The sequence below is a fragment of the Hermetia illucens genome, chromosome 3 (genome assembly GCF_905115235.1).
Source record: "Hermetia illucens chromosome 3, iHerIll2.2.curated.20191125, whole genome shotgun sequence".
In the NCBI taxonomy this organism is placed as follows: Eukaryota; Metazoa; Arthropoda; class Insecta; order Diptera; family Stratiomyidae; genus Hermetia; species Hermetia illucens.
This window is the reverse complement of record NC_051851.1, coordinates 44547663-44691841: the sequence shown is the minus strand read 5'-3', so window position 1 is coordinate 44691841 and position 144179 is coordinate 44547663. Positions and strand designations below refer to the sequence as shown.

Genomic DNA, 144179 nt, shown 5'->3' with positions numbered 1-144179 from the left:
AGTTAATTTTCTCTGCGATTCTCAGCATTCTTACAAATCTGGGCAAGACTTTACCTCGTTTGAGTCATACAATGCATTTGAACAGACATGTATATGTGTGTATTAAACAACTTTAATCAAACAAACGTAGATATGTATCTTAACAGACAGTAAAATCCACAAATATGATGACTATCAAAAAAATGTGAAAAGCTTTTGTTTCATGGATGGTCATAGACATACTCTCCTAACAAATTGTTATGAATGTAGTTTATGTAAATCCGTTTCTTGATACCGACAACATGGGAATAAGGAATCGAGGTTTTGAGGCGCTACTTCCGACGGGAAAAAGTAACGAAAAATCAGATTTCGTTCCCTATGGTATCTGCTCTTTACTGCCTGCATTAACAAACTCACGCATATTTCCATAAATATTGTTTACTGTGGTTGATTTGCATATTTCTGAGTTCAACCATCAACACAAAAAGTTAGATAAAGTGTACAAAATTCAACAGCCCAATTAGAAGCTTACGTAGAATGCGTTCACCATTTATAAGTATTATCTCTACGCATAATTTCCAGTATCTACTGTTTATTTCGAAAACCGGATACCTGAGTTCTTACTGCTACAGTAACCAACAAGTCATTGTTAACTCTGGAAAACATCTCCGGGAAAGCTGTAAACTGTAAATGATTGTCTTACGGAAGGCCTCATTTTTGATTGATTACCTATTAATGAGAACAATTATGGCATCACTGAAGTAGAACAGGTAGGATTGTAAAAATGGTAGCTTCCAATGCGGTTCTGTTTACTCCATATTTGTGATGTTTTTCTCGCACTACCAGCTTATCCGCGCCAAGTTGTTGAACTCAGGTTATTATGTCTGAAAAATTGAATTGTTCCTAAAGTCTGGAGTGTGGTGAGACATACATACATAAATATGAAAGTAATTTTACTTTAACCTATTTTCGTAAATTCAAATTTTTCAACAATAAAAAATATGAAGTGTTTCAAGGTAAGCCTATACTACGTACTGTGGGGCTAAATTTACAATTCAAACTTTTGGTGAATAACGTCAATAGAGAAAATCTGGGAACTAGTTTGAAAATAAAAACTTAACGCTGTAAAAATGGGAGAAAGAAAAGCAACAAACTTGTACAATATTATATGCAAAGTGATAGTGAAGATACCTTCACGGTATTTTGTTAATATTTTTAAAAACAAATTGAACAAAAAAGTTACATGGTAGGCGAAGAAAGCGTTTGTATCTTTTTCGTTCAGTTTTAAAAAAGAATTAACAGTACTGAAAAAATTAATGTCTCCATCAGGGAATGTGAAATTCTCTTTTGAAATTGGTAAAGTGTGTTAAGCAGATGACAAAAGTCAAAAATAATTGGCAATTTGAGATTGATGAGATATCAATAAATAGACATGGATTTACAGCTATTATTATAGCTGCCGCGGGGCTTATGATTTTTACATCTCGCGAATTTAAAACCTGATTTATTGGTTTAGATTTTACTATTTAGATAAGTGACTAGAGATAAGCTGCTGAACTTCATGTATCCAGAAATAGAACAAGTTGGAACTAGCAACTATGTTGGACATGTATTGAAATATGTAACTATCTTTTAGAAATCAACTGTTTTTAAATATTGCAGAACGGCTGTAAACAATTGAAGGATTTTACTATGAACATGAATTTACCATGAGTGTTACATTTTAGAGTATTGCTTATAATTTGTCTTCATACGATTCCAATATCTTTAATTGTTTATTTTTTATAATTTTGCTCAATCGAGCAAACCGTTCTAAATATATATTTGTGAAATTATTAAAGAAACGGCGAAAATAATTTGCAGATTTTCAAATTTTTTTCTGGAACCCACTTGATGAAATCTCGTGGTTTGTATAAGGATGATATTATAAATCAAAAAATCAAAAATTACTGACGGTTTCGTCCAGGGCAGAGGCAACTCATCAGACGCTGCCTCACCCTCTCACCCCCTGGGAGCAGCGTGATGATGATATTATACCTTGACATAAACAAGTCTGAATATCGGAAACTGGTGTTTCGGGTATAAACCTTTTGTGTTCATGTTTATGAGAAAGTTTCTAGACACATTTTTGCTTTCCTATATGGCTGAAAACCCAAAATATTCCTTCATATTTTTTTTAAACTGAATTACCGAATCCTATACTTATACATCTGCTGCATCAACACACGGCGACTTTGGCATCGATTCAACTTGCAGTTTCAAAATCGCCGACAATTCTGCCCCCGCAAGCGGCTGCTTTATCGAGCACCAGCGTAGTCTCAGCTCCTGAGATGCCGCTGACTGGCTCTGTTTATACCTCGCCGGCGACTGCAGCCAACAAAACTGGCGCCATACCCAAGTCGCCCCGGTCGACTAATTCTAATTCTCTGCCTCTATCTGCCTCGCTTAATTCCAGTGTGTCCATAAAAGATGGTATCAACCCGATGACGTCCGCTAGCCTACTGAAAAATCCTCCATCCGGGGGACAAGTTCCCTACGCAACATCGGATGCGCAACGAAGTTCTGGCGTTTATCCTACAGTCGCTACATTAGCACCACCGCACGCTTCCTCCTGTGTATCATCGACGCCCGCCACCGCTGAACCGCAGGCCCTTCCGACCTCATGTCGTCCGAGCGGCCCCCAATTGAACGTCGCCTCGCCACCGAAACAGCTGTTCGTGTCAAGGCTAGCGTACTCCACTACGCCCGACGAAATTCTGGCCTATATCAGAAGCAAAAGCAACTCAACTTTGTCACCTCTTTCCTGTGTGAAGCTGACGAAGGATGGCTCTCCTGACCGAGTGATAGCTTCCTTCAAAGTCACATATCCCCATGACTTCGATGCTATCGTCCAATCCTCCTTTTGGCCACAGGGGGTCTTCGTTAAGCCTTATCAGAGGTCTAAGATTCGTGAAAATTTCCGGCCCGCCCGCCTGCCTCGCCGAACTTGAATGATACCAATAACTATACTCTGTTTTATCAAAATGTAAGGGGTCTAAGGACCAAGCTGTCGGATTTCAAACTGTCTGCCTTAGCATTTCAACATCATGTCATCTGCATTTCTGAAACCTGGCTGGATGACAGGATTTTAGATTCTGAGCTCCTCGAAGGTTACTCTGTGTTTCGTTGTGACAGAGACTGCGTTGCGCTTGGCAAGACAACTGGCGGAGGTGCCCTAGTAGCTGTTAAGTCCCCTCTCCGTGCCGAAATCATCTTTTCCTCCTCCTCCTCCTCCTACGATTCTGTTACCATACCTGTCCTTCCGTCAAACGTATGTCCCTTTATTATATCGTGTGTATATTTTCCCTGCCTAAGCCTGCCTTCTCTGTACGAGGATTTCTTCGACAGATTATCAGAGGCCCTAACCGTTTTGTTTCCCTCACTTCCTTTCATCCTCTGTGGTGACTTTAATCTTCCTATGCTTTCCTGGCCCGTTACACCTGGCCTTCCCTCCCTCCTTAATAACTTGACCCACCCTTCCCTTCCTCTATCCACTTTCATGTACACCTGTGGGGCCCTCCAATTTAACCTTTCTAGAAACCAATTTGATCGCACTCTTGACCTTGTCCTCTCTAACCTTCCTGTACGTTATCTTTCCCAATCCCTTCATGCTCCGTCTTACGTTGCCCCTGACGCCCATCATCCTGCTCTCGAGTTCGATGTTCAGATATCCCGACTCCACTCTCCTGTCGCTCGCAAGCCTACCAAGTTCAACTTTCGTAAGGCGAACTTCGAAGGTCTGAACTCAGCCCTGGCGTCAATCAACTGGGTCCCCATGCTCTCTCCATTTACATGTGATCAAGCACTCAACACTTTCTATACCATACTATCTGATCTTCTTCCTTGTTACGTTCCTTCCTCTCCTAAGTGCTTACGCTCTTACCCCGTCTGGTTCACTACTGAAATTCACAAAAAACTACGTCAAAAACAGACTGCGAGAAAGAAGTTCCTGTCTTCTAGAAACGTTGCTGACTTAGTTTTTTTCAAATCCCTTCGTTCCTCGGTCAAATCTTTAATACGTAAGTCCAGACACGAATATTTGTCCAGCGTGGAAGACTCACTAAAGCGTGGAAATCAGAAACCTTTCTGGTCCCACATTCGCAACTCCCGCTGCCCTGCCCAGTTATCCCCTCCGTCCATTAAATTCTCTGGCTTCTCTGCTAACTCCCCCCAACGATCTTGTGATTTACTCTGCCGCTACTTTTCGTCACTCTATGTTCCTCCTCCTTCCTCCGAATCCCTGCCGATAGTAGATGTAGCCTGCCCCGCATCGCCTACCATTCCCCTTCTTACTCCTATCCTTGTGGAATACCTCATTGGCGAACTTGATGCCAAGGTCGGACCTGGCTACGACGGTCTTCCAAACCTCTTTTTGATCAAAACTGGTAAGTCCATCTCCCTTCCCCTATCTCTTATTTTCAACAAAAGCTTTGAAGAGAATCATTTTCCCAGCTTGTGGAAAGAGGCTCTCATTATCCCCATTCACAAAAGTGGCGATCGTTCGCTTGCCGAGAATTACCGTCCCATTTCCCTCCTCTCCTCCTGTTCGAAAATTCTGGAAAGATATGTCAGCGACTGGTTGTCCGCCCACTTTGGCCAACACATAGTGAAAGAACAATACGGCTTCGTTAAACGTAGGTCCACTGCCTCAAACCTGCTTGACTTTACAAACTTTGTCGCCAAATGTCTAAATTCACGGCAAGAAGTGCATACCATTTACACTGACTTCGCGAAAGCCTTCGACACTGTAAATCACAAGATACTTCTATCCAAACTCTCGTCCCTAAACGTTCCCATACCACTTGTTTTATGGCTTGCCTCTTACCTTTCCAACCGATCCTGCCGTGTCTCTTTTGACGGCTGTACTTCCCGCTCCTTCTCCCCCTCTTCTGGCGTCCCACAGGTGTCTATTCTGGGTCCTTTGGTATTTTTATTTTTTATTAACGACCTTCCTCCCCTCCTTACTTGTCCCTGTTTACTCTATGCAGACGACCTTAAGCTGTTTTCCGCTATGGACTGTGTTTCCCTTCAGAATAACCTGGACACTCTGGTTCGTTGGTGCTCGACTAATGGTTTAGCGCTAAACGTCAGTAAGTGTCACTCTATGTGCTACTTCCTAAAATCCTCACCCACTTCTTTCTCCTACTCGCTTAACGGACATTCCTTATCCTGCTTAAATTCCACTCAAGACCTCGGAGTCACTTTCGACAATAAGCTCCGCTTTGACACCCATTGCCTCGATGTCATCAATCGAGCAGCAAAACTGTCAGGCTTTATTCTTCGCTCCTCCTCTGATTTTGACTCCATCCAACCCTCCTTAGCTCTCTTCAATTCCCTTGTGAGGAATACCCTCGAGTATTGCTCCGTGATCTGGTCACCCACTCGTAACTGTGATTGTCTTGCCCTTGAAAATGTACAACGTAAATTCACCCGTTCTCTCTTCTTTAAGAAAAGCTTCCCTCGGGTGGATTACCCCTCCCGCCTCCGCTTTCAAAACCTTCCCTTCCTACAACAGCGTAGATCCTATCTGGATCTATGCACATTCTTTAAACTTTCCTCGGGCCTGATGGACTGCTCCGCCGCTGACGAGATCACCTGCCGTCCTGCGTCTTATAACACACGTAACGCAGATATTTTCAACGTGCCTTTCGCGGAGCTCGAAGTCTATTTTCATTCCCCGATTCCCAGGCTTTGCCGAAATTATAATGCAAAACAGCTTGGTCCTTTTAACTTCCCTACTTTAAATAGTTTTAAACGTAGGATAAGTTTTTTGCTTTCTCCTCCTCCTGAGGACAATAATTAATTGGAATTCTTTCTGTTTGTTGTCCGTTAATTAAATAAATAAATTAAATAAATAAATACATGCACGTATATAAATTAATCGTACACATATTTACATCGTGCACAAAAGCGAAAAAAATAATAGAGTGCTTAGGTGTTCTGCGGTTTAAATTTATATTTCGTCCATAAAATATATTTTTAATGAGAAGGTAAGGATGTTTTATTGATTTTGATTAGTTTTGAATAAAAAAATATTGCTATTATTACTGCACTGCATCCCGGGAAAGGGGGAAATCAAAAAAAATATGATTAAGGAAGGAAAAAAGTATCAGAAAATCTAGCGTCCTTTGCGGTGCTCAGCGAAAATGATTGCAAATGCACTCAAATTCGAAAGTAAGCCTGAAACTCGAGGTACGAAGCGAGCAATGCCATTTTTGTTAGTGGAGCGGTTAGCCCGTTGCAACTCAGCTAAAAGACGAACGTGATGTGGTATCTATGGTTCAAATTATTCGCCGGAGATTAAGAGAGAATTATTCGCCGGAGATTAAGAGAGAATAATTTGAAAGCTCGAAGGACGACAAAAGATCCTCTGCTCAGTAAAAGGCATGTAACGGCACGTCCATAGTTCGCCAAAACCTACTTAAGTTGGAAAACCGAGAAATGGAGTTATGGGGGAGTTATGCAAGATGCCCACCTCACTCCGTCTTTGACTCCAAATACACTGAAAAGAAAACCAGTTAAGCAAGGCGGTTCAAGCATTATGTTCTGGGCTTGCTTTTCATTCTATGGTGTATGCCCAATATATTGGATAAAATCAACGATGGACTAAAATATTTATGTCTATATACTGGAAAACATGATGCTGCCTTACGCCACTGACGAAATGTTGATAAAATGAGTCTTTGAGGAAGACAACGACTCAAAACACACGAGCGGAAAAGCAACGAAGTGGCTCTAGGACAATAGGGCGGAGGTGTTGAAGTGGCCAGTGCAATCGCCAGAACTTAACCCTACTGGGAATTTATGTGCTGTTGTCAAGAATGCCATTACTATTACAAAACCCTTCAACACCAACGTGATGTATTATCCCCGTGGACCGTCAACAACTTTCTGACTCAGTGGCCGATCGGTGTAAGGCCGTTATTAAAAATAAAGGTTATGCAACTAAGTATTAAGCATAATTTGTTTGTTTACTTAGATGTATTAATGTTTAATTTAAAAACAAAAAAAAATTCGACTCCCATTTTTTTAAGTCTTCGTTTTTCGGACTGCAGACACTTTTTTTCAAAATACCAAAAAAAAATGTGAAAGTTTCACCTTCTATAACTTTGTTAATAATATTTAGATTTCCTTCAAACTTCCCACAGTTATGCCTTATGTTGTCCTTATACCACATTTTTTGTACTTCTAGCATGAGCTTACCGGCTGAATTTCTAAAATATGCTAATATATTATTCATCATCATCATCATCATCAACGGCGCAACAACCGGTATCCGGTCTAGGCCTGCCTTAATAAGGAACTCCAGACATCCCGGTTTTGCGCCGAGGTCCCCCAATTCGATATCCCTGAAAGCGGTCTGGCGTCCTGGCCTACGCCATCGCTCCATCTTAGGCAGGGTGTGCCTCGTCTTCATTTTCTACCATAGATATTGCCCTTACAGACTTTCCGGCCTGGATCATCCGCATCCATACGGATTAAGTGACCCGCCCACCGTAACCTATTGAGCCGGATTTTATCCACAACCAGACGGTCATGGTATCGCTCATTTGTCATTGTGTAGGCTACGGAATCGTCCATCCCCATGTAGGGAACAAAAAATTCTTCGGCGGACTCTTCTCTCGATATCGATCCGATATCAAATATGGGACCAGTTTCGAAAAGTACTAATTGAACCCATTCCCCCCATTATGCTTCGGATGAACAAAGGAATTTGAAAACTTTGAAATTTTCACAAAATAGCTGATGTTGAAAATAAAAATTGTGTTTTCTTTCGTACATTTTCGGCTATAAAAAAACAGGTAAAAAAGATGCCTCCGTCCATTCGGAGGACAATTCTATAAAGAATAAGTGATAAAAATTTCAAATTGATCGGTAAGGCCGTTCTTAAGTTACAGTGACTACCGACTTTGAAAACGTGGCTTTGAGTAAAAAAATTTATTTTCGAATTTATTATACATTAAATCGTGGCTTTAGTAGCTGCACCAGCAGTGATTTTTAGCCTTTGTTGAGCCTAGCCTCTCGAGTATTTTGTAGTGTCAGTCTGATAGCATCTTTCATTCGAATAGAATCCTTATCCTTGGGAAATATGGGAGCCTATGGTCCCAACTTAATTATTATTATTTTGTTAAGGGAAGTTTCACAGCGTCCTTAAGGAACTATTGTGCGCCTTTTACTGTTTATGTTATACCTATTAACTACAGTATGTCAAGCAAGTCTATAACCGTCAGGAATTTTAATATATTCCCTATTTCTAAGTATTTCAACTTGGAATCTGGTATAAAGTAATCTTCCAGGTGCCTCAACTTTGCACAAATAACGGACATTGTTCTAGAAAGCGTATGGAGGTTCCGACGCCGCACAGAGCCTGCAGCAAGTGTCCGCAGAAATCCCTGGCTTCCTCAGGTGATAGTTTAGTCAATAGTGTCCAGTGAGTACTCCCACTAAAATCTCAAGGTTCGTTCTTCTTGATGAGGTTTAAACAGTCCTTTGTGCGCTTCGGTACGTGTCCCCCTATGAGTACCCTGGACTGCTCCATTCCTGGTAGGCTCGGCCTGGATAGTTCCTTCAGCCATTTCTCTTCACTTTTTAATGTCACCGCCACGAACCAGTTTCCGATTCCACAGAAGAGTCCAGGCCAATATACCCCTGCTTCCTTCCTGTTTAGTTCGTCCACAGCTTCCCACTGCCTTTCAACCCAACATGGTCTAAAACCCGAAGTATCCAGATCTTATTGTGCGAGCCGAGCGTATTCTTAAGGCACTCCTATACCAGTTTTTGAGTTCATCTGGTTAGACTTATGGGCCTTGATTGCCAATTGACTGTCGGTCAGAGCAGCGATGTTTTACCTTCTGTAGGTTCGAGGTTGAAGGAGGCATATCGGTCTATGGCGTATATTTCCGCCTGGAATATTTTATCGTGCTTACCCATTAGTTCAAAGTATATTTTCTCTGGACTAATGGACCTCGGCGCCTGCTCCCTCTGCTGTCAGGGATCCATCAGAGTACCAAGTTATCAATTGCTGGTTTAAGTCGGATGTCGCAGCCACGCTCTCCCAATTCGCCCTGTTACTCCAACGTGTTTCCAACTTCTTATCAAAGTGAAACCTCGTTGTCATTTTATCTCCTAGTTTCAATAATACGGGGTATCACCTGGAAAGAATATCAATTTTCCTTCGATTTAGGCAGCTGCCCGCCTCACTGATATCCCCGGCTATTCTGAAGATTTTTGCCTGCATCTTTATGCGCAGATGGGAAAGAAGTTAATCTCAGAAGAACCTCCAGGGATGCCATTGAGAATGTCCTCATTGCCCCACTGATCCACACGCAAACCAGTCTTTGGAGTTTGTGTAACTCCCAAGTGATCAAGCTTACACTTTCTAGTGACTGGTACTATGGCGATTTTGGTTGGATTGATTCGCCGTGTTTTAATTGAATTTTGATTTATTGGGATCGGTTCGCAAACTTGAACGAGTCTGTCGCGAACGAGCTTCCAGCTTCATAAATAGGGACTAACGGTTTCATCCAGGGCAGCGGCAACTCATCAGACGCTGCCCCACCTCTGCCCTGGGAGCAGCGTGACCGAAGGTGGCAACAGGTGGAAAACGCTCCTTTATATATTCCCATTTATTATATCCAAGCTAAACCGCCAATAGTTTGAGCCTAAGCTAAGTTAAAGCTAGATTATTGTTTGGGATAATGAGTGCAGCTTCATGTCGTGTATGTTGCTCTTAGGGAATTGCAGTAGCTCCGAAAATAGACGCTCTTGTTCAAAAATTTGTAATTCGTATAACATGTTGTTGAGATGTTTCGGTTGCCGTTGAAGTGGAAGCAAATACTCGCTTTTTGTCAAATCGTGAAATTTCGCTTTTCGGACGATCTGATCCAGTCATAATTTCGACGTGGGTCTTATTCTTCTTATGTTTCAGCAGAAATAGAGGCTAGTCATCACGAAGGGTATTTTCAGTCCTAGATACCATATGTATGGACCACCAGTTTCAGAGAATGGGTTGTTGAAGTAATTTACACTTTTCAAACCCCCGCACCTCTTTCCTTTCCCCATTTCTTTCCCTGCTTCGAAAAGTTCGTTCGCACGTAGCTTTATTCGGTGAAAAAAAATTTGGACCGATTTTTATGTGTATAGGGACTTATTCTACCCTACCCCACCCCCACGTTCAACATACAGCAATGTACCTCACCGCATTGGGGGTTCACAGTTCCAACTTTTCTACCAAATTTCATGGCAATAGGTTTTCTGAGAAAAATGTGTGTGACAGACAGGCAGAGAGACACTGATGCACAGATTTTAATAAGGTTTCGTTTTAAATAAAATCTTAAAAAAGAGGATTTTGGAACTAGGGACAAATAACCCATGCATGTTGAGAGCTTTTTGCACTTAAAAGGGTATTTCACGATTTTTTCTCTCCAAACTACTTAGTGAAGGAATTCACTAGAGGGGGAAATTAGAAGAGGGTATATGGTACAATGAAAAAAGTAAATGTTCCTGTAATTAAAGTATGATGTACAGCGTATTTTATTTTGCTGGAAGACCAACGAGTTTCGTGGTCCTGGTGATAGGTGATGTGTAAATGGTGTGTTATAGGTGTACTCTAATCGTTTACTTCTTCAACCTAACTCGTCAGGCCGATTTACCATATATTTGAATTAACAAATTCGCAAGGCAGTTTTTTAGCTGTTTTCAGAAGAGGCACTGGTATTGGAAGCTTTAATATTTCCCTAAAAAAGAGGTTCCTTTACACCATTAATTAACCCTAAACATTTAAAGATACTTTTATCTTTAGCTGATTTCATTCACTAACGCTTGAATAGATTTCTGATTTTATTCTTAGACTTCTTACGTCCAATTCAAGTCGTCAATATACGAGTTTTCAATTACACGCACCTTACCTATGGATGCTAGTTACATCAAGCACATGTGCTTGAAGATCTTTGAAAGAATGTTACAAAACCAGGAATGCAACAACAAATTTTAAGTATTCAATTGCAAGCTGATGCATGAGAAACCAGTTTCAGCTAACCAACCTCTAGACCTATTGAACGATTTCTTCCCAGATTTTACCATTTCTCTTCTATCTTGCCCATCAGCATTAGAAACATCTTTTTCTGCTTACTTGCTTTCTTGGTAAGGCGATAAGATTAAATTTCATCAGTTTGTTGCAGCAGTTCAAGACGAGTGCCCTATCGGAAGACGCGATGTTCAACAGGTGGTTAATTCTGTATTTCTCTTTGAGTTTAGTAAGTGTACGTGCTGAAGATATTGGTTCAATTGGTGATGCTTTGGAGATCGGAAATCCTTGCGGCAATTATATTATAACCGTCGAAAGACTCATCGGAGGACCACCTGACAGGGAGAATTATTGGGATGGAACAGTGCATTTGCAGAATCATAAAAATTTAACGGAAGCTGTCGTGACGTTGCAGCTTGCTGCACCAGCAACTGTTATAGTGGTAAGTGCTTATTTCGGATCATTCTGATTTGGAAAATTGTATTGGGATTCAGGTCATATGAGGTGAATAGATTATTGACTTTATGCTAATTTCTCTTATAAGCCATTGAGATTTATAGCTAGCGGCACCTGCTGCATTTATAATGAATAGAGGAAATAATGTGTTGCTCAATATAAGGTGTTCTCCATCAAAATTTCGAGAAGCATGTTTTCTTCTAAATTGCTTATATAGATCTATCATCAAACAAAAAATATTGACTGTAAAGTAATATATCAGCATTCATTGATATAAGAATTTAAAGTAGGTAAGACATATATAAATCAGTTAGTTAGATATTTTTGTTCTTTATTATGAAATTTAATAAAAGACTGATTTTCCCGGCCTTGTGTGCATTTTATGCAGTTTTAGATTTTGATTATGTAACTGAGTTACTAAATTGTTTACATGCGTTCTATGAATTCCTCATAAAATTCATTCATTCTTTGCCTCGAGGGGGGAATAGGAGAGATTCTCTCCACACCCGGAATTTTCTCCGGACACCGATTGAGCAAACTTTAACAAAATCCGATTAATTATGCAATTTTCGAGAGCCCGTATGATGTTCATCTTGGACCCAGGTTTGTTCTCTATGACTCTTCACATTTTACATTACATTACATCTTACTGCATTGTCGTCAAAATGTATTATAAGCACGGCGCGCTGGAACTCCTACTAGCGTGAACAAGTACGAGAAGTGCGGCGTGGCGTCCCTCGTGGCAAAAGGAATTCTAGCATAGCATTACACTGGACAGAAAAGCAGAAACTGTCACAAATAGCCATTATTTTACCACCGTATACCGCACCACGAAAGAGTTTGTAGATGGTTATAAACCATTCGAAGGACCTCTGAAGGACATTAATAGTAAGCTTCTCCCACGATGATCAGCAACAGAAAAAGCACTTCACCGCGACTCTGAATCATGCAGTCTGCGCAGCGTTGTTACTTTGACTCACTCGTAGATTTTGGGACTCTGAGGTTTTCTCAGTGAGTAGGAGAAATGGATAATTGGAAAGATCCCGAAGAAGGGCACACTTCTTGAGAGCAAAAACTAGAGGGGTATTTGCTCTACGCGGAAGTGACATTCAGGAGGAACTAATAGCTCTTATCGGAACGACATAAGACTACACAAAATGTCACTTGCTGCGTCGTAAGAAAATCTCTGTGGAATTTGAAATCAGAGGAATTTGAAAGGGGTTCGCCTATCTTCCAGTACGGTTATATGAGACTTTTATACACTAAAACCATCTCCTTCTCCACTTGCCTCGCGGAACCACCATTAGGGTATAACGTCGCATTTCTGCTCAGCATATTGCCTTCATGAATCGCATTCCAAGTTATTCATGAAGCTAGCATGTGCATTAGGCCCTAGCTAACTTCTGTATGTCGTCGTTTAATCCACTTTCAAGAATCGTTCTCTTTTACCACTTGAGAACTGATTCATTATTAACATGCCGACGATATTTTGGCGACTGCATATATTGTGTCATAGAATGGTCAAACCTGGCATAGATGTCGATAGGGACCATGCGAGCTCCAATATTTTTCTTATAATGCCAAGGCCCAAATAGGAGCCGCACAGAGCAAACCTGGACTACACTCGAGATAAGGAGCCGATGGCTTTGCCTTGGGCCATTTATAGTTGTTAACATGCTCGTCAGCAGTGTACTCACTTCAGATGCTTTTGTTGCTAGAATCTCAAGGTGAGGCTTGAAGTTTAATTTCTGGTCAATGATGACCCCTAGATATTTGAGCGCCCTAGTGCCCTCTGAGTTCTGGCTTAAGAAAATACTCAAAGTCCTCCCTCCTTGTCGTAAGAGGTGACTAAAAGGGATAGAAATTCGTAGACTAACAATCTGCAAGTTTTGAAACTTTATTGCTACAACGCCTCATATAAAGGCTGACCCCACTCTATCGAAAATGGACTATAAATGGTTTCTAGAATGTGCGCACGCTACTCGACAACTGGAGCGATGTGTAACGATATAAGCTGAAAATTCTAGGTCTAGGCGAAATGAAGTCATAAGACTGTGGAGGGTGCTACTCTCCCGAGCCGAGTGGTAGCAAATGTCGCAAGGCGTGCTCTCTTGACCTGGGGGCCGGTGTCTGACAGATTTCGGACTACAAAATCCCGGTCTTGATTAAGAACCGTCATAATTGCACAGCGTCACGGTGACTTCTGATATAGTGAATGCTTTCTATGAGCAATTACACACAGTTCGACAGAAGCTTCTCAAAAGTTGACATTGTGCCATAAGGTCATTTGGGTTTCAACTGACCGACACCGTACGGCAATCAGATTGGCCACTTTGTGTTCAACAGTAGATTTAGAAGTTTTCTCCTAGATGTGCTTAACAAGAGACACTGGCCTTGGAAAGGATCACCATCTGATGGTCGTTTACCTTCGCTTGAATGTTGCTTCTGCCACTTTTCGCAGAGTTAGAGAGTTGCGACCCCAAGGTTAAAACATGGATCGCTTATATGATACAGCTGTCACTCGACAGTGAAAGAGATACTTTACTAACCATACTGCTCACTGTTGAATCGTCGAATCACAATGATAAACGGAAGGAATTAAAGGCTCTATTGATCCCTGTTAGTGATGGCGTGCGTGATGCGCTCGAACTCCTTCCTCCTCTTTTGGATGAAAGAAAAGAATGGAACCCGTTTTTTGAATTACAATTGGGAATTATTTGCGTCCCCCTGCAGTCGCAAAGATAATAGCTAAATATTCCTGGAATGCATCAAAGAATTGCTCCGAATCCTCCTGCAAACACCACATCAATGCTCTTCAGATCATTTTGGAATATTGCGCGGAGTTTAGATCTTTGCTTTGCATGCTCTTACTTTATTTCGAGAGAAACATTCCGGAGAAACTAATAGCTATTCTCTGGGTGACATATTATGGCGCAAAATATCACGTGCTGCATCGAGGTAAAATCTCGTAGGAATTGAAGGTCCGAGGTGGCTCGATATCGATATTATTTTTTCTTGTTATCGGTGAAGTTTTTCATACCGTCTTGTCCGGAGGGTGGCATCCATGGCATCTTCATCCTCAACTACGCTGATGACATCTGTTTGACCTCCCACTGATTCCTGGACCTTGGCAGAATGACTCTGGATTTGGAAAGAGAGGCAAATAGGGTTAAACTGAAGATAAATACCAATAAAATTAAGATTCTCTCGCTATATGCATTACTGGGAGAGCATCGTTGATCAATTTGTGTATCTAGGAAGCGTCGTTTCTGCTGGCGTTGGCACCGAACTAGATGTCGCCCGACGCATTATCAGCGCTTAATCGCTGGCTTGCTGTTGCATTCCAGGCTACACCATACAGTGGAACCCACTCTTTCAAGAAGGCCGATTGATCCACTCGCCAATGGCAAGTAGGAGGACTGCGGGCATTTCAGGATGTCCTGGGCTGAACTGAAACGCATTACAGGTAACGGCGGAGGTGTCGTTGACGCGCTATACCCCACTAAGAGGTAAATGGGAACGATGTATACATATGTGAATATGCGGATTCCTCACTTATGCCGATCTTTATGGAGGTCTCCGTTCTCCGTTTGTGCCACGATAGTCACACCGATGTTATGTGCAAAGTCGATAACGGTCATTCCATTGAGAAGCTGTAACACCAAAATACCGTTACACCTTTTATGCGCAGAAGCGGATCCAGGGCGGATTTTTGTGGGACCCCATAAGTTGTCCGATATGTTTTAAGTTCACCATAGCAGACGAACATTTCACTCATAGCAGGGGAATCGTAGGCATAAGGTCATCAAATGTAGAAACGCTGATGTCCTACTGGGGCGTCCACCTCTCCTCCTAATAATACATAGTGTCGGGAGTCATACAGACAGTGTGAGTCTGAAAGTAGTCTGAGTTCCGAAACCTAATCTGCTCAGAACTTTACAAAGTTTTCTGTTATCTTCATCCGCCTTTTCTTCCTTTGGGATGCATGTTCGAGTTTCGTTCATAATTGCGCGTTCCTTAATCTTGGAAACAATTCCTGGCTGTGTCTGGTTCTGTTGGTACCTAAGAGTAGTCGAACATTTTTGAAATGAAAAGTGATAAAAAAAAACAATTTTTTTATTTTCCACCAGAGCGAGCTTATGATAAAACTAACTTACCTAACCGTTTCTTAAGGGGACTTTTCATAGTCAGCATTATTTTTGTTTATTAGTTCGATGAAATGTGGTAATAAGAATCATCAGTTTCCGAGGAATACATGAGGACTGGCAAAATCATAGTTTTGTACAGTAAGAGCTTTGACCCTATGGTGAGACGTTTCGAGCGGAACAGTCTTTGTCAGCTGAAATAGGCTCTGTTGGCTGACAACAACCGTACGCGGATTTCATCATCGTAGCTGTTATCGTTTGTGATTTTGGACCTTAGATAGGAGAAATTATCAACGGTCTCAAAGTTGTAGTCTCCTATCTTTATTCTTCCCATTTGACCAGAGCCGTTTGATGTGGTTGGTTAGTTAGTTTTCCGTGCTGACGTTGCCACCATATATTTGTCTTGCCTCCATTGATGTGCAGCCAGAGCCCGGGGGCATCCCCGCTCGCCCGAGTTCGTGATAAGTCTCTGCACGTGCTCGCGTTTTTATGCAGCATTACTCGGTATGCAACATTCTTTCGTTCCAATGCTAGCTTACATTCATCGTCAAACTAGCTGTTCCGACTCTTTTTGGGGCTGGTTGCAAGTGTGTTTGTGGCCGTATTTATGATAACGTTCTTCAGGTAATTGTGAAGATCATTTGTTGATGCTTCATCTCTAGGATCTCTGTTGACTGCGATTATTGCGGCATCCATTTCTGGGTGGTGTTGTTATTCGAGCTCGGAGCGCCATGCCAACGAGATAGTGATTCGAGTCTATATTGGTCCCCGTATATATTCTGACATTCATCAAGGCTGAGAGGTGGCGGCGTTCGATCAGCACGTGGTCAATTTGGTTGAAAGTGGTCCCTTCTGGAGAGGCTCACGTAAGTTTGTGGACCGCTTTCCGCCCAAACCAGGTACTTCCAACAGCCATTTCGTGTGACACTGCTATTTGAATGATCCGCAGTCCGTTATCATTTGTGTTTTAGTGTAAACTATGGGAGCCAACGTATCGCCTGAATACGGGTTCTTTCGGTTCGGCTGTTAATATCTCCAAGTATGATTTTGATATCGTATCTGGGACAGGCTTCGAGGGTTCGTTCTACTGGCTCGTAGAAGGTATCCTTTTCCGACTCTGCAGTCTCCTATGTAGAGGCGTGAACGTTAATGAGGCTTATATTTCTAAATTTGCCTTGCAAGCGCAGAGTGCATAGCCGTTTGCTTATGTTTTCAAAGCCGATAACAGTAGGTTTCATTTTTTGCTGACTAAGAAACCTACTCCGAGCACATCGTTCTTTGTTAAGTTTAAGTTTAAGGAGATTCGCTATAATCAAATTTTATCAAAAAAGTTTTTTTTATATGTTGGCTTACGCACTTTTCAGTCCAATTGTTATATAGAGTATTAAAACCTTAAAATAACCTTCATGCAGATATCTGCTTTAATAAAGGTAATAATAGTATATTTCTAAATTTCTGGTAAATGGAGTGAAAAACCCCCTTAAGTTTATGCTAGAATCATAAAATACAGTAATATGAGTTATGATATAAAACATGATACTGTCCATAAACATGGCAAGTTAAGTATAAATGAGACAGAATTTCACTCAAATATATAAAAAATATACAAAATCCTTCGTGCCTGAGGCGTCTAGCTTCCGGTTTTCCGAATTCTTTTATTTTATTCTCTAGACCTGTTAAAGACAAAAAACTGCGTTTAAACTAAACGAGGTTTCACGTTCCAAATAGTCGGAAACATTTTTTGCGATTTTGAACGCGTTTATCCCGAAACAACGTTTTTTAAAACTTTTCCTCATTTTTCTTACGAACTACTGGATCGATTTTAATCATTTTTAATCATGATCGTAGTACTCGTCCTTCTGGTCCGAACTATGATTTCCGAGATTCGTTGACATTAAGTCCCTTTTTTCGATGTTTTTAAATTTAATTTCTTCAAAAGCTTCCAAAACTCAATTTTTTAATCTTCTAGTTCCATCCATAGCTGCGCATGTTCTAAACAAAATTGTGTTTACACTTTTTTCTTCGAGTTCACAGTTGGTAAAAAATGCAAGATAAGGTGAATTATGGGTAAAAAAAGGCAGTTTCATCATCAAATACAACCCTGTGTACAACAACATGGATATCAACCGCATAAAATCACAATTTTAGAAATATTGCTGATTGCACTCTGAGTCTGAAAGGTCCCCTTAAACTATTTTCAGAAGTAATCCATCAGTTTCTGCTACGGAATCGCTTTCATCGCTAGATGTTCACTTCTTGCGTGTAAATTGTTTGCATCTTCTCATAATGCTATCTTCATCTGACCACAAAGTAGTAAAAATTCTTTCATGCACCTTGTTCGTGAGATACTTAACCGAAACATTGCAATTACCTTTGAATTATAGATATTCCATCAATCTTATTTATTCGAAAACTGGAAAAGATACTACGGGCCGCTAGCTATCTGCCGCTCATCTGAAATATGCACCTTTCACGTAAATTTAGACAAAATCTCTTCATTCTACATCACACCACAGACAACCGTTTTAATTATTATGGTACAAAGAATAATGATAATGGCTTACCGCAAATTGAACTATTTTAGAAGAAATGCATGGTATCTCAGGCATCCATCAATAACGAGGAAAGTATGTTATGAGAAGAATATCTCAAAAGTTGTTACTTTATTGTAAACAATATGTATTATCCGCACATGTATGTACACACGTGCACATATACTTACCTGTATACAATTTACTTAATAGTAAAAGCATACGTTCACTCCAAATTTGGCTTATGAAGTACAGAAAGGTAATCTGTGGAAGGTTCCGTCAAAATAAACTGGATGAGAATGAAATTTTGAATAGTGTTACCTGAGAACGTGAAAATCTATAAAACCTTTGTGTGATTACACATGTAGTTCTGGTTCGCAGTCCAAACATGAATCGTGTAGAATATGTTTACGATAGCCTGCCAGATTTAGAATACGTTTGAGATGTTCCATTCTCGTACAAATTATAGTTAATTGAGCGAAATTGTGGTAAATGAAATGAAGATAATTACGGGAATCTAATACCATACTAGCATTGGCTTGTACTGGCTCGCATATATTTAGGGCAACCTTAATTTATGTTGAACGTAGGAGATAGCTTCCCGCCAAGAAAAGTTCTTAGAAAATATGGGGCAAAAATTTAGATGATTTCATTTCAATTTAAGTGGCAAATGACCAGGTTTTGCTTCTATATACTACCACATAGCGTATTATGAGTAGTATCTTTATCTCTCAGTAGTGGTTTGTTCTTCTGTGGATCCTCTGTCACTTCATAATGGAGAAGTCCGTGTAAATGCCTTATAAGTGACTCTGGATTTCATGACGCCTATTATCTTCCTTAGTGCGTGGGGTAAATAGGCAAACTGGTCTTTCTGCCCAAAGTTCCATGAGTATTCGCCTATTATAATCTGGTCCCTGATAGCAGTAGTTTTTATGCGTAGGTTACTCATTTTGTTTTTGACACGTCGCCCATACGTCATGTGAGCGAAAAGGCAGACGGCAACAGGTGCCATGGGGGAAAACGGTTTGGAGTACGCAATGAGTGTGCCGAGCGTATAGTCGATTTTGCGGACACTCATGACCTTGTGAATACATGGTTGATCAAACGACTGTCTCATCCTCCTACATTTTATACCGGGAACAGTAAAACACAAATCGACTATACCCTATAAGCTCCTCCTCGGACACGACCTTGTCATGATGGGGGAGTTTGTGATAATTTACTACTACACTAAGGGTGTTCAAAAACACATGAAGATGGAAACAAAGGATTGTAACTTTCCAATTAGCAAGAGTCACAGACTTCGAATCCACCCGCGACTTTGAGAAATCAGGTCGTGGCCGAGGCATGAATTTTGGAGGCCTCACCTAATTTGAATCTCTGGAAGACAGACTCTCCATTTCAGTGGAAAACCTACACCCGGTGTCTACGGCGCGGTCAGTCAGGAAAGATAGTTCAGGAAGAGGAACCTTAAACCTGACTACGCAAATTAGAAGGGACTACAGGTTGCTTGTTAGAACCTTCTCCTCCGCCCGCGTACCCGAAAAAACGGAAGAAAGGGAAGCTGGTAATGTGGACGCAACTGATCTAATGTCGGTATGTGAAAACAGATCCATGTAGCCCGGTCACCGTGAACCTGAGAGGGCTCCTAGTCGACGAAAACGGAAGGCACTGTGAAAGAAGGTAAAATTTCTAGGTAATGAGGATATAGACGTTGCTACATGGGCGGCGGTTTTCATATTATACTGCACTTATGGCTTTAAACATCAGAGTTAGTCAAATCAACCTGCAGCATGCTAAAGCTTTTTCCTATCCACTGGCGGTAAGGCTGGCAAAGTTGCATTGTCATATATTTCTGGTTCAAGAGCCATGGGTTCGTTTTAACAGTGGTATTGGATCAGTCAACATCGAGGGCCCGCGTTCTGATATCAAAATTGTTAGAGGCAACTATACTGAGACAATTCTGTTCCCAGGACCTTGTTGCGGTCAACTTACAATACCAATACCAGTAGCAAATACAATCCAAGAATCTGTTTGATTTTATCACTTCAGCTGGTCTGATGACCGCGAACACTCCCAGCACCACATCCACAGCTCTGAATGCATTACTCAATTTCCAGTCCTTGTTTAGTCAGGGCACTGCAATGATAGGAGCTCATAGACTAATTCGATTCGATCTATGGGAAAATAATGGACATGGGGAGTACAGAGCATTGGGAGAACTAACTCTAGTTTTCGCAATGCCTTCCGATTCTCAGGTCTGTCAGGTCAGATCTGTTTTGTAGAAAATATAATATTATCTATATTTTATATCTGAAATGAAGAGAGACTGGGAAGAACCAGAAGAATGCGTGTCAGGATATACTGTCGTCTTCCACACCGATGGCTTAAAAATAGAAAATGGTTCTGGAGCAGAAGTCTACCTCTCGAATAAAGGCGAGTAGTGGGCTGTTCCTTTCGAACAATACACCATGGTCTTTCAGGCTGAAATGTATGCAATCCTAACGGCGGCAACCGGGATGACTGACGAGTGTTTGAAGGGCAGCCGCATCGCAATCTGTAGCGATAGTTAAGCTGCATTGAGGACGTTGAGTAGTAAGTAGTCAAAAATCGCTCAGGAATGTAGAAACCGATTGAACTCTGTTTCTAGATTCAATACGGTGGAATTACTCTGGGAAGCTCGTCATTGTGGTGTAGGGGGAAATAGAATCTTGGAGGCCTTAGCAAAAGAAGCTTCAACTTTTCTCATGTCCGGAGCGGATCCAGCGGTTGGGGTGATTAGCTGATACTGCTATCAAAAACTGGGAACAAGTTTCCCATAATGACAGGTGGCGAAGCTTTAATGCTGTTAGATATACCAAACTTTTCTGTCAGAACCAAATAAACATAGTGCAAAGTTTATCCTGTCGAAAGCTATAATTCACAATTATCCAAGATGATACGTGTTCATCCTGTAATGAGGAGGCTGAATCCACGGAGCTCACTCACATATGTGATACCAACTACTGACACAATGCACGCTGTACAGTTACTCATGGAGAAACTCCGGGAGAAGCATAACCCTCTTTACATTGCATTCTGAATTTCTGCGGTTTGCTCTGCGACAGGTTTACCACGATTCAAAAAGTAAAGTGCGAAGTGTGGCGAGTATATCAAAACCGCCTTCTTACCACTCCTCTTTCTTTTTGTTATGGACTCTGTCACGCAAGACATCCAACGGTCAGCGCCCAAATAATGTTTTCTTGTGTCTTTTGTACTTGAACAACTTATTCAAAAATGGACCAATCGCCTTATTCAATACCGTTTCAGATTGAATCTGAATAAAACAGAATTTTTGATGACGGATCCGCATGAAACAGGCACTAACACTGTCATCGTTAGTGACCTGTCCAGAACTGGGTGATTTAAATATCTTGGATCAATGCCATCAGTCAATGGTGAACTGCGTTGTGAAATTGCTTTATGCATTAGGGCAATCTGGATGAAGTGGCGCTCCACAACAAGTGGTTTTTGTGATCGACGTATCAACGAACCAATCAAATCCAAAATTTACCAGTGTCGTCCACTATGTCGCTCTTTATAATTCTGAGTGTTGGCCTACTATAAAAGACAATGAACGGCATCTCACGGTTATGGAGACGAAGACATTACGTTGAACGAGTGGCGTAACACGCCATGATCAATGATGATGTTCGCGATCGATATGGGGTTGCACCGATCGGGGAAAAATTGTGAGAGAGATGGCTTTTGATGGTATGTTGAAGAAATTGGCGCGAACGAGAAGCTACTTGCCAAGATTTATCTAAACATAAAGTCGGTGAGAAAAAATCAGCCGAAACAACGGTGGCTTAATATACTGAATGGTGCGCCGAAAGTCTCACGAATGCATGAAGATCACGCTTTTGACAGAATAAAGTGGAGCAACCAACGGGAGTCCGACTTCATTTTTAGCTATTTTCAATTTTTGGTATGATTCTTTCGCAAATTTCGCACCTTCGTCGTTTTTCAATATGCCAGAACAGTGCTTTACTCTCCCCTCAGGCGTAACCTTTCCTTTTGGTATGGAGAGGTATCCATTCAGAAGGTGAGTTCGGAAATTGGTGAAGAGTCTAATTAACTGTTTTTAAGGGAAGCGTTTTACCTTTTCCACGGGAGAGTTTTTATTTTTAAATAGTATGGACAACATCCTCCAAACTTAAGTAATTAATTGTTTTGCCTACCGAATCTTCGGTAGAAATTTACTTTACCGCGTTTACTGTGTATCTGTATATTCACATCGCATATATTTATATATTCATCACATTCAGTCTTCACATATTTTAGATATCAAATATTAACTTTATTTCAACCAAGTCGGGACACCTGAAATTTGGCGATTCTGGTATGAAAGGTTTTGTGGTTTTTATCTAAGAAGAGAAAGGTACAAGAAGCCTTGATCCGCAAGGGAGTGGGAAACACCCTGGCATTCTGGATAAGCAAAATATTAAGAAATAGACAAATAGAAGTACCGACAGGTATAAAATCTACTGTCATGAATATTACTGAAGGTTGTGTATAGAGCGGGGTACTATCACTGCTTATGTGGGGTATGATAGTGGACGAACTCCTGGACTAGCTAACAAATAGTGGAATACAGGTTCAGGGTTAAGCGGACGACATTGTTTGACTGTTAGGATATCCTATGTCATATAATCTAAATTGGATTGAAGGTTATTAGTGCCTGGTGTAGGAAGGCGCGGCTGTGTATCAACCCAGCTAAAACGACCATAGTCCCATTCACTAGGAAACGTAAGCCTGATCACCAGAGAGCCATAAGATTACAAGACATGGAGGTGAAACGAGAAACAGTGGTCAAATATTTGGGAATTACGCTAGAGCAAAAATTATTCTGGAAGACGCATGTCGGAAACACTTAGCGGAAAGCTATAAGGGCTCCGATGATTTGCAGGTCTATGGCAGGAAAAAAATAGGGTTACACCCGAGGATACTATGAATACACACTGCAATAGTCATGCCAATGATTCCTATGGCGCGGTAATCTGGGCAGAGAGGATTGAACACACAACCTGCAAAGACTGGCTTGCGTGTTTATCAGTGGTCAACGAGGAGGCACTTCTGGGGGTAACCCCCTCTCCATCTGGACTTATATTTAGGGTCTGCACATTTCAACACATAGCCCGACTATGTGTCCAGTGGTTCAGTACTTGAAGTACGAGTCAGAATGGCTTATCTTCGAACCCTGCCCGATCGCTCCTATCTTTGTTTCCGTACAACCCCAACAAGACTTCTAAACTTGCCAGGTGCGACTTCTACTTAGAAACCACGTCTGGGTGATACAGTTTCGATGCTTCCTCTACCTCGTTTTTATCAAACCTGGGTTCGAGGCAAATTGCTCTGGGCTGGGTCGTAGAAAGTATTCTGTGGCTTCTCGTTTCAGGTTCGATGGATAAAAGAGTGGTTTTGTTGCGGATTTCATAAGGAGCTGAATTGTACATGATATGCTGATGATAAGAGCTTTTGGCATTGGTTTGTATCTCCTAATTTCCTCTGGTGCGATTGTTGCTCATGACTTGGTGATCATGGTCGTTATCCTCTGGTTTCCGCTGTTCTTTCCGTATTTTCACGTTTTTCCGGTGCTGGTTAGTCACATTTAGTTACGGTCTCACTGAATTCTCCTTCTTTGGTTATTGGCAGTAGACCTTCATTGGCTTCTCCTCGTTTTTTTCTTTATCAGCTGCTTGTTCTTTCTCTCTCTCTCCCCCCACTTTAAATAGGTGGGTTATACAGTTACTTGCTTTTTTCCTCACAACTTTTAAAGAAGCTTATTTGGGGTGTGATATTGTCTAGGAGTTTACTTTTAACATCCAGGGTTACATTCTACTGCACAATTGTAGTAGCCTTCAGTATTTTTAACACCGCTCGGCACTTATTGAGCTGCCTCTCTCCCTCTGCATTCATTTCTCAAATGATTCATATTTTTTCTTCCCACAGTTCTTTTTTAACTTTAGGCGTTACTTTCCACCAGTTCCTGTCCCCTTCTCCAGTGGGACCATGAAGCTCGCTTTGAAAACGGGCGGCGTTGGAGGTTGCTGTAGCTTTTTTCAAAGGCGTTAATGGCAAAATTTACAATATCAATTTCGAGGCACGATTTTCGTGGTATATTGCCCTTTGTTTTAATTGGTTAGAATTAACGGTAGGATTTATCAGTTTTGTTATAAGGTACGCTAAAAGCGCCGTGCGGTCATAGTTATTTTGTGTCGTAGTTGCTGTTGCCGCAATGTGTTGTTGTTGTTAACATTGCTTTATGAGTCCTAGCTGGAAGCCGCTTCCACCACAGCCACTTTTGTTGACCTCTTATCACCTATACACCAAAGAGGGTTATGCATGAGTAGACCCAAACCCATGTAAGAGTTTGTATTCGGAGCCAAGATTTGGTGATTGGAATCCGTCTCAACTGACCATACTCTACCAATTTAATGGTGTCATAGCTTTGAATGCACTTGCAGCTCTTCCAAGGTTATCTTCAGGAAGCCCGTGCAATGCTGGGTGGACATCATCAGTATTCATATTAATTCACCACTAGGCTAGTTAGTTGCTATTTAGGACCATCATCTGGGAGGTGTGAATCGGCCTGGCTTGAAAATAAACAAGCATCATTGGTGCTGTGTGTCTGAGCCCATTTATAAGACTCCACTCCCGGCTTAAACAGCGACTAAAGGGTTCGATAACGACTTATCATAATTAATGCATAAAACTGAAAATTCGTGAATTTGCAGTTGTGGGACTATATAATCAAAAATCTAAATCAACACAGGCTATATGATGCGCAATATCTACTATTTATTTTCATTCAAAATTATTGCTACTATTTTAAAGCGGTCAAACTATGTTGAGTGTAGTAAAGACTATAAGGGTATAATGACGCATAAGGATAATTTGGATAATTGAAAGGCAATATTCCACTATAAGCAAGTGGTATTGGTCGGAAACGGTTGTCGATTAGTGGTGGGGCTACTTCATATGGACGCTCGACGACAATACTACCACCCCCAATATGATCATTCCTGACAAGGGTTGAACTAACAACAGGCCCTGAACGCAAACTTATGGATGACCCACTCGTTGCTACGAGGAGGCATCCCAAGATGGCAAAGCAGATCATAAAAATCTATAAATTGAATGTCGTTAATAATATGATTTGCATAAGTTGCATATAAATTACTTACCTTCATGATGAGACTAGGAGCTTTCTTTTGATATATCTTGACAAAAGAACTGAGAATATCTGCATAGGTTGTACTTGGTTGTCGATTCTTATATACAAAATTTTAAAAGCATGAAAGATCACATTTTACATCCAAACTAAAAAAATATTACTAATTACGAGTGCCCAGAGGGTATATTTTCTTTGTACCAACACACTAATTACCAAACAACATGTAAAAGAAATTAGACTTTACACTAATAATTGTATTATAATTGCATCAAGTTTATACAGAAGAAAAAAAAACATAAAACGAACTAGTTTCTTTGTTTATACTAATAGATAAAATGTTACATCAGTTGATAATTTAGGGCAATAAGCAGGTAGCCGGAAGGGAAATATTTTCCTGAGATGGTATATGAATCAGTAGCCCTCATAAAAAATAAGTTACTTAGAAGTTAGCTTTATCAATAATTTCTATATTTTTTCAGGATGAGAAAGATGGCATCCTACATACTCAAAGTAATCCGTACAACATTACATTTTTCAAAACGAAGGATGACACCTTCAACGCAAAGTTCCATGTACGAGCTTTGAATGGAGAAGTCTTCCCACATTTGAAAGGGTTATTGCTGAATGGCGTTGATATTTGTCCCAACTTACAGGAGGTAATTGGCGAAAAAAAATATTCAAAGTTAACTTCTTTAGTTGTTTCTTTATTTGCTTTCGATTTCAGGGATCCCCAGCAGCAGAGCAAGATGAAGCCGAAAACCCTATTGCTGAGAATTCGCCCGATGGAACCAATTGTGGACGTATCGCTAAAGGAATTTCCTTTGATGATATTTGGTTTATTTCGGTTTACTATATTAATGACAATACTACAACATTCAAATGTGGAGGCGTATATATAGCTCCGAAGCATGTCCTGACAACAGGGAATTGCGTTACCAACAATGGACTCCCGATTGACCCGGATAATTTAAGAGTTCAAGTCTCATTTTTGAAGGACCATGTTCATGCTCGCAACTACAGTGTTGACTTCATCCGAATACATGAGAAGTTCAATCACTTAAATGGTACAAACGATATTGCTATCATGCAAATAAGTTTAATTGAAGACATCGATAAAATCGTTCCCCCGGTTTGTCTTTGGAATGGAGTCGGTGGAAGCGAAAAAGCTGCAGTCACGGCTAATTTGCAATTGGTCACAAGAAATCAACATTCAGAGGAAGTTACAAAAACCGATGTATCTATTGTCAGCTCATATGACTGCCAGCAAGAATCTGAATCCATTACTCCTTCCACCCTCTGCGGGGAATTTCAAGACAATTTAGAGATTTGCTCAGAGAATAATGGAGGTGGATTATTTGTAAGAAAAAATGATGTTACTTTCCTACGTGGATTACTATCAGTAAACGGATATCAAGAAGAATCAAAAAATTGTGAAAGTAGAAATAGAAATATATTTGTAGACGTAGGGAAATATGTAGACTGGATTCGTGATAATACTCAATAAATTAAAACTTTACTCATATAAATTTCAACCGACTGCTATCAAATACCTTTTCCAGCTATCCCACTGTTTTAGATTAAGGTTAAAAATAAATTATTTATTAGGAAAAAGGAAATGAAATTTGAGCTACCTAAATAAATATCGCTAAAAACGCATAACGTTTTGGTTGCATGTCGAGAATTCCTAATGCGCTTTAATGAAATGCGTGTCTAATTTCAGAAATTCGCATATATTAAAACTGCTGCCCAAAAATAGATTTGAATAAATTTGTAGAAAGAAAACCAAACAAAACGTTTCATTGACGTAATAATAAAGATTGGCTTAATTTTTTGTTATTATATGATTCAATAATTTAATAGAAATTTATGTTTAGGTAATTTTTTACATATTTACATGCTGAAATGACACATTTATTGATGTTTTCCTTTTATTAGCTTTAAGTTTTGGTAACGGAAACTTCCTACATTGAATTGAAACAGATTCTAACTATAACCTTAAAATTATTAGCATTATTAGAAAAAATACATATTTATTTATTATTTATGTTCATATACGCATAAGCAATAAATAGATAAAATATTTATATACTTTAAGGATTATATTTATTGTGACTGAACAAACAAAATAAAGAAGTTGAGAAAACAATACAGTAGACTCCCTTTTAACTGGCTACCTTGGGACCAGAGACTGGCCAGTTGACGAAATGGCCGGTTAATACGATGTGCAGGCATTTTCGTGAGAAAAGTTAAGTATTTCCAATTGTATATATACATACACATTTATATATATGGATATGCATGCATATATGTACAGATAGATATATATTAATTAAGCACATGGAATATACAGTTGAAAAACTACATATTTATTTTTATATTTAAATATTTTACAAACTTTTTTCAAAAAATCTGTGACTTTCTTCTGTTTCTTGACCTTAAGTGAATTTTTAAATGCTATATCTTTCTATATTTTTATAACCAAGACGTCTATTGAAGATGAACCAAATTGCTGTTCAATATATTTCAATGCCACCTCCGTTGCAGCCATCGGTTCGGTATGGCCGATCTTTTCCTCTCCTTCAACATTATCATCATCAGTCTCCTGGTCCTTATTTTCATAGGGCTCTTCTTGTGCTTCCAGCGTAATTATTTCATCGTCTGTCAAAAATTTAACTTCGTCGTCACAGTTTTTGATCCATCTTCGGATAACGTTTGGAAATCTTGAAAAATTGTGGTAGAATTATCTTCTTCGTGTGATTGTTGATTACACTCAACAAGCTCCTCAATGTTGCCCAAAAGTTTTCGCCAAAATTTACCGAATGTAGAAGCAGAAATTTCTTGGAAAGCGCAAGCTAACATGTAAATTACGTCCTTTAAGTTAATTTTTTTTGATGATATCAATAAGATTGGGATCTTCACTTTCTGTACGTTGAAAAATTTTGGACAGTAATTTACGTGTGACGTCTTTTCAAACTTTCAATCACCCCTTGATCCATCGATTGCGCCAAACTTGTCACATTAGGAGGAAGAAAGGTAATTTTTATGTCATCTGTCTCACATGTTAGGTTTCCAGGATGAGTTGGAGCATTATCCAGCAGTAGGACTGCTTTACTGGGAAGATTTGTGCTCTTAAGATGGCACTTTACCCTCGGAGTGAAATCAAGCGCAAACCATTCTTTGAATAAATCAGTGTTCATCAATGCTGATTTTCGTTATTTGTAGAATACGGAGAGGAACAATGGATGAAAATTTTTAAACGCACGGGGTTTAGCGGGCTTTCCAATAACGAAAAGAGTAATTTTGTGTGTTCCTGCTGCATTTGAACAAACAGAAACTGTGATGCGCTCTTCATTCTTTTTGAATCCAGAAGCCGATTTTTCATGCCTTCCCACACTGTTTTTTGGAAGCATTTTAAAATTGAGTCCCGTCTCATCCAATATAACACTTATTCTGGTTTTAATTCCTTTGTTGTTATTATTTCTGCAGCAAACTTGGAGGTAAAATCAGTTGCCCCTGAAGTACCGTGGTCATTTTTCTCTGCTTACGTGTACAAAATGAATGAAGTCTTTTCTCTAGGAATCGGACCACTGATTGGTGTGCCTCTTCGCCCTTCTTGAAGAAAACAGAAAGCTTCAACAACTCTCTCGAATTTCGTTTTTTAGGTCATCGGGCTTTCAGATTTTTATCTGATTTCATTTGGGCGCAGAAATTTTCGACTGAACGTCGATTCTGTCGCTAATTATTCACTGTACTTTTCCCAACATTCAACTTTGAAAAAATGTTCATTGCCGATTCACCATTGTCGATCCGTTTCAGCGAACTCGGACGTTTCTCCATCGTCGCAAACACACGTTTACGCTTCCCACTCATTTTCGCACAAGACAAATGTGTCCCAACAATCCATCTCGAACGCAAAAACAGAACTGACAACTTGGGAACAATTGGGAAAGGTTCATATTTTTTACCTTCGCTTTGAGCCTCGAGAATGTTGTCCCGCATAAACAGTCTCGGGCAAAATATTTTTATTCAAAATGAACGGAATGGGGGCTGTGGGAAGGCTGTGAAGTGTGAAGATACGCAAATCAAGGTAAGAGAGTTGTTCCCTCCTTCCGGGAAAGTTGTGCCCAGTGAGTTGATGCTTGAGAATACACTCAAAGCCTGCCCTGTTTGTCATAAGAGGGGACTAAAAGGAATAAAAATGTGTTGGCTAGTAGCTTGCAAATATTGAAACTCTACTGCTTCTGAAACATCAATGATACCTTGGATAGCGACTGACCTCACGGCAATGGCTTCTGGTTATCAAAAACGGACTACGATTGAGTTATGGAAAGTGCGCATGCTCCTCGATAACGGTAGCGAGGGCTTATAGAATGCTCGCTTTCTCCAACTTGAGCGGCAATTCCAGCTATATAGACTGGCCATTTTGGGCCTAAGCGAAGTAAGATGGTGGGACTCTGGAGAGTACTCCTCTTCCGCTTGCGACACGAATGACAATGTTCTTTTGTACTCTGGAAAGCCAAGTGGTAGCAGACGCGATTCCGGTGTCGGGTTGCTTTTGACGGCTACCACAAGGCGCATTCTCTTGACCTGGGAGTCGGTTTCTGGCAGACTTCTTACTGCTAGATGTCGGTCGAGGTTAAGGAGCATTACAATTGTACAATGTTAGGCACCAACGAAGACTTGAGCAATTAAACGCGGCTCAGGGGAGCTTTTTAAAGATGACATTGTGATCGTGATGGATCTGACAACAACTTGCTTCGACATATCATGGCGACCGTAACGGTAATGGTGGGAGGTTCGTGGATTTCTACAACTTCTTCCGCCTCATTGGTGACACATTGTTCGAGCACAGAGCCTACCCATAAGGACCGATGCCATACGAGGAGTCAGATCGATCACTTCGCAATCAGTAGTTGATTTAGGAGTTGTCTTCTCGATGTGCATAAGAAGAGAGACACTGACGTCGGCCTCGAAAGAGATCACCATCTGATGGTTGCTTGCGTTTGCTTGGGTGTTACGTCCACCATTTCTCGCAGTGTTGGAGTTCTACGACCCCTTGACTCCAACATCGACCGCTTGTACGACCCGGCTGTGACTCGAAATTAGGAGTGCTATCTTGACGCTCGAGCGGCAGATCTATAGAGTAACCCGGCGGGCGTAACGCGCTCGATCTCCGATATCGAGCGAAATCCCAAGAAGTTTAGGGTAGTGTAACACTTCACCAGTGTTCTTAAACATATTACATCCAGTGAAGTTTCTCTTCTTGTGGATGAAATGGCTAGTCACCGTAACATGCGGATACGTACTGTTCCTCCAATTCGGCCATCAATGCACTCAAACAGATTAAAGCCGCTGGGGGTGTCATGACAGTCTCCCAGCAGAGTTAGTAATCGCTGCACTTATAGTTACTGCAGACCTGCCACTTCCACTCTTCCAGAAACCTTGGGCATCCGATACCTTTCCCAGAGAGTGGAAAAAGGGGATGATCGTTAAGATCCCAAAAAAGAGCACCCATTTTTGTGACAATTGGAAGGGTATCTGCATGCCCCCTGCGTCGCAAGGCTAATAGTTAAAATGATCCTGGAATGCACCAAAGAACATCTCGAAAACTAGATTTATAGAGAACAAGCTGGATTGTGCTTAGGATCCTCCTGCGTCGACCACACCAAAACCCTGCCGACCATTTTGGAATAGACCGCTGCACCTGCTCTTCATCGAATTCGAGAAAGCATTTGAAAGCGGGAACAGGGAGTGTATCTGGGATAGTCTACGTAGAAGGGGCATTACTAAGAAACTAATAGCTACTATCAGAGCGGCATATGATGGCGCAAAATGTGACGTGCTGCACCGAGGTAAAATCTCGGAGGATTTTGGGGTGAAAAGGGGGTGAAAAGTGGAGTCTGCCAATGTTGCATCCAGTCATCGATATTATTCCTTCTTGTTATCGGTGACGTTCATTATGTTGGTTTGTCCGGAGGACATAGAGGAATTCAATGAACTATGACGGCTTTCTTCGGACACGCCGACTACGCTGATGAAATCTATTTGCTTTCTCCCCGGGTCATGGACCTTGGCTGAAGGGCTCTGGATTTGGAAAGAGAGGCAACTAGGGTTGTACTGAAACACCAACAAAGCATGGTTCTCCGTCTGATGGGTCATCGCACTCTACCTATCTGCATTAACGGGTAGAAAATCGAAGGCGTCGTTCAATTTGTATATCTAGGAAGCGTGGTTTCTGTTGACGGCAGCACCGAACTATGTTGCCCGACGCATTAAAAACACTAGATCCGCTTTCGCTTCCTTGTCTAGAATCTAGAAATGCAGTTATCTCAACACTAAGATCAAATTGAGATGGTTCTGTGCGGGTGTTCTTTCTGTGTTGCTATATGGGAGTAGCATATGGAAAGTAAACTCCACTGTTACTCAAAAGTTCCAAGATTCCGTCAACACCTGTCTGCATCGTATCATCGGAGTACGCTGGTCTGACACTAACTCAAATGAACGTTTTGTTCGGCGCACTGAACTGGTGCTCGTATGCTATGCGATAGGAAGACGGAACTAGCAGTGGGTTGGTCACATATTAAGGAGGAGCGGCAATTGCATTGCCGGTAATTCCATGCCCTCCTAGGCCACTCGGCGTAGAACAGTAGAGTGGGAGCGCGAACGTCTCGGGAAGTCGTGGGGAGAGCTGAAGCGCATTTCAGGTAACCACGAGCGATGGCGCGTAGGTGTGGTTGACGCGCTATACTCCAGCAAGTGTTTAAAGGCAAAGGAAAATATATATAAGACGTTCATGACGTGATCATTACTTAAAGTGAATTCATATGAATGCTGGAGACCACTAGAAACATTTGCAGGACACTAAAGCTCCAAGCTTTCGTTAATTCCTGTCTACGTCATATCATCTGAGTACGGTGGCCTGACACTATCTCAAACGAACAACTTGTCGACGCACAGGCTTGGCACTTGTATAAGATGTTATAGGAGAACGGAAGTGACAGTGGATAGGTCACACATTAAGAAGAAGTGACAATTACATTTCAGGCTATGCCATGCAGTGGAATCCACTCTTCCAAGACGGCCGATGGGTAGGTCGTCCCAGGAACACTTGGCGCGGAACAGTAGAGGAGGAGTGCGAGCGTCTCAGGAAGTCGTAGGTGGAGCTATGGTTGACCCGCTATACCCAACCAAGGGATGAAAGGCAACAATATGTACTTTACTTACAATATAATAAACCAAAGTACTGTGGCAAATACGCAACCAACATTATCTTCGAAGTGTAGTGCCCACGATACGCAAATTGGTCATTCAGATTATATGGGAAATTTGAATCGAGCTGCTGGAGGGATTCATTTGATTGAATGCGACGTTCTCCGTTTCCCACTATGCATACATATAACATTTACAACTCTTTGTGTAAAACAAAACCTTATTAAAATCAATTCACTGTCTTTCTGGCTTTCATCCACACTTTTCTCCAAAATGGCGAAATCGATCCGAACGAAATTTGGTGGATATATAGGAGAAAATAATATCCGCTGAATTTATTATCTCCTATATGTCCACCAAATTTGAGTGACTTAAACTAAAGTGGAGTTTAAAGGAGAGGGTTCCTCATATATGCAAAGGGGGAATGTAAATAGGACCGCCTCCTCCTCTCGCAGTGAAAAGTGGGCATTCCTCAGTACTCATTCCTTCATCGACAGCGTCAATTCGGATGGGATGGACAGGAAAATCTTGCTGCTTCTATAGAACACGGTGATCAATGGGCACCATCTTTTTTTTGAAAACTAGCTTATACCTGAAACCCCATGGGTCTCTGTTTACGTCGTTCATTAGGTCTTGCCAGCAGCATACCTTTTGCCTGTAGATTTCGTGGCGGAGTTGCTTTTTTCCACTCTTATACTTCGCGGTTCGACGCGTCACCTCGTCTTGGCCTCTTGCGCGCTGAGCAATACGCCGAAATCTGAGGCGGTTCCTTCGTTGGCTTGCAATTTCAGCCGGCCACCAGCACACCAGTAATTTCCGGGACGCAGTTTTCTTTTGGGAGCCGATACATTACAAGCTGCGGTAATAAGATTCATTATTGAATGAACTAGCGATTCAGTTGCAGTTCTTCTGTTTCGCCTGAGTCTTGTTGCTGATTTACCGTTTTGAGAGAGCTTGCACAAATTTTGCAATGTCGATTTTCCCGATATTTAACCCGGTAGGTGTTTGCCGGACGGCAGAGCATCGGGAAGATTCGTTTGTCACTTCGAAGGAAATGTACTGATCATCCTGGTCCTGAAATCTTCCAGTACCTTCCATCGTTGGATCGCTGACACGAAAGCCGCCGTAGCAAAAGTTACGTCAAGGAATAAATCTACTACCACTGTTTGAAGAGCATTTAATCTAGTTTAATACTAGCTGCCATCAAACTGGAACTCAACTACGGTAAGTGTGAATTTTGTACCTCTCTTCGCATAGACGCATTATGTTATTATTAAAATTTTAAGATTACTTTCAGCTCCTTTTTTAAGGTTTTGTGTGAAACAAAACCTTATTAGAATCGATTCGATGTCTGTCTGTCTGTCTGTCTGTCTGTCCGTCTGTCTGTCTGTCTGTCTGTCTGTCACAGCCGATTTATTTGGAAACGGCTGGACCGATTGTCACGAAGATTGGTAGGAGTATGTGATCTACCGTTCCCTTTACATGCAGCAACTCACGCCATTTTGTGTTAAGTTTAAGGGGGGCTCCCCATACATCTGAAAGGAGGATGCAAAATTTTTTTTCACAGAATGTAGCCATGTGGGGTATCAAATGAAAGGTCTCAATTAGTACTTTTCGAAACTGGTTCAATATTTGATATTGGGTGAAACATAGGGGAGTGACGGCTCAAAATATGACCACCAAAAAGTGTAACAGGTCTCGTTCTCAGAACCTATCCAACCGAAAAATCTGAAAAAAATCACAGTGGTGCATCTCTACGAAATCTAGGCCTCAAAATATATCCGGTTCCGATATCTGCACAAATAAAGTTAATAATAGTATATTTCCACATTTTAGAAATTTACCCGGCACCCCCCTTATGTTTATCCCAGAAGTACAAAATTTAGCATGCGTATAATGAAGAACATAATGCACAGTTTGGTCAAGTTTGAAGAAAATCAAACTATTATTAACAAAGTTATAGGGGGTAAAATTTTACAATTTTTTGTGAATTTCGTGCACTCTACAACCTGCATGACGTCATCATCACATATCAATTTGTCAATACCACAACGAAGTAGGTTTGTATGAATTGGGTGGAAAAGAATTATTTTGTTCTAGTTCTTTATTCATTTGTATATGAATATCAATTATTCCAACGAGACATGTGTGTATGTAGTATATGCGTGCTAATGAACTTTGCGGGTAGTGCCTAATTCTGATAGATATAAGATGTAAATCGGAAATATGGGTACGATCAATTTATATACGTGCCTATATGTGTACAGTATTCAAAAATAGGCCGTTTGTTTGTTTAGGCTGTACTATGTACGTATGTCTCGTAGTTTTGTAGCTGCATACGGATAGAAAAATGTGCGTTGGAATTTCTTAGGTAAGATAAACACAAAACCTTTATACCCGAAGCGCGAGCTTCCGGTATTTCGACTTGTCTTTTTTATGTTGAAATACTTTTTGCAAATGTTATTTTTTCCTAACCACAAAAGTACGCTGCCAAACGTCCACTTGGGCGTTTTTTCATTTCTAGTGAATAAACCATGGCTTTCAAGGAAAGAATTGATTGAGTTATGACAGACTGATAATAATAACGAAACCCTAAAAAATTTGCATTAATCTTTGAGGAGAAAAGACTGTAAAGAAAACAAAAGTTTTAGCATAGATTCACTGAATGGTAAAGCATCCAAAGCAAGCAGCAACTTGAGTGCACGTAACTTCGCCAGAGCTGAAAATAAGCGCAATACCACTTATCATGCCCATCATCATATCGCTCAAAAATTGGAATTTGAATCACAAGTAAGCAAAATCTAGCGATTTCTTTTTAAATGGTTTCGCGGAAAAAGCTTTGCCGATTCTTATCTTCGGGGTCATGTCACCATTAATGTACTTAAGAAAAAGTTTACTGTTTGCGAATCATTCGCCAGTTGGTGCAAATCAACCAAATGAAATGCATCTAAATTTACTTCTCATATTTGTTCTACATTTGTTTAGTCAAAATGTTGTAGGTCAGGGTTTGAGCGGCGAATCTTATGAAGAGGGAAATCCATTTGGCAATGGGGTTTTAATTATGGAGAGAGTCTCTAGTTTATCGCCGAGCAAGAAAAATTACTGGAATGGAACCATGTGTTTGAATTTTTGAATAAATTCAGGAATCTCCCAGAAGGACGAGTTATACTGCCATTAATGCTTTCGCTACTATCATTTTATATCATAATTTTCTCGGGAGTTTGTCATTGGTAATAAGACGTAAAACTAAACCTCATTAACATCGATTCACTGTCTGTCTTTTTCTCGGCTGGTGGAAATCCATCATGGATACGCACATCTGGAATCTAGGACACGCATGCCGGACTCTTACCGACTAAAGCTTCTCATATTTTACTCCACACTCTCCCCGCGGGACCACCGTTCTGGTATTGCTTCGCATGGCTGTTGAGTTCTTAGCTGTTCACTCTAAATGAGCTGCTATCGTTTTGCGTGGCGTTAATTGCAGTAGCTTCCCTTTTATGTCTCCGCCGCCCTTCTGCTGCTTTTAGCCGCTGGTGCATCCGTTTCACCATTACAACTACCGCGTCCCATGCTCTATTTGATTGCACCTTGTATCTTATCAGATTTTCCACCGTTAAATGGGTATTTAGCTCTGTTTCAAGCTTTCTCCTTGAGCTTTTAAGTCTTGGGCAGGCGAAGAAGACGTGTTCTGCATTTTTGGCTGTACCTTCACACGTAGGACCATCGGGCGATTCATCTAGACCGAACCGCCCGATTGGTTAGAATATCCACCGGGATCGTCCCCGCAATCACGCATGCCGCCTCATAAGATGTAGCTCGGTAGACCCAACAAGTTTAGGGAGCGCTTCACCTATATGCAACTTGAAGCTGTCTGCGATTTTCTCCGATTTTTATCGCCGACGCCCACACTGGCGCCGCGTATAAAACTACAGACCTGACGACTCGCGATAAGAGTCGCCTATATTTGTCAAATTTGTCAGTGTTGAGCTAATAGTCGCCGGTTTGTGCCCAGTATGCTTTAAGTTGTGGATTAAAGCTCAGTTTGAAGTCGAATGTTACTCCCAGCTTGCAATATGCGCCCCCATACAAATTTCAACAATTTTCTGGTTCCGCCGCTTTGTAAAGAGTACCAACTCCGTCTTGTCTTCGGCAAGCTACAGCCTGTGGTCTTTAAGCCAAGACTTGATCGTCCGGATAATCTCATTCGCATATATCTCTACTTCGTCGGGATGATTGGATGTTATGACCACTCCAACGTCATCTGCGAATCCGACGACAACGGCCATACAACGCCATTATAAATCAATTTCCATAGCAGAGGGCCCAGAACAAACCCTTGCGGAACTTCTGCCGTTATTAAATACGTCTTCGACCCTTCGTCCGTATCATAAAGTAGTCCACTGTCGGAAGTTATCGAAGATTATATTTAATTTATATTTTGGTGTTTGTGCCGCGATGAGCGCTTCGATAATATGGTTCCATCTGACAGAATTGAACTCGTTCTTGATGTTAAGAGTCATCAGTGCGCTGTATTTCCGTTCGTCGTATGCTTTTCTGGCTAGCTCAGAAACCAGTTTGGTAGCATCAACCGCTGACCGAGCCTCCTGGAAGCCAAACTGCCTATTCCGTAAATAAATAGATTACCCGCTCGAAACTATCTTCCACAATAATCTAGGGCCCATAATAGGAGGGGACCTTTTGCCTTTTATTGCCGACATAACGGATTTGTGCGCTCCTCCCCATGGATCTGAGTCTGCCTTATCGCAGAGCCGCTTGAAGCAATAATTTTTACTTTTAGTGATTTCCCACTGCAACTTTTTTCATGCCTGTTTATGATCGAGGTACTGTTATTCTAATTCTGTAATGTTTTTTCGGCATTGACTCCGCCTTCTGGCTTTCAAGCATTCCGTACGACACTTCGCTATGTCAGCGTTCCAGTAGTAGTTAGGGTCGCGCTTCGGAGAGTCTGCACGTCTTGACATGCAAGCGTCACATGCTCGGTATATCTGTTGAGAGAGCTGCGGTGCTTTTCCTATCGCCGTTTCAGTAAACTCGGTGTTCCACGGGAATACCTCTAAAAATGTATCCTCATCAAATTCTCTTGATGACCAACCTGTTTCTGGTTCCTTCAGGTGAGAATTTATTATTCCGGGCCAGTTATCAATAGCCATATATATCGCCTGGTGGTCGCTATGCGTGTATTCTTCGCTAACATACCAGTATAGATGCTGCTTGATCTATAACGGAGCCTAGCCCGCCACGCCTAAAGATGTTTAGGCTTCCGATGTTAGCCAGGGTGACGTTTAGGCAGGAGAAAACCTCGAGTAAGATTCTTCCCCTTTCATTTGTTTTCTGGCTTCCCCACTCCATTACCCAAGCGTTGAAGTCGCCAGCAATATTTTTCACTATATGCCTGTTTGTCTGTTTGTCTGTCAGACACACTTTTCTCTAAAACGGCTGAACCAATCCGAACGAAATTTGTTGGACATATGGGAACTATGAAATCCCCCGCATACACTGAGTGACATGAAGAGAGAAGATGTAAACATTTTTTCATCGAATATAGTCATATGCAGTATCAAATGAAAGGTTTTCACGGGAATTGTAAAATGCGCGGGCACGGTCATAGAGGACAGTTTCGAGTATACTCATCACATGGAGATCCGGCTGTTAATGTCAAAGTTATAGCAATTCAAACATATCAATTTTATGCGAACGTTTCCTAAGAATGAGGGATCTTTCCCCTCCACCTCTTACCAGCCTACGACTGGGATTTGCCCATCCAGCACATTTCTTTGCATACAATAAGCAAAATTGGAATTCGGACACCGTCGTAAGGAATACTCGTATATAAATGTTCATAAAGGGAGTGAAAGGAATTGTATGTGTTTAGCTTTTTTAAAAGAACGGAACGTGCAGTCTATTGCATATGGAATGCAATCGAAGTCAACCGAAAAGGATAAAATAAAACCCTTGACGTTTCATCAAATATTTTTTGCTTGAAATGGGAGCACAGAGAAGCCTGTCGTCAACATAATCCCGGAGGTTCTCACTAATATTGCAGTCCAATATTTGTAGACAGATTTTGAGTAGCTTCAGACAATTGAATACGTTTTATGTTTCGGCCACTATCTCGGCATATCTTGAATGTTTGACAAATGCCCATTTTCTCTGCGGTGGCATGCAGATTTTTGAAATATATCTCTATTCCTCTCCATGCTTACTACATTACCCATGCCGCCCGCTCCGTAACAGGTCTATACCATACCGCTTCCCGCTTCACTGTACTTTTCATATTTTTCGGCTCCAGTTTTGTGTTAGGCTTTCTCTACGCTCTTATGCATCACACGAGTCCAGTAAACGGTAAAGTAGAGTGCTAGAGTCAAGTGTAAGCAATACACCCGTTTTCAAGAGTAGCAAATGGATCGACTAGCACAGCGTAAGAGTGACTTTACTCTACCATCCAGAAATTTGACTCCACCCCGCCAGAAATTTGACTATCATGTTCACTGGACTGCCTACTCTACCAATGTAAACAGTTTGAGTAGAGTAGAGTAGAGTGAAATTACTCCCCTACGTTTCATCTGATATCAATCAGTTTCGAAGAATACTAACTGAGCCATATGGCCACGTTCTGAAAAAAATTGCACCCTTCTTTCGCATGTATGGGGAGACCAGCCCCCCTCCTCATCATTTGCGTTTCACACAAAACCTTAAAAAATCATGAAAATTGGCCTTTTTTGGCATTTTACATGTGTCTTCTCTTTAGCAAATTCTAAAGCTTTCAAGCCGACTTTACTACGAATTTTTTGAATCTACTGTGGTCGAATATTACTCGGATTGTGACAGTACAGATACAGTGACCTCTTGATGGAGTGGGTCACAAATAAAAATAATCATGCTTTGGAGGTTAGTTATCGTGGGTGTCTTGTGCATCGTGGCAACTCAAGCGGGAAATCGACCCGCATTAGGTGAAATCTGCAACCGTATCATTTTCGTTTATGATTTATCGTACAGAGAAAACTATTGGCGTGGAATATTCCGAACGTACAAAATAAGTGAGCCTTCGAAAGCGCGTATTATTTTACGCTTCTCAGCTCCGGCAAAAGTGTCGTTGGTATGTGAATGGATAGTGATGATAGTAACAATTAATAACCTACAATTGTTTAAATTAATAAGTGCCTTCAATTGAAAAAGAATGCTAATGATCATTTAAATAATTATATATATATGTAGTTATATAAATATAGCATACATCACAGCCAGGGTCAATGGACAAAATTACAGTAGATAAAAAGTCGTTCGACAAATAGATGAAAATGAGCATCAAATCCAAAGTTGATTAAATAGTTTAAATTTACCAAGTTGCCTGTATATAAGTAATCTATCAAAACCACAGCATTTGATCCTGACTGGAATAAAAAGGGGTAGTTTCGTCAAGTCTTCGCGTTTACCAGGTTGATATTGATAATACAATAGAGAGATGCTTAGTAAATATAAATGTTGAAAAGCATAAGCTTCCGTCAATACAGCTTTCGCTGCTTCCTCTAAAATATGGAAATACAATTATCTCAACACCAAAATCAAGTTGGGATTGTTCTGTGCTAGTGTCCTTTCCGGGGTGCTATATGGAAGTACCCTGTTAAAGCTTCAAGCTCAAATCAACACCTGTCTGCGTCGTATCATCGTAGTATGCTGTCCTATTTCAAACAGAGAAATTGGTCGGCTCAGATATGAAGGACGGTCGACAATTGTATTGCTGGCCACGCCAGGCAGTGGAATCCCCTCTCCCAAAAGGCACTTGACCCAGAACAGTAGAGAAAGAGTGTAGGCGCCTCAGGAAATCCGCGGGAGAGGGGGGGGGGGGGGGTCGAAACTAACGCGCATTTCAGATAATAATCGTGAACGATGTGCGTAGGTGACACACTACACCCCGCCAAAGGGTAAATCGCAACTATAGATTTATATATATGTATGAGGCGAAGTATACTAGGACACCAGCACGGTCGGGATGTGATCGATCACCACTTTCACTGTCTACTCCATCCATCCAAAACTGAGAGAAGCGCAGAAGATGGTGCGTTTATTAGTGCTTCGAATGAAGCAAAAGAGAACTAGATTGAGTGATCTCGTCCTTAAAGACTTTCCGAGCTTATGGTGGATACATGGGAGAAGGGGTGGCAGGAAGTTATTTCATTGAGAAAAGATCAAACGTGGTCATGTCCAGTCCATAATCTGTCTAAAATGTGCATCTGCTTTGAAAAGGGATACACAGGGAAACTAATAAATAGAAATATTGAAATCCTTGTAGCGCTCAAACAATGGTCGTTTTTCCAACATTTGACCCTAATTGTCGTTTGAGAAATTCCTCTACTCAAAATTGAACTAATTCTCCACTATCCAAGATTGTACAAGAATCTATAATCAAAACTTGTATAGTGATCGCATTTTCTTGGCCACTACCAGACTAAGTTTGTAGTGTGAGATTTGTCCGGAGATTCTTTTAAATGTAACTATATTTGTATAAGGATTGTATATAAATTAGATTATTATTATTCTGTTAAGGGAAAGTCGCATCACGTCCTTAAAGAAGTATTGTGCCCCTTTTATTGGTTATAGTGTACCTATTTATCATAGTATCTCAAGCAGGCCTATAACCGTCAGGAACTTTAGTATGTTTCCTACTTCCAGATCTTTCAGCTTTGCATTTGGTATTAAGTGTTCTTCCAGATGCCTGGACCTACTTTGCACAAGTGCCGGACACTGTCCCAGGACGTGTGTAGAGGTTTCATCATACTCCTCACAAAATTGCAGGCAGTGTCCGTAGATATCCCTAGCTTCCCTAGGTGATAGTTCAGCCGACAATGACCAGTGAGAATTCCCACTATGATTCGGAGGTTCTTTTGGGTGAAGTTTAAGCAATCCTTTGTGCGTATGGGTTCGTATCCCCCAATAAGCACCCCGGACTGCTCCATCCCTGGTAGGCCCGCCCAGTATAGTTCCCTCAACCGTTTCTCTTCGTTTCTTAGCTTCATAGCCATGACACCATTTCGGATTCCACAGAAGGGTTCTGGCCCGTGTAAAGGCGTCCCTGCTCCCTTTTTGGCTTGTACGTCCGCTGCCTCGTTACCTTCCAACCCAGCATGGCCTGGAACCCAAAGTATCCAGACCTTGTTGGACGAGCTGAGTGTATTCAGTCTCTCAAGGCACTCCCATTACCAATTTGGCTATCGGTGAAAATAGTCATGTTCTGCCCCCTGTAGTTCCCTTGCAGATTAAAGAAGGTGCATTTGTCTATGGCGTATATTTCCGCCTGGAATATGTTAGTGTACCTACCCATTGGCTCAAAGTACATTTTCCTTGGACCAATGACTCTGGCACCCGCTCCCTCAGCTGTGAAGTATCCGTCAGTGAACCAAGTAATCAGTTGCTGGTTTAAGCCGTATATCCCAGCCACGCTCTCCCTGTTTGCCTTGTTACTCCAACGTGTTTCAAACTTCTTTTCGAACTGAAACCTCGTTGTCATGTTATCCCTTGGTATCAGTAATTCGGGATACCGCCTAGAAAGAATATCAATCTTCCTTCGATTTAGGTAGCTTGCCCTCCTGGCCTGCATCTGTATGTGCATATCGAGAGGGGTTAATCCCAGAAGGGCCACCAGGGTTGCTGTTAGGCATGTCCTCATTGCCCCACTGATACTGGCTTGTGTGCTGAGTTCTGTTCTTTCTGCCTAGATTACCGGTCCATAGTTAATCATTGGCCTTACTATTGCAGTGTATACCCAAAGTAGTATCTTCGGGCTGCAACCCCATTTTTTTCCTGCTATGGATCTGCAAGTCATTGGAGCCCTCGTGGCTTTCCGACAAGTGTTTCCGACATGTGTCTTCCAGAGTAATTTTTGGTCTAGCGTAATTCCCAAATATTTGACCTCTCTTTCTCGTTTCACTTCCATATCATATAATGTTATGGCTCTCAGGTGATCAAGCTTACGCTTCTTTGTGAATGGTACTATGGTGGTTTTGGCTGGGTTCATCCGCAGTCCCACCTTCCTGCACCAGGCGCTAGTATTCCTTAGTCCAGTTTGGATTCTATCAAATAAGGTTCATATTTGCCCCTACAGATTTAAACAATGTCGTTCGCGTAACCTTGGACTTGTATTCCAGTATTTGCTAACACGTCCAGGAGTTCATCCACATCCACATCAGCGGGGATAGTACCTTACCCTATGGATAGCTTTGAATCGTGTTCATGACAATAGAATTTGTACCAGTCAGTACTTTTATTTGCCTGCTTTCTATCATTTTGCCCATCCAGAATGCCAGGGTGTTTCCCACTCCTCTGTGGCTCCGGGCCGTATCTCTGTGTGCGATGTGTTGTCGAATGCTCCTTCGATATCCAAAAACGCGAACAGTGCAATTTCTTTTGGTTCTATGGCATCCCGTAGTACCCCTGTCAGCTGATACAGAGCAGTTTCAATTGACCGTCCTGCCCGGGAAGCGTGTTCACAGTGATGTAGGGGATTACGCTTTAGAACGTTAGTTCTAATATAGTTGTCTATGACCTTCTCCACCGTTTTGAGTACGGACGATGTTAGGCAAAATGGTTTGAAAGATTTAGGGTGAGAAGGATCCTTTTTACCCGCTTTCGGAATAAAGACCACTTTTGCCCGTCTCCATGCCCTTGGTATGTATCCCAGTGCTATGCTCCCCCTTACCATCCACAGAAGAGACTCTAAGATAACTCATAGGCCTCTCTGGATTAGTGTTGGGAAAATGCCATCTATTCCGGGAGATTTCAGTGGTTTGAAAGTTCCCACTGCCCATTTTAGCCTAGTTTCTGAGCATATCTCTTTTGCTAGTTTCCAGCTCTCCTTCCTTCCCCTTTTATTCGTTGTTGGGGTGTCAGGCAGAACGTTGTCGCTTGCCACCTTGGGGTAGGACCCCTGGAAATGAGTTGTAAGAAACAGGTGTACCCTGCCCTCCTCGTTCTCGGTAAATGTCCCATCTTCCTTTTTCAAACAGACAGAGGATATTCCCCCGTCTTTGACAGAATTCTCTGAAGCTGTCCCGTTTCGCTTCCCTAATCGCGTTGCTATACGCAGTGAGTGCATTTTTGTACCTCTGCCAGTCCCCGGTTTGTTTTGCCCGGTTGAAGAGTTTTCGTGCCTCTGTTCTCATTCTGGCCAAGTTCTTGTTCCACCATGGTACCTTCCTTGATGACGTAATTGTCTTAGCCGGACAGCTCATATGTGTCAATGACGACTGTGTTGAGGTTTTCCACCACTGTTTCTATTATACTTCCAGTTCGCTCCTGATGTCACCGCCCCCTTGAAGGTGCGCAATGTTGTTGTTCAAGTGCGTTGCGTAGGATTCCCAATCCGTTCTCCTGGGATTCCTTATTATTCTTTCTATTTCAGAGTTACCGAATCTGATTATCCTGTGATCAGACATAGAGGGTTCATCCGACACCCTCCAATTCCGGACTATTCCGTTCATTAGGGTATTTCCTCGAGTTATATCTAGTACCTCCTGTCTGGTGCTGGCAACAAATGTTGGAGTGTTCCCTACGTTATATGTTTCTACGAGTAACTTATTGCTAAGAATAAATTCAAGAAGGTACTCACTTCTACGATTGGTGTCGCTGCTTCCTCAGACTTCTTGGTGGGCGTTGGCATCGCAGCCGAGAAGAAGTGGTAGCGCCCTCTTCTAGCAATACTTCGTCAGTTTTGCGACTTGTTCCCATGGAGCCAGGATTTTGTCTCCTGGGAAGTATCCCGATGCCACAACTGCCTCTCCAGTGTTCCAGCCGGATTCCAATGAGACTTGGATAGCCACAAGGCCCCCGGTTTAGAAATCTGAAAGACATATGTATTTTAAATTACGTTTAAGGATTATGCAAGCTCTTTTTTTCACAAGAGGAGTCCCAAATTACCTGCATGCTTCCTCTTCGCAGACCGCGAATCTGCCCCCGGTGCACCCAGGGCTCCTGAGCCAGCACTATTCCAATGTTCTCCTTGGAACTTGTCCTTGCAATTATCGCAGATGCAGCTTTCGCATGGTGGAGGTTTATCTGGGCTATCTTCGTGCTGGCTTCGTTATTGTTTGAGCTCTTCTCCGCTGTTGGAGTGTCGCCCTCCTCCTCCGACATGGCGCTTTCCTTCGCATCGCTGTGCACCCTGGGCCCCAGGAGTCCTGGCTCTAGGTAGTCCAGTTTCCGCTCTTCACTGAGCAGTAGGTCTACTTCCCCGGTTGATCCAGTCCTTTCTGCCTCTATGGTTTTCGAGACTTCTTTGGGGACCTCGGTATGTTTTTCACTCAGTGTCTCCTCCGAGGTATCTTTCCTCGGCTTGTCCGTTTCCAGAAAAGTTTCCGATCGTGAGGAGTTTACCCTTGCCCTCCACCTTGCTTCTGAAGACTCTCCATAGTCGGGTATGGAGATCTTCACTCTGAGCGATTAGGAGGTCCGTAAGGCCTTCCGTTTCTATTGTCGCGGCTTTTGGTAGAAAAACTGTCCCCATGTGGGCGCCTGGTATATTATCCCCAGCACATGTTAACAGTTCCACCCCTTCCCAGCCTGGCAATCTAGGAATTATGGTTCTAGTCCATTCTGCGGTGTCTTCCGTCGCGCAGTCCATAAGTATAAGGCCTGGTCGAAAGCGTATCCCGGTGAACACAACTTTCCAAGTCCAACCCTTCATCACCTGCCTGACGACAAGATCCTTAATGGTTTCCTGCTCCTCAAGAGTGAGTATTTGCTCGGAAAATATTTTTGGCATTATGGCCAGTCGAATGCCCTTGACCGCACTAGCATAGCTAATGATGGGCTTTTTGGCTCCTGCCTTCACTCCTGACCTGCCCGGGTTTTCTTCCCCAAGGGGGGGGGGGGGTTGGATTTTTTAGGAGCATTCCCTTCATGCGGGCTGATCTCTGCTGCTCCCCGCTTTCTCGGCTCCGGTGGTGATGGCTTAGGTCAGTCCTGAGCCTTCTTAAATGCCTCTTTTGGTTTCAGGCCTTCCTTCAGATAGCGCAGGTACCATTTAACACCGACGCCACTGAGACCTATCTCTTTCCTGACGTCTGTTATATTTATCTCAGACGTGCTTTTGCTGGTCCCTGCTCTTTGGGCAGTGGTGTACGTTGGCTATTCTCCACGCAACATACCAATGTTAACCTTGCTTCTCCCTTATTGGGTGTAATCACTTGGCTCTCAGTAATTCGGAGATGTGCCTCCACCTGATTAACCAGTTTTTGCGCGGTACAGGGCCCCGCTTGTGTGGTTTTCGTTTCCTTTTCTTTTTTTGTACTCATTTGATTCCCACGAGTATGGGGGTTAGGAGGTCCGCCATGCCATAGCCCCCTGTAGCACGGTAAGGTCTAACTTACTCACTGAGGCGACCAGGTATCATTGAGGCTCCGTTCGAATACTGTCAGTTACCCCCGACTGCAAACTATCCAATGGGCACGGTTCACATAACACCCTGGATTGGGGGAGGTGTTTTTCGACTCCCCAGTCTAGATCCGTAGCGTTTTGTTAATAGTAGAGCCACCTCGTACAGGGTGTGGCTATCACCACTCATTAACAGTCTTGGTAGACGAGAGGCTTGGCCCCTCAAATGCCACGAACCGCCCCAGAGGGGAGACAGCTCATCCTCAGAGAGAGATAGGTTGGCCTCAGGGAGCAATGTTCTGTGTCAGTCTATCCTGCAGTGCACTGCTTGACCCCATATAAATTAGATTCACATTAGATTATTCCAAAATTTATTTACATAATCATCATGGTCGGTAATAGTACTCAGTAAATCAGTAAATATTTGTCGTCCATTGAACAAAATTTTATTGGTTTGTTTTTTTTTTAGGAAAATGATAAAGATGGAAGTGTACTTGCTGGTGAGGACGCTTTTCATGTTTTCTTTACAAAGAAAAATGATGGATCATATCGTAGTAGATTCCTAGTTGAAGGTCGTAGAGGTGGTCCATTTCCTATTTTAGAAGCATTGTACATTAACGGGGTTGAAATTTGCCAAAATAACAACACAGTAAGTTCGTATGATACGCATTTAATTCTACTTAATATGAACTATTCGTATCTGCAGGTGAAGATCAGACCAAGAGTCCTGCCCACCCGGAGCAAAATCCCTAAGGACAATCGTGGATCCACTACTCTCTCCTGTGGTAAAAGAATCCTCCTGGGAAATCCACTCATCACCAATGCAGAACCCTCAAGGCACGGTGACTGGCCGTGGCATGCCGCAATTTATCATGTGGACAGTGGCAGTTGGCAGTATAAATGTGGAGGCACCTTAATATCATCAAGAATCATTCTGACTGCAGCACATTGTGTTACCGAGGATCGAAACCAAATCGTCGCAGAACGCATTGTGGTTAGGCTTGGCCAATACCTATTAATAGGGGGTTCAACTGTCAAAGAGTTTCGAGTGTATAAAGTCATTCGACATGAGGATTATAGTCCTTCAAACTTTAAAAATGATATTGCAATAATAAAGCTTGGAACAGAAGTAGCTTTCAATGAATACATCCAACCGGCATGTCTCTGGGACAAATTTGCGACTGATCTGAGTGCAATCGTTAATAAGGAAGGTTATGTTGTTGGGTGGGGGTTCAATGAGGAGGACCTTCTTTCTGATGTTTTGTCACAAGCCATATTACCAATAGTTTCTTTGATGACATGTTTGGAAAGTAACAGGGCATACTTTGGTGGTGTTTTAACAGATAAGACTTTTTGTGCTGGATCTAGGAACGGGACAAGCGTATGTAATGGGGATAGTGGAGGAGGACTGTTTATTAGGATAAACGGAATTTTTCGGTTGAGGGGAATCGTTTCACAAACTGTTGCTAGGATAGATAAAAGTGTCTGTGATCCAAACCATTATGTAGTCTTTACGGACTCCGCTCAATATTTAGATTGGATTGAGTCCAATTCGAACTGACACCATATGTACCTTTCCATATGCTCGATGCAAATATACATAGATACTTACTTGAAATTGATGAGTTGTTCTATTTTTTTCTCCATCCTGTTTTTGAAACTAACATTTCCTGTTAGTTGAAATAGTCTCATGCATAGTCCCATGCATGAAATATCGTATTGGTATTGGAATGTACCTATGTAGATGCATTTACATCTTTTACTTCCCTTTATTGTAATATTTCCTTCCCTAAAGCTCCATCAAAGTGGAACTCCTTTTGTACTGTTATGCAGGGCGTTCCTCTCTTACTCGTCAGGAACATGCTTTTTACGGTCAGTTTATCAAGGATGTCGCTTGAAATTCATTGAACCGAGGTAGTGTTTCCTTTTTGTCTGACACCAATTTTAAAGATAACCACATTGTTATAACACAACACATGAATGAATCGGATTCCTCCCGTTTGTTGGCAAAGTATTCGCACCTTAAACTGCCAGTATAGCTATGCAAAAACTCGTGGACAAACCCATATGTATAGGTTAGATTTATATATATAGTTACCCTGAGCGGTGAAAGTGGTCACTAAAAACAAACAAGCAGCTTTGACAACGTACTTGTACGTGCTAAAACAGCTGTTAGAGCGTTCGAAAAGATTGCTTGCTTGATTAGTTGTTATTCGACCTAACCATCCACATCAATATCAATAACATGATTCGGCTAGACATAATGTTTGTTAATGTTACAGAATATTAAATTGTATCATGTATTTCACCTTCTTGAAACAGAGTTGCGCCAATTTTGTAGAATATTGTATTCTAGTAGTATCTTGACGGTTACCATTTTTCATTCACCTCGTTTTCTGACTAAGGGAATCTCAGACGAATACATCCATGTTGCCAATAAAGACAACATAATGTCCGGTCACTCGCTTGTTATGATTGTGGCCGGGGAAAAAGTAACGAGAAAAGCCTACAGCCCCAATCTGACTGATAGACAAACACAGTGGACAGTTTTCAAGAAATATATCGAAGTAAACGTTTGCGTCAATGACTAAATTAACCCTCGATATGCTAACGACGAAAATACGAGAGGCGACTTGGAAAAGCAGTCCTGCTCATCATCAACAAATTTGATATCCCTAAAAGTTATCTTGCATCCTGACCTCTGCCATCCCTTCATCTCAAGCAGGGTCTGCCTCGTATTCTTCTTCTACCATACTTTCCGGGCTGGATCATACGCATTAGGTGACCCGCCCACAGCAATCTTTTGAGTCGGATTTTTCCCACAACCGGACGGTATCACTCATAGATTTCATGATTATGTAGGCATGGAATCGTCCATCCTCATGTAAGGGGCCAAAAATTCTTAGAAGGACTCTTCTCTCGAGCGAGGCCAAGAGTTCGCAATTGTTCTTGCTAAGAACCCAAGTCTCCGAGAAATACATGAGGACTGCCAAGATCATAGTCTTGTGCAGTGAGAGCTTTGACCCTATGGTGAGACGTATCGAGCGAAACACTTTCTGTAAGCTGAAATAGGCTCTGTTGGCAGCCAGCAACCGTGCGCGTAGTTCATTGTCATAGCTGTCACCGGTTGTAATTCTCCACCCTAGATATTAGAAATTTTCAATGGCCTCAAGGCTTTAGTCTCCCATCTCTATTGCTTTCGTTCGACCAGTGCGATTCGATGTTGTTTTTTCTTTGTTCTTTGGCGCTGAAGATGCCACCATGCACTTCGTTTCGCCTGCATTAATGTGCAGCCCGAGATCTCGCAACTTTCGCCGCCTGCCCGATCTGAATGAATGTAGACTGTACATCTCGGGTTGTTCTTCCAATAATGTTAATATCGTCAAAGTAGGTCAGTAGTTCGGCGGACTTGAAGAGGATGGCGCCTCTTGCATTGACATGGCGCCTCTTGCATTGACATCTGCATCACGAATCACTTTCTTCAAGACCAGGTTGAAGAGGACGAATGATAGGGCACCCCCTTGTCGTAGACCGTTGTTGATGTCGAATGGTCTCGAGAGTGATTCTGCTGTTTTTATCTGGCTTCGCACATTGACCAGGGTCAGCCTAGGCAGTTTTATGAATTTCGTCGGGATACCGAATTCTCTCATGACCGTGTACAGTTTTATTCTTGCAATGCTGTCATAGGCGGCTTTGAACTCGATGAAAAGATTCTGCAGCTGATGGCCATATTCCAAAAGTTTTTCCAACGCTTGACGTACAGAGAAAACCTGATCTGTTCCTATTTTGCCTAGAGAGACTCTTTGGCATGCGCCAATGAGTATGGGGCTATTCGACCTGCCTGGGAGTATGGGGCTATTCGACCTAGCAAGATAGCGGAGAATATCTTATAGATAGTACTAAGCAACGTGATACCTCTATAACTGCTGCACTGTGTGGTATCTCCCTTTTTATGCATGGGGCAGATAATGCCTCGTTGCCAATCGTCAGGCATTGATTCGCTATGCCACACCTTGAGCATCAGTTGGTAAACCGCTTGGAGTCCTTGGTCGCCTCCATATTTAACCAATTCGGCTGTAACTCTATCGGCTGCTGGTGACTTATGGCTTTTAAGTCAGTGGATTGCACGGACTGTTTCTTCTTCGTTTGGTGGTGGCAGCATTTATCCGTCGTTTTCAGTTGGCGGTACCTCCAACTCGCCGATATTTTGGTTGTTGAACAGTTCATCTAAATATTCAACCCGTCGCTCCAATAGTCCCATTTTGTTGGAAAACAGATTTCCCTCTTTGTCTTGGCAGGATGCGCATCGAGGTATATAAGGCTTCATCTTGCTGACTCGTTGGTAAAACTTCCGCACCTGGTGCGGTTGCTCTCTGTACTTTTCTAGTTCGCAGACTTGTTGGTTTTCCTAGGCAGAGTTCGTGATAAGCCTCTGCGCGTACCCGTGTTCTTTCAGAATGCAATATTTCTCGGTATGCGGCATTCTTCCGTTCCGTAGCTAGCTTACTTTCATCATCAAACCAGCTGTTTCGATTTTTCTTGCGGCTGGGGCCAAATATGTTTGTGGCCGTATCAATGATAACGTTCTTCAACTGGTTGTGAAAATCATTTGTTGATGCTTCATCTCCAGGATCTCTACTGACTGCCGTTATTGCGGGATCCATTTCCCTCTGATAGGTGTTGCAGAGGACTGTGTTGTAAATCGCTTCAGTATTTACTCTCACCTGATTGTCAGAGGGGATTGTAGGTGGTGTTGTAATTCGAGCCAGGAGCACTATGCGAATGAAGTAGTGATCCGAATCTATATTGGTACTCCTATATGTTCTGACATTCATCAAGGCTGGTTGAAAGTGGTCCCATCTGGAAAGGCCCACGTATATTTGTGAACCGCTTTCCGCGCAAACCAGGTACTTCCAACAACCATTACGTGTGACACTGCTAATTGGATAATCCGTAGTCCATTATCATTTGTATTGTATAAGCTATGGGAGCCGACGTATCGCCTGAATACGGGCTCCGTCCCTACTTGACTGTTGAAATCCCCAAGTATGATTTTGATATCATACTTGGGACAAGCTTCGAGGGTCCGCTCAACTGCCTCGTAGAAGGTAGCCCTCTCCGACTTTGCAGTCTCCCCTGTAGGGATGTGAACGTTTATGAGGCTTATATTTCTCAACTTGCCACGCAAACGCAGAGTGCATAGCTTTTCACTTCTATTTTCAAAACCGATAACAGCAGGTTTTATTTTTTGGCTGACTAAGAAACCTACTCCGAGCACATGGTTTACTGGATAGCCACTATAACATATGGTGTAGGGGCTCTTCTCCAGGAAACCGGTCCCTGTCCATCGCATCTCTTGCAATGCTGTTACATCAGGCTTATATTGGGACAGGGAGTGCACGTTCCATGAGAAAATCTCACCGAAACCATCATTAACACTACTTGCCATCCCGTTGAAACTAAGGTCCAAGGAACCACCCTCACCTACTTCGAAAATTGTGACATTACAATCAACGGAATACACTATACTTCGAAGGACGTCACATGCTTCGAACAAATCCACATATAATATTTCCAACATTTTTAAACGACATCCGCATGACCTTGTTCAAACGCCTCGATACTTACCAATTTTCTGAAAAGCGGTAACCAAACTTCGAGCTAATTAGCAGGGATATTTACGTAAACTTACGCAAATCACGATAATATCATTACATTAGTATTGTTAACTTTGTTTTATGGAGCTTAGCTGCAAGCCGATTTTTCAAGAGTTACCTTAGACTAACCTCATATTATTTATACAAACCTTTATGATAGTGATAGGGATAGTTCGGATCAATTAATCTTCTTCAAGGTGTCATAGTTTTGAATATACTGGTATTTATATGGCTCCTCTCCTCGACTTGGCACAAAACAATAGTAGAGGAAGAGTGGAAGCGTCTCAGGCAATCGTGGGGGAAGCTGAAGCCACATTTCAGGTAATCGCGAACGACGGCCTGTAGGTGTGGTTGATGCGCTATTCCCCACCAAGTGGTAAATGGCAAACATATACCTACCCGACTTAAGCAGCGATAAGAGGGATGCATGATTTGTGGGTTATAGGATATTCAAAAATAAAGGTCAATACTTGCTAAATGATGCGTAATATCTAGTATTTATTTTCATTCAAATTAATTGCCAGTAATGTGTTTGCAACTATTTTAAAGCGGTCAAACTATGTTGAGTGTAGTAAAGGCTATAAGGGTATAATGACGCATAAGGATAATTTGGATAATTGAAAGGCAATATTCCACTATAAACAAGTGGTATTGGTCGGAAACGGTTGTCGATTAGTGGTGGGGCTACTTCATATGGACGCTCGACGACAATACTACCACCCCCAATATGATCATTCCTGACAAGAGTTGAACTAACAACAGGCGCTGAACGCAAACTTATGGATGAGCTAGTCGTTGCTACGAGGAGGCATCCCAAGATGGCAAAGCATATCATAAAAATCTATAAATTGAATGTAGTTAATTACTTAGTTTTAAGTTGCATTCAAATTGCTTACCTTCATGATGAGAAGTTTTCTTTTGATATATCTTCACAAAAGAACTGGAGATTTCTACATAGGTTGTACTTAGTTGTCGATTCTTATATACAATATTGTAAGCGCATGAAAGATAGCATTTAATATCGCAACTAAAAAATATCACCAATTAATTACGAGTCCCCAGTGGGCATATTTTATTTTTAGTCATATAGTAATTACTAAACGGCATCGAAAGAAGTTCGACTTTACACTTATGATTGTAATTGCATCAAATTTGTGGAGAAATAACAAAAAAATAAGATGGACTAGTTTCTACGTTTATACTACGAGTAATAAATAAAATGTTATATCACTTGATAGTTTAGGATGATAAGGAGGTAGCCGGAAGGGAAATATTTTCCACATCTATGAAAAATCAATAGCCCTCATAAGAAATTAAGTTACGCAGCTGCATCAATAATTTCTATATGTTTTCTGAATGAGAAAAATGGTATCGTTCATAATCAAAGCAATCCGTACATTACCTTTTTTTAAAATCGGAGAATGAAATCTTCTACATAAAGTTCCATATACGAGCTTTGAACGGAGAAATCTTCCCACAATTGAATGTGTTATTGCTGAATGGTGTTGATATTTGTCCCAACTTACAGCAGATTAGCGAAAAAATATTGGAATTTAACTTTTTTAAGGTTTTGTGTAATACAAAACCGTATTAAAATCGGTTTACTGCCTGTCTGTCCGTCTGTTTTTTTTATAGAGTTGGAAAGCATCAAAAACCACAGTGTGGGACTTTGACCAACTAAAACCATTTCTCCTCACTCGCTATGCCCCATGGAACTATCTAGAGACGTTACATCGTGGGGCGGGTTAAAACCCTACCGACTTACTCCTCCTAAGCGTTCCACCCTTACGGTAACGACCATAACGCTATTCTTATTGAGTTACTGTTTGATGGACGAAGAGTTCGCCTTCTGCCGATGAATAGCGATGTCCACAGGCTAAGCTTTAAACAAACAGTTTGGAAGAATTTTCAAGAGAGGTTTATTCGGGGATATCGAGAGGACCCACCTTTTCATGGGGAAAATGATAGTATAATTGCGACAAGTGACAGGAACGCGAGCAACGAGGAAATACTTCAGTACCTTCTCAAGCTGGAGAAGTTGACTCTGGATTCAATTCAAGAAGTCATCCCTAAGAATCAACCCCGCAATAATATGGAAGGATGTGAAACTACTGCCATAAAACGACTGAAAAAAGTGAAAAGCCTTCTGCTCACTCGCGTCAACAAAATCTATCGGAGATAGGGGACTATCATCATCCCGTATTGGTTGAGTTCTGAAAATGAAAGAAATTATCTTTTTCTTTCTAATTTAAATTGTCTGTTGTTTTATAAGCCTTAAGAGCAAATTTAGTAATTTTATAATAAGTCTTTAAGTCTAAATTAGTTTTTTTTTCAGTTTACTTTAAAGATATTTTTGCCTTAGTTTTGAATTAATTATTGATTAGATTACCACCACACCGCCTGCACAGGTCAGACGTATCGTGCTTGCTTGTGCAAGATCTGCTATGTGACCATACTCCAGATATTCAAGACACACAGCAGAAGATATTTTCTTACGAATCCTACAGATAACCCATCCGAACTTGGCTTTGCCAGGTTCCAGTAACTTATTTGCCCAAGCTGATGATTGCCGTTTGTGTGCAACCGTAGGCTTTCCGCAAATTCTTTATTGCGTTGACTTTACCGTCTGGAATTTGAAATTGCCCCACCAATTCTCTCCAAAAATCCTCCTTCGTTGTGATCTCGTCAAGATCGCTGTAATCCACAATTATCTCGTGGGTTAACTGCCTCACCGTAATTTCCTCACCTAAGTATCTGCCAACCAAGTTCTGGTAGTGAAGCGTCCTTTCGTCCTGCGTCTCCTGAAGCGTCAGGAGTAGTTCTCCCATCTGTGTTCTTCTGATGTTGTCTGCCAGTCCGCTTAGCATTGGATCTCCCTTTACTTTTTGCAAAATCTCAGCGTAAGAGAGGTGACCTCTGCTTTTAATGTCAATTGCATCCCAACGTGTCTTTCTTTCTATCACCTGCTTCCTTGGCTTCCTTCTTTTAACTGCTGCCTTGGCTTCACAGTTGTCCAAACATTTGCTCCCAAACGTTGCACTTTTCTTTGGTGTTGCTCCTCGTTACACCCTCTACAACTTTCCACTTTCGATCTGTTTGAGTGGCTCGTTCCATCTTTTTAGTACTAATAGGTACCTGCTGTAATAGAGTCACCGTAGAAGCTCGTAACTGTCCTGTATTCGCCGTACATTGGTCGTCGAGCCCAACTCACACATGGCCTTTTCGCAGGTGTCTTTAAGGTTTCGAACAACCTTAATATAGCGATGAACGTTATGCTTCGGTCCGACGAATTCGTAGAACATATTTAGGGTATTACCCATCTTCTTCAGGCAGTTTTCCACCCTGAGTATCTTTGCATCAATTCTCATCAATCTGCATCAATTTTCTGGTTGTTGGGATGCACAGCTTCTTCCTTGTTGGGCCCGGTACATCCTTTGCCACTCTCAATACCTGGTCGTCCATCCGTCTTCACGGACCTGGTTGGAGAGCGTAGCATTGTACTACTTCGCTTAAAGGGATCCAAGTTCGTTACTTCCTCCCTACCACTTGTTGCAGTATCTACTGCGATAGTCCCATAATCCACAAGAATGACATATATCCTCTTTGTTCTTCAATATTAATGGTATTTTATTTCCTTCATCCATATTTTTGTTCGGGTATTTGCCCCGAATTCAGGCACAGTCTCGCGTTCACAGACCACAGCCGTAGCAGTCGCCAGCTTTTCGCTTCCCGCTACCCTTATGCTCCATAGGAGGTCCTATTAATCCAGTTGTCCTTTCCCCTCTTCGAACTGCCCATCTACCAACAGTAGACTGCCGCCGAAAGTTCCGTAGGCTTTCAGTAACAGTTAGTGAGCTAGACCAACTCAGCTGTTTCCCCTAGTTTGCTAGTTTAGGGCGTGCTACCTCCACTAAACCACGGTTCACCCGTCTCGGGATTGTGACAAAGTGGGGTGTTGGATTCCCACACCCGCAGGAAACGATAACCTGAACCGACAAATTACAATCCTACCCGGGTCGCCGTATCGCCCATGTGTGGGGGAACATCCGTATTCCAATGACACATGCGGGTGGGAGGTCCGCTTACAAGGCGATACTGCAGCGATGTGGGACGCAGTTACTGCCAACCAGTCTTCACGTACCAACGACTTTTGGTTTTCTGTTTTGTCCACGGCTGGCGTTTTCCCCCCACTTACCTGATCTGCGCATAAAGATGTCCATGCACGCATACTTCCAAATGCGTACGAGTGCATGTTCGTACACCATCGGGAATTCCCTTGTCCACACGAAGGTACGTGCCTGATGGGAGATCTGACGACTCCACACACCCAGTCTACCCGTCTGTCTGTCTGTCATACGCAGTTTCCTTGGAAACGGTTATATCGATTGACACCAAATTTGGAGGAAAGGTGAGAAACGTGAACGCTCATGCATATAGCGAGTTACATCATTCTACGTCGAATCTGAGGGGGTCCCCATACATACAAAAAAGGGGGTATATCAACCGACGCCGGGCTTAGTTCTGACATCTGTTGGAAGATGGGGAGCGTGGGGGGTCCAAATTGATGGTTTCTCTCACGGATCCATTCTAGAAAACTACCCAACTGAAAATTTTAAAAAAATAAGGAGACTGCCAATATATGGTGCCTAGGCTCCGAAAGATAATAAAATAAAATCGTAAAGTTAATAATAGTAATACCATAATATAATTAATAATAGTAATTGACTGAAAAACCCCCCAAACCACAATCCTAGAATCATGAAATACATACATTCTGCAATGTAGGCTATAATAGAGAGCATGATCCTACCGGTAGAAATCGCATTATTACTAACAAAGTTAGCGAGATCGGATATTCTCGCACAATATATGCGTATATTATATCTTAGGTACTAACGGGACAAGAAATACGCAAAACCTTTCATAGTTGAAACATCCAGCTTCCGGTTTCCCGACTTGTTTGTTTAATTGCTTTTAATCCCCCAATAGCAACAGAAGATGAAACCGAAACCGCTGTTGTTACTGGTATCAATAAATAAGTTTGATTGAAGACACCGATACAATCATTCACAAGAAACCTATGGTAGATTGAGGTGAATTTACAAAAACTTTATTGCTACCGAAACGTCAACAATGATTTGGATAGGGGCTGACCCCATGACGAAGACCGTTCGTTTTCGAAACCGGACTGTGAATGGTTTCTTGATTTTGCGCACGTTCCTCGGCAACGGTAGCCAAGAATCTCAGAATACTCGCTTTCCCCAATGATATAAGCTAAATGAAGTAAGATGGTGAAATTCTAGCAAGTACTCTTCTCCCTTTTGCGGCAATGTGCTTTTGTACTTTGCAAGGCCAAGTGGTAGAAGACGCGTGTCGGGTTTCTTCTGAAGGCGCGCTCTTTTCACTTGGGAATCGGTTTCTGACTGACTTCTAACTCAAGATTTCGGTCCGAGTTAAGAAGCAGCACAATAGACTCGGCGCCTTAGAAAATATGTTTTTTTTTAAGCCAAAATATTAATTTTACCTGCCCAATTACCATATCCGTTAAAAAACCCCCACTCAGAACGCTCATTTATTAATTATATTCTGTCTGTCCGGAATGCTGAGTGATTGGAGCGCAAGGCTGTCATACGGAAGGTCGCACTTCAAATCTCACTGATGGCAATGGGGTTTGTATCGTGATCTGACGTTGGATACCAGTCGACCCAGCTGTGAATGAGTACCTGAGGTTTGATGGCATGAATGTTTGACTTTCTTAAAGTTCTATGTTCTTGAAGTGCTTCGCAACTATCACCAGCGCCAGGTCGCCTGTAAAATCAATCAACGTTGCTTTCTTTGGCCCGCGAAAACCAAACACTCCGACATACATTGTATTCTACAGTAGGGCCCACAATACTGAGCCTTAAAGGATACCTGCTGTCACAATATATTCCTTCGGTGCATCGTCCATCATGCACAAGAGATGAGCAAACACTAGCCTATGCACAGTAAAAATAGAAAGTGCATGACTACATATCTCATCAATAGGTATGCCTCTATCCGCCAACTGGGGTCGCGCCTGATAGGAGATCTGGCAACTCCTCACAGTTCTGTCTGTCTGTTACACGCATTTTTCTCAAAGATAATTGACATCAAATTTAGTGGAAAGATAGCAACTGTGAATGCTCACGGATACAGTGGGTGACATTATTATACGTCGGCGAGGAGAGGGTCCCCATTTGCACTAAATATAGTAATGTGGGGTATCAAATGAAAGGTCCCGGTTAGTATTTTCCGAAGGTGTTCTTAGTTTTGACATTTATTGGAAAGGTGAGGAGTGCGGGAACAGACCTATTGTCAGAAACTGCCCAGCCCAAAAATCTGCAAAAAATCAAGAGGTTGCCAGTATAGGGTGCCCAGGCTCCGAAATACCCTCCATATCCTCCATACCGCAGCAATTACCAACGGTCAACGTCTCCCTAGGTTGATCCGCGACCGTTGCTATTGCATCGATCGAAAAAAGGGACACTCCCGAAAACTATACTGCAGCTCCGAAAGACTGCTCGCTTCCTCGACTGTGTATATCATCCTCTGGAACATTTTCCTATAGTGTCTAAAACATAGATAGGGTCATATAAAGACGGTGTGTCTGGCCATTTTACAGACTTTGGTAATACAACTAACCTCTGCCCCCTCCGCTGGGCTGGAAACGCAAGTGGGCTTATGAACCATGTGGGCCTGATTTTAGTAACCAACTTCAGAGCTTTCCCCACAATCCCGTCCCATTTTGGAGCCATACAATCTCCAATCCATTCACAGATCTCCACGAAACTTGACTATTATAACCTTATAAGCAGCTTCGTCTTTGCGTCAAGGAACAACCACTTGCAGTAATTCCCCTTAATTTCCCATATCGTCTTTTTACGACTCTTTCGAAGATCGCGGTATTCTTTCTTCATCTTTCTATTTGATTGCCTATTGTGGTAGAAACGCCGCTGTCGCATTGTAGATTCGTATATCTTAGTTACCTGCTGACAAAGTTGACTCACTTTCTCCAGCACCATTCCCTTCAGATGGTGACATCCTTCTGAAGCCGTGAGAAATGTCTCTTTCTTGAAAGCTCCTTGCGCATTCGACTGTCGCCTCCTCGTGGTGGTCACAGCGGATGTAGTATTCACTCACCCGGCAAACCAATGATGTACTGATGTAAGTCAGATCGACGATCGAGTCTAATTCTCTGCCTCGGAAGCCAGGCATCCAACATTTTCTAGTACGATATAATTTGAAATCGCAGCAATAATTTTAGGGATGTCGTTTCTAGGGTCTAACACCAACCTGTAAGGCATCTCCTCATATTGCGTTAATGTTGCCCTAGGAATGCCGTAAAAGTTGCAGATATGAACGCGTTGACATTTTGCCTTACACGCGGAAATACCGTTGTTTCTAGTATGGTTTCTTTTCCTCATAGCAACGTTGACGCGTTTCTAGATGAGTCTTTTACTCACGTAACACTACTGTAATGTTGGGAGGTTCCAAATTACCGCTACGTCTACATTCAATTTTGAAATGATTTGTGAGGGCAACTCCGGAGCTATTTCTCAATCGTACATTTAGTCCTACGGTTCAGCTCTCTCGCATATGCCAGACACCTCCCACTACCTGTAGCGTGCTGGTTGTCCTGTTTTCTTTTGCACAACATGCATTGTAGATCTCCAGTGCAATCTTAAATAAGATGGTTTTCTTCTCCACACTTGCTTTACCTTTCCGACATATCGTGCTCACTAGTGCATGCTAGTGTCAAGTGACCGAAATCGAGTTATCTCAAATATTTCTTGAGAGATGTTTGCTCCCTAAGTTGGGACACGATCCGACCTATGCTTAATTTGCCAGAGGAAGTAAGTTTAATCGCTTATTCCACCTAATAATGCCGGTTTGTGTACCCCTTACGCCTTTTTCATCCCGTGTGGGACTCTCTCCTATCTAAGGTTGATTTGTTCCCTTAGTGCAACATGGATATCCTGCCGTGATGTAACTTCCTCTGGGTCTTTGCAGCTTAACTTCCGTTTACTCTCCTAGCACCTGTTTCCTCGGAAGATTTGCTTAGCTCCAGATCAGATCCTCTTTCTGCGTACGGTTGATGTGACTCACACTATCGTCCAAGTCTGTCAATTTCGGACCGAAATTGACTTTCCCAGGGACATATTTCCTTTTCGTGGATAAAAAGATATTTCTGGAGGAAATTTCTTATTCTCCTTTTGGCGCTACTTCTTGCCCATTGCGCGGGCTTACGAACTGTAGTTTCTTCCCTTTTTGTCAATGTTGAAGCCTTTATCGAAGAACTATCAACTTTCCTCGGAATTCTCGCCTGTTCAGCTTTCTTCAGCGAAAAGGCTTTTTTTATTATTGGCTGCTTGGTGGTTTCCAAGGGCTCACTATTTCTGTCCCTACTCCATTTCTCTGCGTTCTCACCTACCTTATGCTGAGGAGGCTTTACCTGCGTTTCTGGTGTGACTTCACCACATGACGCTTTGGCGTTTCTATCTTCTACTGCCTTGATATAGGGCACCTTGACATCCCGTGCCATAGCCCCGGTATTTTGGTGGATATTCAGGTGCTCCTTTTTGAGCTAGCAGAGTTCATTTATACGTTCTCTCAATGAAAGGAACGTTTTTGCAGTTTGTTACATTCTATACTACATTCATCGTCGAAAATCAAGTGGCGTTCCACAACTGGGGTTATTTGTAATTGTAATATACAGGAATGTCGTCTGTCCTGTCACCCTCTATGGTTCTGAATGCTGGTCAACTGTCAATTGAATTAGCTAATTTTTTATTAACTTGCCACCCATCTCCTTGGTGCTGGCCTTGACGGTGGTAATTATAATGGATCAGGATCAGAAAGAACGCACAAAGCATGAGGGAATACTTTAAGAAACTCTGCTTAGAAGCTGGCGTAAACTTGTGGCGGAGTGCCAATAGAATTGTTATGGGACGAGAGGTCGTTCATTTGGCTAGATCAAGTGCACCGCTTTCTTGCTGAAAATTATCCTAAAGTTATTTCTCCAAATAGAGAAGGGCACTGACGGCTACTAGAGAGCTCTGGTTGCGACGACAATTCTAAAAATCTACAGTAGAATAGGGTTAGACAAAGCTCAATATTGGAAATCTTTTGAAAGGGAAAGGCCAAATGTGAAATTGTTCATTTGGTCAGTGTATCGAAACAAACGATATCCGAGGCCATTAAGAGGTTCAAGGAAGTTGAACTCTGTGAAGCTAAGGTGAGTAGTCAATCATCCTTTTCATTGAGAAGCTGTTCTCCGTGGAATAAACCCATAGCCAACAAACGAGCAGAGTGTGGCCCTCAGAGGCTGCCAACCGTAGGCACAGCACTGTGAAAATACGCTTCGATCATGGTTTGGGCGGAATCTGCACCAGCTTTAAGACAATCTATCAATCAGATGGCCAAAATCAATCAAGAGGTCAACCGCCGGGGCATCCTTGAAATATAGGTACTTGCAAGTACATGTTTCAACAAGATAAGGTAAGGTTGCTAACCGCCACAGCAGTTTGGATTCGCAAGCATTCGCTGTCTAGTGAGTGAGCCCAACTATTGCCTAAGGACCTACAGATCATGATCGCAAATTTCAAGTTACATTTGTATTTTATATCGTCGCCGAACGAAGGTATTTTGAAACTCTTAACTTCCAGCTAGTCAAAGTTTTGTATAAAACAAAACCTTATTAAAATCACTTTAAAGTCTGTCAATCTGTCTGTCGGTAACGGCATTTTTCTCAGAGACTGAAGCAGCGATTGACACCAAGTTTGGTGGAAAGGTGGGAACTGTGAACTTTCACGCATACAGTGAGTTATATCCTTTTACGTCGAATTTAAGAGGAGTTCCCCATACATGCCAAATGGAGGGTTTTATTTTTTTTTTACGAAATATAGTCATGTGAATGAAAGATCTCGGTTAGTACTTTCCGAAGCTGGTCTTAGTTTTGACATTTGTTGGCAAGACGGGGAGTTCGGGGGGTCGAAATTGACCATTTATTTAACGGGGCCATTCTCAGAAACTGCCCAACCAAAAAATCTGAAAAAAATCAAAAGGCTGCCATTATATGGTAGCTAGGCTCCAAAATGCCTTCCAAACCCATATCCCTTCAAATAAAGTTAATAATAGCATATTAGTGCAATTTTCAGTAATTAGCTGCAGAACCCACTTTAAGTTCATCCTAGAATCACAAAATCAGCAATGTAGGCTATAATATAGATCCTTCCAAGTTTGGTGGAAATCGCACTATTACTAACAAAGTTATAGAATAGACATGCGAGTGGTATTCACTACAATAACACAATACGTGCATCTTGGCATGTACGCTTTTGTGCACGGAGTAAATTGAAAATGCGTGAAGATGCGCTAGATCAATTTGGATGGGTAAAGTTTGTTTTTTTAAGATTAACAGAATATTTACGTCTTTGATATGTATGTAAATATGTATGTCTCGAATTTTGCAATTAATGAAGGAATATTTTGCATTTTTCACTATTTGCGAATGGAAAACCGTGCATACAGAGTTTCTCGCATAATAATAATAATAATAATAATTGTTGGCGCAATAATCCATGTTGGATCAGGACCTTGAAGTGTGTTAGAGCACTTCATTCAAGACCGTAACGGTACACTAGGAGGCAATGTCGTCAGCATTGCGCTCGCCCGAGATTATTACCCTGATTTGACTCAGGTACTCATTCACAGCTGAGTCGACTGGTGTCCGACGTCAAATCACGATACAAATTCCACTGCCACCAATGAGATTTGAACCGCGACCTTCCGTACGACAATCTTGCGCTCTAATCACTCAGCATAAGGTGAACATAAATCCTTTATTCCCGAAGCACTCAGCTTCCGCTACCCAACTATGTATGTTGAACCGCTTTTTACAATTGTACATATTCCTGCCCTTATTTAAAACCCCTCTGTAAGCATAGAGTTACGCTTCCGAACGACGAAACCTTTTTGGATAAGATTATTATAAACAGAACCCTATATTTTGCATCAATCTTAGACTTAAAAGAATGAAAAGAAGAGAGATATTTTGATACAGATTTATTGAATGGCAATGCAGATAAAGGAAATACCACATTGCGTGCGTGTAGCTTCATAAGAGCTGAAAATATACACAATACCAATTATCATGCCGATCATCATACCCATGCAAAAATTGTGATACGAAACAAAATTCAACGATTTCTTTTTGATGCGTTTCGCGGAAAAAGCTTTGTCCATTCTTATCTACAGGGTCATGTTACCATTAACGTACTTAAAAAAGATTACAATTGCCGCAAATCAACCAAGAGAAATGTACTCGTATTTAAATTTAATTCTCAAATTTTTTCTACATTTGGTCAGTGAAAATGTTGCGGGTCAAGGTTTGATCGGCGAATCTTATGAATCGGGAAATCCATGGCAATGGGGTTGTAATTATAAAGAGAGTCTCTGATTTACCACCCAGCAAGTAAATATTACTGGAATGGAGCCGTCTGATAGAATAAATTCAGGAATCTCCCAGGGACACGTATGATATGGTATGTGATGATTTACTCGAAAGTTTGTTGTTAGTAATAAGATAGGCCATTAAAAATAAATGTTTACTATGAATGCGAATAGCATAGCCAGGGTAAAATTGTACACGGCCACGAGAGAATTCGGTATCCCGACGAAATTGATAAGACTGACTAGGCTGACCCTGACCAGTGTGCGAGACCAGATAAAAGCAGCAGGATCACTCTCAAGATCATTCGACATCAACAACGGTCTACGACAAGGGAATGCCCTATCATGCGTCCTCTTTAACCTGGCCCCCGGGAAAGTGATCCGTGATGTTGAGGTAAATGCAAGAGGTACGATCCTATCGACCTATCGATATCGACATCATGGGAAGAACCACCCGAGACGTACAAACTGCCTTCATCCATATCGAGCAGGCGGCGATCGGCGTGAGATCTTGGGCTGCACATCAATAAAGGCAAGACAAAATATATGGTGACAACGTCAGCACCGAACACGAATCAACCAACAACATCAAACCGCACTGGTCAAACACGAAGAAGAATAAGGATAGGAGAATACAACTTTGAGACCGTTGACAATTTCTCCTATATAGGGTCGAAAATCACAACCGATAACAGCTACGATGATGAAATCCGCGCACGGTTGTTGTCAGCCAACAGAGCCTATTTCAGCTTACAAACACTGTTCCGCTCGAAACGTCTCACCATAGGGTCAAAGCTCTTACTGCACAAGACTGATGAGATGATCTTGCCAGTCCTCATGTATTCCTCGGAAACTTGGGTTCTTAGCAAGAAAAATTGCGAACTCTTGGCCGCGTTCGAGAGAAGAATCCTCCGAAGAATTTTTGGCCCCCTACATGAGGATGTCGATTCCGTAGCCTACACAATGACGAAATCTATGAGCGATACCATGACCGTCCGGTTGTGGATACAATCCGGCTCAATAGGTTACGGTGGGCGGATCACTTAATCCGTATGGATGAGGATGATCCCACCCGAAAAGTCTATAAGGGCAATATCTATAGTAGAAAAAGAAGACGAGGCAGATCCTGCCTAAGATGGAGCGATGGCGTAGGTCAGGACGCCAGACAGCTTTTAGGGATATCGAATTGGTGGACCTCGGCGCACAACCGGGATGTCTGGAGTTCCTTATTAAGGCAGGCCTAGACCGGATACCGGCTGTTGCGCCTTTGATGATGATGATGATGACCCTCATTAAACAGGCGCTATTACTATCAATGGCAGTGACTTAGCTACCTCGTCCCTAGCCCAAAGATACATGAAATCCAGGGCCCTTTTGTCACTAGATTTGCTCCTCCTGTATACAGTCTTCTTGCTCCGGAGCAATGAAATTGATTGCTGATGAGCCTCTTCTCTCTTTCTCAGGGTGAATTTTAAGCGGTTGTACGTGGTTTGTAGTGTAGTGAATATTCATTTTGCTCGTTAGCAAATCGACAAGTTATTTCCCGGATTTTTCAGTTAGAATTTAGTTTTGAATATGTAGTTTTGGAAGTGCAATCGGTGTGGCAATTAAATCAATAGGTTGTGAAGGTATACGTTTTTGTGCGTTTGTTGATGTCCTTTGGTTTGCGCTCGTTAGCTATCGCGATGGGAGTATTTGCAACTTCTCTGAAGCTTATACGGAATTTTGTGATACTCTTTAATTATTACCATTTCCTTCAAAACGGTTTATCTTCGTTCAAAGTTTCATACTTTTCAAGTTAATTTTAACATTACAGGTTACGAGTAACTTTTCTATACCAAAACAAATTTAAACTTATTAAAAAAAATGTATAGCCGAAGAGAGTTAGTTTAGTTTGGGGTTATTATCAATTGAAATATGTATGTACGTATCTTTCAGGCCAACCAGATTATTAGCAAAATTACATAGACGAATTGAATTAAAATCAGAATCGTATTTTTAAGGTTTTGTGTAAAACAAAAACTTATTAAAATCGCTTCACTGTCCGTCTGTCTGAACGGCTGAACCGATCCGAACGAAGTATGGTGGACAGATGGGAGCTATGAAATCCCACATATAGAGCGAGTGATATAAATTTAGGTGGAGTTTAAAGGGGGCTCCCCATACATGCAAAGGGGGGATTTAAAAATTTTTTCCATCAGATATAGTCGTGTATCCTATACGAATATATCCAGTGAAAATGAAAGGTCTCGATTAGAACTGACATTAGTTCTGACATGAATTGCAAAGTGTGCGAGTAAGGAGTCAAAATGTACACGCTTAAAGTGAAACAGGACTCATTTTCGGAGAGCATCTAACTCAAAAATCCTAAACAAAAATCAGAAAAGTGCGCTTAGATGAAATCTAGGCCTCAAAATATGTCCCATTCCAATATCTGCTCAAATAAACTTACTAATAGTATACATACAATATATAGCCCTAGGTTTTGCAAACAAAACCTTATTAAAATCGGTTCAGTGTTTGTCTGTCTGCCTGTCTGTCTGTCACATGCACTTTTCTCAGAAACGGCTATACTGATTGCCAGGAAATTTGGTGAGAAGGGGGATTTAAAAATTTTTTACCGAATATAGTCATATTGGGTATCAAATGAAAGGTCTCGATTAGTACTTTTTGTCGCCTGTCTTAATTTTGACATTTGTTAGAACAGCGGGGAGTGGGTGGAAAGTGATGATTTCTGTAACGGATCCATTCTCAGAAACTACCCAACCGAAAAATCTGAAAAAAATCTATATGGTGTCCAGGCCTCAAAATACTCTCCATGTCGATATCTGCTCAAATTAAGTTAATAATAGTACATTACCACATTTTTGGGGAAATTGAGTAAAAACCCCCCTTAAGTTTATCCTAGCGTTATAATAATTTATAGTAGTATAGAATATAATATGAACCATATTATCACCAAGTCTGATCAAAATAATACTATTACTAATAAAGTTACAGTAGCTCAAAGTTGACTTTACCGTGTAAATTTACTGCAACTAAATATCAATATAACACTAAAGTAAGTAGTCTGACATGCTGAATGCATATACATAACGGGCTACGTACAAATGGGATAGTTCTGCACTCAAATATACTTGCAGAAGAAACAAACAAAACCTTTCATACCTGAAGCGCCGAGCTTCGGGCTTCCCAACTTATTTGTAACTGTCGTAGGTTAAGTTCTTGACATTTACTAATAATATTAAACTCCGAGTGTGAAGCCTGTGAGGTTGACTATTATCAATACAGTGCTTTTCATCTAATGATTTATTTAAATCGCTTTCTAAAAAATAGAGGGCAATGGAATTTTTACATATGTGACACGGAACTGTGTTGCACTCCCCGCTCTTCACATCTTCTTTTCCTTTAACCTTTGTCCCGTTCACAAGTGGGGTCGGCTCATCGTGATTGGTTTCGGCATTTTATTTTATCAAATGCCTAATCTGGATATAATCGCGAGGCTTTTGAATCCCTATCTAGCGTTTCAAGCAACCGTTGTTTTGGCCGACCTTTTGCTGGTTTACCATAAACTTCGATATTCATACCAACCTTTGCAAGTGAATTCTCGTTAGCACGAATTAGGTGACCATACCATCGAAGACACTTCTCCCGTAGTTTTTTCACGATCGGTGCAACCCCATATCGATAGTGAATAGCGTCATTTCGGATGTGGTCAAAACGTGTCACGCCACTAGTCCAATGCAACATTTTCGTCTCCATTACCGCAAGACGCTGTACATTGTCTTTTATAGTCGGCCAACATTCAGAAACATAGAGAGCGACAGGGCGGACGACATTGCGGCAAATTTAAGATTTAAGACGTTCGTTGATACATCGATCACAAAGAACACCAGTTGAATGCCACTTCATCCCGGTTGTGTTAATGTGTAAAGCAATTTCATTTTGCAATTCTCCCTTGGCTGAGTGCATTGACCCGCGATATTTAAATCGCTCAGTTTTGGGCAGGTCACTGCCACTCACATAGGGAAACACAAAACATTTTATACCTGACGCTTCAAGATTCGGGTTTCGCGACTTGTTCTTAAATACGTTGTCTTTTTCAAAGACCTGTACTCCCCAAAATGTGCGTTTTATTTATGTACACATGTAATATTTTTTTTGTTTTTATATTAGAGAATTATCAATTGAATCATTATATCTTCACATAAATCTTTTGTTGGTAATATTATATAGTATACATTCATTTTCTATTAATAGCTATGTCGTTGGCTTTAGAAAAAAAAATGGAAGAAGGTGGTTACCGTACTAAAATCATTTGTTTTTTTTACCAAAATGTTAATTTTTTTCTCGTAAACATACATATAAAAATTTGTCTATGAAAATATATTTTTAAGGTTTTGTATAAAACAATGTTGTTTTGTGATGGGAGAAGCATGCATTTTTAAAGATAAATTTTTGATATCGGAATCCATCATAATAATAATGTTGAAAAAAGGCGGCTGTTTGTTACAGAGCATTCCTTAAAGATTATCGAATGGATCTTGTCAGGCCCTGTCGACTTTGTGTGTATGCGCTGTTTGATGGGCAGTGCGAACCTTTTGGGCTCCACAAGCCTCATTTGCTAGAACTGGGAATTATTTAAGGACATATACTTATCTCGTAAGTTCGGACTTCTTGCAAGACTCGTAACATATTCGTATATAACGATTAGACAAAAGTAATTTCCCTGGAAATCGGTTGGAATGTGGTCTTGTTCCAAAAGTCTATGCCATTAGTAACTTCTGTCTGTCTCTATCAGCAATAAATGTTTATTTCATAATAGTAGACCTGGTAAGATGTGACGCAAGTGACCTAAGTAGATAGGGGTGTAGATAAAGTGATGGGTTGTTGATATGATACATACTATGCAAATCACTGATAGTTCTCCACTTTACTTTTGTTTGGATGGATCATATTCCCATAGATTGACCCAATTTGAGAATATTCTATTAGAATTCCAATCCGCTTACAAATATTAGCCTAGAAAAATTCCTAGTTCCTGGTTCATAAGCGCATCACGCGAACTTGACCACTATAAGTACATAGAACGTGTATACAGTATGTGATTCGGAAAGCATGCAAGAGAATAGCAGTAAAATGAATAAAACGCTGGGTTTATTTCAATAAATCAGTTTTTCATGATTTGCAGGGCAAATGTGATGCTTACTATGCTTATTATTGAGTGGACTTTTCACTTATTCACCGATCTTCAATCGCTTTAAGATGCTGTTTTTATTTAGATAAGTAAGTTCCATTCAGTAGCTCGTGGAATGTAAATCTAAAAGTGTACACACAAGTGTTGACTGTCGAGAATAAGTTGTAAAAGAAACGCAATATGATTTTCCATTTAGTTATAGTGCAATTGGTTTTAATATTTATCGGGTCTGCCTTAAGTCAAGAATTTCGCTTTATTAGCGAAGCTCTACAGGGTGGCAGTCCATGTCGCAATGGAGTTTTGTTTATGGAACGATTTATCGGAGGACCGCCTAGCAAGGAAAATTATTGGAATGGAAGCATTAACTTTGACTTGTATAAAAATCTACCGGAAGCCAGAATAAGTTTGTTTCTCACTGCACCTGCCACTATTTTCTTAGTAAGTATTAATGATATGCTTTTACGTCATCTCCATAATGTCATTAGAATAACCGAATGATTGTGATGAAAGTAGCTACATTGAAACAACTCCTTATTACATAAGATAATTGTTCAAGAGTGTATTTTCTCATGGAAAGCATAAGCATATGAAAGTATAACACGATATACAATTCGATGTGTTGCTGACATTTTGACAATTTCGATTTACTATAAAACAACTTTGTTGAAAATAAAAGAATTTCCACCATGTTATAATAACAACAATATTCAAGGGATGTCGCACTGCCCCCTAAAAGAACTATTGTGTCCCTTTACTGGTATAGTATAATTACATATCAACTATAGTATCCCGTTTAAACCTATAACTAACAGAAACTTTACTATGTTCCCAGCTTGTAAGTTTTTCAACTTGGCATCTGGTATTAAGTATTCTCCCAGGTGTCTGACCGCACCCGTAGATGTCCCTAGCTTCCCCAGATGGTAGGTTCGCCTGCAGTGACCATTGAGTATTCGCACTATGATCCGGAGGGTCTCCCTGGGGAGGTCTAAACAATCTTTCGAGCGATTGGGTTCGTATCCCCCCGTGAGCACCCTAGACTGCTTCCTGACAAGTTCGCCCAGTAAAGTCTCCTCAGCCATTCCCCTTCGTTTTCCAATGTTGTAGTCATGAACTCGTTTCTAGGTCCACAGAATGGCTCTGATACGTATTAAGGCATCGCTGCTACTTTCCTGGCCAGTTCGTCCGTTGCTTCCTGGAACCCAGAGTATCCAGACTGTATTGAGCAAGCCGAGCGTGTTCAGTCTGTTAAGGTATTCCCATACCGGTTTTAAATTTACCTGGTTGGGCCTAAGTGCCTTAATAGCCGCTTGGCTGTCGGTTAGAATACCAATATTCTGCCCTCATTAATCTCCCCCCCCCTGCCGTAAGGGATCCGTGAGTCTATTAGGTAATCAGTTGCTGGTTTAAGCCGTATCTTCCCGCTCTCCCAGTTTGCCCTGTTACTGATACAGAGCTAGTTTCGGATGACGGTCCAGCACGGTAAGTGTACTGACATGGATTGTGTATTAGACCGTTAGTTAAATACGAACGATGTCAGGCCGTTTGGTCTGAAAGATTTAGGGTGAAAAGGATTCTTTTTAACCGCTTTCAGAAAAATACGATTCATGCCCGCCTCATATCCCAAGGCTTCGTTGCTCCTTAGCACTATTAAGAGAAATGCTAAGATGATTTCTAGACTTCTCGTGAGTAGTAGTGAGATAATGCCACCTTCTCCGGTTTCATGGTTTAAAGGTCCGAGCATACCTCTTTCGCTAGTTTCCAATTCATCTTTTTCCCCCTTCCGTCCGTTGTTTGAATGTACCCTGTCCTTCTCATTCTTGGTAAATGTTCTATTATCTTCTTTCTTGTCTTTGGCTATAGCTTTACATAGGCTGGATGCTCCTGTGGTATGTTCTATTTCTTCATAGAATTCCCTGAAGCTCTTTCATTTTGCTTCCCTGATTGCGTTACTATACGTCATCAGCGCTCTTTTATACCTGTCTAGTACTCGGTTTTTTTCTTCCGGTTAAAGAGTTTTCCCTTCTCATTCTGGATAGGCCCCTGCTCCTCAAGGATACGTCCCTTGATGAGTCGGCTGACTTAGATGAACAACTGGCCTCATATGCGTCAATGACGACTCTGTTGAATCTTTCCATTACTATTTTTAGCTTTGTTTCGTTCCTGATGTCTCGGCACACCTGTAAATGAGCCATGTTGTTACTCAGGTGCCTTGTGTAGGAGGTCCAGTCTGTTTTTCTGGGATTCCTTATTATTCGATTTGCTTTCGAGTTGTCCTAAAGGTCGAATCTGATATAGGAGGCTCATCCGAGATTCGCCAATTCTTGACCAAGCCGCTTATCAGAGTGTTGCCTAGAATTATGTCTAGTACCTCCTGTTTGGTGCTGGTCAGGAATGTTGGTATGGTTCCAACATTATGTATCTCTAACTTATTACTGAGAATAAATTGCAGAAGGTACCTTCGAATAATGTCGCTGCATTCCCAGACTTGATGAGACGAAGAAGTGATAATGACTTCCTCTCGCAAAACTTCGCCAGTCTAACATCAATATGCCAATCAAACCCAGAATTCCTGGAGCAGCACTATTCCAATGTTATCTCTAGGACTTACCCTTGCAATTACTGCAAATTTAGCTTTTGTATTGTGAAGGTTTACTTTTCTCCAATGTCAGAGCACTACCTTCCTCGTCCGACACGGCACTTCCTTGTGTTTCGCTGTCCGACTTGAGTTCCAGAAGGCCTAGATGGAAATCGTCCAGCTTCTCCTCTTCTATGCGCAGCCTGCTCGGTCTTGCTCATTCAGCTTCTATGGCTTCCGTGATTCCTTCAGGGACCTCGGTAGGCTTACCACCCGATGTGTCTGCTGAAGTATCCTTCCTTGGTTTCTCCTTGTGCACGGACAGAAGTTTACTGCCAAATCTCTCTCCAGAGATCGGTCGTCTACCCCTCCTCCTTCCTTCTAAGAACTCTCCATCACCGCGTACGGAGATGCATGTTTTGAGTGATGAGGAGGCGCTGAGGCTTCCTCGTCTCATTTGCTGCGACTTTGGGATGGTAGACCCTTCACCATGTGTGCCCCTGGTATATCATCCATAGCACATGTCGGCAGTTCCGTTCTCTTCCATCCTGGCAGTTTAGGGACTATAACCCTAAACCAGTCCGCCATGCACTGTACCAGTATAAAACCTAGTCGAAAGCATATGCCGGTAAACACCAGCTCCTTATTCCATTCCACACACATCTTCATGACAATCAGGTCTTCAATTATTTCCTGCTCCTCACGAATGAGTATTTGCTCCGGAAATACTTTCAGCAGTATGTTCAGTCGAATGCTCCTTACTCCATTAGCATAAACGGTGAGTCTCCTGGTCCCTGCCTTCAACCCTGATCATCCCGAGATTTATTTTCCTTTGAGGTCGGGTGTAGAGTTCTTGGAAGCATTTCCCTCAGCGGGTTGATTTCCGCTACTCCTCGCTTCCTTGGCTCTGATGCTGAAGGCTTAGGTCTGTCCTGAGTCCTGTTAAGAGTCACCTCTGATTTCAGGCCGTCCTTTAGATAGCGCAGATACAATTTGGCACCAACGCCACTGGAAGCTGTGTCTTTACTGGCGTCTGATATGGTGACGTCAGACCTACTTTTGCTCGTCCCTGATTTTTGAGCGGCGGAATTTTTTGGTTGCGGTCTTCGCAGTAGCACCCTAGCAATTTTGTAAATAGTAGGGCAACCTGGTACAGGGTGTGACTATTAACGTTTTTTGGAGAGCCATGCATCAACATAGGTATACAACATAGATAGGTTGGCTCCCAGAAGACTGTATTCCGCATCAGTCTATCCTGCAGTCTACAGCCTTGCCCCTGCTGTTATTGTTGTTGGTAGTTATAATAAGTGTACGAATATAGGATGAACTTAAAGGGGTTCATAGTAAAATCTCACGATATAATTATGTACTATTGTTAACTTTATTTGAGCAGATATCGTAATGGGGTGTATCTTGAGGTGTAAATACCATGTGCATGTACTACCATAATTTTTTCAGATTTTTCAGTTGGGAAATTTATGAAAACGGGTTTTTAAAGTAATTGACTCAATTCGGATCCCCGCACTCCCGCCCTTTTCATTAAATTTACTCTCATTTGATACCCTACATAACTATATTCGGTGAAAGAAAAATCGACGCTTTTTATGTATAAGTGTTCGGATAACTGAATGGTTAGAGCACAGGGCTGTCATGTGGAAGATCGCGGTTCAAGTTTTACTGGTGGCAGTGGGATTTGTACCGTGATTTAACGTCGGATATCAGTCGACTCAGCTGTAAATGAGTACCTGAGTCAAATCAGGGTAATAATCTTGGGCGAACGCAATACTAACCACATTGCCTCCCATAGGGTACTATGATCCTATAGTGTACCGTTACGGTCTTGAATGAAGTGCTCTAACACACTTCAAGGCCCTGATTCAATTAAGTTGGTGCGCCAACGATTATTATTATTTACGTATATGGCGACCGTTGTTTTCAACAGAACTTTAACAAGTCGGGAAACCGGAAGCTGGACACTTCAGGTATGAAAGGTTTTGTGTACTTCTTTGTACATAGCACGGTATACATGTGTATTATGTGAGAGTATCCACTTTCGGGTGATATGGACATTCATAGTCTTCAATTTTCAAAGAAGCAACAATTTTGACGTATTATAACTTTGTTAGTAATAGTGCGATTTCCTCCAAACTTGCTAAGATCATGCTCCACATCATATATATATGAATTTAAGGGGGGTTTCCAGGCAATTACAAAAAAATATAGTAACATACTATTATTAACTTTATTTGAATAGATGTCGGCATGGAAGGTATTTCGGAGTCCACGCACCATATAGTGGCAGCCTTCTGATTTTTTTCAGATTTTCCGGTTTGGTAGTTTCTGAGAATCATCATCAACGGCTCAACAACCGGTATCCGGTCTAGGCCTGCCTTAATTTGAAACTCTAGACATCACGGTTTTGCGCCGAGGTCCACCAATTCGATATCCCTAAAAGCTGTCTGGCGTCCTGACTTACGCCATCGCTCCATCTTAGGCAGGGTCTGCCTCGTTTTCTTTTTCTACTATAGATATTGTCCTTATAGACTTTCCGGGTGGGATCATCCTCATCCATACGGATTAAGTGACCCGTCCACCGTAACCTATTGAGCCGGATTTTATCCACAACCTGACGGTCATGGTATCGCTCATAGATTTCGTCATTGTGTTTCTGAGAATGGCCCCCTTAAAGGAATGATCACTTTCAACCTCCCGCACTACTCACCTTTCTAACAAATGTCAAAACTAAGACCGGTTTTGAAAAGTACTAACCGAGACCTTTAATTTGATGCCCTACATGACTATATTTGATGAAAAAAAATGTACACCCTCCTTTTGCATGTATGGGGACCCCCCCTTAAGTTCAACGTAAAAGCATGTAACTCACTGTATGTGTGCGTGTTCACAGTTCCCACCTTTCTACCAAATTTGATGTCAATCGCTACAACCCTCTGCGGGAAAAATGCGTGTGACGGACAGACAGACAGAGAGACAGACAGTAAACCGATTTTAATAAGGTTTTGTGCAATTACTGCAATTCCCTTACCATGCAGCGTCCTCTCACCACTCCTCTTTGTTATTTTTATCGACACTGTTACACAGGATTTCCAAAGTCCAGTGCACTATTCATTTCTTTATGCAGATAATGTTCTCCAAGCGTCTCACAGCAAAAATGATCTCGAGCAACTTGTCCAAAAATGGGATGATCGCCTGACGTAGCACGGTCTCTAATTTTTGACGACCGATCAGCATGAAACAGGCACCAATACTGTCAGTAAGAGTGACCTGCCCAGCGCTGATCGATTTAAATATTATACCTCGGGTCAATGCTATCAGAAAATGGAGAACTGCGATGTGAAGTCGTTTCACGCATTAGCTCAATGTTGATGCAGTGGATGCAGTGCAACTGGTGTTCTTTGGATTGACGTTTCAAAGAACGTTTCAAATCGAAAATTTACCGCAATGTCCACCCTGTCGCTTTCTATGGTTCTGAGTGTTGGCTGACTAGTTCAGTCAATGAATAGCGTCTTGCGGTAAAGGAAACGAAGATGTTGCGTTGGAATAGTGGTGTGACAGAAGATTTGATAACATCCGAAATGAGGATATCCGTGATCTATATGGGGTTGTACCAATTGTGGTAAAATTGCGAGGGAGGTGCCTTCGATGGTATGGTTATGTAATTCGCGCTAACAAGAATTCGCTTTCCAAGATTGGTCTGAACATCGAAGTCAGCAAAGCTACCAAAAGGCCGGCCGAAACAACAGTGGCTTGAAACGCTTCGCGACTGCATCCAGATCAGGCCTTTGATAGAACAAAATAGCGCAACCGATCGCGACGGGTCAACTCCGTTGTGAATGGGACAAGGACTAAAAAAAGAGATAATAGTGTTCGTCTATCATTGACCAAAAACTTTGTGCTTGTAGCTACCAGGATGGAGAAAATATTTATTCTTTTTGAGAATTGGTGTTATTTGAGCACCCTTCCAGTTCGTGGGGAAGTGGGCGTTAAGATTGAATAATGTTGACAAAATGGGGGCTGGTTGATGCAGAACATTCCTTAAGGATTAGCGAAAGGTTCTTGTCAGTTCCTGTCAACTTTTTGTTTTTACCTTGTTTGATGGACAATGCAATCGTTTTGGGCTTGTCAAAGTTGGTATTCGAGAACTGGGAATTATTTAAGGAGACATAATTATATTCTAGGTTCAGATGTTTTGCAAGATTCGTACCGGATATAAAAATTACATAAAAGTAATTTGCCTGGAAAACTCCGTATCAGCGGTCGAATTTCTATCATTATCATTTTCCTGTTTGTGCTATATTTACTCGAAAATCGCATTTAAATAAACTAAATGAAAATTCATCATTTGCTCTCGTTCCAAAAGCTTATGCCTTTAACAACCACTGTCTGCCTTTATTTGCTAAAAACGTACATTTCAGACCTGGCAAGATTTGAGGGAAGTGAACTAACCTTTTATAAGTTGCTGGGAATATCTAGATAAGGTGATGGGTTGTTGATATGATGCATATTAAGCATGTTCCTCATTTAGCTTTGTTTGAATGCACCTTATTTCCATAGATTGACCAAATTTCAGAATATTCTACTAGAATTCGAATCGGCTTGTAAACATTATGAGCCTAGAAGGCAAAAATTCCCAGTTCTTGGTTCATTAACTTAGCACACACTCTTGACCACTATGCATTTGTCCAACGTATCTATAGTACGCGATTCGCAAAGCATGCAGTAAGATAGCAGATGAATAAAACCCTGGGTTTATTTGAATAAACCAGTTTTTCGTGATTCCCTATAAACGTGCTGCTTATTATGTTGAACGGGCTTTTAATCATCCATCTTGAATTGCTAAAAGATGCTTTTTGTACAATATTTAGATAAGTTTAATTCAGTAGATCGCGGAATGTAAAACGTAAAAGTGTGCCCATAAGTGTTAACTGTCTAGAATAAGTTTGCACGGATTTGTAAAAGAAACGCAATATGGTTTTCCATTTAGTTATAGTGCAGTTGGTTTTAGTATTTATCGGATCTGCCTTAAGCCAAGAATTTAGCCTTATTGGCGAAGCTCTAGAGGGTGGCAGTCCATGTCGCAATGGAGTTTTGTTTATGGAACGATTTATCGGAGGACCGCCTAGCAAGGAAAATTATTGGAATGGAAGCATTGACTTTGATTTGTATAAAAATCTACCGGAAGCCAGAATAAGTTTATTTCTCACTGCACCTGCCACTATTTTCTTGGTTAGTATCAACAATATGCTTTTATGGGGTAATGAAAACTATAAAATGTGTCAAGTGCAGCTACGTGCAATTGTGTTTAATGTTTTTGTTGAAGGTTCATGGATGCGAAAAGAATGATATCATCATCTTCATCAACGGCGCAATAACCGGTATCCGGTCTAGGCCTGCCTTAATTTGAAACTCCAGACATCCCGGTTTTTCGCCGAAGTTCACCAATTCGATATCCCTAAAAGCTGTTCGGCGTCCTAACCTACGCCATCGCTCCATTTTAGGTAGGGTCTGCCTCGTCTTCTTTTTCTACCATAGATATTGCCCTTATAGACTTTCCGGGTGGGATCATCCTCATCCATACGAATTAAGTGACCCGTCCACCGTAACCTATTGAGCCGGATTTTATTCACAACCTGACGGTCATGGTATCGCTCATAGATTTCGCCGCTATGTAGGCTACAGAGTCGTCCATCCTCATGTAGGTTGCCAATTCTTCGGAGGATTCTTCTCTCGAACGAATTCGCAATTCTTCTTGCTAAGAACCCAAGTCTCCGAGGAATACATGAGGACTGGCAAAGTCATTGTCTTGTACAGTTAGAGCTTTGACCCTATGGTGAAACGTTTCGAGCGGAACAGTTTTTGTAAGCCGAAATAGGCTCTGTTGGCTGACAACAACCGTTCGCAGGTCTTGGGAATTTCTATGTGCTTTGCAGTCATTAGCCCTAACCCTAAAAAAACTTAATTCTGACTAGAAGCAAATGATTGTGTAATAAATGGTCCACATTTATACCTGAATGAAGCATGGCGCATTAACCATGCCTACGCACCATCCCTCACGGTTTGCTGGAAGGTGTTTTAGCTACCTCCAGGTCGTGCCAAGAAGCTTGCCCTCCTGCTCCGCTGTTCTGCGCCATATGTTTCATATAAGCAACTCACTCGTCGGCCATCTTGCGATAGTGGGTTCGTCGACGCCCTTCCGCCTTCTTCGGCTGTGCTCTGACGACGAAGTGTGATGATATGCATTGCTTCTATCACGATGTTATCAACCAGATTCGATATACGTACTTCAGTTGAATCTGTAATAGTTTGTTATTGTGTGTGTTTGCCAATATTGAAATTTAAATTATTATACAAGTTTTCGTTCCTATTATTATGTTTACTGAGAACAAATTCTCTTACCATATATGTGCCATGTGTAAAACAAAACCTTATTAAAATCGGTTTACTGTCTATGACTGTCTTTTTTCTTAAGGAGGCGGAAATTTTCTTTAGCCTGGACACGCCAGAATGTGGAATTTTTACCCACTAAAACCACCCTCGACTCCCGCCTACCCCATGGTATTACATCATGGGCCGGAGTTAGCTTACTTTAGCTAGGTCTCCTTACATCTACTCGCACGCCTTCCTCACTTGTTCTGCTTTCCGCAGTTTATCCTGGATTGCTGCGATCACCGAATTGATCTCATCCCAATCCTCCTGGCAAGCTTCCTTCTTCGAACAAAATTTTCTGATGATAGCACTTCACCTAGAGTTTTCTCTAAGTTCCGCCTTTCTTCCACGAACCTAGGACATTGGAAGAATATGTGTGCTGGGTCCTCTGAGACCTCGACGCAGTTTGGACAATTAGGTCAGGTGTCCAGTTGAAACCTGTACAGGTACGGTATCCTCCATGGCCGGTGAGAAACTGGGGGAGATTATAATTGATCTCCCCCATGTTTATCAAGGAAGCGCCCTCTCACCACTCCGCTTTTTTTTTGTTATGGACGCCGCCACCCGGTAGATGCAAAGCCGAGAGTTCTATACACTGCTTTATGCAGATGATGTTTTCCTAGGGTCTAATAGCAAAAACGATATGATGCAACTCCCCCAAAAATGGAATGATCGCATCATGTGCCTATGAAACAGGCACAATCAGTGTCAGCGGCAGTGACCTGCACAGAACTGAATGATTTAAATATCTCGAGTCAGTGCTATCAGCCTATGGAGGAATAGGTTATGAAATTGCTTTACGCATTAACACAGCCTGGATGAAGCGGTGTTTCACAACTAGTGTTCTTTATGATGGAAGTATCAACCGACGTTCCAAATCTAAAATTTACCGCAAGGTCATCCGTCCTGCCGCTCTCTATGGTTCTGAGAGTTGGCTGACTATAATAATTATTGAACAGCATCCCGTGGTAATGAAGACGAAGATGCTGTGCTGGACTAGTGGCATGACACGTTTTGAGCACATCATAAATGAGGATATCCACGGAGTCGCACCGATCGTGGAAAAACTGCGATAGGGGTCACGTAATTCGCACTAACGAGAATTCACTAGCCAAGATTGGTCTGAACGTTAGAATTGATGGTAAACGACCAAAGGCCGGTCGAAACAACGCTGGCTTGATACGCTGGATAAGGGATTTAAAATCCTCCCGATTGCATCCAGATCAGGCATTTGATAGAACTAAAATGGGAAAACCGATCACGACGATGCTTTCTCCCCAGCCACTCCCCGATGGAAGGGATTAACCTGCAAGTGCAGCGAGTATTTTTTGCCTGGTTCCATTGCTGTTGCCATCTGGTTGTGGATCTCCTCTTTTGATAGGATGGATAGGAAGGAGAGATGGACCTGGTGTTATATATGTTCATCATTTCAGTTGTCAGGATGCCAATCGGAATCATTGCCGAGATAACGAGCGCTGCATCATCTGAGACGGTCCTGATCAGACAGAACACACTTTTAAGGCTGTTCTTCTGTAAACCGCATTCAGTTTATGTGCATTGCCTAAATCATGCAGCCCTTTCCCCAAACTCGGACTGCATGCAGCAGGATAGCCACCACGTTGGCTATGAGCAGCCTGCAAGTATGCCGCGGTCGTTGCCAGCGTCATACTCTTAGTGGATGTTTTTTCGCAAGTATGCATATATGCTGCCTAAAAGTGAGTTTTCCGTCTATCATCAAGACGTGTTATAAGGGACATAACCGGAGAGGAGATCGAAGAGGATATTGTAAAAGGTGTTTAGAGCTTGATCACATGATGAGTTGCTTAACATATGTACCCAGTTAAAAGACGCTAAAGATGAGTTCAGACCGTCAAAATTGGCTTTGAGGAAGTTGAATTAGAGGATTTACGTTTGGTTTTGGGTGTTGAACGAGGAAGCTCCGCTTCAAATTCAACCGTGGGGTAGTGACCGTCAGTTTTGACATACGGGGATGTGCGAGGAAATAACGAGAGGTGGCGCTCGAGAAGGTTGGAAAGGAAGAGACCGAGAGTGCGGCCCAAGGAGTTTTTGGTGGTATTGAAATTCAAGGTAGAGCAAGTGTTCATAAGGGAAGAAACGGAAAGGTTTTTGGAAGGAATTGAAAGGCAAGGATGATTAGGCCAGTGAGGCACTCAATCATTTTTCCAACAGTGTTTAGAAGACATATGGGATTATAGAAGGACGGTTTCCCTGGAGGTTTGTCAGCCTTAAGGAGTAGCACCAGCTTCTGCCGATTTCATGGTGCAGGAAAGGTGCCGTCCGATATGCACGAACATATCTGACCTATATTTAATGGCAAGTTTGGGGGCCTTATTCGGTATGCTTTCCAGGCCCGAGGCTTTGCTTTCGTCTATTCGACTCAGATCTCCAGCCGTTCGTTCCTGGTGACTGGTAGAATCAGCGTCACATTCAGGGGGCGCTGGAAAGCGTCAGTACCCCCCCTTGCTGGGGAAATAACCCCTCGATTATTTTAAACAAGAGTATAGGGCACGTGATCTGCGGAGATGAACGACCTGTGAATCGGCCTGTCACCATTTTATAGGCACTATCCCACGGATTTATGTCCGGTTCCGAACAGAGCTCCCTCTTACTCCGCTGGATGGCGAGCTTGAGGTTCTTGCGGGTTTCTCTATAAGCATGCTCCTTTTACCCTTGATCGTTACTACCTATTGCCCTCTGAGCCGTTTGTCTGGCTCTATGGCAAGTCGATCGAAGGCTGGCAAGTTCACTATTTCACCAATAATTGAGTCTCCTGGTAGGGCATTAGCATTTCCTAGGCATTGACACGTCACATGCATTAGAGATGCTTTGTGTGGCGTGGAGAGCTCTATCCGTGGAGGTGCCTACTTTGCAGGTCCAACCACACCTCCATGAATGTTTGTTCATCCATCGCTTTTGCAGACCATCCTAGTGTTCTTTTGGATTTCGCCTTCTGGAGTCCGGGTCTCCTGCCCTGTGACACGATCCTTAATTCAAAGGTGATTGCCTGGTGATCGCTGGCCAGGACATATCACTTCCCAACGCAGGGCTGGCAAAAGTCAGATTTACAATTGAAGCAGATCCCCTTTTCCGATACGTGTTTACATCACCAGAACTACATCCAACTGGGCGAATGCTTCTAATAAGCACCGTCCCCTTGCATTAGACTCCTTGCTGCCCCACTCCATGGCCCACGGATTAAAGTTAACGGCTATCACCTTTGGACCTTGCATCGTGAACAAGACCGTCTAACAAATCTTCAAACTCAGGCAATGTAAGGCTCAGTGGGGCATAGCAGCTGTATACGAATATACTGCTTATTTTTGCCCATACAAAGCTATATAAAGGCTTGACGACCGCACACTCATATTGCTACACAACCAGTCGAATCTGTGACCCAAACACCACCGTCAAGGTTTCTGTACGGCTCAATAATGAAATCTCCATCGTGAATTCGTAAGCGGTCTGCGCAAGTAAATCCGTCCAGTTCACATATCCCCGAGCGAACTGAAGGCGAGCCTGTCGTTGGGCGGCTGTCATTTTTGGGCCTTGTGCAGACCTGTGGACTCTTAAGCCCTCTTTAGCTTAACGTCTTCTAACTATCCACCGGGTGATAATGATTCCCCAAACAACAGTTTTCGAGCAGCTTTCATTTGATTTTAATCAGATTCAATAAGTAAGACAAATTTTATTTTTTTAAGGGCGAATTGTGAGTTTTTTATTCCTTATATAGCGTCTTTCGAGGAACAGTTGTCCTCTTCCTCAGTAAGTTTTTGCCTGAATTGCTTATGGTCCAGCTTGTCCTTAAAAACCTAAATCCAGACCTTAATTGCTAGTTAATTTTATTACCTAATTATCTCAAAAAGCCAACTGTTAACGTTTCCTAAATCACTGTTAATTCTTTTTTCCTTCCGAATCTTGTGGATGGTGAAACTCTCTAATGCGTCCAATTTGCGAAAGTCATTAAACTCCTTAATTACCCTTAGGTTGTCTTAAGTTATTGTTTATTTCTCCTCGATAATGTATCTGGCTACCAATGATTTGAGGGCATGTGTTGGTCTGCTTTTTGCTTTCACCAGATTTGCTGCCCTTATATGTTCGTTGAAACTCATTGCTATTAATCTTCTAGTTTACCCTATAGGGTATGATTTTTCACAATCGGTGCAGGTTATCTGGTAGATTCCGCTTTTCTCGCTATGTTCCTTGGGGTTCTTCCCGCTTCCTAATCGTGTCTTCATCTGATGTGAGCTGCTGGTAGATATCACTTCGATGTCACGTTTGTTTAGAACGTTTTTCACCTGGTAGCTAATTTGAGTTTTTTAGTTTTAGTTTTTTTGATGGTCCTGCTTGTGTGAAAAATATCGTCAGGTTATTCCTTTCCATTTTCGTCATGTTTTTCCTGATTATTCCTTCTATGGTCTTCTTGTTGAATCCATTCTTTTCCGCAGTTTCAATGATGTAGCGTTTCTCATTGTTTAAACGTTCCTCAGATAAAAGCCACCTAAGTAAGTGAAAAATTGAGAGATTTGGCGGTATGGCCTTTGTTTGATAATATTGTATCATCATCATCAACGGCGCAATAAGCGGTATCCGGTCTAGGCCTGCCTTAATAAGGAACTCCAGACATCTCGGTTTTGCGCCGAGGTCCACCAATTCGATATCCCTAAAAGCTGTCTGGCATCCTGACCTACGCCATTGCTTCATCTTAGGCAGGGTCTGCCTCGTCTTCTTTTTCTACCATAGATATTGCCCTTATAGACTTTTCGGGTGGGATCATCCTCATCCATACGGATTAAGTGACCCGGCCAACGTAACCTATTGAGCCGGATTTTATCCACAACCGGACGGTCATGGTATTGCTTATATATTTCGTCGTTATGTAGGCTATGGAATCGTCCATCCTCATGTAGGGGGCGAAAAATTCTTCAGAGGATTCTTCTCTTGAACGCGCCCAATAGTTCGCAATTCTTCTTGCTAAGAACCCAAGTCTCCGAGGAATACATGAGGACTGGAAAGATCATTGTCTTGTACAATAAAAGCGTTGACCCTACGGTGAATCGTTTCGAGCGGAACAGTTTTTGTAAGCTGAAATAGGCTGTGTTGGCTGACAACAACCGTGCGCGAATTTAATCATCATAGCTGTTATCGGTTGTGATTTTCGACTCTAGATATTCTTCTTATTCTTCCTACTTGACCAGTGCGGTTTGATGTTGTTGGTTGGTTCGTCTTCGGTGCTGACGTTACCACCATATATTTTGTCTTGCCTTCAATGATGCGCAGCCCAAGATCTCGCCCCTATCGCCGCCTGCTCGATCTGCATGAAGGCAGTTTGTACATCTCGGGTGGTTCTTCCCATGATGTCGATATCGTTAGCATAGGCCAGTAGTTGGGTGGACTTAAAGAGGATCGTATCTCTTGCATTTACATCAGCATCACGGATCACTTTCTCGAGGGTCAGGTTAAAGAGGCATGCCCTTGCCGTAGGCCGTTGGTGATGTCGAATGGTCTTGAGAGTGATTCTGCTGCTTTTATCTGGCCTCGCACATTGGTCAGGGTCAGCCTAGTCAGTCTTATTAATTTCGTCGTGATACCGAATTCTCTCGTGGCCGTGTACAGTTTTACCCTGGCTATGCTATCATAGGAGGCTTTAAAGTCGATGAATAGATGGTGCAACTGTTGTCCATATTCCAACAGTTTTTCCATCGCTTGCCGCAGAGAGACAATCTGATCTGTTGTTGATTTGCCTAGAGTGAAGCCTCTTTGGTATGGGCCAATGATGTTGTGGGCCTATGAGGCTATCCGCCCTAGCAAGGTAACGGAGAATATCTTATAGACGGTACTCAGCAACGTGATACCTCTATAATTGCTGTACTGCGTGATATTTCCCTTTTTATATATGAGACAGATAATGCCTTGTTGCCAATCGTCAGGCATTGATTCGCTGTCCCATACCTTGAGCACAAGTTGATGAACCACTTGGTGTAACTGGCCGCCTCCATATTTAACCAATTCGGCTGTAATACCATCGGCTCCTGGCGACTTATGATTTTTGGCCGATGAATTGCACGGACTGTTTCTCCTAAACTTGGTGGTGTCTGTGTTTGTCCGTCGTCTTCAGTTGGCGGGACCAACTCGCCGATGTTCTGGTAGTTCAGTAGCTCATAAAAGTACTCAACCCATCTCTCCAATATGTCCATTCTGTCGGAAATCAGATTTCCCTCTTTGTCTCGGCAGGATGAGCATCGAGGTGTATAAGGCTTCATCCTGCTGACTTTTTGGTAAAACTTGCGCGCCTGGTGCGGTTGCTCCCTGTACTTTTCTAGTTCACAGGCTTGTTGGTTCTCCCAGGCTTCTTTTTTCCGTCAGTGAAGTCGCTTCTCCGCTCGACGGAGTTCGTGATAAATCTCTGCGCGTGCCCGCGTTCTTTGAGAATGCAACATTACTCGGTATGCAGCATAATTCCGTTCCGTTGCTAGCTTGCATTCATCGATAACAGCAGGTTTCGTTTTTTGGCTGACTAAGAAATCTACTCCGAGCACATGGTTTACGGGATGGCAACTATAATATATGGTGTAGTGGCTCTTCTCCAGGAAACCGGACCCTGTTCAAAGTATCTCCTGTAACGCTGTTACATCAGCCCTATATTGAGACAAAGTATCGGCTAGTTGCTTATCAGCTTCATCTCTGTATAGGGAGCGCACGTTCCATGAGAAAATGCGCAAATCGTTATTCTGTTGTCGTTTCCGGGTTCGTCGATAATATTGTATGGTCCGTTTTTAAGGTTTTGTGTAAACACAAAACCTTATTAAAATCGGTTTACTGTCTGTCTGCCTGTCCGTCACACGCATTTTTCTCGGAGACGGTTATAGCGATTGACACCAAATGGTAGGAAGGTGGGAACTGTGAACGCTCACGCATATAGTGAGTTACATCCTTTTACCTCGAATTTAAGGGGGGGGGGGGGGTCCCCATACATGTAAAATGGGGGTGTAAATTTTTTTTTTGTCAAATATAGTCATGTGGGGTATCAAATTAAAGTTCGCGATTAGTACTATCCGAAGCCCGTCTTAGTTTTGACATTTGTTGAAAAGGTGGGGAGTGTGGGGGGTTGAAAGTGGTCATATTTTTAACGAACCCATTTTCAGAAACTACCCAACCGAAAAATCTGAAAAAAATCAGGGGACTGCCACTATATGGTGCCTAGGCTCCGAAATACCCTCCATACCGATACCTGTTCAAATAAAGTTAATAATAGTACATTACTAGAATTTTTAGTAACTGACAGGAAAACCGCCCTCAAGTTCACTCTAGAATCACAATGTGGGCTACAGCATAGAGCATAATTCTGCCAAATTTGGTGAAAATCGCACTATTACTAACAGAGTTATACTAGGTCAAAACTGTTGCTTCTCTGCAAATTCAAGACTATAAATGTAAATATTATTTGAAAATGGAAGTTTACACATAATATATGCATATTACATGCTAATGGCACACTCAAATCTCTTTACAAAGGAAATACACAAAACCTTTCATACCCGAAGCGCTGAGCTTCCGGTTTCCCGACTTGTTTTGTTTTTTACACAGTGCAGATGCAATAAAGCAAATATTAATATCTGAAGTCAAGACAGGCACTGCGAGGTTTCTTCCTCTTAAGTTACTTAACTAAATCGGTTGAAGGTGAAAGGGCATTATGGCGGAAAACAGATTAGAAACCTAAGGAGTATACTGTCAAGATAGAACTCTCGCAGAACGCATTTTCCTCCCGTAGAACGCAATGTCCAATCAGATTTTTCTCCCTTACGTGCCAAAGAGGTTACTGCATATAACCATTTTGGCAGATAATTTGGCTGTGATAGACGTTTAACAATAACTTGAAGTTATTGGAGCACTTCCTAATGGAATTATTACATCTGTAAAAAATTGCCTGGAGATGGTTAAGTTTGATCAACAAACTAAAATATGGAAGTGATCTCGACCATCAGCCAGGAGTAAAAAGATACGCTTCGTGCCTGCTTACGTGGTACCTGTTCGGAAGGAAATACTAGCGGATGAGAGTCTTGAAATAAGACCCTGTCGATTTCGAATGAGGTTTTTAAATAACAACAATATTTCTTTTTTTCACCTTTTTCACAGCTATTTAATTGATATTTAATTATACTGATTTCATTTCCAGGATGAAGAGGATGGTAGAGTACTATCTGACAGTGACGCTTTCCATATTACGTTCTTGAAAAAGGATGACGGCTCATTCAACGGAAAATTTCGTGTGCAAGGTCGGCCAAAGGGAGATTTCCCTAATGTAGCGGGATTAACTTTGAACAATGTTGACATTTGCCCAAATCTGACGGAGGTAAAAATGAATAAATTATTACGCCAGTATTGTACAAAATATAATTCGGAATTTTATTTATGATAGTGGAAGCCGACGATCCTGGGCGCAGGAAACACAGGATCAATTGATCTAGCAAATCGTGACGATGAAACTGATCCAGTTTCGTTAAGTCCATGTGGTCAGCGCAAGGTTCAACATCAAGGACTAATTACTAATGGCTTTCCATCTGAAGAAGGCGACTGGCCCTGGCATGCCGCTATATATCACGTGGATTCTATTATATTTAGTTACAAATGTGGGGGAACGTTGGTATCATCAAGGGCTGTAATTACTGCTGGTCATTGCGTTGTGGACAACAACAACATTATTGTACCGGAACGCGTTCTCGTGAGATTGGGACAACACAATCGTTTAGTTACTAATTCTAACACAAAAGAGTATCGAGTTTATAAAATAATTCCACATGAAGAATTCGATACTACAAATCTACGAAATGACATAGCCATTTTGAAACTTGCGACTGAGGTCTCCTTCACAAATTATATTCAACCTGCTTGTCTTTGGGACAAATCATCCACCGATTTGAATGAAGTAGTTAAGGAAGCTGGTTACGTAGTAGGATGGGGTTTTAACGAACAGGACGAATTATCTGATATTTTATCACAAGGCAGGATGCCAGTAGTGTCATTCACTACTTGCTTAAGCAGCAATCGACCATTTTTCGGACATTATCTGTCAGATATGAACTATTGCGCGGGATTTAGGAACGGGACGAGCGTATGTAACGGTGATAGTGGCGGTGGCATGTTCTTCAAAGTAAATAACATTTTTAGGCTGAGGGGAATAGTATCGCTAGCTGTAACTAGGGAAGACAAAAATATTTGTAACTCCAAACATTATGTAATTTTCACAGATTCTGCTAAATATTTGAATTGGATTGAAACTCATTTGCTTGACTGATTTAGAATATTGTAAGTTAAACATTTTTATAAGAAATATACACTTAAGGATAGAGACTAATAAAGGTGGAAAAAACGTATGCCATGCTTTCATTTTTATTATATTATATTCCGTTTACACATTGAATACGAATATCTTTGTCATAATCTCCGTAGATGCCAGATTTTATCTAATATTAGCACTACTAACTACCAAGCATTTAAGCTCGAACGATCCTACTTACTTAAAAGAAAAAAGCGCGCTGGTGACGGTGGCCGGTAGTAGGTTAATGGGAGAATCCGTCGAGAACTTGCCACGCATCGAACACATATGCAGAATGGTGTATTTCTGCATGGGCATGCATGTGCAAGAGCTCCAGGACATCAAGGGAAGCGTGGGAGATTTAGGTATAATAGCTGTAGCTGACAATATTATGGGAATTATAACCACTTTTTCGAGACGTCAAATTTCTTTGATTTCCTGAACCAGTGGCTCATAGCTCACCTTCTTCACCACGTATTTCCGTTCAATATTGCTAGTACGGGGAATACCTAACCACACATTCTGCATTGGTAGTTCTCTACCCGCTATTTCATTATGAGCGTTTTATAACCTCGGGTGGCGATCATGCCGCCCTGAATGGCACACATGAATCTCTCCGTCTTATAAAAGAGCTCTCCAGCACACAGCCATCTGTACGGTAAATGTAAATTGACAAATGACTACAAAAGGCAATTCACGCGGTTGACGTGCATTGTCTTCAATTTCCATTCATCGATCCATTCTTGGTTTGACATCACCCCACTCAGAGGATTGAAAGATCAATCTTTGAAGTTAAGCGGAGTCAGCCCGTAATCTGCCTTACAAATAGCCGCATGCAAAGAACTCGCCTGCTCTTGGCTATAAAAATTAACGACTTGACGGTGATGTTGTGCCGCCACATCAACCACGCTCTTACCTCCGATGTCACGAGGTAGGTTCATCCGCTTCAAGGCAGAGTTTGGATAACGCATTCGGAATTTGGACATAGTTGTCCGTATCCGCCGCTGGACGTTTTCCAGGTCGGTCTTCGTCCACGGCAATATTCCGAATACATAAGCCAGTGAAGGGATAGCGAATACATTCAACGTGCTTATTTCATTCTTCCCCGAGAGTTGCAGTTTCAGTACCAGCTTTACAAATCGCAGGAATTTGGAGAGCATCCTTCAGATCACTAACTCGAACATGGATTCCTTGCAGAATTCCTAGGTATTTGTAAATAGTCATAGCTTCCATGTGGAGGTCATCAATGCTACGTTCGGCATACAGCTCGTGATAACCTTTTCCGATGGCTTGGGTTCGACACTTGCCTAATCCAAATTCGCAACAGAATACTATGTCACTAGTACTAGCATGTAACTTAATATCATCTAAGCACATTATGTGTATCAGCTCGCACTTAGCATAGACCATACTTTACTCCAAAACGATGCCCTCTAGCATCATTCAGTGGCCAGGAAAGGGGGTTCAGTGCCATGGAAAACGAAGGGACTCAACGAATTGGACTAGAAGATGGCCTCTCAGTGTATGGATAGGCTCTGAAATATGCACCCTGAGAGGAATGCACTGATATATCGCCAAAAACTTTATTTGTTTGGGATCAATGCGACACAGATGTAGGATATCGATTAGCCAGGTATGCGGGACGCTGTCGAAAGCCTTGGCATAATCGATATAGGGTGGTCAAAGGGTAGTATAGGTCCCGGGGCGAAACGTGGATTGGTACCCACGATGGAGCATAAAACCTGGGAAATGCCTGCTGAACCAACACCAACAGCTCTGCTACCAAACCCTATCTCCACCTCCACGTGGTGACCGCTGGGAGCTCTTTCTTGACGAAAAGCTGCAGACGGAGAAGGATGAAGGCGAGTCTCCCGCGCCTAAAAACGGGACAAATTGTACCAACTGGTCCTCCAGGTTGGGGGTTGAGTAGGGCTGACAACCCTACACGGAAAACAACCGTTACGAAGCCACAACAGGAGCCTCGGATAGGATGGATATTAAAACGACGGACCCGGCAACGACAAAGGAACAACGATTTGCGCATTTTCTCATGGAACGTGCGCTCCCTGTACAGAGATGAAGCTGATAAGCAGCTAGCCGATACCCTGTCCCAATATAGGGCTGATGTAACAGCGTTGCAAGAGATGCGATGGACAGGGACCGGTTTCCTGGAGAAGAGCCACTACACCATATATTATAGCGGCCATCCAGTAAACCATGTGCTCGGAGTAGGTTTCTTAGTCAGCCAAAAAATGAAACCTGCTGTTATCGGCTTTGAAAGTATAAGCGAACGGCTATGCACTCTGCGCTTGCGAGGCAAGTTTAGAAATATAAGCCTCATAAACGTTCACGCCCCTACAGAGGAGACTGCAGAGTCGGAGAAGGATACCTTCTACGAGGCAGTAGAAAGAACCCTCGAAGCCTGTCCCAGATATGATATCAAAATCATACTTGGGGATTTTAACAGCCAAGTAGGGAAGGAGCCCGTATTCAGGCGATACGTTGGCTCCCATAGCTTACACGAAAAAACAAATGATAACGGACTGCGGACTATTCAATTAGCAGGATCACACGAAATGGTTGTTGGAAGTACCTGGTTTGCGCGGAAAGCGGTCCACAAACATACGTGGGCCTCTCCAGACGGGACCACTTTCAACCAAATTGACCACGTGTTGATCGAACGCCGCCACCTCTCAGCCTTGATGAATGTCAGAACATATAGGGGGGCCAATATAGACTCGGATCACTATCTCGTTGGCATGGTGCTCCGAGCTCGAATAACAATACCACCTAGAATCCCCTCTGACAATCAGGTGAGAGTGAACACTGAAGCCATCCACAACACAACCCTCCGCGACACCTATAAGAGGGAAATGGATGCCGCAATAACCGCAGTAAATAGAGGACCTGGAGATGAAGCATCAACTAATGATCTTCACAACCACCTGAAGAATGTTATCATGGATACGGCCACAAATATACTTGGCCCCAGCCGCAAAAGGAGTCGGAACGGCTGGTTTGACGATGAATGTAAACTAGCAACGGAACGTAAGAATGCCGCATACCGAGTAATGTTGCATTCTCAAAGAACGCGGGCACGCGCAGAGACTTATCACGAACTCCGTCGAGCGGAGAAGCGACTTCACAGACGGAAAAAGGAGGCCTGGGAGAACCAACAAGTCTGTGAACTAGAAAAGTACAGGGAGCAACCGCACCAGGCGCGGAAGTTTTACCAACAAGTCAGCAGGATGAAGCCTTATACACCTCGATGCTCATCCTGCCGAGACAAAGAGGGAAATCTGATTTCCGATAGAACGGGCATATTAGAGCGATGGGTTGAGTACTTTGATGAGCTACTGAACAACCAGAACATCGGCGAGTTGGAGGTCCCGCCAACTGAAGACGACGGACAAATACTGCCACCACCAAGTTTAGGAGAAACAGTCCGTGCAATTCATCGGCTAAAAAATCATAAGTCGCCAGGAGCCGATGGAATTACAGCCGAATTGGTTAAATATGGAGGCGACCAGTTACACCAAGTGGTTCATCAACTTGTGCTCAAGGTATGGGACAGCGAATCAATGCCTGACGATTGGCAGCGAGGCATAATCTGTCTCATACATAAAAAGGGAGATATCACACAGTGCAGCAATTATAGAGGTATCACGTTGCTGAGTACCATCTATAAGATATTCTCCACTATCTTGCTAGGCCGGATAGCCCCATACGCCCAGAACATCATTGGCCCATACCAAAGAGGCTTCACTCCAGGCAAATCAGCAACAGATCAGATTTTCTCTCTGCGGCAGGCGATGGAAAAACTGTTGGAATATGGACAACAGTTGCACCATCTGTTCATCGACTTTAAAGCCGCCTATGATAGCATAGCCAGGGTAAAACTGTACACGGCCATGAGGGAATTCGGTATCCCGACGAAATTAATAAGACTGACTAGGCTGACCCTGACCAATGTGCGAGGCCAGATAAAAGCAGCAGGATCACTCTCAAGACCATTTGACATCAACAACGGTCTACGACAAGGGGATGCGCTATCATGCGTCCTCTTTAACCTGGCCCTCGAGAAGGTGATCCGTGATGCTGAGGTGAATGCAAGAGGTACGATCCTCTTCAAGTCCACCCAACTACTGGCCTATGCTGACGATATCGACATCATGGGAAGAACCACCCGAGACGTTCAAACTGCCTTCATCCAGATCGAGCAGGCGGCGCGAGATCTTGGGCTGCACATCAATGAAGGCAAGACAAAATACATGGTGGCAACGTCAGCACCGAAGACGAATCAACCAACAACATCAAACCGCACTGGTCAAACACAAGCACGAACAAGAATAAGGATAGGGGAATACAACTTTGAGACCGTTGACAATTTCTCCTATCTAGGGTCGAAAATCACAACCGATAACAACTACGATGATGAAATCCGCGCACGGTTGTTGTCAGCCAACAGAGCCTACTTCAGCTTACAAAGACTGTTCCGCTCGAAACGTCTCACCATAGGGTCAAAGCTCTTACTGTACAAGACTATGATCTTGCCAGTCCTCATGTATTCCTCGGAAACTTGGGTTCTTAGCAAGAAAAATTGCGAACTCTTGGCCGCGTTCGAGAGAAGAATCCTCCGAAGAATTTTTGGCCCCCTACATGAGGATGGACGATTCCGTAGCCTACACAATGACGAAATCTATGAGCGATACCATGACCGTCCGGTTGTGGATAAAATCCGGCTCAATAGGTTACGGTGGGCGGGTCACTTAATCCGTATGGATGAAGATGATCCCACCCGGAAAGTCTATAAGGGCAATATCTATGGTAGGAAAAGAAGACGAGGCAGACCCTGCCTAAGATGGAGCGATGGCGTGGGCCAGGACGCCAGACAGCTTTTAGGGATATCGAATTGGTGGACCTCGGCGCAAAACCGGGATGTCTGGAGTTCCTTATTAAGGCAGGCCTAGACCGGATACCGGTTGTTGCGCCGTTGATGATGATGATGATGATGATGATAATCGATATAGCAACTAAAAAGGTTTCTTCGGCCTCTAGTTGCTTGTCCTACAACTACCGATTCGATAATGTGTTGCACTTTGCAACCCCTTGACTCGACTCGGCAGTCCTTCTGTTCCTCGGACAGAATGTTGTTGGTCTCGAGGTGCGCTTTGACCTAATAATGGACGTTATGAATTTGTAGAGGTCTTGTGTCCGCAGGGTATTGCATCTTATCCTTTTTAAGGTCACAATGGAAAATTCTCCCCGCCGACTAATGACCTGATTTATGCTATGTCCCAAGCGACGGTGTATACCAGAAATTCTGGATCCGATCCAGACCAGGACCCCTGCACTTCTTTGAGCTGTTTATGGGTCGTCGATCCTCCTCCCCGGTAACATCTGCAAAATTCATGTCAGTTGTGGCATCACGAGTGTCTCAGTTGTGATTCAATGAACATGGTCAGTATGCTGGGCGGGTAACCCCAAAAGTCCACCTCCATATTCCTTCGCTTCCGTCACCGAAAACTCGACGCTCTGTTGGTATTCGTTGAGAGATCTGAAAAAAACTCCGCTAGTCCTTCGCGTACATTGCATTCGGAACCGCCTGCATACGAAAGAAAGCTTCTACTTTAGTGTGTCCAGAATTTTAACTACGGGTATTTCATTGAGGATGGCAAAGTTCTGGTTAACCCGTGCACTTTACTTTTCATACGTCTACTGACCAGTGCTGATTTAAATCAGCGTAGCAATCTTAGGTCACTCAAACCAATAACGCGAAGACGAATCTTCTGACCGTGCAATCTAACAACTGTAACTGTACCACAATACACAAATTATTGTAGTTGCAGCAGCGACGTATCAACACACAGCGGAGATGCGACCTCATCATTGATTTGAGGTAGAATTCTCGGAGTTGTTGAAGATACATAGACCCGGGAATAGCTGGTTTATGCAAAGGATCCATTTCCCAAAGAATCCTATACCCGCTCTTTGCAATTCGTCCCGAACCTCAAAGGAGACTTCATCTGGACGGGGGAGAAGAGTGTTTCGGCGAGTACTGAAACTGTTGTCTGACCTCAAGTCGAAAACGCTCCCTGATGATAGCCGGGATTTTATTGATGAGAGCAATAAAGCGGTTTTGATATTATTGTCTTGAATTATGACACAACACTTTTAATTGATGAATATAATCGTTTGTATTTATTTTTTTCGGTTAAAGTTAAAAGGGGGTTGCCGGCATAGAAGCATATCTCCATTTGTAGTAAGATCCGAAGATATTCTACTTTCAAAATATGTATAGAGTTTACCAAATCCGACAAAACGAGGTTATTAAAATCGGTTCACTGTCTGTCTGTCTGTGACACGCACTTTTCTCCAAACCGGCTAAACTAATTGTCGCGAAAGTTGGTGGACAGATGGGGACTATGAAATCCCACGCATACAACGAGTAACATAAATCTAGATGGAGTTTAAAGGAGGTCCCCATACATGCAAAGGGGGGATTTAAACATTTTTTTCATATAAGTAACGAGAATAATTGGCATCCAAATGAAACATTAAAATTCCATTCATGAAGAATCTACTTCTCTCCAGCCATATTTGTCTAAAACAAGACCTGATTAAAATCGATCCACTGTCTATCTGTCGGTCTGCCTGTCTTTTTGTTACCATCTCCTTTTCGGCGTTTTTCACATACCGATCAGAGGAAGAATGGGGTCCATCATAGATGCGGGTCACCTCATTGGCCAAAATGTCGATCGGCATCATTCCGGACACTACGAAGGTCGTTGCCTCTGAGATGGTTACATAACAACAGCCCAACGGCGCTCACCTTTTGACCATTGCATGCGGTATGCAATGCAGTTGACCAAATTGGCGCTGCGTAGAGCCATATAGAGCTCACCACTCTAGCTATAAGCAGTCTATGAATGCGTCGCGGGCCATCATTGTTGCAAGGGCCATGCTAATATTGGACGCCTTGATGCAAACATTTTGTAAGTGCTGCTTGATATTCAGCCCGTTGATTTTGAAGTGGTAATATGATTTCCCATTCTGATACGGGAATTGGTTTTCTTACGCCGCTTCGTGATAAGCACCGCCTATATTTTATACCCCGCGAGTGCAAGACTGACGTCTTTCAACCACTTCTTTACACCAGTAATAATTTCAGATGAATACGATTCCACATGCACCAAAAGCAATCACCGAAATGTCATCGGTGTAATCCACTATTGTAGCCTCGCTAGCAATTGGGATATTGAGGATATCATTATACATGATGTTCCGCAATAGTGGTCCCAGAACAACTGCGGAGACAATGTACTCTTTGGTTTCATTGTCTGTGTCTTACCAAAGCCTTCTACTTGTTAATCTGTTAACCTGTTGTAAGATTCTATTTGGCCGAGTTGAACGCATTTTGCACATCAATGGTAACTACAGCACAATACTTGCTGGTGTTACCCCTTCCATGCATTCCATTTTCAGCTAAGCCAGTGGCCAGTTTGATGACGTTAACGGTTGATCTGGCTGCATGGAAGGCGAAATGTCGGGCTGACTAGCATCCCAGACTCTCTACAGCCGGGAGCAATCTGTTGTGGGTTATTCGCTGCACCATTTTCCCCATAGTGTCCAACAGACATACAGATCTGTAGGAAGATGGTTCACCAGGAGGCTTATCAGTTTTAGGCAACAACACTAGCCTTTGTCCTTTTTGTGTCTCAGGAAAGATCCCATACGCCAAGCATGCTTCACACAATTCTACGAATATGTCCGCCTTGGCTTGGGCTTGGCTTAAGGGCTTTGTTTGGTATGTCGTAGAGGCTCTTCGCTTTGTTCTCTCCCAGCCTACCGCAAATCTCCAGTACTTCTTTTGTCATTACTGGGGTTATTACAGCCATATCTAAAGGTGTCTGTAGACAGTAACCGCTTGTGCTCCCTTGAGGAAACAAATGCTGAACAATTGTCAGTAGGAGATAGGGACATGTAATTTACGGAGCTGCCCGACCTCTAAATCTCTCCATCACAGCCCCGTAAGTACTTCTCCATGGGTCTATATCCGCCTCAGCGGAGAGTTACTTGAATCAGCCCCTTTTCCTTGGCTGTATAGCCTGTTTCAGGTTTCTTCGAGCTTCTTTGTAAGCTCGCTGTTTCAGCTCCAGGCCAATCCTACTCATTGCTCTCTGGGCACGATAGCACGCCGACCGAAGAACAAACAATTCACTATTCCACCAGCATTTGGGCTACTTCTACTGTGGAAAGCATAACGTCTCGGCATCGATGAGTCGCATACCGTCGCGATACACTCTGTGATATGGAGGGCTCTTGCCAACTACACATCTATAAATGTTCACTCATAAATTACTTTGCCAGACCAACCCTACATTCTAATAATTTTTAAACAAGGAGTTATCCAACCGTTTGACTTGCTCTTCAGGTCAAAAACTTTTGTTTGACGATCACTGTGGGTGTAGTGTTCAATAACGTTCCAGGACATATTGCTAGTGAAGGACTAACAAAAGTGGAATCCACAAGCGAACCGGACTTCCTTTCCAGGAAGTATTAACCAGACCGTCGTTAGCCAATATGATATCGAACTGCGCGAAAGCCTGCAAGAGACAACGTCCTTTTGCATTTGTCAGTTAACTTTCCCATTCTGTGGCCCATGCATTGAAGTTACCGGAAATGACTTTTGGTGTCCGCCCTCCCTTTTGCGTCCAAGAACAATCTGTCCAACATGCTCTCGAATTCATCTGACGTCAGGTCTCTATTTTGCCCCAAACGAATCCACTGTGGGATGCCTCATACTTTCCTGTATGGCTTAGTCCCCGCATGCACGCAGAGTCGCCCCAACTGTAGGATTAGCTACCCACACATTATTGTTAGGGTTTCTATAAGATTCGTTCATTATAGCCACTTAGAACTCTGATTCGTAGGTGACCTGCAAGAGCGGTTTTGAGCGAACATTCCATGTAAACAAGACGCTGACGCCATAATTAGAATAATTGATATTCGAGTGAAATATTAAAATTCCATTCATAAAGAATTTACTTACCAACCCTTTGTGTAAAACAAAACCTTCTTGGAATCGAATTGATATCCATCTGTTTTTTTCGGTATTGGGGGTGGGAAGGTTCAAAATCTTCCGTTCGCCTACCATGCATTTTAGGTAAATTCTTTAATTTGAGGACTTCCTTCCTTCAGTTTCAGAAAGAAGACCATTTTCAAAAAGTATTGATTGAGCCCTTTCATTTGTGAACTGTGAAACAAATGTTACGCCCTTTTTCGCATATATGGGGAGCCACTCACTAACACAAAGTGAGACCACATATTCTTACCAAATTTTGTGACAACAACTACAGCCGTTTCGAAGAAAGTCTGGTGTGGCAAACGATAGATAGACGGACAGAGAGACAGACATTGAACCGATTTTAGTAAGGTTTTTAGGCTAGGGAAAAGCAGATTCTTCATAAATGGAACCTTAATATTTCACCCGAATGTCATTTATTCTCGTTAATTATGACGTCAGCATGTTATTTACAGCACAGCGTTGGCACGATCGATTTCGTTCTGGTGTAGTGGATGTTGAAGATACACCCCGTACTGGTAGGCCAATCGTCGTAGAAACTGATAAAATCGTCGAAATCATCCAAGTAGACCGGCATGTGAGCATTCGCTCGATTGGCCAGGAACTAGGTACGGACCATAAAACCATTTGGAACCATTTGCGAAGATTAGATTCCAAAAAAAACTGGATGTTTGCGTACCACACGAGTTGACGGAAAAAAATCTCTTGGACCGAATCAACGCCTGCGATGCACTGCTGAAACGGAACGAATTCGACCCATTTTTTAAACGGATGGTGACTGGTGATGAAAACTGGATCACGTACGAAAATCTCAAGCGAAAAAGATCTTGGTCGAAGCGCGGCGAGCCGGCCGAAATCATCGCCAAGTTCGGATTAAGGGTCAGGAAGTTTTTGCTGTGTGTTTGGTGGGATTGGAAGGGAATCATCCACTATGAGTTGCTCAACTATGGTGAGACCCTCAATTCGGTCCTCTACTGTGAGCAATTCGACCGTTTGAAGCAGGCAAGTGGCCAGGAGTGGCCAGAATTGGTCAATAAGGATGATATTGTGTTTCACCAGGACAACGCTCGGCCTCACATATTTTTAATGACCCGCCAGAGGCCACGGAAGCTCGGATGGGATGTCCTATCGCACCCATTGTATAGTCCGGACCTGGCACCAAGTGTTTACCATCTCTTCCGGTAGATGGAAACGCTCTCGAATGTCGTTATTCATAACGTCAGCATCTTATTTGAGTTTAAATGCAGTCAATTTGCGCAAAATGGATAAGTTTGAACTGCTATAACCGTGACACTAAGATCCGGATTTCCATGAAACTTGGCATGAGTGTGCGCGATACTGTCCTCTTTGCTGATGCAATTTAGTACTCCTAAGCTGAACTAAAAGAGAGGGGAGAGTCAGACAATTTCTAAAAGTTGGTAATATACTATTAGTAAAGTCATTTGAGCAGATATCGGAATAGGACATATTTTGAGGCCTAGATTTCATATAAGCGTACCACTCTGAATTTTTTCAGATTTTTTTGGTTGGGTAGTTCCCGAAAATGAGTCCTACTTCATTTTAAGTAAGCGATTTTAGCTCGTTTCTCGCGCACGTTACAATTCACGTGAAAACTTATATCAGATTCGAACAGTACTAATCAAAAAGATTTCATCTGATACTCCACATGTCTATATTCAATTAAAAACATTTTACATCCCTCTTTATACGTATGTGGAGCTAGTACGCCTACCGCCTATGACGTCCCCATGGTAAAATTATTGGTTCTGCAATGACTGCAATGACAATAACTCTGGTAGCACTACCTGCTCTACTGGGTTCGTACTCGTATTCACGAATACACATATGCCCCACTCGGATGGGATTCAAAATTCCAAATAGATTTCACGGTTTTCCCATATTTCTGTAGATGATTCCACCTCCGCTTTACTACGATAGAAAAGCCTAAGTTAAGAAATTTTTACGTATTAGAGTAATAGAGCTGTATTAGTGGCAAAGTCATTAATTAGCTAACACCTGTTTTATAGTATTATCTTAGCAGCAAGTAAGTGGGTACTATTTATGATCTTATCTTTGAAGATGCTGCATCGTCATTGCATTTAAAAACAGTTGACTTTAATCCAGTCCTCCTCTGCTAATCTACTTAAAGCCGTTAGTTTCATTAAGGGGTTAGTCTACTAAACGTATAATGACCTTTTTCTTTAACCTGTGAAATAGATTATAGTCTGAACTAACGAATTTTGTTTTTAATATTATGCTTACATGTAGGTAGATTCGCCAAGAGTTTACATGTCCCACTTTCTCCATGCATGCAAAAGGGGGGTGTACAATTTTTTTTCCACCGAATATAGTCATGTTGGGTATCAAATGAAAGGTCTCGATTAGTATTTTTCGAAGCTTAGTGTTGAGATTTGTTAGAAAGGCAGGAAGTGTGATGACGCCATACACGTCTTAGAGTGAAAGATAAATTCACGTGAAATACAGAAGTTTGACCTTCTATAACTTTGTTATTAATAATTGGATTTTCGTCAAAATTTCCGAAATTATACATTATCTTATTACTTATAACCGTACCATTTTGTACTTCTAGCATGACTTCAAGGGGTTTTCGGTTAAATTCCTTAAATATACTATTATTAACGTTATTTAAGCAAATATTGTAATGGGATGTATTTTGAGGCCAGATCAACCACTGTGATTTTTTCAGATTTTTCGGCTGGATATGTTCTGAGAACGAGACCTGTTACATTTTTTGGGGCACTAATTTTGAGTTCTTACGGTCCTATGCTTCACCCGGTGTCAAAAATATAATCAGTTTTGAAGAGTACTGATGAAGCCCTTTAATTTGATACCCCACACAATCCCCCTTAAGAATATGCAGCAGAATATGGCGCCACTTGCTGAATGTAAAGAGATTCACAGACCACATGTTCTCAATAAATGCTGTGACAATTGATTTAACAATTTCCTATCGGCTGTGACGGACAGGCAGACAGACAGACAGACGGACTGACAGACAGATTTAGAGCTGAAGAAGGAGGTGCTCAAGTGAAGCAAGACCTTGCGAAGAACACCAATAATGAAGGCAAAAATGATGACCTGAAAGAAGACCACTGCCTGACTAAGGCGATTTCATTTCCACCTGGATGCTGCTAGGCAGCAAAACATGTGAGAGAGCTGCTAGACCGGGAACTTTCTCACTACCGGCGTTCCCGAACCTGATGTAAAGAAGGTTCGGGAAAAATCGGGCTACCGACTCTACTACGGGCTATGGACCGTCACGTTACAAGCGACGGCTCCTAAAACCATTGAAGGGGACGTGCAGCTCTCGACGTCTTCATCTGAAACGTAGATGAGGTGCTACATCATCATCAACGGCCAACAACCAGTATCCGGTCTAGGCCTGCCTTAGTAAAGAACTCCAGACATCCCGGTTTTGCGCCGAGGTCCACCAATTCAATATCCCTAAAAGCCGTCCGGCATCTTGGCCTACGCCATCTTTCCATCTCAGGCAGGGTCTGCCTCGTCTTCTCTTTCTACCAAAAATATGCTCTTATAGACTTTCCAGGTAGGATCATCCTCATCCATACGGATTAGGTCATCCGCCCACCGCAACCTGTTGAGCCGGATTTTATCCACAAAAAGACGGTCGTGGTATCGCTCATAGATTTCGTCGCTATGTAGGCTACGGAATCGTCCATCCTCATGTAGGGAACCAAAAATTGTCCGGAGAATTCTTCTCTCGAACGCCGCCAAGGGTTCGCAATTTTTCTTGCTAAGAACCCAAGTCTCCGAGGAATACATAAGGACTGGCAAGATCATCTCATCAGTCTTGTGCAGTAAGAGCTTTGACCCTATGGTGAAACGTTTCGAGCGGAACAGGTTTTGTATGCTGAAATAGACTCTGTTGGCTGACAACAACCATGCGCGGATTTCATCATCGTAGCTGTTATCGTTTTTGATTTTCGACCCTAGATAGGAGAAATTATCAACGGTCTCAAAGTTGTATTCTCCGATCCTTATTCTTCCTGTTTGACTAGTGCGATTTGATGTTGTTGATTGGTTGATTTTGGGTGCTGACGTTGCCACCATATACTTTGTCTTGCCTTCATTGATGTGCAGCCCAAGATCTCGCCCCTATCGCCGCCTGCTCGATCTGGATGAAGGTAGTTTCTACGTCTCGGGTGGTTCTTCCCATGATGTCGATATCGTGAGCATAGACCAGTAGTTGGGTGGACTTAAAGAGGATCGTACCACTTGCATTTATCTCAGCATCACGGATCACTTTCTCGAGGGCCAGGTTAAAGAGGACGCATGATGGCGCATCCCCTTGTCGTAGACCGTTGTTGATGTTGAATGGTCTTGAGAGTGATCCTGCTGCTTTTATCTGGCCTCACACATTGGTCAGGGTCAGCCTAGTCAGTCTTATTAATTTCGTCGGGATACCGAATTCTCTCATGGCCGTGTACAGTTTTACCCTGGCTATGCTATCATAGCGGCTTTAAAGTCGATGATTAGATTGTACAACTGTTGTCCATATTCCAACAGGTTTTCCATCGCTTGTCGCACAGAGAAAATCTGATCTGTTGCTGTATTGCCTGGAGTGAAGCCTCTTTGGTGTGGGCCAATGATATTCTGGGCGTATGAGACTATCCATCCTAGCAAGATAGTGGAGAATATCTTATAGATGGTACTCAGCAACGTGATACCTCTATAATTACTGCACTGTGTGATATTTCCCTTTTTATGTATGAGACAGATAATGCCTCGTTGCTAATCGTCAGGCATTGATTCGCTGTCCCATACCTTGAGCACAAGTTGATGAACCACTTGGTGTAACTAGTCGTCTCCATATTTAACCAATTCGGTTGTAATTCCATCGGCTCCTGGCGACTTATGATTTTTTAGCTGATGAATTGCACGGACTGTTTCTTCTTCGTTTGGTGGTGGCAGTATTTGTCCGTCGTCTTCAGTTGGCGGGACCTCCAACTCGCCGATGTTCTGGTTGTTCAGTAGCTCATCAAAGTACTCAACCCATCGCTCCAATATGCCCATTCTGTCGGAGATCAGATTTCCCTCTTTGTCTCGGCAGGATGAGCATCGAGGTGTATAAGGCTTCATCCTGCTGATTTGTTGGTAAACCTTCCGCACCTGGTGCGGTTGCTCCCTGTACTTTTCTAGTTCACAGGCTTGTTGGTTCTCCCAGGCTTCTTTTTTCCGTCTGTGTAGTCGGTTCTCCGCTCGACGGAGTTCGTGATAAGTATCTCTCTCTCTTGAGAATGCAACATTTCTCGGTATGCGGCATTCCTCCGTTCTGTTGCTAGTTTACATTCATCGTCAAACCAGCCGTTCTGACTCCTGCTACATTTCCCAAATAAATTTGCAGCATTGTAAACCGGCGACTGCACTTATCAATAGATACAGAACATTGATATACCTCATACAAGAACCGTGGGTTGTTGGTGGGGTAGTCAGGGGCTTAAGCTTCTAACATGCTGACCTGTTGTATGCCAATGGAAGCGATCGACCCCGCTCCTGCATGGTACTCTCAGGATAATTTGGCATGGATCCACCTCCACCCAATCCATTTCGTAAAACGCGGAAGACAGACTGGGTGATGTATAAAATAGAATTGAGCGCCTGAGTCACGATCCCTGGGTAGCCCAGATGATGACAACTAGCATGAGAGAAGCTTTCGAAGAAAGCTGGCCACTCAACACTCGGATTTGGCAAAACAGAGGAGACCGACAAGGATGCTCCTCAATCGTGCTCTGAAGTGTGATTCAGGCGCTAGCTGGAATCGCTGTAAAGAAGCATAGAAGGCTCTAAAGAAGAGCATGAGATTGGCTAAACGGTCATCATGGAGACGCTTTTGAGGCAACCTCAAAGCTGAAGCGAATTTTGGTTAAAGAACGTAGCCAGAAACTGGATTATTTACGTTTACAGAACGGGAGGTACACAGAAAGCGATGAAGAAATAGCAAACTATTTGCTTGAAGTGCACTTCCCAGGCAGCATCCAAAATCTAATCTCCGGGCCAGCGATGGATACAGCCCTGAACCGACAGACTGGAATCTGGAAGGAAAGTAGTTTTAATGGAGCGAATAAAATGGGCATTGAATTCGTTCCATGGATACAAGTCTGCGGGTCCGGATGGCATCATTTCTGCGCAATGGAGGGAATGGATGCCTAGCACATACTTATATTCCAATTAAATGGCGTGATGTGGAGGTGTTAATCATTCCCCGACAAATTATAGACTTAATAATCTTTATCGACAGGTCAGTCATGGAGGGCGGATCGGGCGCAGGGATGTTCTCGGGGAATCCGATTATAGAACCGGCCCCACCCGTCGGAAAAATTACGATCACTTTTCAGGCGGAGATATATGCCATTTCAGAAGAATGTCTGCGAAAAAAAACGGAGGGGTCGCACCATTCGAATCTGTACCGACAGTCGGGCGGTATTGTCAGCACTAAACAGCAACGACATATCAAGTCAGCTGGTGTAGAGTTGTCATCAGGTGCAGCTGAAACTTGGCCGACTGAACGAAACATTCCTGATGTGGTTGCCGGGGCACTCTAACATCGCGGAGGCTGACAGACTGGCTCGCCCAAGGACTGGATCCACAATGGTGCGGCCCGAATCCACTGTCAAGTCTACTCTGAAGGGTGAAATTGCAAGGATTCACAGCCGAGTGAAGAAATTTGGACTCTTGCCGGTAGGCGAAAATCCTTGTGAAAGAGCCTACTGCCACTAGAGCGGCATTTTTGTTAAGAAGTGGGACATGAAAACCCTAGTAGCGCTTTTAACGGGACACTGCTCCTTAAATCACCATATGAAAAAGATTGGGGTGGTGGTTTTGGCTATATGCAGCCAATGTGTGGAGGAGGAGGAGACCTCTCTGCACTTTTTATGCAGCTGCCCGGCCTCCTCAGATCTCAGACGAAGACACCTTGTCAAGGTTTTCTTCAATGAAGAATCTGCACCCTCTCTGCCTTTGGAGAATGTGCTCAGATCCTGAAGCCTGCGAAGGCCTTAGACGGGAAGCCACTGAATACGCGATTTACGAGGATAGTACAATGAGCCTAACAATGGCCTGAGTGCTCGGAGTTTCAGCTCCTCCAAGTAAACTAAACTAACTAACTAAGCTTCCTCCAACCAACAAATTTTTAGTTTTCAATGTTGATATATATTTGGGGGCAACTTACCCCCCTCATCAGTACAAGGCTAGCTTTGTAGTTTGGAGGAAAACACCTTAAACAATGGTTTAATGGTTTTGTTTCACACAAAACCTTAAAATGAAACTTAAAAATATTAATTCGTTTTTCTTCCATAGATCATAGGAAATGACCCTTGATTTTTGGAACAAAAGATAGTATTACCCCTTAAGGTTACCAATCGCTCGTGCTTTCAAGGCAATGAATTTGAAGATGCAAATCGGGAGAAAAAGTTACTATAAATAATCTTAACGAACATGAACGTTTGCCGATCGGCGAACCAGTTCTTTTCATGAATGGTCTTTTTCTAATTAAATACGTCTTAAACAAGTTTTAAAGCTTTCAATCCGACTTTACTACGTATGTACATATTTTTTCAATTTGCAGTATACTACTCGGATTGTGATAAAACGGTTGGAAGTTGCAGTGAGCTCTTGATGGAGTGAGTCCCAAGAAGACACAATCATGCTTTCGGGGTTAGTTATCGTGTGCGTATTGTGCGTCGTGGGGACTCAAGCGGCAAATGAACTCCAATTGGGGAAAATTTGTCACGATTTGATTTTCATCTATGAGTTATCGTACAGAGAAAACTATTGGCGTGGCATATTCCGAGCGGACAAAATACGTGATCCTTCGAAAGCGCGTATTACTTTGCGCTTTTCAGCTCCGGCCAGAGTGTCGTTGGTATGTGAATGGATAATGAATGGTGAAGACAGTAACAATTAATTTCCAACTATTGTTTAAATTATTGAGTAAATATATATATATATATACATCAAAATATGATACATTGCAACCAGGGTCTAAAGGCAAAACTTCAGCAAATAAGGAGCTGTTTACCTTGTTCGTCTGCCAAATACTCGTAGGTGAAAATAAGCATCAGGTCCAAAGCTTAAGTTTACCAAGTTTTCTGTATGTCAGGAATCTATCATAACTACAGCATTTGATCTTGGTTGGAATAAAAACGGGTAGTTCTGTAAAGTCTTCGCTTGTACCAGTGATTATTATGAATAATGAAATGCGTAGTAGTAAATGTTGAAAAACGTAAGCTCCAGTCAGCTTTGTAGCAATCTAATTCATGCCAATGATACACCATAGATGTATATATAAATATATAATTGGATTATCTATGATCTAGTCATCGGAAAAACACATGCTGATCTAGAAACGGTCCTCTTATAAGCTGAACTTGGAGAAACCCCATAGAATGATGATACCTAGTTATCAAGTAAAAAAGTGCCAAAGACCTCCTAAAAATACTGGATTTATATACACTTACGTCTCTATTTTTAATAACAGTTTTTAGTGATGTGCCTTTCAGATACTGCAAAAGGATTACGAACTATGTATGTTCCTTTTATCTTTAATTTTTCGGTTATCTACTGGTAAAGTTAGGATACTGGATACGGAATCTAATATTTTCTTAGCACTTGACCCCAAACAGTGGAGGCAAAATATATAAAATTCAACTCTCAGCATATTTTTCGAAATTTTATGGTGAAGAAAAATCTTTTGCGTATCTTCGCCAGTTAACTGTAATTGCACGAGAAAAATTCCTCGCATAAGCTCTGGTGTTAGTACCGTGTATATAGTACAGTGCATTGATGTACGACCACCTGGTGGGGAGCAAGTGACATCGCATAGCTGATTCCTACTAGGAAATGGAAGTGGTTTATCATTGATAGCAAAAGAAATCTGAAAATAATCTCCAATCATTGTCAAAGCATTTGATAAAATGATTCCCAAATAACAATTAATCCACTCGCGCCGCAACATCCTTAAATTAATTGCAATAAAAAACATTTGTTTGGGAGTAAATATTGCAAAAACTCAAAACAATTAATTCAAGTAACAAATTAAACGGAAATTCAAATTAAAAAAAAAAATTTAAATTTAGTCTCATTTCCACATAGAGTTTCTTGAAAATTATTTCAATTGAGAAACAATATAAAAAAGAATCCATCACGGGCCGCATGTCGGACATAGCATTGGTGACCTCCACAACCAAGCAATGGCAGAGACAGACTTCTACAAATACCTAGTAACTGGTGATCTGAAGGATTCTCTGAGGTCTGAATTCCCGCGACGCATAAAGCTGGTATTAAAGTCGCATCTCTTGAGGAAGAATAAAATAAGCGCATTGAATGCATTCGCTATCCCGTCACTGGCACATTCGGAATATTGCCGCGGATGCGGACTACTATGTCCAAATTCCGAATGCATGATCAAAACTCTCCCATGATGAAGATGAACCTACCTCGTGACATTGGAGGTAATGGCGTAGTGGGCGACTCGCTATGCGCTTATTCTTCTCTCAAGAGTAGGCGAGTCCCTTGTATGCGGTTGTTTGCAAGGTAGACTGTAGGCTGACTCCACTTAACTTCAAGGATGGAACTTTCAATCCTCTAAGTGGGGTGCAGTTGGACAAAGAATCTGATCGATGAATGAAGTCGAGGGCAATGCACGGTAAACACGTGAGTTGTTCTTGGCAATCATTTGTCAATTTGCATTGGTCAAGCAAATGGCTGTGCGTTGGGGAGCCCTTTGTTGAGACGGAGGGATTTATGTGTGCTATTCAGGACGACGTGGTCACCACCCCAATATAATGAAAGAACAGGTGGAGGACGACTAGTGCAGAATGTGTGGTTCGGCATTAGAGATGTTGGACCATCTTATTTCTGCTGCACTGTAATTGCGCCGGCGCAATATACGAACAGACATAATTTTGTATGTAAGGTTATCCGTCAAAACCTGGCATACAAGCATGGGCTGATCACGGGAACATATCCGGTTTACCGATATGAGCCGCAAGCAGTACTTGATAATGCTGCTTACTTCATGTATTGGGACCGGCAACTTCTAACTGATCGCGGCATTGAAAGGAAATATGTGGAGAAGAAGATGAACTATGAGCCTCTGGCTCCGGAAATCAAAGAATTTGGCGTCTCGAGCGAGTGGTTGTAGTTCCCATAATATTGTCAGCTACAGGTATTGTACCTAAATTCCTCATGGCTTCCCTTGATATCCTCGGCCTCTCACACAGTCTGGTTCAAACCATGCAAAAGTACACCATTCTGCATACGTGTTCGATATTGCAGGGAGTTGTCGACAGATTCTGCCACTTACCTGCCATCGGCCACCACGGTGCCGCCACGAGCCGTTCAAAGCAATTTCGCTACCTTGCATTGTAAGAAAATCACAATCTAGCCGGATTTAATTCTTTATATAGCAAGATTTTTCATATTAAGCTGCGAATTTCTATGCAAGAGCCAATGCTGACTTTTCTTTTTCTGTATACGGAGTTTCCAGTTTAGTCTTGTTTAGCTGCATACCAAGGTATTAGACAACTTTAACGACTGGGACCTTCTAGTTGTCGATGACGATGGTGTTACACTCTCTCCTCATTTATTTTAATTGTCCATTTGCTGGCCCATTATTAGATTCGATTCACATGCTGTTGCTGAGTTCTAAGGACAGTAAATCGGTTCTTGTAGCTGAAGAGAATGATGGTATCTTCTTTTTCTTTAGTTTTTATCCCGTTCACAAGAGGGGTCGGCTCGTCGCGTTCAGCCTGGCCATTTGGTTATATCAAATGCTTGATATGGATGCAATCCCGAGGCTTTGAAATCCCCATCCAGTGCAATTTCATAACGCAGTTCTCCATTGGCTGTTAGCGTTGACCCGTGGTATTCAAATCGCTCAGTTCTGCCACTGTCAGTGATTGTGACTGTTTTATGGCAATCGGTCATCAAAAACTCACAACAGATTGAATCTGAGATCGTGTTGCATGAGGCGGTCATACCATTTTTGGTCAATTTGCTCGAGATTATTTTTGCTAATAGACACCAGGAAAACATCATCTGCGTAAAGCAGTGCATAGTGCTGTAGGCGTTGGATGCCCCGGGTGACAGTGTCCATAACAAGAAGAAAAAGGAGTGGTAAGAGGGCGCTTCCTTGATCAACATCGACAGAGAAACAAAGCGGTGTTAATACGACCGCCACACTTCAAACTTTGCTTTTAGGGTCGTGGTAGACCAATTGACCAACGCACAAGTTCTTCTGGCACTAAGTATTGTCGTAGGCCATACAAATGAGTTGGCACACGGTGAAACGCTTTCTCCAGATCCAGAAATGCAATGTAAAGAGGGTGATGCTTCTCATGGTTTTTCTCCATGGGTAACCGCGCAGAGTGTATTGCGTCAGAAGTTCCGCAGTTCTTGACAAATCCGACTTGATTGATGGTTATTTGAATGATTTTGCGAATACAGTTGTCAAGAGTGCATTCAGAAATCTTCATGGTGTTGGAAAGTAACCGGATCAGAGAGTGATTCGAACACTGCTGGACTACCTTTCTTTCTCCATATTTGAACTGTGGAACTTCCTTACCAGTCATATACCTTCCTGATAACTTGATTCACTGAGCCACAATGTTGGGTCGCAGCTCTTTGCTTTCCAGAGTTCAGATGCGATATCGACAGATGCTATTGCTTTCCCCGATGACAGTTTTATTGCTTCCTCGACTTCAGTTGCGCTGACAGGTGGAACTACTCCAAATATCGGCAATGATTGTGGAAGTGGAGGAAGAATAAATTCTCCAGTGGATTTCGGGGTTCCATTAAAGAAGTCGATCGATTTAATGACTTTCCGATGAAGGTCAGCATTATATCAGCGGATCGGTCTATTCACTTCTTCACCGCGTACGCAACCGGGAAGGAAAGAAAGCGATTCCTAGCTTAGGTGATAAAGACCTGTACAATAAACTGGACACTCGAGATAGCGGAGGAGATCTATATCGACTTGTCAAATGCCGACACCAACGCAGACAAGATATCGAACACTTCTGTTATGTTAATGACGAGAACTTACTACTTTTCTTACCGATCAACCAACAATAGATGGCGAGAATACTTCCAACAGAATTGAACTGAAGGATTTATTCATCCTCCACTTCCACAAGCATTGCCGATATTTGGAGTAGTTCCACTTGTCAGCACAACCGAAGTCGAGGAATCAATAAAACAAATAAAAGCTTAGAAAGCAACAGAACTTAACGACATCGCATCTGAGCTCTAGAAAGCGAAGAGATGCGACCCAACGCTGTGACTCAGTGAAATTTCAATCGGCTTATTGAAGAAGGTAAAATACCACTGGGTACTCTCTTGCGAGTGGTATTCTACCTTCCAATATGGAAAAAGAAAGGTAGTCCAGTTAAATATCGATTTCCCTACCACTACTTGGCCTGTCCGAATATAAAAACAAGTATTGCAAGGGGAATACTCCTCTAACAATGACGCTTTCACTCCATTTAGGCTCAGAATGTCCAGGCAATATCATTATATATATCATTCTTGTTCTATTTATACAAAGTAAGTATCCACCGATTGTAGAAGTTAATGAAAGTCCTTTTTCAAAAGCCGAACTTTCCACCAAAACTAGGGGTTTGTTAGTTTCGCTAGCAAGATAGATTCGAAATTTCCAGGTTACTGGCTCAGAAATGTTTTAGGATAAGGAGACAGTATTCTGAACGTATTTTTTAAATCCAGTTCAGTGCAAGACGAAATAATAGTTCAAGGTAACAGACGGTGAGCATCAAAAGTTACCAACTAGGTTACTAGGCCTAGACCTGTATTAATGAGGAACATTCCGGTTTTAGATTGGTGTCCATTAATTCCATATGAAATAAATAAAGTAAAAGAATCGCAACGCTTGTGATATTTCATTTGCCCTTTCTTCCTATATAAAAACCAACAATATGCCAAGATCGTAACTTCTTCGATTTAAGGGGGCGGTTCGCTATAATTGACAGTTTTGCACCAATTGAATCAATGGGTAGGTATAAGTCCCAGGGCGAAAACGTCGATTGGTACCCACGATCGAGCAAAAAATCTGGGGAACGCCTGCTGAATTAACACCACCACCTTGACATGGTGATCGCTGAGATTAATTTCTCAACGAAAAGCCGTAGATGGAGAAGGTTAAGGGCGAGGCTCCTAGACTTGGAAGCAAGCTCTGCCTAGTCCTCTGGGTTACAGGTTAGCCAAGGAAGGATCCTTGGACCGGAATGACTACACAATGACAGATCCGGCAACGAAAAAGGGCAAACGATTGTATTAGTAGTGACCATATTCTATTTGAATAGCCTCATTACCAATCATGTCCCCACAAAGGATATTTGAATGAGGATGCCATCTACGAAACAGTGAAATAAAACCTCGAAGCCTGCCCGCGATATGATATCAAAGTCAGACACAACTCCTATTCAGGTGACACCTTGGCTCCCATATCTTTCATAAAATTACCAATGTCCAAATGTCAGTGTCCCGACTAATTAATTGTTAGAAGTGCCTGGTTTAAAAGAGGTCTACAAACAAACGCGAGTCTCTCTAGACGGGACCACTTTCGACCAAGTTAACCAATAGAAAACTGTTAGCTCTCAGCTCTGATAAATGATGAAGCATATAAGAGATCCATACAGACTCGGAGCATTACCCTGTTGGCACGGTGCTCCGAGTGCGAATAACGGCACCATCTCGAATCTCCTATGACAATTAGGAGATAGTAACCACTGAAGTGATTCATAAGAAGTCAACAGAGGCAATTTCAGCTTACAAAAACTGTCTTGCTCGAAATGTCTCACCAGTCCTTATGGATTCTTCGGGGACTTAGCTTCCTAGCAAGAAAAACTGCGAACTCTATAGAAGGCTAGCGATTTCGTAAACTATATTATGAAAGAGGTCATAGATAAAATCCAGTTGAAAAACTTGCATTGGTTGGGTCGTCTGATCCGGGTAGGTAACTATATTCCAGTCCGGAAACTCTATAGAGGCAATAACTATTCTAGAAAGAGAATTGCAACAGTTATTTTAGGGGCGCGTAGGTCCGGACCTCAGGCAGCTGCTACGGAGTAGATGGATCTCTCCATAATTCTGTTATTTTTGGAGTTTCTTACTAAGGGTAGCCTAGCCCATGTTATATGAAATTCATGAGACGGCTCCAAATTTACGGATCTTAGTCTTTGACGTTTAACTTCGCGTGCGATAGACTTCTCCTTTTCCGAGACAGAATGCGCACTGTGTAAACTTACAGCAGTATTTATATCATTTTTGCTGTATACCATGAGTTTATTTTCCCTGCTTGCTTTTGCTGGTTAGGACAGGTTAGTAGGATTTTGAGACACCTTTATTTTTCGCAGAATTCCGTCCTTTTTGTACACCACTTTCACTACGTTCGAAGTTGCTTTCCTGAAAAATAACTATTGACACGATATTTGGAGTTAGTTTAGAATGTGGAAACCCTCACTCAAAAGGTCTTACGGGTCTCTAGGGGCAGAGTTCAGGCTTTTAGCAAGAAAAATTACGAATTCTTAGGCACTTTCAAGAAACGAATTCTCCGAAAAATGTTTGAGATAGGTCGGGATATTTGGAGTTCTCTGTTAACGGTGATTTTCGCAGGTATCAGTATGTTACGTATATACAAAGTCCGCATGGGGGCACAATTGAATTTTTTAGACTTACCTTTTAATCATAAGTCCTATCTCGCTTCTTCGTTTCGCGTAAAGCAATAACCAATATGTTTCATTTGATAACCAATAGCATTCGGCAATGCTGCGGTCCTGAATAGTGGTGTCACACGCAACGACCTATCACGAACCTCGTCAAATGGAGAAACGATTTCATAAACAGAAAAAGGAAGACTATGAGAACCTGCCAAGACAAAGAAACGGTTCGTGCGATTCAGCGGCTTCCAAATCATAATCATCAACAGGAGAAGATGGAATTAAAACTGAGCTAATTAATTACGCAGGGGATCAACTAGATCAAGCGGTTCATCAACTGATGATTAATGTTTGGGACAGCAAAGTCTGACGACTGGCAATGAAGATTATCTATCCGATGTCACTTGCAGCAATTATAGAGTTATTACGTTGCTTGGTACCAACTGTAAGATATTCTCCACTATCTTAATAGGCAGGGTAGCCCCATATGCTCAGAACAAGGCTTTACTCCAGACAAATCAGCAACAAACCAGCTTTTCCCTGTGCGGCAAGCAATGAAAAAGCTGTTTTAATTTGGGCTATAGTTGTGAGTTGAGGCTTAAGAGTACACTCAAAGTCGTCTCCGCTTGCTGCAAGACGCGACCAACAAAGATGCAAATCTGTGGGCTAGCAACCTGCAGAAACTTCATTGGTACCGAAACATTAACAACGCGAATAGGGACTCTTCACCTCGAAGACAGTTAGAATGTGTGAATGCTTCTCAACAACAGTAGCGAGGAAGGATGCTTTCTAGGGGTAATGATTCACAGTTAAGGGGAGGAAAGGAGGGATCTGACAACATAAAATGCTCGGACTTGTGATGGGAGAACTATCTCACTGATTGGATGGCAGACATACTGAGTAACTCAACGGAGAATATCGGTAAGCATTGGGCTGCCATAAAAACTCCTCTTTTCTCAGATGCTACGCAGGTCGTCGGCCACGACCCTATAGGCGCCATAAAGTCTGGCCGACTGCGGAATCGTGGAAGCCGATTGATAAACCGAAAGGGCGTGTGATGGCGGGCATGACACGTTCGAACCCCGATATCGACCGAAATTTCGGGATGTGTGCCTTGACAAGAGAATTTGCTATTGCGTGGGTCAGGGAAGTGAATGATGCCGCAGAAGGAGGTGATATCAGACGTATATACCGCATTACGAAAGAACTTGCATGTGGTTACAAATCTTTCGATGATCCTATGAAGGACGTGAACGGTCGACTTCTCATACACGATGGCGGGGAACTGAGGAGGGGGGAGAGAACACTTCACGTTTCTTAACCGTATAACCGTATCCTCCTCTTGTAGATGAAATGCATAGTCATTGTAAGATGCAGATACGGACAGCAGCAGAAAAGAAATCACTTCAGTCGCGAATACACTCGGAAGGGATAGAGGAATAGGAAAGGGGATAGTCGTTAAAATTGCATAGAAGGGCACCCATTTTGAGTGTGATAATTGGAGGGAGGGAACGGATCAAGAGCTGTGGATCCTTCTACATTGATTACATCAACACTCTAAGGATCCTCTTAGAGCAGTGTGCGAAATTTAGATCTTCGCTTTACCCGCTCTTCGTCAATTTCGGGAAAACTTTCGATAGTTGTTAGCATGCATGTCACCCAACGGTCATAATGCCACTTAGGAAACCTCTTCTGAACTGGATCTAGTTGCTCATAAAAAACACCCCACTCTTTTATATCGACAATCTCCCTTGGCACATACCATTGCACAATTGTGATAGTTCTTTACCTGGACCGGGATCACAGTCAAAATCCTGTCAGAAATCAGTTTCCAGGCTACCAGGTTTACGGTTAGTAATAATCCGACACGTTGATTCCAATTTCCTTCTACTGAATACAGAAACAGGAGGAAGAGGTAGACTCTCCACAGTCGCACTAATCTCTCTTTGCTTGTTTTGATAGTTTCTAGCAAGAAACTTGAAAAAACGAAACGAGTCTTCACTTACATAGATAGTTTTTCTACCCCACCCTCAACTTCTGTTTAAAAGTCTTGATTGAGTCATTTTTAATTTCAACTCAATGAATATATTGCACTTTCACGAAGCGATAAATCGGCGTTCATAGTATCTGTACAATATATATACATATAATGTAGTTTTGAAGAAAAACATGACCAACCCAAAATGCTATGTTTCTATAATATCAAGTTTCAGATTCGCTCATTTCGAAGTAAATTGAGTTTCGTGTCAATTTAATTTCTCTGAACGAAACCAGTTGCTTCGGCTTGGTATGACTAGTAAAGCTCAGCTCACTTGTTGTGTTACTTTTCTAAAATTCTCTGATGTTGGTTTGTTATTTGCATACAACTAAAGTCTTACTAGTGAAAGAAGGCGACGTCACTTTATTTAATGACATTGATCTTTAGAACATTATAATATGCATTCGATTTAATAATGACGTTCAATGAAGTGCATTAAGTGATGGTACATTCTTTGAGTAATTGGACGAATCATGGGAAGCTACTGTGGACATGCAGACATCTGCACTAAGCCGTGATGACAAGTTGATGAATTAGAGTTAAAATATGTGCATAAAGGCGTTTACTTTGCCCGGTTGATGGGAAAATGGTGTTTATCTGTCCGTGTATCTCTGTGTTTCTTACAAGTTTAACTATAATTATTACAGTTTATACTATTTTGTAATTTCCCGATTATGGTTGGCTTATTGCATTCGTCACCTGTAATATTGCCTGAAATTTAAAACATCCCCGCAAAACTAATAAATGTATATGACAATCTGCCTGAAAGATGAGTTCCCAACCTTCGATTAATGAAAAAATCACCTTTTTCTATGCGGTTGCTGGAAGCCCTCAGGCATGCGTAAAATGTAAAGCAAATGCAAAAAAAAAAATAGTAGATATGTAATGTGTCATCTCACGTACGTTGATGAATCCCCAATTTAACAGAGCAGCTTGGGTTAGCAGTTCCGCTTAACCATTAATTACCACTCGGCTGCTCAGCAGTCTTATATTATCCCACAATTAACAAAAAACTTACAGATTATTTCATAATTTGTCGCTTGTGAGCTTTGTCGTCGAGAGAGTTTTTTAATACAAAAAAAAATAATAAAAAATCAAAAAATTATGAGGCAAATTTTCTTACATAAAACATAAATACTACCAAAATTGCACATTAGAATGCAAACGGCCCACAAAACAAAACCTTATTGAAATCGGTTTACTGTCTGTCTGTCTTTCCGTCACACGTATTTTTCTCGGAGGCGGTTGTTGCGATTGACACCCAATTTTCTGGAAAGGTGGGAACTTTGAACGCTCACTCATACAGTGAGTTACATAATTCTACGTCGAATTTCAGGAGGAACATGGAAAAGAAGGGTGCAATTTTTTTTTTCATCAAATATAGTCATATGGGGCATCAAATGAAAGGTCTTGGCTATTCGTTTTTAAAACCGGTCTTAGTTTTGACATTTATTGGTATGATAGGGAGTGGCGGGTTGAAAGTGCTCATTTCTTTAACGGACCCATTGTCAGAAACTACCCAACCGAAGAATCTGAAAAAAAAACAAGGCTGCCAATATATGGCGCCTAGGCTCCCCCTTAGGCTACCCTCCATACCGATTTCTATTCAAATAAAGTTAATAAGAGTACATTACTATAATTGTTTGTAATATGCTGCAAAACGCACCGGGGACTGGCGGAGGTATAAAAATGCACTGACTGCGTATAGCAACGCGATCAGGGAAGCGAAACGGAACAGCTTTAGGGAATTCTGTGAAGGGATTGAACAGATCACAGAAGCAACCAGGCTGTACAAGGCTGTAGCGAAAGACGGGGGAATATCCTCTGTCTGCTTGAAAAAGGAAGATGGGACATTTACCGAGAATGAGGAGGACAGGGTACACCTGCTTCTCAGAACTCATTTCCCGGGGTCCTACCCCTCGGCGGCAGACGACAATAATCTACCTGACACCCCAACAACGAATAAAAGGGGAAGGAAAGAGAGCTGGAAACTAGCAAAAGAGGTATGCTCAGAAGCTAGACTAAGATGGGCAGTGGGAACTTTTCAACCAATGAAATCTCCCGGAGTAGATGGCATTTTCCCAGCACTTATCCAGAGAGTCCTAGGAATTATTTTAGAGTCTCTTCTGAGGGTGGTAAGGGGGAGCATAGCACTGGGTTATATACCAAGGGCATGGAGACGGGCAAAAGTGGTCTTTATTCCGAAAGCGGGTAAAAATGATCCTTTTCACCCTAAATCTTTCAGACCAATCTGCCTAACATCGTTCGTACTCAAAACGGTGGAAAAGGTCATAGACAACTATATTAGAACTAACGTTCTAATCCCCTATATCACTGTCAACACGCTTGCCGGGCAGGAAGATCAACTGAAACTGCTCTGTATCAGCTGACAGAGGTACTACGGGACGCCATAGAAACAAAAGAAATTGCACTGTGCACGTTCTTGGATATCGAAGGAGCATTCGACAACACATCGCACACAGAGATACAGGATGCCCTGAGCCGCAAAGGAGTGGGAAACACCCTGGCACTCTGGATGGGCAAAATGCTAGAAAGCAGACAAATAGAGGTACAAACAGGTACAAATTCTATTATCATCATGAACACCACTCAAGGCTGTCCACAGGGTGGAGTACTATCGCCGCTGATGTGGAGCATGGTAGTGGATGAACTCCTGGACGTGTTAACTAATACTGGAAAACAAGTCCAGGGCTACGCGGACGACATTGTTCTAATCCGTAGGGGCAAATATGAAGATACCCTATGTGATAGAATCCAAACTGTATTAGGGGTTACTAGTGCCTGGTGCAGGAAGGTGGGACTGCGGATCAACCCAACCAAAACTACCATAGTACCATTCACTAGGAGGCGTAAGCTGGATCACCTGAAAGCCATAACATTACATGATATGGAGGTGAAACGAGAAACAGAGGTCAAAAATTTGGGAATCACGCTAGACCAAAAATTACTCTGGAAGACACATGTCGGAAACACTTGTCGAAAAGCCACGAGGGCTCTGATGGCTTGCAGATCCATAGCAGGAAAAAAAGGGGGTTGCAGCCCGAAGATACTACTTTGGATATACACTGCAATAGTAAGGCCAATGATTACCTATGGAGCGGTAATCTAGGCAGAAAGAACCGAACTCAGCACACAAGCCAGGGAATTACATAAGCTCCAAAGGCTGGCTTGCGTGTGTATCAGTGGGGCAATGAGGACATGCCCAACGGCATCCCTGGAGGTCCTTCTGGGATTAACCCCTCTCCATCTGCACATACAGATGCAGGCAAGGAGATCAATATTCAGGATGGCCGGTAGTATGAGTGAGGCGGGGAGCTGCCTAAATCGAAGGAAGATTGATATCCTTTCTAGGCGGTATCCCGAATTACTGATACCGAGGGACAATATGACAACGAGGTTTCACTTCGATAAGAAGTTTGAAACACGTTGGAGTAACAAGACAAACTGGGAGAGCGTGGCTGCGACATACGGCTTAAACCAGCAACTGATTACTTGGTAGACTGACGGATCCCTTACAGCAGAGGGAGCGGGTGCCGGTGTCATTGGTCCAAGGAAAATGTACTTTGAGCCAATGGGCAGGTACACTAGCATATTCCAGGTGGAAATTTACGCCATAGACAAATGTGCCTCCTTTAATTTGCAAAGGAACTACAGGGGGCAGAACATAGCTATTCTCACCGATAACCAAGCAGCGATCAAGGCACTTAGGTCCAACCAGGTGAACTCTAAACTGGTATGGGAATGCCTTGAGAGACTGAATACACTCGGCTCGTCCAACAAAGCCTGGATACTTTGGGTTCCAGGCCATGCTGGGTTGGAAGGCAATGAGGCAGCGGATGAACTAGCCAAGAAGGGAGCAGGGATGCCTTTACACGGGCCAGAACCCTTCTGTGGAATCGGAAACGGTTTCATGGCAATGAATCTAAGAAACGAAGAGAAACGGTTAAGGGAACTATATTGGGCGGGCCTACCAGGGATGGAGCAGTAGAGGGTGTTTATTGGGGGATACGAACCCATGCGCACAAAGGATTGCTTAAACCTCACCAAAAAGAACCTCCGAATCATAGTGGGAATTCTCACTGGTTATTGTCGGCTGAACTATCACCTAGGGAAGCTAGGGATATCTACGGACACTGCCTGCAGGTTCTGTGAGGAGGAGGACGAAACCTCTATGCACGTCCTGGGACAGTGTCCGGCACTTGTGCAAAGTAGGTCGATACATCTGGGAGAACACATAATACCAGATGCAAAGCGGAAACTTCTGGAAGTGGGGAACATACTAAAGTTCCTAACGGTTACAGGCCTGCTTGAGATACTATGATCAACAGGTACACTATAATCAGTAAAAGGGGCACAATAGTTCTTCAAGGACGCGGTGCGACTTTCCCTTAACAGAATAATAATAATAATATGCTGCAAAACCCCCTTAAGTTCATTCTATAATAGCACTATGAATTTTGGAACAATGTAGGCTATAGCATAGAGCATGTTCCTACTAAGTTTGGTGGAAATTGCACTATTACTAACATAGCTGTAATAGATGAAAGTTGACGCTTCTTTGCAAATTCAATACTGAATGTGGATATTCTAACAGAATATATGCATATATTACGTGCTGCGTACTAATGAGCCAAATGCACACTTAAATGTCTTTATAAAAGACAAAACCTTTCATAGCTGAAACGTCCAGCTTTCGGTTTCCCGACTTGTTTATCATTTATTAGGCGTTTCTTGGCTTGTGTTAGTTTATTATTCCACTTTTTTACCGGAATTTTGTACAAAAGATTGAGGAGTGCATGCAAAATCGACAAACAAAACTCTAAATTTTCTTCAGTTAATTTAATCTCAGATAACGCTAAATTATTCAAGTTTTTTGCGAAATGTTGCAGATGTAGCACTTCTGGGTGGATGTATTATCTGATGCAGCACTGCATACTTTACCATCTACTGTTGTCATCAGCAATTGGTGCTTCGTAAAAACATGTCCTTTTGTTCCATCCACTTTTGTCGGTTCTAGTTGGCTTATTTTATTTTTGAAATAATTTATTTCTTCATTCGTCATGCACAAATCTGATCCTCATTGGTCTACAATAATGTGGTAAAGACGGCGTCGGATTCTGTAAAAATTCCTTTTTTACTGGTAGTGCATGTAAGTCGCAAAGGCACCAGTGAAGACTGAAAAATGTTTGCCCAAGATTCACTGTTGCTTTGAAAATTTTTGTTTATATTGTACCTGTTGTGATCCATCGTATCCCCACTTTGATATAAGTTCAAGAGTAGCCAACTCATCTGGAGTAAAAGTAGCTAATACTTCATCTAAGTATAGTACTTTCAACTGTTTTATCCAGAAGAGCTTGCAGTTCTACCTAGGCGAAATTTTGTAGTCACACGGAATGCCTCTTTATCCGGGTGACATTCTTTCTTAGCTTTTTGTATGATGCTATTAGCAAGGATATAATTGTTTGTCACTAGTTCGTATAATTTCATACTACCTTCTTGTTGAAGAAGCTTCAACAAAAATAGACAAGACTTTGTTCGGTGGTAGTTATAATATTTTGACACCCCAAAAATGGTTTGCCTTAATAATGTCTGTTAATATTTGTAGTCTCTACTAGGTGACGTAATAATATTTTTACAACGTTAGCTCCACCTAAATTGCCACTTTCCCGAAGTCTCATCTGACCAGCATACAAAAGTTCAGAAGCATCGTGACTTTGTCTTAAGTGCCTGTTTTCCCGCCCTTACTGCGTTCTGTCAAATTTCCGAAATCCATTTTCAGGCGTCCAACATTATATATAAGCTTAAGGGGAATTTCAAATGTTCCCTGCAGCCATTCTTGACTTTTGTTTAAGGGGGTCATCCCGTGTGAAGGCCGTTTTTTTGCCTGTATATACAATATACAGAACTTGTCGTAATTGGAACACCCATGTTCATGTTTGCTAAAAGCTTCTTTGCTGATGATGATGCGAAGTCTTTTTTCTTCTCTGATAAGTATCGGTTCTCATGAAATACTCGTTTTTTAGTGCGAGCATGACATTGAATGTTAAAGCGATCTCCCTTCGTATGATCCATTTAAAAAAATCACTGAACACACAAACAGCACAATACTTACAACAAAATATAACTGAATATAGCTTGAAAGCCTTTCAGTGCTCACTCTAGACTGGATTATCCTTTTTATTCCAAACAGCAAATAAGTTTAGATAATTGATTGGTTTTCCATCTTTTTATATTTATACCTGTGTTCGAATTTATAAGGCTCAAGTAAAAAACTAATAGATAAAAAAAGATTCGATTCTCTTTCTCATCGAGTACTCTAGCCGCGGCTGCAAACTCCTTACCTGTTTAACACCGTAAGTATCGGGAAATCCCTTTGCCAAATATATTCTCTACTATATATAGATACAATTCATGCAAAAAAAATCGATTTCTCCAACCCGACACACGGGATGACCCCCTTAAGAACGCTTGTTCCGTTCTACTCGCAATTTTCCGTCTAGACTTAATTTCAGATTTTACGCAAGAAAACTTGTGCAAAAATTCGTCTGTTTTTTGCATATCGAACGTGGCTTTCTTCATGATTTTTTTTCCACTGCACCTAATTTTTTGGACAAATCCTCCACATCCGAGTCTTTTGCCATAAAAAATATAGCTTCTCGAGTCAATATATTCACCCCAGAAGTATCTGTTAAAGACAGTATTGCTATACTGTCGACTGTAAAATAAAACTTAATTAAAGTAAAGTTAACAGTTGACAAAACGATGTACAAAAATACCATAGGTACTTTTTGGCACCCAGTTTTCAACAAAATTGAAACTACCCTAAATATTTTTCGTATTTCATCCACGATTCACAAAGCTTTGAAATGATTATTATTTGATGACTAAAGTTTAGGCGTAAAAAAGTAAATTACAAATTTCTATGTGACTGCCACTCATCTATAAAAATAATTAAAAATTTCCTGCGAATTCGATATTTTCTTAATTTGGACTTTTGACCGGTTTTTTGGATGAAATACCCCTATGGGCGGCCTAAGCCAACACAGTTGTCCTCTTCTTGAAAAGTTGACATTGATCGGTTTCTTATATCAGAAACTTGCTTGCTATGCCTGCAGATGTGATCAGGAGAACTTGTCATATCATCCGTTTATTGCCCCTTGCCACATAAAATAACTCGCGAGTAGTTTGTTTGGTTTTTAAGACTTTAGGAAACAAATTCGTCGCTGTAGAGGGGTTCAATGTTAATCTCTTTTAAAGATAAAGAAGCCTATGAGGTAGTCTTAGGCGGCAAACTTGACCACATATTAGCAGGTCAGCCTACTTATTGGGCGACTGATATCAACAAAATTCCAGACCCATTCGACTTTGACATCTCGAAAGGAATCCCACACCAATGTATGCTGGCACAGAAAATTTAAGAGCTATCGTCGAACCATTCCCCGTAATTATCACGGTGCAAAATAAGCTTAAGTACAATAACTCTCAACCTGGACTGACGGACAACATTCAAACATTCAACATTCAAAAAGCTAATCAAAAATAGTGTTTCGTTGGACGTTCGCTTAAGGGGTAAATCTGACAACGATGAAGGACTTGAGGGTTTCAACAAAATTTTACTGCCATACTAAATATATCGAAGAGAGTCGAATTCAAAGAAGTCTATTCGTCCACAATTTTAAAGCTTTTGCGAGATAAAAGACAAGCACTAAGGAAATGGCAACTATGTAGGTCTCCCGAAGCAAGAAGCAGATAAAAAATATATCGACAAACGGTTTCGTCCAGGGCAGGGGCAACTCGTCAGACGCTGCCTCACCTCTGCCCTGGGAACAGCGTGACCGTGAGTGGCAACAGATGGAAAACGCTCCTTTATATATTCGGAAAAATACGTCACGGTTTCACTTGGATATAATTCGCACCCTTGGGAATCATTTTGAATGTTAAATACTGGATATAAATTAAGGTCGAGATGAGAATTGAGAGGAGCAATTGGGAAAAGAGAGGTGTTAGAATGGAAGAGGGAAAGAGGAAATATTATTAAATAATAAATATTACAAAAGGAAAAGGCGAGTGAAGTACTCCACATGTTGTGTATTTTCAGTATTGCGGAGAGGCATACCCCGCTTATGTGCCTCCGCCACTTGGTTTTTTGTTTTGATTTGTTCCTGTTAATTGCTCGTTTTTTTGATTTCCACTAGTAGGGCGAATAGGAGTCCGCCGTGGCATAGCCCTCGTAGCTCCGTAAAGTCAAACTCTTTCACTAAGGTGACCAGGTATCAGTGAGGCTTCATTCAAACATAGTCAGTTGCCATCGACTGGAAACTGTCAAATGTCACAGAAGATCCTGGATTCTGGGAGGCGTTTTTCGACTCCTTAGTCTAAATGTGTTTACGTTAGGGTGTTTGAGGTGGGGGAGAAGCATAGCCTCTGAGCACTTACACAGTAGTCGCTCATTGTACTCGACTCCCCCGTCTGACAGGAAAAATATAATGTGCCTAAAAGCATCTATGTTTTGTCACCTACCATTACGGCGAGCTTGTTCCCAATTTTCGAAAGCAGCCTTAGAAAGTGGTACTGAAATTGACCCCTCTTTTGCTAAGGCATCTCAGATTTCGTTTTTCTCTCCACCAGAGTGACCAGGTACCCTAAGTAGTTCATTTTCTACATGTCTCAACGATTTTGAGGTGTTCAAAGGACTACTTGGCGCTCTCAATGCAGCTTAGTTGTTAAGGAAAAGGGCGATGTGGTTTTCCACGAGAGACCAACTTCGCCGACTCATCACTTTCAAAGATTCTAAACAAAGGTCACTTACACTTCAGATCAATCTTGGCAAGTGAATTCTCTTTAGCGCGAATTGAGTGAGATCGTGTTGCATGAGGCGATCATACCATTTTTGAACAAGTTGTTATTAGGCACCGATGGACGTTAGATATCCCATGTGACAGTGTCCACAATAAAAGCAAAGAGGAATGGTAAGAGGGCACTTCTGCATAAAGCAGTGTATATGGCGCTGGACGTTGGATATCCCGTGTGACAATGTCCATAACAAAAACAAGGAGGGCGCTTCCTTGATGAACACCAACAGCGACATAAAGCGGTTTTGATACACCGGCCAAACTTCGAACTTTACTTTTCGGATCGTGGTAGAGCAATTAAACCCAACGCACGAGTTCTTCTCACATATCAGATGAATTCGTGTTAAGCACGCTCAAATGCTTTCTCTGGATTCAAAAATGCAATGTAATGAGGGTGATGCTTCTCACAGTGTTTCTTCACGAGTAACCCGCGCAGCGTGGATTACGTCAGTTGTTCCGCAGTTCTTGACAAACCCGGCTTAATTCATGGTTATTTCAACAAATTTGCGAATACCGTTGTCAAGAATGCATTCAAAAATCTTCATAGTATGGAAAAGTAGACGGTTCGGATGGTAATTTGAACATTCTACTGAACTGCCTTTCTTTTTCTTCTTTCTTGCCAGTCAGATGGTTTTCTACCTTCCCCAATGACCCGATTGACGAATTCACTAAGCCACAGTGTTGGGTCCCAGCTTTTCGGTTTCTAGAGTTCAAATGCGATGTCGTCAAGTACTGTTTCTTTCCCTGATTTCATTCGTTTTATTGCTTCCTCGACTTCAGTTGCGCTAACAGTTACGTTTCTATGGTTTAACGTTGGTATCTGTCTCAGGGACGGTCTTCTTAAGACATGGATTGATTTTGTAATCACAATCAGAACCCTGTTGAGACAAGCAACAACGGTACCAGTCTATATTGGCTGCATGAGTGCACAGCATTCATACTGGTGGATGCAGGACCTACTTGAATCTCTACCGAACTAAAGAGTACGGCTCCCGAGTTGAAACGCAACACTATGCTGAGGCCCGAAGGTCACTGTTCGCTTGAAAGCAACCACAACCTCCATGAAACTCTCACGAAGAGGCCAACCACAACAACCGGACTGATCGCACATACAAAAAGAATTCTGCCGAAGTATGTTAGTTTAGGGGCAGTCCCGGTTCCCATGGTACCAGTATAGCCCTGGTAAAGTTTCGTAACCTGCTGCCACTTAAGTCCCCGTGCAGACTCGGATCTAATCGCCCTAATTAAGCCTTTGGAGCATTCACCTACTGCATCACGGCGGGCAAACTAATGTGATACAGTGTCACCCAGTGCCACCACTATGGAGATTCTACTCGGCCACTTGGTTTTAGCTCTTTCGACAGAGTTGGGGCGCCATCTTCCTCACTGCCACCTCTCGGCACCAGTTGCGCTGACAGCTGGAACTGTTCCAAATGTCAGCAATGATTGTGGAAGTGGAGAATGAACAAATTCTTCAGTTGAAATCTGTTCGAAATATTCTCGTCATCTATCCGTCGCCACTAGACGAAGAAGAAGTCTTTGATTTCCTGTGTGCATTCGTGTCGATTTTTGACAAGTCCATACAGATCTCTCTCGCCATCCCGGGAGTCCAGTTTATCGGAAAGGTCTTCGTAATGGACCGCTCGGGTGACAGCGATCGCTTTCTTTGCTTCTCGGTTGGCATTCTTATAAATTTTCTAATTGGCGAGCGCTCTATCGTCGAGAAGTCTCCAGAAAGCATCTTTCTCGGCATCAGATCCCCCTGTCTGAGGTGCGTACGCGGTGGAGAAGTGAATAGTGCAATCAGTTGATACTATAATGGTGAGCTTCATCAACCAGTCATTAAATCGTTCGACTTCTTTAATGCCATCACCCTCTGAGATGGCAATGCCAACACCGTATTCAGGTAGTGGGCTACCAAAACCGTAGCTTTTAGCACCTGCCCATCGGATTTCTTGGAGAGTTCCTCGGTCTTTCCATTGATGCATTTTCTTGGTCGGCCTGGATTTAGCATGACGGAATAACTACTCTACTGAGGATAGTACAAAGTGTCTCAAGCTCTCCTCTTTTACTTAGGCTTGGGACCATGCTATGGGGCATGCTACGTCAATAGCATGGCGGAGCTTTTTCATTAATATAGTATTGTCAAACCGTAAAGGTTGTAGCTCTCTCCCGTTTTGTTACACGAGAGGCTTGGCTCGTGGGGAGCCACATATCAACCCCAAAGGGAGATGGGTTGGCTCGCTATCTCCGTCGTGGCAAGTAATACAACTTGTAGAATCAAAATCGGCAGAAATTATGTCGGGAGTCCATTTTATAACTGCATGATTCGTAACATTACATTAGTTAATTTTACAAAATTTCTATTTATTTCCATTTTATTTGTATTTTAGGAAAGTGATAAAGACGGAAGTTTACTTGCTGGCGAGGACGCTTTCCACCTTTCCTTTTCCAAGAAAAATGATGGATCGTATCGTAGTAGATTTCGAGTTCAAGGTCGTCCAGGTGGCCAATTACCAACTTTAGCAGCATTGTATGTTAACGGGGTTGAAGTTTGCAAAAATGAGAACACAGTAAGTTCGTGTGATATGCATCCTTTTCCACTTAATTTGAACTATTCGCACATCAGCAGGTCGAGACCAGACCAAGCCCAACAGTCAGCGCCCCTGCAGCCAGTGTCCCTGTTAACGTGGGCAATCGAAGACCCACTGTTAACGTGGGCAATCAAAGACCCACCACTCTTTCCTGTGGCAAAAGAATTATCTTGGGAAATGCACTCATCACCAATGGAAGCCCCTCAAAACGTGGCGACTGGCCGTGGCATGCCGCAATTTATCATGTGGACCTTGGCAGTTGGCAGTATAAATGTGGAGGCACCTTAATATCATCGAGAATCATTCTGACGGCAGGACATTGCGTTACCGAAGATCGAAATCAAATCGTTGCAGAACGCATTGTAGTTAGGCTAGGACAATTCCAATTGATAGGGGATTCAAATATCCAAGAATTTCGAGTATATAAAGTCATTCGACATGAGGATTATAGTCCTTCAAACCTTAAAAATGATATTGCAATAATAAAGCTTGGAACAGAAGTAGCTTTCAATGAATACATCCAACCGGCATGCCTCTGGGACAAATCTTCGATCGATCTGAGTGCAATCGTTAATAAGGAAGGTTATGTTGTTGGGTTCGGGTTCAATGAGGAGGAACTTCTTTCTAATGTCTTGTCGCAAGCTATATTGCCAGTAGTGTCCTTTTCGACATGTTTGGAAAGTAACAGGGCATACTTCGGCGATGTTCTAACAGACAAAAATTTTTGTGCTGGATATAGGAACGGCACAAGCGTATGTAATGGCGATAGTGGAGGCGGAATGTTCTTTAAAATTAAGGATATTTATCGATTAAGAGGAATTGTTTCACAAAGTGTTGCTAGAGATGATAAGAAACTTTGTGATCCAAAGCATTATGCAGTTTTTACCGACTGCGCTCAATATTTAGATTGGATTGAATCCAATTCGAACTGATGTGATAAGTACTTTCCCATAGGCTCGACGCAAATATATGTACCTATTTTAAATTGATAAATTGTTCTATTTAGTTATTTCTTTTGTTTCCTAAATTTACATTTCCTGATAGTTGAAATTTCGACATATGAATGAAATATCGTATTGGAATGGTATTTATCTAAGATACATTAACATCAATTCAACAATCAACCACGCTTCTCTTTATTGTAACATTTCCCTAAAGATTCATCAAAGTGGAAAAATCTGCTAACCTCGTTTGTACTGTTATGTAGGGCGTTCGTCTCTTATTCGACAGAAATATACTTTTTACGGTCAGTTTGTCAAGGATGTCACTTCAAATTCGCCGGACCGGAGTCCTATTTCCTTTTTATCTGACGCCAATTTTAAAGAAAACCGCATTGTTAAAACACAACACATGAGTGAATTGGATTCCTCGTGGCTGTTTCCTACTGAAGCAATCGCACCTTTACCTTGCAGTATAACTATGCATGAACAAGCATGTACAGATAGGATATATAGATTCATATGTACACGAAGTGGTACACTGAGCAGTGAAAATCGTCACTAAAACAATTTCACAAACTTCTGTATACATAATTGAGGGATGGAAAATGTAATGAGGACGACACTTCCTATTTTGACTAGAATCAAGTAGCCCTGACAAAGGAACCTTCTGCCTAATGCGCTAAAATAATCTTTAATAGATAAAGAACGTTCAAAAAGCTTGTTTCCTTGATTAGTAACTTTCGGTCTAACCATCTACACAAATATTATCGAAAAATGATTCAGTTAGTCGTAATGTTTGCTAATGTTACAGACTGTTGATTAAATTGTATCACGTATTTCATCATTTTCAAACATACTACTACTACTAAAAACGCCGATAAATTATTAATTGACGATCCTGGCAACGACAACGGATTAACGTTTTGCGCATTTTCTCATGGAACGTAGACTCGGGCCACTATCTCGTTGTCATGGTGCTCCGAGCTCGAATAACGACACCACCTACAATCCCCTCTGACAATCAGGTGAGAGTGAACACTGAAGCCATCCACAACATAGCCCTCCGCGACACCTTTAAGAGGGAAATGGATGCCACAATAACCGCAGTCAACAGAGGTCCTGGAGATGAAGCATTAACAAATGATCTTCACAACCACCTGAAGAACGTTATCATAAATACGGCCACAAACATACTTGGCCCCAGCCGCAAAAAAAGTCGGAACGGCTGGTTTGGCGATGAATGTAAGCTAGCAACGGAACGGAAGAATGCCGCATCCCGAGTAATGTCGCATTCTCAAAGAACGCGGGCACACGCAGAGACTTATCACGAACTCCGTCGAGCGGAGAAGTGACTTCACAGACGGAAAAGGAAGCTTGGGAGAACCAACAAGTCTGTGAACTCGAAAAGTGCAGGCAACAACCGCACCAGGCGCGGTGATTTTATCAACAAGTCAGCAGGATGGAACCTTATAAGCCTCGATGCTTATCCTGCCGAGACAAAGAGGGAAATCTGATTTCCGACAGAATGGACATATTAATGCGATGGGTTGAGTACTTTGATGAGCTACTGAACAACCAGAACATCGGCGAGTTGGAGGTCCCGCCAACTGAAGACGATGGACAAATACTGCCACCACCAAGTATAGGAGAAACAGTCCGTGGAATTCATCGGCCAAAAAATCATAAGTCGCCAGGAGCCGATGGAATTACAGCCCAATTAGTTAAATATGGAAGCGACCGGTGACACCAAGTGGTTCATAAACTTGTGTTCAAGATATGGGACAGCGAATCAATGCCTGACGGTTGGGAAGAGGCATTATCTGTCTCATACATAAAAAGGGAGATATCACACAGTGCAGCAATTATAGAGGTATCACGCTGCTGAGTACCATCTATAAGATATTCTCCGCTATCTTGCTAGGCCGGATAGCCCCATACGTCCAGAATATCATTGGCCCATACCAAAGATGCTTCACTTCAGGCAAATCAGCAACAGATCAGATTTTCTCCGTGCGGCAAGCATATGGAATATGGACAACAATTCCACCATCTGTTCATCGACTTTAAAGCCGCCTACGATAGCATAGCCGGGGTAAAAGTGCTCACGGCCATGAGAGAATTCGGTATCCCAACGAAATTTATAAGACTAACTAGGCTGACCCTGACCAATGTGCGAGGCCAGATAAAAGCAGCAGGATCACTCTCACGACCATTCGACATCAACAACGGTCTACGACAAGGGGATGCCCTATCATGCGCTCTTTTTAAAATCGTCCTGGAAAAAGTGGTCCATGATGCCGACGTAAATGAGAGGGGTACGATCCTCTTTAAGTCCACCCAGCTACTGGCCTATGCTGACGATATCGACATCATGGGAAGCAAGAATGTCGCCACTAGATCCACTCCTCAATACGAGAAATCAAAGTGTAGGTACACTCTGCGAGTCGTCCCACCGTTGCTGCCACTTCTCCAGCGACTCTCACCTTGCCGCCTTTCGGTATTCTGCGTCCTTTTCAGGAGGATTCATTTTCCTTTTCTCGTACATCCAGTGTGTCTCACTTGCCAGAATGTCTATCGAGATTCCCGCAATAACACCCGCTGTGTCGCCTCATATTGTTCTGAAGACGCTGCACACCCTTAGCGCCACTAAATGATAAGTCATATTTACCCTGCTCCGATTACTCTCACACGTTAGTGCTTCCTCCCAAACCGATGCCGCGTATAATAATGTGGAGCGAAACACTCCGGCCGCAAGTAATCTGCAACTGTTTATTGGGCCTCCAAAGTTGGGCATTATCCGCGCTAATTGTACACTGGTATTTGCCGCTTTCCCATAGGCATAGTCCAGGTGTCTCTTGAAATTGATGGTAGCATCAATCACCACCTCTAGATATTTCATAACCGGTTTCGAAGTGATGATGTGACCACCAACTCGAATATTAACCATATTCGTCTTCCTATGGTTGGTAATCAAGATCGCCTCCGTCTTTTGTTCCGCAAGGTCAAGCTGAAACATCTCCAGCCACGCTTTTATGGCTCTAATGGTTTCGTTAGCGTACATTTCAACGTCTTCAGATTGTTTCGCGACGATCACCACAGCTAGATCATCTGCGAAACCGATTATCGTGGCCTCTTTTCGCACAGGAAGGACAAGGACCCCATTGTACATCACGTTCCATAGGATAGGACCCAACACTGAGCCCTGTGGTACTCCTGCGGTGACGATGTAGTGCTTGAATCCCTCATCCGTGTCGTACCAAAGTATCCTCTCCGAAAAGTAACTGTCGAGGAGCTTAGTCAAATAAGTAGGGACACCGGTTTTAGCCAGCGGCCATTTCCAGCTAGCAGAATTGAACGCATTTTTGATGTCCAACGTCACCATGGCACAACATTTTTTAGACGACATCGCGTCTCGAGCCAGTTTCAAAACAACGTCTACGGCGTCGATGGTTGAGTGGTCTATCCTTCTATTCAATGATAGAGAGCAATCTATTGTTGATGACCCTTTCGAGCATTTTTCCTGCCGTGTCTATGAGGCAAATCGGTCGGTATGATGATGGTTGTCGTGGATGCTTATTCGGCTTCGGGATCAAAACTAGTTTTTACCTCTTCCACTGGTTTCAAAAATGTTGATAAACTAGTGTGCGCTGGACTTAACAGCGAGTTTAAGAGCTCAATTGGGAACAGCATCCATACCGCGTACTTTGTTATCACGAATTTTCCGGCAAATTTGCGCAAGTTCCTCCTCAGTTACCGCAGGTATGGTGTAGACGCTCAATGCTTGCTTGCGTTGTTTGCACCCCCCTTTATCCGGTGGCAAGAGCGCCATCACGATATCCAGCAGAAGATCGATATCGTTTACTGTAGAGCAGTGAGATTGTAGCAGTGATTGACACCAAATTTGGTGGAAAGGTGGAAACTGTGAACGCTCATGCATACCGTGAGTTACTTCCTTTTGCGTCGAATTTAAGGGGGGGGGGGTCCCCATACATGCAAATGGGGGTGTACATTTTTTTCCACCAAATATAGTAATGTGGGGTATCAAATGAAAGGTTTCGGTTAGTACTTTCCGAAGCTGATTTTAGTTTTGATATTTGTTGGAAAGGCGAAACTATCCAACCAAAAAATCTGAAGAAAATCAAGAGGCTGCCACTATATGATGACTAGGCTCCGAAATATCTTCAATACCGAGATCCCTTCAAATAAAATTAATAATATTTATTACTATAATTTTCAGTAATTGGCTGCAGAACCTCCTTCAGTTTTTTCTACCCCCACAAACAACAATGTAGCAACAATGTAGGCTATAAGCTGGAACTTGATTCTACCAAATTTGGTGGAAATCGCGCTATTACTAACAAAGTTATAATAGGTCAAATTTATCACTTCTTTAGAAATTCAAGATTTTGGATGTCAATATCACCCGAAAGTAAATATTCTCACATAATATATGCGTATAGTACGTGTTACGTACTAATGGGAAAAAATCACACTCAAATGTCTTTATAAAAGAAATTCACAAAACCTTTTTTCTGCTACATTCAAGATTTCATGGATTTTTTTCAGAGCCAGAGGAGCCCATAATCCCAAATCCCCTAATTTGCTAAACCGCGTTTGATTCGAATGTTATTATATTTGGTGATATACCCAAAAGACCGTAGATGGTATTAAGGTATGGCTTAAGCGTTTATCTTGAAAGTTACTATTTTCTTTCAGATTTTCACAGAATTTGAGCTCTTGTGTACTGACAATTGTTGAATATTTTCTATCTCGACTTCTAATTCACTAATGTCTACAATTCAAATGAGACTTGCTTCATTATTTCTGAATTTGGTCTCTCCTAGTTGTTTTAAATAGGTTCCAGGGTGATTCAGTTTCCTGGTGTTCAAAGCACTGATGGCCCTGCTTCCAATGATTCTGTAATATGTTCGTTATCGCGCTTAATATCCTTTTGTTAAAAGTTCTGAACTTATTTCTATTACTTCTGGAATCTATTAGTGTCTAATTTAGTTATTTTGCAGGGGCCCATCCATTTCGGCTTCAATTTATCATTGGATATTGAAAGATTTTTCGCTAAAATTAACTGTCCTACCTTATAAGTGATATCTTTTCCCTTTTTCGTCCCTTTTTCATCGCACTTCTCCTAATATTTCGTAAGTGATTGGTAATCACATCTACTCCATCTTCCGGAATTTCATTGACTTTCTGTCTTCTTTTAACTCGCCTATTGTGATACCCAAATATTCAACGAGTCTCGCATGAGATTACTGCTTCATTGGTCTGGGGGTGGCGAGAGCTACTAGAGATTGTTTCAATTCCCAATTTCTTGCAGATTTTGCGTAATGCTCCAGATATTAAATTGGGTGCATTGTCAGTCAAAATTTCCACCGGTAAGTTTTATAAAAATAGTTCCTTTGCTTACTATAGTTCTTTTTAAGTAAAACTATTAAAAGAAAAAGTTTCCAGTTTAACTATAGATTTTATTTAAGGATATTAGACACGTGTTTTAGACACGATATGTCTCCTTTTGAGTGCTGGTTTTGTAATAATTTTTTTCACTTAACTCTAACTTGTGGCCAAAGGGTAGTATAGGTCCCAGGGCGAAACGTGGATTGGTACCCACGATGAAGCACAAAACCTGGGAAATGCCTGCTGAACCAACACCAACAGCTCTACTACCAAACCCTATCTCCACATCCACGTGGTGACCGCTGGGAGCTCTTTCTTAACGAAAAACTGCAGACGGAGAAGGATGAAGGCGAGTCTCCCGCGCCTAAAAACGGGACAAACTGTACCAACTGGTTCTCCAGGTTGGGGGTTGGGTAGGGCTGACAACCCTACACGGAAAACCGATGTTACGAAGCCACGAAAGGAGCCTCGGACAGGATGGACTTTACAACGACGAACCCGGCAACGACATTAGACTAACGTGCGCTCCCTGTACAGAGATAAAGCTGATGAGCAGCTAGCCGATACCCTGTCCCAATATAGGGCTGATAGAACAGCGTTACAAGAGATACGATGGACAGGGACCGGTTTCCTGGAGAAGAGCCATTACACCATATATTATAACGGTCATCCAGTAAACCATGTGCTCGGAGTAGGTTTCTTAGTCAGCCAAAAAATGAAACCTGCTGTTATCGGCTTTGAAAACTTAAGCGAACGGCTATGCACTCTGCGCTTGCGAGGCAAGTTTAGAAATATAAGCGTCATTAACGTTCACGCCCCTACAGAGAAGACTGGAGAGTCGGAGAAGAATACCTTCTACGAGGCAGTAGAACGAACCCTCGAAGCCTGCCCCAGATGTGATATCAAAATGATAATTGGAGATTTTAACACCTAGAATCCCCTCTGACAATCAGGTGAGAGTGAACACTGAAGCCATCCACAACACAGCGCTCCGCGACACCTATAAGAGGGAAATGGATGCCGCAATAACCGCAATCAACAGAGGACCTGGAGATGAAGCATCAACAAATGATCTTCACAACCACCTGAAGAACGTTCTCATAAATACGGCCACAAACATACTTGGCCCATACCGAGTAATGTTGCATTCTCGAAGAACGCGGGCACACGCAGAGACTTATCACGAACTCCGTCCAGCGGAGAAGTGACTTCACAGACGGAAAAAGGAAGCTTGGGAGAACCAACAAGTCTGTGAACTAGAAAAGTACAGGGAGCAACCGCACCAGGCGCGCAAGTTTTACCAACAAGTCAGCAGGATGAAGCCTTATACACCTTGATGCTCATCCTGCCGAGACAAAGAGGGAAGTCTGATTTCCGACAGATTGGGCATATTGGAGCGATGGGTTGAGTATTTTAATGAACTGTGCAACAACCAGAGCATTGGCGAGTTGGAGGTCCCGTCAATTGAAGACGACGGGCACCACCAAGTATTGAAGAAAAAGTCCATGCAATCCACCGGCTTAAAACTCATTAGTCGCCAGGAGCCGATGGAATTACAAACGAATTGATTAAATATGGAGGCTGCCAATTACACCAAGTGGTTCATTAACTTGTCCTCAAGGTGTGGGACAACGAATCAATGCCTGACGATTGGCGAAGAGGCATTATCTGTCTCATACATAAAAAGGGAGATATGACACAGTGCAGCAATTATAGAGGTATCACGTTGCTGAGTACCATCTATAAGATATTCTCCACTATCTTGCTAGGCCGGATAGCCCCATACTCCCAGAACATCATTGGCCCATACCAAAGAGGCTTCACTCCAGGCAAATCAGCAACAGATCAGATTTTCTGTCTGCGGCAAGCGATGAAAACACTGTTGGAATATGGATAACAATTGCACCATCTATTCGTCGACTTTAAAGCCGCCTATGGTAGCATAGCCAGGGTAAAATTGTAGACAGCCATGAGGGAATTCGGTATCCCGACGAAATTAATAAGACTGACTAGGCTGACCCTGACCAATAAAGCAGATGCTGATGTAAATGCAAGAGGTACGATCCTCTTTAAGTCCACCCAACTACTGGTCTATGCTGACGATATCGACATCATGGGAAGAACGACCCGAGACGTACAAACTGCCTTCATCCATATCGAGCAGGCGCAATTAGCGCGAGATCTTGGGCTGCACATCAGTGAAGGCAAGAGAAAATATATGGTGGCAACGTCAGCACCGACGACGAACCAACCAACAACATCAAACCGCACTGGTCAAACAGGAAGAATAAGGATGGGAGAATACAACTTTGAGACCGTTGACAATTTCTCCTATCTAGGGTCGAAAATCACAATCGATAACAGCTACGATGATGAAATCCGCACACGGTTGGTGTCAGCCAATAGAGCCTATTTCAGCTTGCAAAGACTGTTCCGCTCGAAACGTCTCATCATAGGGTCAAAGCTCTTACTGTACAAGACAATGATCTTGCCAGTCCTCATGTATTCCTCGGAAACTTGGTTCTTAGCAAGAAAAATTGCGAACTCTTGGCCGCGTTCGAGAGAAGAATCCTCCGAAGAATTTTTGGCTCCCTACATGAGGATAGACGATTCCGTAGTCTACATAACGACGAAATCTATGAGCGATACCACGGCCGTCCGGTTGTGGATAAAATCCGGTTCATCCGTATGGATGAGGATGATCCCACCCCGAAAGTCTTTAAGGGCAATATCCATGGTAGAAAAAGAAGGCGAGACAGAACCTGCCTAAGATGGAGCGATGGCGTAAGCCAGGACGCGAGATAGCTTTTAGGGATATCGAATTGGTGGACCTCGCAAAACCGGGATGTTTGGAGTTCCTTATTAAAGCAGGCCTAGACCGGATACCGGTTGTTGCGCCGTTGATGATGGTGATGATAACTCTGTAGCCGTCTTGACCTTGTCAAGTACGTATGCCTAATCCCTCTTTGCCTAGGTTCAAAATTCAACCCAAGGTACATAAAAATGGTAACGAAAAACGGAAAATTATTGCGGACACTAATTCCCCCACCACTATTGCGAAATGGTTACTATAATACAAGAAGTCAAAGCTATGGGTGACTATCGTAGCAAATATGCCGTAAAAAAACAGCTTCCAGGTGGTTGGGAATCTGAAGGATGCTAAAATTAGGCAACACGAAATCATAGCTTCCTTTGATGTCAAAGCACTTTTTCCGAGTGTACCCGTCAAACAAGCCCTACACAACTTCGAAACGTGGCTCAACAAAAACCGAACCTCAACCAAGGAAAAGGGAGAGTATCGCCAATATACAAAGCTAGCGCCAATATGTCTGAGTGAAAACTATTTCACCTTCCAGAATGAATACTACAAAACCACCGCAGGCATGGCAATGGGCAATGGCAACCCACTTCCCCCTCTACTAAGCGAAATGTTTATGGCAGATTTATGGGAAAAAATGGGACAACGTGGGATAATGCCCACTTTTTGGGTTAGATATATTGATGATGTACTAGCCATCGTGGACGAATCGCTGTTGAATCGATTGCTAGAAAAAATCAATCAGCTCCAGAAAAATATTATATTCACCATGAAGACTGAACAAGTCGGGAAACCGGAAGCTGGGCGCTTCAGGTACGAAAGGTTTTGTGTATTTCTTAGTACGTAGCACGTGATAAATGCATATATTATGTGAGAATATTCACTTTTGGATGATATTGACATTCATAGTCTTGAATTTGCAAGGAAGCGACAACTTCGACGTATTATAACTTTGTTAGTAATAGTGCTATTTCAACCGAACTTGGTGAGATCATGCTCTATGTTATAGCCTATATTATTGCGAAATTTCATGGTGCTAACGTGAACTTAAGGGGGGTTTTGCAGCCAATTACTAAAAATTATGGTAATATACTATTATTAACTTTATTTGTACAGATATCAGTATGGAAGGTATTTCGGAGCCCAGGCACCATATAGTGGCAGCCTCCAGATTTTTTTCAGATTTTTCGGTTGGGTAGTTTCTGAGAATGGCCCCCTTAAAGGAATGGTCACTTTCAACCCCCCGCACTCCCCACCTTTCCAACAAATGTCAAAACTAAGACCGGCTTCGAAAAGTACTAACCGAGACCTTTAATTTGATACCCCACATGAGTATATTTGATGCAAAAAAAAATTACACCCCCCTTTTACATGTATGGGGACCCCCCCTTAAATTCGACATAAAAGGATGTAACTCACTGTATGCGTGAGCGTTCACAGTTCCCATCTTTCTACCAAATTTGGTGTCAATCGCTATAACCGTTTCCGAGAAAAATGCGTGTGACGGACAGACAGACAGACAGACAGACAGACAGACAGACAGACAGACGGACAGACAGACAGACAGACAGACAGACAGACAGACGGTAAACCGATTTTAATAAGGTTTTGTGTTTACACAAAACCTTAATAAAAGGGAGAAACACCATTCCTAGACATCAAAATAATTAGAAAGGGGAAGACTTCGAGTTCGATATATTCAGGAAGCCCACAGACACCCAATGAATCATTCCCAGCAGCTCTTTCCTTTCATACCAGCATAAATTCGCGGTCTTCCACAGCATGGTACATGGAATGCTAAACATAATGCACATCCACAAACGATATCTAATCTCTCATCATTCTTTAAGGCAAGAGAGGTTTTTCCTGACTTTCCCCTCTGTAGCCATAAGTCCTAGTTAAGTTAGTATTACGTCAAATTAAACATAGAATTAAGCAATACGTTAATCTTTAGGCATAATTTTGTAATTGTTAGAGATAAGTCATAGCGTTTTACTATTTATACTCTTAATTATTGTAAAATAAATTGAATGAGTTGGGAGGACGTCATGAATCCATTTTTGGCAATGCTTATAAATGTAGAAAAATCTACTATCTAACAGGATCAATACAAATGGTATATAAGTTGTAATTTTCCTACAAAGCGAAAATTATGTCACAAAAACGGTAAACTCTACAAGTTTACAAAGCCTTTCGAAATCTTATCACCCTCAAAATTTCAAAAGATATAAAGTGATGTCGCAATGCAATTATTAATTAGCAGCCATTTGAAAGTATTAACTCCTATTCATCTACACATGCACGAATGAATTCACAAATTGAACCCTTTTAAAGATTCTTCATTCACTCGTATTCACTCGACGACCCACATTCATTCAGTTCAAAAATTGAAATTAAATCACATAATTAACTTCGGTATTCAGTTGTGGACCTAATTAAATCAGTATTTTGCTCTTGGTCAGAAGAATGCAATTTTAACGTTCAAATTTGATGAAACACAAGAATTTTTCATTCGATTAGCGACAAACTTTCTCCTATTAAAAAATTCTTTCGCCGTAATGGAGAGATAGACTGAATTGGGCTGACAGAATGGTCCCACGGTGAACCGTTGAGTACGATTATTCAGGACTAAAGGGAGACCGTCTTCGCATCTACTTCATTAGTTGATAAACGTTCGCAGCAGCATCGTGAAATTTGCAAGGTGCTGTTAATTGGCGTGCAAGAAGTTACTCATTGGATGGTGGGTGTTATAAAGAAACCAAAAACCGGAGGGTGATAATGAATACCAGGACGGTACTCACGCTGTGCACACAGACTAGTGCTACGACGGTTTTCAAAATTTATCAACGTCTCATTATTTATCCATGCAGATTATTTGGTAGATACGAAATGAAACAGAAAAATGCGGTATTCAAATCAGAAGATATTATATCTGCAATCGTTTTAGCTTGCAACCCTTAATGATGTATGTTGATGACACTGTAACAAAGAACAATGGAAAAATTTTAGGGTTGAAGGTTGTAAAAACGTTGAAGTATTTTTCCCGCAATTAAATCAGTTGTGTTGTGTTGAAAATAACCATTCCTTATACATACGTACTGCAAGTTTAGCAGTTTAATGTTAATAAAGTATTAGATGGGGTACATGAGGCTCAAGAAGGAAATTGAAGCTTGTAATTAAGTCCTTGGATCTAACTGGACAGTTGACTCCTCATCGTCTCAATCTTTCAAATTCATGGAATAGCGAACATTGATATAAAGCATTCCATGTTAATAGGTACAGTATAAGAACCGCCAAACTGACAATATTATTTTGTTATACAATAATTTCCATATAAAGTTTCGCATTCACACTGAAGAAGATTTGCGAAATTAAGTGATGCCTTCGGTCGAGCGTCAACTTAAAGCATACCGCACCGTAAAGAAGCATAACCTAAATTATCCCACAAAACCGCAACGTAAAGTTCCTGCAAAATGCGTGGTATATTATTTTCCTTAAAAGCAAAGTATTTGTGAATAACGAGCGAATTGACCTAAAGGCAAAGTTACCCAAGAAATTCTATAAATATGTGAATATGAAACTTTTGAATGATACGCCATGATAAGTGTTCGTGAACACCGTCTTTTTTAAGGTTTTGTGTTTACACAAAACCTTATTAAAATCGGTTTACTGTCTGTCTGTCCGTCACACGCATTTTTCTCGGAGACGGTTATAGCAATTGGCACGAAATTTGGTAGAAAGGTGGGAACTGTGAACGCTCACGCATATAGTGAGTTAGATCCGTTTAGGTCGAATTTAAGGGGGGGTCCCCATATATGCAAAAGGGGGGTGAAAATTTTTTTTTCATCAAATATAGTCATGTGAGATATCAAATTAAAGGTCTCGATTAGTACTTTTGGAAGCCGGTCTTAGTTTTGACATTTGTTGAAAAGTTGGGGAGTGTGGGGGGTTGAAAGTGGTCATTTTTTTAACGAACCCATTCTCAGAAACTACCCAACCAAAAAATCTGAAAAAAAACGGGGGGCTGCTACTATATGGTGCCTAGGCTCCGAAATACCCTCCATACCGATACCTGTTAAAATAAAGTTAATAATAGTACATTACTAGATTTTTTAGTAATTGACAGGAAAACCCCCCTTATGTTCACTGTAGAATCACGATAATATATGTATATTTTACATGCTACATGCTAATGAGACAAATGCACACTCAAATCTCTTTATAAAGGAAATACATAAAACCTTTCGTACCTGAAGCGCTGAGCTTCCGGTTTCCCGACTTGTTAAGGTTTTGTGTGAAACAAAACCTTATTAGAATTGAGACGATGTCTATCTGTCCGTCTGTCCGTCTGTCTGTCTGTGGAAATCTTCAAAAGACACTGGTCTGGACACACCAGCGTGTGGGATTTTTACCCACTAAAACCACCGCCGACTCCCTCCCTGCCCCGCGGAACCACCATAAGGTATTACATCACGGGGCGGAGTCACCTCTCTCTAGCTTAATCCCATTTTTTCTATACGCGGCGCACGTGACCGCGCTTTTCTCTTTCCTCTGCCTTTCGCAGTTTATCTTGAATAGATGCGATCATGGAGTTGACCACATCCCAATTCTCTTGATGTGCTAGAATTTTCGGCACCAGATTTTCTGGTACCAGCACCTCCCATAGCGCCTCCTCTAGATTCCTCCTTTCTTCCACAAATCTCGGACAGTGGAAGAATACATGCTCTGGGTCCTCTGGGACTCCATCACAATTTGGACAGTCGGGTGAGGTCTCCAATTTAAACCTGTGAAGGTATTGGAGATATCCTCCATGTCCCGTGAGAAACTGGGTGAGATTATAATTAATCTCACCGTGTCGTCTCTCCAACCACTCCTTGATAGCAGGAATGAACTTGTGAATCCATCGACCCTTTCCCGAGCGTTTCCACCGGTCTTGCCATCTATTTATGGATCTCTCCCTCTCATCGTTCTTCGTCTGCAATAAGGGAGAGATTAGCTTCGCATGATATATATTCGCCATCTCATCTGCCAAGATGTCAATCGGCATCATTCCAGAGATGATGAATGCTGCATCATCTGAGACAGTCCTGAAGGCAGAACATACCCTCAGAGCTGTCCTCCTGTAGACTGCATTCAGTTTGCTAGTATTAACTGATGTCCGCAACGCCTCGCTCCAAACTGGGGTCGCATAGAGCATGATTGAGGTCACCACCCTGGCTATAAGCAACCTAGAGGTATGCCGTGGCCCTCCCACGTTCGGCATCATCCTCGCCAGGGCCATACTAGCAATGGATGATTTATCACAAACATAACGCACGTGTTGCTTAACGCTGAGCTTCCTGTCTATCATCACCCCCAAGTATTTGATGGTCGACTTGGATGTGATGATATGATTCCCGATTCTAACACAGGCGCAATTTTTCTTCCAGCGCTTCATAATGAGGACCGCTTCTGTTTTTTCCTCCGCAAGCGTCCGACCAGAGCTCTCTTACCAGCATTTGACAGCACTGATTGCCTCGCTTGAGTATAACTCAGCATCTTCGAGATGCTTTGCGGCAACAACCAATGCTATGTCGTCAGCGTAACCCACCACCGTGGCTTCCTCCGGAAGGGGAAGATTAAGTACATCGTTGTACATAATGTTCCACAGTAGTGGGCCCAATACGGAGCCATGCGGGACACCCGCGGAAACAACGTACTCCTGGGGTCCGTCATCGGTGTCATACCAGAGCCTCCTTTCAGTTAAATAACTATCGACGATAGCAGCGAGATAGGCGGGAATACCAACCTTCGCTAAAGATTTCCGTATTAGATTCCAATTGGCCGAATTGAATGCATTTTCACATCCACGGTTACTACCACGCAATATTTGCTGGTACTACCCTTTCCGTGAATTTCATCTTTGGCCAAGCCAGTAACCAATTTGATGGCATCAATGGTTGATCCGGCTTTTCGGAACCCATACTGCCGATTTGAAAGGCCGCCTTGGCTCTCAACAACCGGGAGTAATCTATTATGGATTACCCGCTCTAACATTTTCCCTACCGTGTCCAAAAGACATATGGGTTGGTATGACGATGGTTCACCTGGAGGTTTACCAGGCTCAAGCAGAAGTACCAACTTCTGTCGCTTCCATGTCGCAGGAAATATTCCCTCCAGGTCCGGCGCTTTATTGTCTTCTATTCTACCGCAGATCACCAGCAGCTCGTCTCTGGTGACTAGCGGGATTGCCGTCACATTCAGAGGTGGTTGGAATGTGTCAGTGCTCTCCTCTTGCTGGGGGAATAACCCCTGGAGAGGGTGGGCCGCTCTTCTGGCGCGGTGGCAGGCTGATCGAAGACCGGTCAGTTCATCATGCCACCAGTAGTTTGGTCTTCTACTGGGGAATGAGCACCTCCTAGGCATGGACGCGTCACATTTGGCGATGCATTGAACCAGATGGACGGCTCTTTCCGTAGCGGTGCCTGCTTTATCAGGTTGATCTAACCACACCTCTATGAAGGTCTGCTCATTCGAAGATTTTGCAGACCAGCCTGAAATCTTTTTCGGCTTCAGGCATGATAGTTGTTTGCCCTGAGGCTCGACACATGATCGCTGGGGGTGTAGCGTTCGCTGACGCACCAGGACATACCACGCGCCAGTGAAGGGCTGACAAAGGTCAGGTCTGTCTGTCTGTCTGTCACACCCGATTTATTCGGAAACGGCCAAACCGTATATTGATATTGGGTGAAACATAGGGGAGTGAGGGCGCAAAATATGACCCCTAAAAGTGTAACAGGTCTCGTTCTCAGAACCTATCTAACCGAAAAATCTGAAACAAAGTCGCAGTAGTACATCTTTACGAAATCTAAGCCTCAAAATATATCCGGTTCTGATATCTGCACAAATAAAGTTAATAATATTATAGTTTATTTCCACATTTCAGAAATTTACCCGGCAGCCCGCTTATGTTCACTCCAGAAGTACAAAATTTGGCATGCGTGTAATGAAGAACATAATGCATAGTTTGGTCAAGTTTCAAGAAAATCCAACTATTATTAACAAAGGTATAGGGGGTGAAACTTCACAATTTTTTATGAATTTCGTGCACTCTACAACCTGCATGACGTCATCATCACATATTAATTCGTCAATACACAACGAAATGAGTTCTTATGAATTGGGTCACAGAGAATTATTTTGTTTTAGTTTTTTAGTCATTTGTAAATGAATATCAATTACTCCAAACAGACATGTGTGTATATAGTATATGCGTGCTAATGAACTTTGCGGGTAGAGCCTAATTCAGATAGATAAGAAGTAAATCGGAAATATGGATACGATCAATTTATATACGTGCATATATGCGTACAGTATTCGGAAATAGGCAGTTTGTTTGTTTAGGGCGAGCATAATATCTATGACTGTAATATGTACGTATGTCTCGTAGTTTGGAAAAATATGAAGGATTATGTTGGATTTGTAGCTATATAGGGATAGAAAAATGTGCGTTGAAATTTCTTACATAAGATGAACACAAAACCTTTATACCCGAAGCGCGAGCTTCCGGTATTCCGACTTGTTTGGGAGTCGGGTAGGAATGCGTTTACACACAGAGTCTTTGACTCTCGTAACAATACGTTATTGGACTACCAACTAAGCATCTCCCTGTCATCAGAGAACCTGGAACCGTTTGACACATTACTTCGGGCTAGTCCTCCCGCTCGCCCCAACGGGAGGGGAAGGGAGGAAGGGAGTTGTTATTTCAGGTAACCCCTTGCCGTCCGGTCCCTCCGCCTGTCGAGTTCAATCGTCTTCGCAATGAGAAGAGCCCGAACATAATACGCAGCACGATTCCAGTTGCCAACATCCTTCAGCATCTCTCTGAAAATGTTGTCTGGAGAGAGCTACCCTGTGTCTGTGCTGACGAAAGCCGTCCCACCTTTCGCAAGAAAAAAAGGTGTGTTAAGCGTCGCCCGCCACTCCATCCAAAGACACACAATCAGGAGATCGTGCTTTCGCAATCCTTTAGAGGTAAAACTGAAAACCTCGACGCCCACTTAGAAGTTGGATAAGGAAGTAAGCAACCTCATCGTGCGTTCTGTTCAGCCACGGATCTAAATTGTCGATGAGTCGCGCAGTCCATCTGCCCCTTGGCTTATTTTGCCAAGAGAGTTGCCTTCTCGGTAAGGATGCTTTGACGTTCTTCTCGGGTAACTACTTTTCGCTCTTACGGCGGTAGATAGCTTTACGCTCCTTGGCAAGGACGGCAACGGGGATCACTTCCGCAATCACCATCACGGCCGGTTCGGAGACAGTGAAAAGCGATAAGCAGACGCCAATCGCAAAGCTCCCCGTCTCTGCAGTTGTGCAAGGCACTTACGATACACCTCCTTGTCAAGGGTAGCGGCCCATGCCTCCGCGCTACAGTGCAGAACCCACTGCGTTGCTCCCATAAGGAGACGTTTCCTAGTAGGGCCCCCAACATTCGTCATTAGCCGACTGAAGGACGAGACTCCAGCTACAGCCCTGTCCGCTGCTGTTTTGATTTGCTCGAAGAAGCTCATCTTCGAGTTGAGCATTAAATGAAGATATTTTACAGCTGGTTTTGACTCTGTAGTTAACTCGCCGATTAATATAGGCCGCAGGGTGGGGATTCCCCTTCTGGTCAAGATGACTAGTTCGGCTTTTTGCAGCGCAAGGTTGAAACCATGAGCAGTCATCAGCCCGCTTATCCGTCGCATCAATATGTCCAGTCTGCTTTGCGCCTATTCAACAGTGCTTCATGCAACAAGTACCGCATCGTCGTTTTCTTAACCGACCAGGCGCGACTCTTCGGGCATATCGAGTCTCTGCATACTATCGTAGGGAGCGTCCCAGAGGTCCGGCCCTAGGATGGATCCCTGTGCTACTCCCGACCTGATTTCCGTCCTCCTCTGGGCTTCTAGCATCTCATAGAGTAGGGAGCGGTCTTGCAGATAATCCCTCAATATCCGCAAGAGATAACTTGGTACGTGGAGTGAGTTTTCAAATGTGCCTAGCGTATCTGTCAATCTTACGAAATTGAAGATATTTCTGACATCAAGTGTCATGAGGAGCATTATCCGTCGAGTTCGGTGGCTGTGTGCCTCGGCTTGATGAACCGCATTTACGACCTCCATAATAGCATCCACAATGGATCTCCCTGTTCTGAACCCGAACTGCCTTGGGGATAAGTCTCCGGCAGAACGGATCACTTCAACGAGTCCCCTCCTAATGAGTTTCTCGGCCGTGTCAAGCATACACAGCAGTTGGTATGCAGACGGGAGGTCCGAGTCTTCCTTACTATTGCTGATCAGCGCGAGTCTGGCCACCTTCTAATGACAAGGAAAAATGCCCTCCTTCAAGCAAGCGTTAAAAGCCTCGTCTGGCCTTTGGCGGAACATCAGTTTGTAAACTTACCGAGATGCCATCAGGATCTGACGCATTCTTCGAGCTCTCTCATTGTGAAAAAGGGGGCGCTTTCCGCGCTGCTGACATCAACCCGTACATGATAGCTGGGGAATAATGACCGTACAATGCGGTCCATCTGGTCGGTAAGCAGGGCTTCCGCAGAGCCCCGATTTTGCGGGTGACAAACTTATAGCCAAGTCCCCATGGGTCCTCATTCACCTCGTTGATCACGTTCTACCAGCCGCGAGCTTTGCTTCTTTTATCGCGCTGCGGAGTCTCCTTTGTGCTGATCAATATTGTGCCTTTCTGGCTCATGCCTCCTCGCTGGCGTGTAAACGTTATGCCAAACAGCGGAGCTTATGACACTCCTTCCGTAGGTCGGTCGTCTACCAATACATGGAAGGCCTGTCGCGGCTGGGGCCCCCCAGGGGCATGGAAGCCACTCACGTCATCGTTACCAGGTTCATCACTGAATTTACGACGGTGTCTGCTGCGACGCCCGGGAGTGCCCTCCACCGCAGCTCTGCCAGCCTCAAGAGCTTCGACGAAATTCCCTATATTCACCCTCGCGACGTTCTGGCAGGGGGAACGTCGGGTTGGTGCTCTGGCGGCATAGTCAGTTGTTTTCTTTTTTCCTTCTTCTCCTTCTTTTTTTAGGCACTGGAAACTACTTTGATAGGGTCTCCTTCAGGCATGTCGCCCTCTTTCCGCTTTTTCCCCAATTCGCCCGTTTGGCGCCCAATGCGGCCCGTTTGGCGCAAGCAGCGTTCTTAGCGAGAAGTGGGGCTGTTTCTGCTTTCCAATCGTCTTCCGCTGCTCTCCACGTTCGCCTGTAGAAGGAAACGCGATCTAATAGTTCCTCCAGTTTCATCAGCCCGTTTTTGACGCCTTTGCTGACGTTCTTCTGGAGGTACCTCGGGGACATCACACCCCGTATCATAAACGACCCATTAGAGGTCGCTGACGACCCCTGAGGGGTGAACACCGTCTGTGTCATATCATTGGAATACACTGGCCTGCGCATTTCAGGTAACCGCGAGGGGTGGCTTGAAGTTATGGTTGACGCACTATATCCCTCTAAGGGATAAATGCCAGCCACATTAGTTGTTAACGTTTTGTGTGAAACGAAGCTTTATTAAAATCGGTTTAATTTCTAGCTACTTATCAGTGAGTCTGTCTGCCACGCGGGTCTAGCTATCATACGGACTTTTCTCCGAAACGGCCACACCGATTCAAACCAAACTTCGTGGACTTATGGGAACAATGAAATCCCACGCATACAGTGAGTGACATAAATTTAGCTGGAATAAATTTAGCTCCCTAAGCATGCAAGCGGGGGATGCAAAATTTTTTTCACCTAATGCAACCGCGTGGAGTATCATATGAAAAGTCTCAATTACTATTTTCGCAAGCCGGTTGCAGTTTTAACGTAAATTGCAAAATGCTCTAGTAAGTGGTCAAGATATAAAGTAGGACGGGACTCATTTTCAGAAATTACCCAACCAAAAATTCTGACAAAAATCAGGGCCATGCGCTTTTATAGAATCTATGCCTCAAAACATGTGCCATTCCGATATTTGCTAAAATAAAGTTAATAAAAATACATTACCAACTTTTAGAAGTTAGC

The 144179-nt window shown here is 42.3% G+C and overlaps 6 protein-coding genes across 9 annotated transcripts; 4 read left to right on the top strand and 2 right to left on the bottom strand.

Moving 5' to 3' along the window:
- The first annotated feature begins 11168 nt into the window (after positions 1-11168).
- On the top strand, positions 11169-27455 carry LOC119653177 (chymotrypsin-C-like). The gene is made up of 3 exons (XM_038057729.1): positions 11169-11486; positions 25872-26048; positions 26117-27455. Exons 1-3 carry the CDS (start codon positions 11232-11234, stop codon positions 26894-26896), a joined length of 1212 nt encoding a protein of 403 aa, XP_037913657.1. The 5' UTR covers positions 11169-11231; the 3' UTR covers positions 26897-27455.
- Positions 24995-25453, bottom strand: LOC119653178. Its single transcript, XM_038057730.1, has 2 exons — positions 25403-25453; positions 24995-25344 (listed from the first exon to the last, which is right to left on the bottom strand). The coding sequence occupies exons 1-2, from the start codon at positions 25406-25408 to the stop codon at positions 25042-25044; spliced, it is 309 nt and encodes a 102-aa protein (XP_037913658.1). The 5' UTR covers positions 25409-25453; the 3' UTR covers positions 24995-25041.
- An 11921-nt stretch (positions 27456-39376) lies between the features above and the next one.
- On the top strand, positions 39377-47617 carry LOC119653076 (serine protease gd-like). Of its 2 annotated transcripts, none has more exons than XM_038057564.1 (3): positions 39377-39513; positions 46460-46639; positions 46697-47617. In XM_038057564.1, exons 1-3 carry the CDS (start codon positions 39475-39477, stop codon positions 47549-47551), a joined length of 1074 nt encoding a protein of 357 aa, XP_037913492.1. In that variant the 5' UTR covers positions 39377-39474; the 3' UTR covers positions 47552-47617. The 2 variants fall into 2 exon arrangements, with proteins under 2 accessions (XP_037913492.1, XP_037913491.1); XM_038057563.1 differs by having other exon boundaries at positions 39420-39721; positions 46697-47616.
- Positions 47618-52135: 4518 nt separating this feature from the next.
- LOC119651931 lies at positions 52136-52661 on the bottom strand. Its single transcript, XM_038055767.1, has 2 exons — positions 52544-52661; positions 52136-52488 (listed from the first exon to the last, which is right to left on the bottom strand). The coding sequence occupies exons 1-2, from the start codon at positions 52547-52549 to the stop codon at positions 52186-52188; spliced, it is 309 nt and encodes a 102-aa protein (XP_037911695.1). The 5' UTR covers positions 52550-52661; the 3' UTR covers positions 52136-52185.
- A 15669-nt stretch (positions 52662-68330) lies between these two features.
- On the top strand, positions 68331-86724 carry LOC119652717 (chymotrypsin-like elastase family member 2A). Of its 2 annotated transcripts, none has more exons than XM_038057008.1 (3): positions 68331-68754; positions 85530-85706; positions 85773-86724. In XM_038057008.1, the coding sequence occupies exons 1-3, from the start codon at positions 68497-68499 to the stop codon at positions 86646-86648; spliced, it is 1311 nt and encodes a 436-aa protein (XP_037912936.1). In that variant the 5' UTR covers positions 68331-68496; the 3' UTR covers positions 86649-86724. The 2 variants fall into 2 exon arrangements, with proteins under 2 accessions (XP_037912936.1, XP_037912935.1); XM_038057007.1 differs by lacking the exon at positions 68331-68754 and adding an exon at positions 75770-76135.
- A 16640-nt stretch (positions 86725-103364) lies between these two features.
- Positions 103365-125097, top strand: LOC119653000 (serine protease SSP1-like). 2 transcript variants are annotated; one of them, XM_038057426.1, is made up of 3 exons: positions 103365-103657; positions 123773-123952; positions 124012-125097. In XM_038057426.1, the coding sequence occupies exons 1-3, from the start codon at positions 103439-103441 to the stop codon at positions 124903-124905; spliced, it is 1293 nt and encodes a 430-aa protein (XP_037913354.1). In that variant the 5' UTR covers positions 103365-103438; the 3' UTR covers positions 124906-125097. The 2 variants fall into 2 exon arrangements, with proteins under 2 accessions (XP_037913354.1, XP_037913353.1); XM_038057425.1 differs by having other exon boundaries at positions 124009-125097.
- The last annotated feature ends 19082 nt before the right edge of the window (positions 125098-144179 follow it).

Coding starts and splice junctions, on each gene's coding strand:
- LOC119652717 (XM_038057008.1), top strand. CDS start 68,497: ATGATTTTCCATTTAGTTATAGTGCAATTGGTTTTAATATTTATCGGG. Junction 68,755..85,529: donor CACCTGCCACTATTTTCTTA/GTAAGTATTAAT, acceptor TTTCATTTCCAG/GATGAAGAGGATGGTAGAGT. Junction 85,707..85,772: donor TTTGCCCAAATCTGACGGAG/GTAAAAATGAAT, acceptor TATTTATGATAG/TGGAAGCCGACGATCCTGGG.
- LOC119653000 (XM_038057425.1), top strand. CDS start 103,439: ATGCTTTCGGGGTTAGTTATCGTGTGCGTATTGTGCGTCGTGGGGACT. Junction 103,658..123,772: donor CTCCGGCCAGAGTGTCGTTG/GTATGTGAATGG, acceptor TTTGTATTTTAG/GAAAGTGATAAAGACGGAAG. Junction 123,953..124,008: donor TTTGCAAAAATGAGAACACA/GTAAGTTCGTGT, acceptor TTCGCACATCAG/CAGGTCGAGACCAGACCAAG.
- LOC119653076 (XM_038057563.1), top strand. CDS start 39,503: ATGCTTTGGAGGTTAGTTATCGTGGGTGTCTTGTGCATCGTGGCAACT. Junction 39,722..46,459: donor CTCCGGCAAAAGTGTCGTTG/GTATGTGAATGG, acceptor TTTTTTTTTTAG/GAAAATGATAAAGATGGAAG. Junction 46,640..46,696: donor TTTGCCAAAATAACAACACA/GTAAGTTCGTAT, acceptor TCGTATCTGCAG/GTGAAGATCAGACCAAGAGT.
- LOC119653177 (XM_038057729.1), top strand. CDS start 11,232: ATGTTCAACAGGTGGTTAATTCTGTATTTCTCTTTGAGTTTAGTAAGT. Junction 11,487..25,871: donor CACCAGCAACTGTTATAGTG/GTAAGTGCTTAT, acceptor ATATTTTTTCAG/GATGAGAAAGATGGCATCCT. Junction 26,049..26,116: donor TTTGTCCCAACTTACAGGAG/GTAATTGGCGAA, acceptor TTTCGATTTCAG/GGATCCCCAGCAGCAGAGCA.